This window comes from Trichogramma pretiosum, unplaced genomic scaffold, assembly GCF_000599845.2.
Source record: "Trichogramma pretiosum strain Unisexual culture from Peru unplaced genomic scaffold, Tpre_2.0 scaffold69, whole genome shotgun sequence".
Taxonomy (NCBI): domain Eukaryota; kingdom Metazoa; phylum Arthropoda; class Insecta; order Hymenoptera; family Trichogrammatidae; genus Trichogramma; species Trichogramma pretiosum.
In genome coordinates, this window is record NW_019641608.1 from 109,587 (window position 1) to 231,482 (window position 121,896).

General features: G+C 39.5%; 15 protein-coding genes across 19 annotated transcripts; 5 read left to right on the plus strand and 10 right to left on the minus strand.

The window, feature by feature from the left end:
- Positions 1 to 16,990: 16,990 nt before the first annotated feature.
- On the plus strand, positions 16,991 to 58,990 carry LOC106648610 (icarapin-like). The gene is made up of 4 exons (XM_014365630.2): positions 16,991 to 17,210; positions 48,381 to 48,605; positions 57,865 to 58,037; positions 58,104 to 58,990. The coding sequence occupies exons 1-4, from the start codon at positions 17,141 to 17,143 to the stop codon at positions 58,512 to 58,514; spliced, it is 879 nt and encodes a 292-aa protein (XP_014221116.1). The 5' UTR covers positions 16,991 to 17,140; the 3' UTR covers positions 58,515 to 58,990.
- A 525-nt stretch (positions 58,991 to 59,515) lies between these two features.
- LOC106648609 (syntaxin-5) lies at positions 59,516 to 62,400 on the plus strand. The gene is made up of 5 exons (XM_014365629.2): positions 59,516 to 60,746; positions 60,912 to 61,168; positions 61,240 to 61,434; positions 61,510 to 61,631; positions 61,708 to 62,400. The coding sequence occupies exons 1-5, from the start codon at positions 60,317 to 60,319 to the stop codon at positions 61,865 to 61,867; spliced, it is 1,164 nt and encodes a 387-aa protein (XP_014221115.1). The 5' UTR covers positions 59,516 to 60,316; the 3' UTR covers positions 61,868 to 62,400.
- A 101-nt stretch (positions 62,401 to 62,501) lies between these two features.
- LOC106648608 (transport and Golgi organization protein 1-like) lies at positions 62,502 to 69,889 on the minus strand. The gene is made up of 16 exons (XM_014365627.2): positions 69,112 to 69,889; positions 68,662 to 68,795; positions 67,012 to 68,548; positions 66,821 to 66,943; positions 66,705 to 66,754; positions 66,524 to 66,604; positions 66,336 to 66,452; positions 66,179 to 66,256; positions 65,861 to 66,088; positions 65,617 to 65,784; positions 65,328 to 65,550; positions 65,090 to 65,228; positions 64,813 to 64,999; positions 64,612 to 64,735; positions 63,713 to 64,204; positions 62,502 to 63,027 (listed from the first exon to the last, which is right to left on the minus strand). The coding sequence occupies exons 1-16, from the start codon at positions 69,311 to 69,313 to the stop codon at positions 62,972 to 62,974; spliced, it is 3,939 nt and encodes a 1,312-aa protein (XP_014221113.1). The 5' UTR covers positions 69,314 to 69,889; the 3' UTR covers positions 62,502 to 62,971.
- Positions 69,890 to 71,199: 1,310 nt separating this feature from the next.
- On the minus strand, positions 71,200 to 72,583 carry LOC106648514 (60S acidic ribosomal protein P1). The gene is made up of 5 exons (XM_014365445.2): positions 72,398 to 72,583; positions 72,153 to 72,306; positions 71,742 to 71,837; positions 71,481 to 71,546; positions 71,200 to 71,276 (listed from the first exon to the last, which is right to left on the minus strand). Exons 1-4 carry the CDS (start codon positions 72,467 to 72,469, stop codon positions 71,533 to 71,535), a joined length of 336 nt encoding a protein of 111 aa, XP_014220931.1. The 5' UTR covers positions 72,470 to 72,583; the 3' UTR covers positions 71,200 to 71,276; positions 71,481 to 71,532.
- A 650-nt stretch (positions 72,584 to 73,233) lies between these two features.
- On the plus strand, positions 73,234 to 76,449 carry LOC106648513 (ribosomal RNA processing protein 1 homolog). The gene is made up of 7 exons (XM_014365444.2): positions 73,234 to 73,635; positions 73,734 to 73,957; positions 74,049 to 74,219; positions 74,317 to 74,499; positions 74,576 to 74,847; positions 74,930 to 75,731; positions 75,811 to 76,449. The coding sequence occupies exons 1-7, from the start codon at positions 73,365 to 73,367 to the stop codon at positions 76,018 to 76,020; spliced, it is 2,133 nt and encodes a 710-aa protein (XP_014220930.1). The 5' UTR covers positions 73,234 to 73,364; the 3' UTR covers positions 76,021 to 76,449.
- Positions 76,450 to 80,179: 3,730 nt separating this feature from the next.
- Positions 80,180 to 81,923, minus strand: LOC106648499 (lysocardiolipin acyltransferase 1-like). The gene is made up of 5 exons (XM_023458465.1): positions 81,672 to 81,923; positions 81,378 to 81,585; positions 80,967 to 81,289; positions 80,656 to 80,899; positions 80,180 to 80,580 (listed from the first exon to the last, which is right to left on the minus strand). The coding sequence occupies exons 1-5, from the start codon at positions 81,870 to 81,872 to the stop codon at positions 80,399 to 80,401; spliced, it is 1,158 nt and encodes a 385-aa protein (XP_023314233.1). The 5' UTR covers positions 81,873 to 81,923; the 3' UTR covers positions 80,180 to 80,398.
- A 154-nt stretch (positions 81,924 to 82,077) lies between these two features.
- LOC106648500 (lysocardiolipin acyltransferase 1-like) lies at positions 82,078 to 83,823 on the minus strand. The gene is made up of 6 exons (XM_023458464.1): positions 83,467 to 83,823; positions 83,188 to 83,395; positions 82,809 to 83,131; positions 82,487 to 82,733; positions 82,223 to 82,424; positions 82,078 to 82,150 (listed from the first exon to the last, which is right to left on the minus strand). The coding sequence occupies exons 1-5, from the start codon at positions 83,701 to 83,703 to the stop codon at positions 82,246 to 82,248; spliced, it is 1,194 nt and encodes a 397-aa protein (XP_023314232.1). The 5' UTR covers positions 83,704 to 83,823; the 3' UTR covers positions 82,078 to 82,150; positions 82,223 to 82,245.
- A 165-nt stretch (positions 83,824 to 83,988) lies between these two features.
- Positions 83,989 to 88,771, minus strand: LOC106648538 (lysocardiolipin acyltransferase 1-like). The gene is made up of 4 exons (XM_014365484.2): positions 88,333 to 88,771; positions 86,489 to 87,228; positions 86,162 to 86,408; positions 83,989 to 86,064 (listed from the first exon to the last, which is right to left on the minus strand). The coding sequence occupies exons 2-4, from the start codon at positions 87,200 to 87,202 to the stop codon at positions 85,886 to 85,888; spliced, it is 1,140 nt and encodes a 379-aa protein (XP_014220970.1). The 5' UTR covers positions 87,203 to 87,228; positions 88,333 to 88,771; the 3' UTR covers positions 83,989 to 85,885.
- Positions 88,772 to 89,809: 1,038 nt separating this feature from the next.
- On the minus strand, positions 89,810 to 93,305 carry LOC106648646 (regulator of microtubule dynamics protein 1-like). 2 transcript variants are annotated; one of them, XM_014365699.2, is made up of 6 exons: positions 93,156 to 93,305; positions 91,971 to 92,162; positions 91,702 to 91,902; positions 91,265 to 91,482; positions 90,951 to 91,189; positions 89,810 to 90,887 (listed from the first exon to the last, which is right to left on the minus strand). In XM_014365699.2, exons 2-6 carry the CDS (start codon positions 92,156 to 92,158, stop codon positions 90,618 to 90,620), a joined length of 1,116 nt encoding a protein of 371 aa, XP_014221185.1. In that variant the 5' UTR covers positions 92,159 to 92,162; positions 93,156 to 93,305; the 3' UTR covers positions 89,810 to 90,617. The 2 variants fall into 2 exon arrangements, with proteins under 2 accessions (XP_014221185.1, XP_014221186.1); XM_014365700.2 differs by lacking the exon at positions 93,156 to 93,305 and adding an exon at positions 92,282 to 93,022.
- Positions 93,306 to 93,654: 349 nt separating this feature from the next.
- LOC106648648 (UPF0184 protein C9orf16 homolog) lies at positions 93,655 to 94,307 on the plus strand. The gene is made up of 2 exons (XM_023458462.1): positions 93,655 to 93,877; positions 93,972 to 94,307. The coding sequence occupies exons 1-2, from the start codon at positions 93,754 to 93,756 to the stop codon at positions 94,139 to 94,141; spliced, it is 294 nt and encodes a 97-aa protein (XP_023314230.1). The 5' UTR covers positions 93,655 to 93,753; the 3' UTR covers positions 94,142 to 94,307.
- LOC106648647 (pyrimidine-specific ribonucleoside hydrolase RihA-like) lies at positions 94,195 to 96,256 on the minus strand. Of its 2 annotated transcripts, none has more exons than XM_014365701.2 (6): positions 95,843 to 96,256; positions 95,460 to 95,709; positions 95,212 to 95,392; positions 95,021 to 95,137; positions 94,809 to 94,945; positions 94,195 to 94,725 (listed from the first exon to the last, which is right to left on the minus strand). In XM_014365701.2, exons 2-6 carry the CDS (start codon positions 95,682 to 95,684, stop codon positions 94,366 to 94,368), a joined length of 1,020 nt encoding a protein of 339 aa, XP_014221187.1. In that variant the 5' UTR covers positions 95,685 to 95,709; positions 95,843 to 96,256; the 3' UTR covers positions 94,195 to 94,365. The 2 variants fall into 2 exon arrangements, with proteins under 2 accessions (XP_014221187.1, XP_014221188.1); XM_014365702.2 differs by having other exon boundaries at positions 95,460 to 95,762.
- On the plus strand, positions 95,263 to 100,833 carry LOC106648649 (kinesin-associated protein 3). Of its 2 annotated transcripts, none has more exons than XM_023458461.1 (15): positions 95,263 to 95,388; positions 97,182 to 97,299; positions 97,360 to 97,522; positions 97,583 to 97,789; positions 97,866 to 98,002; positions 98,086 to 98,416; positions 98,490 to 98,668; positions 98,727 to 98,993; positions 99,059 to 99,277; positions 99,405 to 99,696; positions 99,772 to 99,876; positions 99,949 to 100,034; positions 100,114 to 100,312; positions 100,378 to 100,480; positions 100,546 to 100,833. In XM_023458461.1, the coding sequence occupies exons 2-15, from the start codon at positions 97,282 to 97,284 to the stop codon at positions 100,559 to 100,561; spliced, it is 2,322 nt and encodes a 773-aa protein (XP_023314229.1). In that variant the 5' UTR covers positions 95,263 to 95,388; positions 97,182 to 97,281; the 3' UTR covers positions 100,562 to 100,833. The 2 variants fall into 2 exon arrangements, with proteins under 2 accessions (XP_023314229.1, XP_014221190.1); XM_014365704.2 differs by lacking the exon at positions 95,263 to 95,388 and adding an exon at positions 96,641 to 96,894.
- A 175-nt stretch (positions 100,834 to 101,008) lies between these two features.
- On the minus strand, positions 101,009 to 102,908 carry LOC106648556 (RNA-binding protein NOB1). The gene is made up of 5 exons (XM_014365512.2): positions 102,718 to 102,908; positions 102,455 to 102,587; positions 101,895 to 102,374; positions 101,473 to 101,807; positions 101,009 to 101,390 (listed from the first exon to the last, which is right to left on the minus strand). Exons 1-5 carry the CDS (start codon positions 102,787 to 102,789, stop codon positions 101,127 to 101,129), a joined length of 1,284 nt encoding a protein of 427 aa, XP_014220998.1. The 5' UTR covers positions 102,790 to 102,908; the 3' UTR covers positions 101,009 to 101,126.
- Positions 102,909 to 105,453: 2,545 nt separating this feature from the next.
- LOC106648657 (vitellogenin receptor-like) lies at positions 105,454 to 115,521 on the minus strand. 2 transcript variants are annotated; one of them, XM_014365721.2, is made up of 16 exons: positions 115,144 to 115,521; positions 114,160 to 114,337; positions 112,987 to 113,120; positions 112,784 to 112,918; positions 112,320 to 112,722; positions 111,492 to 111,617; positions 110,508 to 110,895; positions 110,238 to 110,439; positions 109,979 to 110,170; positions 109,793 to 109,913; positions 109,521 to 109,661; positions 108,837 to 109,442; positions 108,647 to 108,774; positions 105,980 to 108,576; positions 105,767 to 105,899; positions 105,454 to 105,696 (listed from the first exon to the last, which is right to left on the minus strand). In XM_014365721.2, the coding sequence occupies exons 2-16, from the start codon at positions 114,257 to 114,259 to the stop codon at positions 105,583 to 105,585; spliced, it is 5,520 nt and encodes a 1,839-aa protein (XP_014221207.1). In that variant the 5' UTR covers positions 114,260 to 114,337; positions 115,144 to 115,521; the 3' UTR covers positions 105,454 to 105,582. The 2 variants fall into 2 exon arrangements, with proteins under 2 accessions (XP_014221207.1, XP_014221208.1); XM_014365722.2 differs by lacking the exons at positions 111,492 to 111,617; positions 112,320 to 112,722; positions 112,784 to 112,918; ... (1 more) ...; positions 114,160 to 114,337; positions 115,144 to 115,521 and adding an exon at positions 111,676 to 112,032.
- Positions 115,522 to 116,424: 903 nt separating this feature from the next.
- LOC106648501 (PR domain zinc finger protein 16-like) lies at positions 116,425 to 118,024 on the minus strand. The gene is made up of 3 exons (XM_014365428.2): positions 117,796 to 118,024; positions 116,847 to 117,540; positions 116,425 to 116,785 (listed from the first exon to the last, which is right to left on the minus strand). Exons 1-3 carry the CDS (start codon positions 117,848 to 117,850, stop codon positions 116,632 to 116,634), a joined length of 903 nt encoding a protein of 300 aa, XP_014220914.1. The 5' UTR covers positions 117,851 to 118,024; the 3' UTR covers positions 116,425 to 116,631.
- Positions 118,025 to 121,896: the final 3,872 nt, after the last annotated feature.

The window sequence follows — 121,896 nt, forward strand, 5'->3', positions numbered from 1 at the left end:
ATCTGAAGGTCTTCTGCATGGCGCCGGTATCGCTTATTAATCGTAAGTATCAAATTTTTAACTATTCAAAAAAAAACTTTGAACGCGTTTTTTCGAAATGATGTTTTTCGATATGGTCCCAGTGATTTCTCAAAAACTACTCGATCGATTCGTCTGAAATTTTAACCACTTATTTGTTACATATATGAGCAATTCCAGAATTTAGTTTTAAATTTTTTGACTAAAAACGGAAAAATTTTTTTTCGTTGGACGCATACTTTGAACATTGGGTATTGTTCTTGAAGGTCTTTGGAAGCTAAAAACATGCGTGAACATGAAATTTAAAGATAGGTAATTTTTTTCTGGCCACTTTTGTGTTTTCGGGTTCGAAAAGTCATGTTTTCGCGTAAATAAGACAATTCACTCAATTTCTGAGTGGCTGAAAAAGTATCAAAACTCATTCCAGAAAAGTGTCTGACTATTCCGTTCGATAGGAAATTTTCTCAGCTTTCCGATGGTGATATCAGATTTTTCGATACATTGCAAATTCACTAAGAAATTCACCACCGAACATGCCGAGCTAAATATCTCGAAAAAATCAGTACGGAAAAAGTTCTTTTTATGGCTTATTTTTGATTTTTCCTTGTGAAAATGAAATTTATCAGAAAATCTAACTGCACCATGAGAAAGCTGAGGAAATTTCCTATCGAAAACATATCTTTATTTATTTTTTCCGTCGAATTATGAGCGAATTTTGATTGTAGCGAGCCGCACAACGCTGAAAACTTTGCGACAGCGATTAAACAGCTCGGGAACAGAAAACAGCAAACACAGTTACAGAAATTCGCTTGTATATCATTGTAATTCGACGGAAAAAATAAATAAAGATAGGCTTTCGATCGGAAACTTCCTCAGCTTTACGATGGTAGTATCAGATTTTCCGAAATATTTAATTTTCATAAGAAAAAATCAAAAAGCAATCATAAAAAGCTATTTTTCCGTACTGATTTTTTCAAGATATTTAGCTCGGCATGTTTGGTGATGATTTTCTCAGTGAATATGCAATGTATCGGAAAATCTGATATCGCCATCGGAAAGCTGAGAAAATTTCCTATCGAATGCAATAGTCAGTCACTTTTTTGGAATGAGTTTTGATACTTTTTCAGCCACTCAGAAATTGAGTGAATTGTCTTATTTACGCGAAAACATGACTTTTCGAACCCGAAAACACAAAAGTGGCCAGAAAAAAATTACCTATCTTTAAATTTCATGTTCACGCATGTTTTTAGCTTCCAAAGACCTTCAAGAACAATACCCAATGTTCAAAGTATGCGTCCAACGAAAAAAAATTTTTCCGTTTTTAGTCAAAAAATTTAAAACTAAATTCTGGAATTGCTCATATACGTATGGTTGGAACCAAAATTTTGTCAAAATTCAAATTTTTTCTATTTTTTTATGAGGAAAACCCGAGAAAAAAAAGGTTTTTTTTTATTCCATTTGCTCAAACGGCCGCCATTTTGTTATTTTTGACCCGAAAATGAAAATTTTGGTCCCAACTGTAGCCAACCATGCACTGAATAATAGTTATTTATGTAACAAGTGCCTAAAAGGCCTTTTTGGGCACGAATGTGCGGAAAAAGACACGAGTGACGGCTATGCCGGCACGAGTGGGTGTTTTTTCCGCACACTGTGCGCAAAAAGCTGGGCACGTGTTGCATACAAATTCTTTGCTATAGTAGGCAAAAAATACGTTCATTTAAATGAGGCGTTTTACCGCACACCTGTGTCCAAAATGAGGCATTTTACCGCACACAAATGTCCAAAAACGCTTTTTGCGCACTAAAAAATGTGCGAAAAAAGACATTTTTCGTCATACTATTGCATAAAAAGCTTTTTCCGTTTTGTGTTTCAGATGTTTCATTATTGCTGAATCGCTAGGACAGTGCGCACCTGTTTTTTTTTTCGTGCCTGTACACATGACTGCATTATACACATATATGTGTGGCGCCTGGAAATTCATCCCCTGTCACACCGACGGTCGCGCCGTCAGCTGGGCCTCCCGCCGAACAAGCGAGACAGCTGACCGCGTGATTTCACGCCTGCCCTCACCCGTGATGTGAGGTAGAGAAGGGAGCGCCGCAACGGTTCGGTCGGCTACGGCCCTTTAACCCATTAGCTCCCAGCCGGACACTTTTTTAACTGAACTGTAGGCAAAAATCTTTACTATTCAGAATTTTGCTAAAAATTAACGTGTTCATGTATCTAACGGGAAATTTAATGCCCTTTTCGAATATGGCTTCAAAATTAATCTTAAAATTATTGTTCAAAAGTTATAAACAATTGAACAAAAAAAAACACGAATTGAAAAAAAAAAATTGTCTTCAACTCGAATTTTAAAACAGAAACAGGCTTGATACTTAGGTCCCGAGCACATTAAAGGTGTCCATGGGATGTAAACTGAAAATCCCAATATCCATAATATCGGAATTGGACATTTTTCAAAAAAATGGCGCTTCGTAGAAAAAAAACCGTATATGAGCTAAACCAATTTTTTTACGTGACAAGGATGCATTTAGGAAAAAAAGTTATATAGAAAAAGTTCTTAGAATTGTTTAAAGAACAACCCTAAATTTTTTCAGAATTTTTGGTGAAAATTTTTGAATTTTCGGAAAATGATGGAATCCAAAAAATCCAAAATTATTCGAAAAATTCAAAAATTTTCACCAAAAATTCTGAAAAAATTTAGGGTTGTTCTTTAAACAATTCTAAGAACTTTTTCTATATAACTTTTTTTCCTAAATGCATCCTTGTCACGTAAAAAAATTGGTTTAGCTCATATACGGTTTTTTTTCTACGAAGCGCCATTTTTTTATGAAAAATGTCCAATTCCGATATTATGGATATTGGGATTTTCAGTTTACATCCCATGGATACCTTTAATGTGCTCGGGACCTAAGTATCAAGCCTGTTTCTGTTTTAAAATTCGAGTTGAAGACAATTTTTTTTTTCAATTCGTGTTTTTTTTTATTCAATTGTTTATAACTTTTGAACAATAATTTTAAGATTAATTTTGAAGCCATATTCGAAAAGGGCATTAAATTTCCTGTTAGATACATGAACACGTTAATTTTTAGCAAAATTCTGAATAGTAAAGATTTTTGCCTACAGTTCAGTTGAAAAAAGTGTCCGGCTGGGCGCTAATGGGTTAAGAACCCCGGAAAAGTGCGGAGCTCTCTCTCTCTCTCGCTACTCAGCTCTCCTCGAGTCCACACGTGTGGCTACGAGGACGCCACAAAATTGTCTTTGTCGCTCATACGAGCTCGTTGTAATATTACGATAAGTTTAAATAAAAGTAAGTTAATTTAGTTCAAGTCTGAGGTACGTCTAATTGAATCGCCCTACCTCAACGACCCACAAGACTGAAAATATGTATAGTAAAACTAATAAAAAAAATTTTTTTATATACTTTTATACTACCTTTATCAACCCCAAAAATATTTAGAACGATATCTGTCATAGGTTGCTTAAAAAAAATTCGCAAAAAATACCTTTTTTATGGCCGACAAAGAAGAATAGCCCCCAATATTAATCGCATTGGAGATGAGTGATGAAAGGTTTCTTATATTCCCAAGTCAAGATAGAGGCCGTAAAATAGAGAGAAGAAGGAAGAAAAGCTAGATGAAGAGCTGTCTGGTTTGGCTGTAATGGAGCCAAATGATAATTGGGCGGCTGAAGTGGAAGAGGTGGCCGGTGGCATCATCGAACGGACCTGTCGATGTCACAGTCGTCGGAATCGGAGTCGAAGTATTTGTGCATCGACTTAGTTGATCATTTTGTCTACATAATCAGTAGTTTTCCGCTGTGGTGCAGCTTTTTGAAAAATTATAGATGTTTCAAATCAAAAAATCGCTCATAGTTAATATCAACAACGCGTGGAGTTTTCAAGTTTGGAGCTTCCTGCCCGCATCGAGGATTTTTTAACTTATCGTATGGGTATTTTGAATGAAAAAAAATATAAATTCAAAGAACATGATCAAATTTGAAGAACATAATTCCACGTATGACAATGATGTTTATTCTTACGAAAATTAGGGTAATGATATTCGCTGAAAAATAATTGGCTGAAAAAATAAATTATAATAATATAAAAAATGTTTCTTATAATTATTTCTGTAATTGAATTCGAATTTTTTACTGCAGTCTCCAACTTGCAGCAATTTGGCCGCAATGGTCATCATCAATATACATCTTCCATTATAAGTCATATATTGCAGTGTGTCATTCACGAGTTGCACATTAGGTTCTGACAATTTTTTAAAAATTATTAAAAAATGTCGGACTAATTTCTAAATTTTAGTGAATCTACATAAAGTAAAAATAAAGTATACATTCGAGTGGCTTATTTGTACAAACGCCAGCAGTAATTGCATTAAAATAATAAACTCAATCTTTAATTTCCTGCACTGTAAAGTTTTGCCGGACTAAATAAATGAAAATATATTGTGTGAAATACAGATATTTTCTAAAAGTTCCACCATTTTAGATATGAAGGATGCGACTTTCAGAAAACTATTTAAAAATCAAGATAATTGTGAATATCTGTGCTCACTCTTAATGAATACAAATTCACTGAAAGATTTCTCATTTGAATCAACTGTGATAACAAATAAAGCTGGAAAAGAATTTTACCCAGATATCTTATGTTCTGATGAGAACAACATGTTTTGGATAGAATTTTCTAATTACAAAGTTCCTGTATATGACTATTGTAGTATTAGATTATCTTTTTTAAAAAATAAATATCTATACGCTGATGAAAAATTCGCAAAAAAAAAAATTATGATTTTACTTGATAATCATCATAACAGTATATCTTGCGATAATTTGATCAATGGACAGTTTGAATTTATTAGTAAAGTTAGTGAAAAATTGCTGTATTGATTAAAAGTAGTGAACTTAATTTTGTTTTTCCTTCGCAAGATTTAATCGCAGATAAGATATTAAAATTTTTAAGTCAGACAGATTTATACAAAATAAGGCCACGTTCTTGATCACTTATCACACGTTCACCAAACTTTCCATAGTTTGCATTTCTTCAGTGAATTTTGTGCAAGAACTAAAAATTTTCATACAGTTAAAAAACATGTGAGCTAAATTCCCCGCACTTCCTCATTCGCCACAAAAGGAATTTGGAATTCTCAGTTCACAAGTTTTACTAAATGTTGCCAAACTCAAAGATAAGCCAAGTGTGGCCCACACTTAATTTTTTTACACGGGATGCTCTCAAACTACAACCAGAAATCTTAGTAACATTAACATACCTAATAATTGTGTTTCGAATTCATTTAACTGATTCTATATAATCAATTCAGAGTATTTCTTGCTCTAATTTCATTTGAATGATTTTTAAAATCAATTATTAATTGAAATCTTCTTTAAATAAAACTTGAAAATGATCTATTATATAGTTTTCATAAATGGACCGTTCATTATTTGATAGATAATTCCATATTAAATTTAAATTCCAGGTTGTAAAATTCACGAAAGGATTTTTGGCCAATACATTGGTGAAAAAGCTCATACGATTGAGTGGGGATAAATGTGAGAATGCGAATCTGATTTTTTAACACTGCGTGCGCGAAACACGGATTTTCTAACCTTAAAGCGTCAGAAAACCCTACTTCTCGCAAGCAGAGTTAAAAAATATCGTTTGCAACTAGTCCGCGAGGAAGTTGACTCACCCAGGAGTCTTTGCACCCTCACTACGCTCGGGTGAAAACAACTCCTGGATGAGTCAACTGCTTCGCGCACTTGTTACAAAATATACTACTTCGCAAGGGCAGATACAAGAATCATACATAGAGTCGATTTTAAGGTGCGATGAAATTGACAAATTTTTAAGAACAGTGAGTGTCGTTTTAAGTGACTGCGTGTCAAGAACCGACACTTCAACGGTAAGGTAAATAAGAAAATTTTTTTGTAAATGAAAGTTGTATCGTTTAAAAGTTTTTGAAGCGAATTTTATGCAAGATTTATTAGGTATTTTAGAGTTCGAATTAAACTATCATTTTTGTAAGAGATCTGAAATTAAATTTTCTTATGACATTACGTTACATTTTAGTGATTCATATCAACTTATTTACTATATATTGCAGGGGAGGCGGACAACTCATCTTCGGACAAATCATCTTTTGACAACTCAACTCCGTCAATTCAACTCGGACAATTCATCCCGGCGACTATTCATGCTCATCATATTTTTCGTTTTTTCAGCTCGCCCAAGTGTCATATTATTGTTGCGTGTTTAAATATACATGTATGGGTGTTTTCAGCTCGCCCCACTCTTTAATTTTATTGTTAATCGGCTCAGTGTATACGTATTGTTGACTCACTATCGTACGCGATCAGTTTCGTATCGTGTGTCGATCTGTGTGTACAGTTTTGTGTATCGTCAATATGGTGTTGAAATTTGTGACAAGTCAGCGAAATAAGCAGCTACTGCTGCACAATAATTATCTATATAATATGCAATGTTGCCCGAACGCTAAAGTTATATGGCGTTGTATTGCATACACCCGTTCCGTCAAGTGCATGTGCAGAGTAAAATGGCCGATAAAAATGATGTAATTTTGTGGGAGAGTGATATTGCGTCTTAATAAATCGTTCTTTTCTTTACCTTTAATTGCGTCTTTTCTTTTTTTTACGGCCATTATAAAAATTTTTTTTTCAGGTTGAACTGAGTTGTCCAAAAGATTTGAAGTCGGTAACCCATATTGTCGAATACACTCATCCGCAGTATCATACGATCAGAATAATGCGAAAATTACTTATGATTCAAAGGTCGAAATTATATACAATTTAAACAACCAAAAAATTATAAAGTATATGAATTGAATGAAAAATAATACGCAAATAAATGAAAAATATTTCGTGATTAAAAATTTTTTTTACAAACCTTCCAGTTCCAAACAGTAATTTTAATTGGAAAGGGCATTGCATCGTAACTAAGTCTTCATCGCTTATGCAAAGCTTGTCATTATTAAGATTTTAAATACTTGCTGTTTTAATCCAGAGAGAATAACATAACATTTTTTTATTTCATTTCATACAAATGCAAAAATGAAGTGAAGAAAAATATTTATTTTTCATTTATGAAATATTCATTTTAGCCGGTTACTTCAGCGGCGTGATAATGCGGCAAATATGAAAGAGTCGCTTTACCATCACCAGGACAAGACAGCTAATTGATGAGCATAAGTACCGCTGCAGTTTGTAAGTGAGCATGCGAGATATGTGGAAAAAATTCTAGCGAAAACGCGACCACAGGGTACTCCTACTTGTATCTTGAAAAGTTGACTTCCACTTGCGGGAGCGACTTCTTTGAAACACGCCATCTAGCGGCCAGTTGTAAAATTGATTCAGCTGCTCATAAGGACAAGAAAATAATAAGTCCGGGTTTTTAAATGATATTTATTGACTCTTGATTCAACCGTTGAATTTTCTATTGCAAAGTCGCTCCTGTAAAGGAATGGATTCCGGCAGGCTGTTTCTTTATATTGATATTAAAAAATTGTAAAATGTATGAGTATGATTAAACGCCTTGATTCACAAAATTATGCACCGAGCGCTACATAAAGTCCGCGAAAAGCAATGCACAAATCTGAGGCTGAGCTTTGTGTTGCGCATGCGGTGCATCCGATAAAAGTCAATCGTGCGTACAGCGGCCGCAATGATGGCTAATACACAGTTAAGCCATACGCTCGCGCACATCCGAGGCAATCTGCGCAATGGAGTACGGACTAACATGCTCGAGATTTCGAGCCCTGATTCCGTAAACTTAAACACAATGCACTTCTACTTGACAAAGTTTGCTGCTATCTGAATGGGTCTTGTTCTAAATTCTAAATTCTAAAAAGACCAGTGCCAATAATTATCACGGCTTTTAAAGTTAGCATATCCTCGCGCTGAGCTCGCTCGCATTTAGAAAAGATCCTGGAAATACGAGATCGGTCGATTGCCATGTACCCGAGGCATTTCGTGTGCGCATGACGTGACAGTCATCGCAAAAAAGATGTATTCATTTCAAATAGCCTAGAGCCAGGTACAGGTGTAATATACTTTGATACTCATCGAGCGTCTTCTCTCAACAGAAGTTGCGTGCCGTGAATGATACGCCAAGGAAAATGAAGCGGAGCTGCTGCGCGCGTACATATGAGTGAGCGAAGCACAGAAAAGACGTTGAAGAATGTAGGAAACGAGTTTTGCGCAGTAGCCGCATATCCACCCCCAAGTGTCCCACTCACGTTGACGTGCACATATATACCTACGAGCGGAGAGAAGAATAAATGAAAGCGATATTTATCAGTGCGCGGGTATATAACTGCTACTGCTGCTGCGGGTCATACAGACAAGTGCCGCTGCAGTGCGGGGACATTGGCATGGGAGCTGGCGACGTTGCCGCGATATCCAACCGCAGATCGTGCATGCGCTACCTATATATACGCGTCGCTCGATAATAAACAGACACTCGTTTGCCGCGTGTCTCATCGTTGTCACATTCCATAAAGGACATGCTCTTGCGCGTCGATATAATTTGCCGATCACTCGAGCTCGCGCCAGTCGAGAGTTTATATAATAGCGCGTGTGTTAGGCAGTAAGCTGCAGTCATTAGAGCCGTCGGAACTCGTTCGACGCAGGATATACGTATGTAGCTATGTAGCACAGACACACGCAGACACACACACGCGCATCGAGCTGCATGACTCGTGCGAGCGTCGAGCGGATCGACGAGAAAAAACAATTAGGTGTCGATATCCGATAACGACAGCGAGCTGCAAAGAGTAAGAGACGCGTACGCGGAATGGAGCAAAAAAAAGTACAATGAACGGCCAGACGAGCTTGCGAGCTTACACGAGCGCGCGCTCGGCTTTACGCACATATATGTACGCTGAACTATTTTATATTTGCTTCCACCCTCTCTCTCTCTCTCTCTCTTTCTCCCTCTCGGGTACAGGAAAACCTGCGAAAATCTAGAGTGACGAGAATTTACACCGACTCGAGCGCTCCCTTTTACACACGCGCGCATACCGACTACCGTACTGACTGACACGTGCATACCGCTCGAGTCCACCCACCCCCACCCACGCACGTATTTATAGATCGATCTCGTGGAAATATAATAGGCTGCTGCTTTTAAGATTCATTTATTCATGTGCTCGCTCAACGGTAGACGTGGCAGCGCGCGGCCTGTTCGCCGAGTTTACAATCGAAATAATTGCTATATACGCAAGCTCGCAACTTTGTGCAGCTCGTACGTGCATGGGCTCTTTTGTTGCGCCGACAATCGCAGAATTATTTATTAATTTTACGTGCCTCTCGCTCGCTACACGAGGAATTTCGAGAGGCGATCGATCGATCTCGTAGTCGCGCGCCCGACAAAAGCTCGTACACGCGCGGGCGGCTCTCAACTGGATGTATGCGAAACAAGTTAGACCCAGAGCGAGCGCGCGAGCTTACACCGAGGATATATGTATTTATCCTTATTGAAAAATCCTATGCATACGAGAGTGACTGCGCGCGCTCATACACACACACTTCGATAATATATAACGCCGTCACGATCCAACTCCGACTACGACCTACTATAACTACCTGTCGCTCGTATACTCTTTTTTCGCGCGATATCTCTATTCTACTTTATATCCTTACGTGTAGCACGGCTTATATTCTTGTATATGAGTACGCGAAAATATTGATTTTTTTTATCGATGTGCAGTTGCCTCGTTGTATAGTTTCGACATTTTAATTTCACTTCTTTATTCGACACCATATCGGTTTCGGGCCTCTTAAAAAAGCGCTGCAATATCTTCTACTGCAAATGTTTTACATTTTTCTGTTTCACTACTAAAATTTAATAAGCACTTTAATAAAAACATAAAAACTGCACATTTTGCTCTTAAAATGTTAATGATTGATCCAATAAGTCGCATGAGTGTTGGTATACAATTTATGTCCAAAAGATATTTTACAAATAAAGATATATGCATCATCTTTTTCTTATCGCTCGAATGATAATTCATCAAATGTATTTCATTCTGACAAGTTTATGTGTGTATATTCTATATTCTCTTTGTTTTCAACTTCGTATGTTCTAGGTTCTTTTTTTTTTACTGATTTGTTACAATATCTTTTTCGTTAACTCCATATAGTGTTGTTTATTTGATATCATCATACGTAAAGGGCAAAGCCGTCGCTAAGGTACATCGCAGAATTGCAGTGGGATGCGGGTCTATGCATTACTATCGTGGTTGATTTTGCCAGAAGATTCTCCGACTTGTATCCTAAGAAGTGTTTTCCCACATTTGGGAGCGTTTTTTCCGTAGTGCACCACCTACCTGTAGGTCACGAAGCTAAATTAGGAAGATAAAGCAGCGAGGCTTTTACTTTTATGCAGAAAGTAAACGTCAAAGTCCATTTCTCTTTAGTAAAATCGCAATTAATGACTGAGGAAAAAACGTATCGAAATTCTGTTCACATTTTTTTTGTCGAATTACAATATTATTCGTACGGTTACAATTATAATGTACAACTCATGGATGAACGCTGAATTTAATCTTCTATATTTTCATAATCATCTAGTTTTCATCTGTAATACATTTTGAAAACTATAATTAAATACATAAAACAATCTCATTTTTTAGTTGAACGATAAAAAAAACACAAAAAATTGACGTGTTTCGAGATATTTGTTGTGTGTTTACGAGTTGAAAGTTGAGTAATTTGGACAAATTTAGACAAATAAAAACCGATCGCTGGGACACTTCAAGAAAATGAATGAACGATGAAATGGATGAAAGATGATAAATTTCGTATCGGAATCGAACAAAACACAAATGCCAGAATTGTCGTGCATTATAAATTAGTTTACAAACACTCGTGGCCTGCATGCATACTTTATTATAATCATCCGCTGCCGGTAAAGTTGGAAAATTACGAGAATCACCCGAAAAATTCACTCAAGCCTTAAAAGTACCCTCAAAGCTAGTTTAATCTTGAGCCCCGTACAGCCTCTCTCGGCTGCTGCTGCTGCTGCTACTCGGTGGAAAAGGAAAGATAGAACGCACGGAGAATGAGAGGCAAAGCAAAAGGCGCAGCAGAGCGTCGTCTAATTATGAAACTATAAACAGGCATAAGGAGCAAAGCAAGATAAAGTTAGAAAGATAGAAGGAGAGAGAGAGAGAGTCATGTTCACGCATCGTTAGGCAGAAAACCGAAACTTTTACCCTTTGCATTCTATACGCTGTGCGCACACGCTGGCGCAGTACTTACTCTATATACCTTATATTATACGTATGAGAAATCCTGCCACCGTCTAGCTGCTGCTGCTGCTGCTGATCTACTTGCCCCTCTCTCTGACTCTGCACCCGCTTTTCTCTCGCATCGTTCGTTCGTACCCGCGGCTTATTTAAATTCCATGGCAACGTTCAGAGATTCTGCCAATGTTCCAATGATAATGCTCCGTGTGCATCCCTTGCAGCAGCAGCAGCTATCTCCTGCTCTCCCAGCTCTCTCTCTCTCTCTCTCTAGTATAAACGTAAAATGCTGTAGTATATCTTGCTAATAAATACGAGCAAGATGCCAGCTTGCGCGCAGCTTTTTCTTCCTCGTCGCGATGGTGGTGACTCGTGTTTTTTTTCACGAGCAGCATTTTTTGGAGCAGCAGCTTATCACGACAATGAAACGAAGAAAAGATTTTTTTTCGAAATTTATTCATAACTCGTTTGCATTCGTGAGCATGTACGATTAAGCTCGTGGAGCTTTTGTGGAAAAATACAATTTCAATTACATACAAACGAAATTAATGTAAGAAATATTTTCTTTAAAAACGATATCAAGTCGATTTTATTCATATCGCGATTGGTTGACGCTGCGAACAACTTTATTAATCGCTGCATTAAACTAATCTAACATATAAAATACTGCATTAGGAAGTATAATATTTACTTTCCAATATAGCGGGATACGTCTTCATTATGACTTTATATACTTTGGTGAGCTTGCACAACCCCCTCTAAGTTAAAGTATATGTTTGACGATACGGATTCTACCGAGCGCTATAGATGTTTGAGACAAGAGCGTACGTGCTCGAGCCCGATCATAAATTGCTTCTTGTATCTCTCGCATTTTTATCGATAAAGAAATCGAGTCGGTGGCTTCAAAAATCTACGCGCGCAAACGCCTTATTCTATTATTTCAAACAAGCGTTTGTTGCCGCGTTACATGTAGTTGCTTCGGGTTATTGTAAACCTCGATTCCACGCTACTTTTACTGCCTCGCGGATCCCGTACTATGCGTGCACTCGAGCCTTGTCTGCGTGGGCTTGTCTGTTTCTATACATATATATATTTATGCATACGCATACATGGAGCGAGAAAGAGAGAAGGAAATCGGAAACTCTCAAGAGGAGCTGAAGTCAAACATAAGTTAATTTTCCGAAACAGAGTTAAACTTGAAGTTTCGTATGTCACGAGCGAGAGATACACTAGCTACTCTCTACCGCGCTGTGATTCTCTTTGGCTCACTTTTGCTCTATAGTGCAGGATGCGCAACTTGAGTTCTTTATTATATGAAAATAAATCCTAACTAGATAAGTAAAGATGTTATTGTTATGCGATTTTTGTTGTTGTTAAATACTCAACTTTCCGAAAGATCCTCTATGCGCATTATGATCGCTCGAGCCAGTTGAAGCGTAAAATAAAAATAAAATATTTTATCTCTGTTATATACTGTACATACGAAAGTCGATTCGTCATCGTTCTCTTCTTCTTTTTCTTATTCTGTTATTTTTCAGCGGTAATTGTAGCGGAAGTCGTTAAATGCACAACCTTTAAAAAGCAGTTTTTGTGCAATCGAACGAAATCTAGATTGATTATTACTTCTTTTTTCAGTCTCTGATTTGCGACGTCGTGCGCATTCGCGCGAACTTCATTCGATATACTTCGCAAACCTTGGGGGATTAAATATCAATAGGAATGCTTCCGTTTTATGCGACACGCGGTAACCGCAAGTTACAGTATGGCTAAAAATGAAGCCCTACGGTGCAAAACGCCAGACAGTCATGAAGCTAAAGGGTTACAGAATGTAAACCAACAAGCTCTAATCGGTTTAATTGGCTAATTCATGTTTTTTCTTTACTATATAAATAAGACAAAACTATTTTTATCTTTTGTTTAAAAATGTAAGTTGCGCTTGCATTATTGACTCGAAAGCTCGAAAAGGTAACATTGGTTTATTTAAATACACATAAATTAAAGTTGAAAAACATTTGTCTCTGCTCCGAAATAGCATCGAACGTCCCAAAAATCTCGAATCTTTGCAAGCTCTGATTTTTAGCTGATTTCTTTTTCACCCTCCCCAAAAGTTCGTGCGGAGGGGCCAAGTAATGATTGAATTCACGCGCGAAACGTGTGTATAAATTCAAATTAAATGACTGTAATGCAATGCCATTGCAAATTTTACCTCTGACGCTTCTCCTATCTAACTTTGGCGTCATGCTTCGCATACGTATGTGTGTGAGTGTCGCTGTATTCACGGTGCGTGCAGTACACGCTGCTTCTCTCTCGGTGCTGCTGCTGCTATGTATAAGCTCGTCGGGCGCGCAGTTGGTGTATTACGTCACTCAACAATCTCGAAAGTGACGTGCGCGTTACCCTATTTGTATATATGTACAGTAGGAGAGCTGCTAGCGCGACACATGCTGCTGCCGCTGCATAATACGAAAGAGATGTTGGTCGAGCTTTTTTTTGTAATGCGCTTTATTGTAAATGATCGAGCAAACAGGTTTTTTTTCTCTTCAGATTCTCGGTATAGGATATACACATGCCTGGCAAGATCGTAATTTTCGCTCGAGTTCGAAAAGTTCGCGTAAATCGATACGAAGCGATTCTACTGTTTGCCGAAAGCAAATTTGGTTTGTTCGCACTACGGGACGACGACGTCGACGACGATGAAGAGAGGTAAAAAGGCTCGAGCGCACAGTCGAAAGAAAGAGAGAAAAAAAAGACGCAGCTCGTGTTTTGGCCAGATCGTTAGGAGAATGTGCGCGTCGAGTGTGCAGCAGCAGTATACAGAAGCCGAGGCGTAGCCTACATTCGTGTGTGTGGGTCCAAAAAGTACGTGTGGGTGTGCAGTAGCTGCTACAATGTAGCGTATATAAGCCGGCGAACTGCTAGTATAGAGAAGCGAGTTGTGCAGCAGCAGACTTTGGCAAGCAGGCAGGCACCGTGTGAAGTGGGGAAAGATCAATACAGCGCAGCGGGCAGAATGGGAAGATGTGCATGTGATCGAAGATTCGACGGACTCGCAGCAGTAGAGTGTGCACGGAGAGAGAGAAGAGCTATATAGCAGCAATGGCCAGTGAATATGAGCGCAGTACAGCTGGGATATAACTGTACGCTGGGAGAGAGAGAGAGAACTAGAGACTAGCTACTATAGCTAGCCGCACTGTTAGAATTGATGCATACACTTGTTTCGAATCCGCAAGCTTTCTCTTTCTCTCTCTCTTGGCAATTTTGCCTTCGCCTCCTATTCTCTCTCTGTTGCTGGTCTGCTCGTTCTAAGAAGTCGCTGCTGTATACCGTAGGCGTAAGATAAAGCGAGCACGTCATAGCGATGCCTCTCTATACATTTTGTATCTATATGTAATACCGCAGCTCTAGGTAGTATTTGCACTAGGATAGAGCTTAAGGAGCTTTTTCATATACATATATACGTGGATGCAACAAAAGTCGAACGCATGTAGAGCCCAAGTTACTGCGTTATCTCGCAGGTCGTTCGATCATTTTTCGCCCTCCCCCTCTCGCTGATCCATGTGTCCAATGTAATAATAATGCCGTAATAAAAAACGATGCCATCTCGAGCGCGGCTTTGTTGTCTACGCAGCGGCTTCGAATGTGAAATATAAATAATCGGAGCTTTGCGGCGACTCATCGTAAAACAAACGCGCGTTACGTTATGGAATACGGAGAATCGACGTTAAACTCGATACGCGTGTGCACCTATGCCGTTGCTGCCGAACTGATAAGCCGCGCGATGCTCCGGCTGGCAATCTTACTTCTTTCTTTCTTGCTTGCTTGACTCACTATTTTGCGATGTTATTAAACACAAACGATCGAAAATATATTCCGAGCCAGCTGTTGATGCATAGCCGCGGGTAATAAAGCTCGCTATGCTCTTAAAATACATCATCAATTCCGTCAGCAGAAACGCGCTCGATGTACTACCTATACGTACTCTCGTATCGTTTTAGTGAGACTATCAAGCTTAATCATAGATCGTCCCCCTCGGTGGGAGACTCGATCGCAAAGTCAACTACTGCGCAAAAACTACACACACACACGCACAAGAATAGACTTGACCGCGAGCAATGTGTAGCGTTGATACGAAAATTTCAAATCGTCATCGCTCCCAAGTTCGACTTTGTTTATCGATCGAGAGGACCTTGTAGCTTTTTACGCGCGATTGCACATTCGGTATATTCCAATAATATGAACTACGTGCAACTTTGTCGGTGTAACTCTGCTCGTAAAAATGGACATAATAATGATTGTGCGACTCGAGTCCACGCTGCTCGCACGAAACTCGATGATCGGCAAAGTGGCTCGAAGGCACAAATCGAGTCTGCACCGCCAGCAGATAGATGGATAGATGACTCTTTGGGATCGGCCAATGGCACGTAGTAGGCCGCGTCGCGCACTACTGGCAGCAACGAGGACGCTTAAGTAAAGCCTACATCGAGTCGTCGTTCTCTCGAATAAGTGGACATGCACTAGAGAGAGAGAGTCACGTTAAATAGGCCCCAGAGAGACTCGAGTGCTTAGATCCTACACGCGTTATAGCTCGGGTACATGGCACGGCCAGAGTTGACCATTGCATCTTTTAAATTGAAATGGTATAGGACTTTTTCTGTTCCAGCTAAAGATATATATATATATTTGCTCATTTTTTTAATCAAACGATATTCGAGGCGTCGATGAATGTCGAAACTCGGACGCGTCGAGTTAACATGATCATTCGTACACGACGAGCCAATGAATCCTATGATTAATTCAGTCGAGTCTATTTTCTCAGCTTCGCGAAAGCTGCTCGCTTTGATCGATGCATATTAACGTACACGAATCGAGCGATGAGTTTATGATCAGTACATGCTGTACCATGTAAATTATTCTATACACGAGCTTTGTATACTTTTGCGATATGTACAACGACGTGTGTTCCAGGAATTTCGACGCATATTCATCGATCGGGTTAGTGTATCAATTTACTTGTTCGCTACTCATTGTGTTGGAGCTATTATTGTAAATGCATCAACTATCGAACGTGTTTATTATGTAGATATATCGCGAAATCTTCTAGAAAAAACTCGTATATACCGATATCTAGTTTCGTCTAGTTTTCGTGGGTTTTTCTTTCTCTCTACTAATCACCGGTGAATTTGAACGAAATCTGAGAATATAGCCGGGGAAATGGTCCAAGGGAATTTTTTTTGCTAGCTTAAATTTTAACGTACAGCAAAGAAAAAAAAATTAGTTTGACACAGTACGTTGACTCGAACGCGTGTTATGTGCACGGAAAGCCCCGCGATGTCTAATCGACATGCTGTAGGAATATCCAAAGAAAGAGAGAGAGAAAAAGGAAGAAACAAGTGGAGGCAAACGATTATCGTTGGATTATCAGCGACTCTCGAGTCGTCCGCACCTTCCGCAAAGTATATTTTGTGTCGTTCCTCCTCCTCCTCCTCCTCTTCTCTCGGTCTCTCCACGGCTATGTTTAGTAGTGTATGTGCACGTCGACGCATGAACGAACTACACGCATAACACAGAGAGACAATTGACACACTCGTACGTATGTGTGGGTATGTTGTGCGGCTCGTCCGTGTTTTTCCCAGTGTGGCCTTCCGCTGTGTACAGACGGAGTAGGTATAGCGGCTCGAGCATATAATATAGCGGCTCGGCGGGACTCGTCAGTATACATCGAGATTGAGACTCGGCGCGCACACGCTACATTGTATACGCTCGATTGTTGATCCACAGCTCCAAGTTTCGTGTATCGTTATTTTATTTACATTTGGTTGTAGAATTTTTTAATCAACGAAATCGTAACCATGAAGGCTGGACTAGCTCTGGTTTTTCTCGCGGCGGTGGCTCTGCTGGCCCACGTCGACGCATTCCCAGGTGAGCATTAGTTTAATAACGATACACTACACGTCCGTCCACGTCCATCCTGACGATCCGCGTGCGCATTTTTAATTCTTCATCTACGAATCGGATCGATTATAGTGGCGGTATAATGAAAAAAAAAACTCGTTACGTGATACGTGCCAATTTACATCGTTGTCTATAATTCGCGATCGAATTAAAAATATTTGTCGGCTGGACGAACGAACGAACAAACTCGGCAACAAGTGTCTCTATTGTGTATACACACATAGCAGCCTCGCGGATATATACATAATACAAATTGTGTGACGCGCGTGTATCGGTGCGCGGCGGCTCACGACCTAGGTTCAGCTTTTTTTCCCCGCAATTCCAGAAATTACGATTCCTTCCTATTTTGTTTGTTGCTGCTTTTTTGTATATATATTTCTCTGCCAAAGGTTTCGTGCGCATTACGCGTCGAAAAAAATTGAGAGCCAGCAAAATCCAGTTTCTATCTCGCGAATATATACACGTATATACAGTGCGAGACGAGCGAGCCAAGTCTGTCTGCTGTGCGCGCGCTCAATTATGAATAGAAATGCATCAAACGCGAATGTTCTCGAACGAATTTCTTGAAAGAAGAATAATATAATGCGCGGGATGAAACTTGCTCGAATTGCTTCGTATGAATCATTAGCCGGTGTATTGCATGTTACGTACTTTTTTTTCTTCTTCTTTTGAAATAATAAATTGGACACAATGCGCGCGAGAGAGCATATAATAATAAAAAAACTCAAAGAGGAGAAAAAGAAAATACCAACAAAAAAAATACAAAACATGAATTTTCTCTCTCGGAGGGCCCGCAAGCACAAAACTTGGCTATTTTATTTGCTCGCTCGGGCGATGGCACTATATAGGTGTGATTGTAAACACACTCTAGTACTAATTCCCTTGGTACATACTATAAATACTTTTACCTTAGTCGCGGGCATATATTTACATGTATGCCGCGTACCTATATATATATTCTCTCGCAAGTAAATATTTTCCCAGTGCCTCGGGTATACAAGCCTAGAAACAAGTATAAAAGACCTCCTCTCTGCTACTCTACTCTCTATATATATTTGGGCCCTCTCGACCGTTCCCAATTAATCCCGTAGTGTAACTTTTCATTAAGCACAGCCTTAATGCTACATTCGTTCGTACCTTGCCCTCCTCCTCCTCCTCCCCCGTGTTTCAAACTACGTCGGGCCGGTGTGTAAGTAATTGTTCCTAATCCGGTTCGATTTTAAATCAATTTACCGGCGAGGAAAAGGAATTAAGTTTAAAAAAAAGATTTACAAAAAAAAACATACAAACAACTAAAGATTACGTGTAATTGCGCGATGCACGGCAAGTTGGATAACGCGCTGATACATACATTTGACTCAGCTGAAAAAAAAAAAAAAAAGAAGCGTCTCTGCCAGTCTAGAGATCGGACTTTAATTACATTAATGCGACACGGAATGACTCACGCCGTTGACTGCCAATCTAGCGGCGAATTTTTTTGTCCCCTGAAAAGACCTTCGCGACACATACTGTGCAACAATCGACCTTCCCACGGGGAATTTGGATTTTCATAATAATATCTGGCTGATTTCGTACGATACACCTGCTTGACTTCCGGCGTTATTGTGTGCAGGTACCCGTTTGAAATTTTCGCCTAACGCATATTGCGACGTGCCTCGGCGATTGTTTTGTCGCTTCTATTATTTTTACCGTGCATTAAAATTAATTTACATAAAGCGACGGTTTCGAGGGAAAATAGCTGAACTGACGGACGGATCGACGCGCCGCTGCATTTTAATATTCAGAGCTGTTCTTGCTCTCTCTCTCTCTCTCTCTCTGCGGCCGCAATAAAGACACATATTTGTTTAGCGACGACGACGGCAAAAACGTTCGAAGGAAAAAAGCAAAGGCAATTATTAAAAGCGCGATCCGCGGTACGCGCTGCAGCGTAGATAGTAACTGATTAATTTCGCGCTATGCGCCGGGCCATTCTCGCGGATCGCTATGATGCGCGGCGTATAATTTCGGTAGGACATAAATATGCATGCGAGAATATGAATAATATAATAATCCGCGCGGCTAGTTTTCATCCGCGGCTCAACGCAATAGCAGTCTCCGATGCTTCACATAATAATGCGTGTGCATCGTCGGTATACTCGCTGCGCGCCACGTATATCATACGTAATACTCGGCAAAATATTTATGTTGCTCGCGTAGAGGCATTCAATACAGCCCGCAGGCAAATATATCGTTTTTTGCGCGCGCGTCGCATTAAAGAGACTGAACTCCATAAGCAGATTTTCGATACATAATAGCCTGCTTATATTCGTAATTCTCCGTCTTTTCGTGCACGTCGTACGAGTGAAAAAGGGGAAAAAACGAAGTGAAGTTCGCGCTTGCGAACGCGTAACTGGCTGCTGCTGATGCTGCTTGAGGCTCTTATGTTATTAGCACGCAACCGATGTAATTATCCTCGCGCACACACGAAACGAGACCGATTCGACCGCGAGTTGAACGTTTATCCTTTTAGCGCGCGATTTAACGAAATAATTGGCGAAAATTCATTAGCGAAGATTAACTCGAGTCGTCGAAATTTCGAGAAAACCTCTCGAAGCTTTGTTTTGACGGCCTATCTCGTGATTATCGACAACTTATAGCTGGGTGTATACAACGTAATATTTTTCTCGTCCGAAGCTGCTGCTGCGGCAGGATGTGCTCGAGGTACATTACAACCTTATAACGGTACACTACATATACTTGTCGAGAGGTGCGAAAAACTCGTTCGATATTACGTTTCCAAGCTGCACAGGCGCAGCGCACGATGATGTACACGCATACAAGTATATAAAATCAGCGCTAAATTCGCTCGCGTTTTCGTATCGTAAAATACGCGCGAGGAGTCGATCATTCAATGTTACAATATTATCGCGGCGGAGGTTCGAGAACTGACCATCGTGTTCTTGGAAAAAATAATTATATACGATATTGCCGCTCGGCTAACGGTATTAATGTGCCAAGCTTCAAATGCGCAGACGACTCGCGAGTCGCATGATTTTATTATTTTTGCAAAAAGTTAACAACAGCGTCGCAACGTTCTGATGAAACCGTCGTCTTCGCGTGTGTGTATATCTCGGAGAATTCCCGTTATTATAGCGAGGCGCGCGTGCAACGCAATCTATATTTATTCCAAAACTTTGCGACGATAACTATATACACGAGCCTATCGCTCTTTTTTTCCTGATAAATATGCTGCCATCGTGTGTGTTGTACATCCGTTTGAATTAATTGTCGGCCGCGGCCAGAGAAATGAATCATAATTAGCAGCACCGAGGAGAGATGCGCGCGAAACTATCTGTATATAATAACAATTACACAATTCAGAAAGCTCGTGACACGAATCAGAAATCAAAAAGTATTATTGTTACATCGCGCGCGATCTACGAGAAGCTCATCTATTTTTTTTTTTTTTTTTTTTTTTAATTTTTGGCAGATTTTTCATTGTATTTATACGCGAAATCCCGTCAGTCAGTGCCGCGCCGAGCTGCGCTGCGCCATTCGCTCGGAATATCATCTCACATTTCATTTTGACACTCTTGTGTTCCTCTCTTTTTCGTTTATATGATGAAGCTCGTGTCAAGATGTCATGATCTCGCGAACGCGACGGCATGACATTCGCGTTGCTGTGCGCGCTACATACGAGTACCTACATAATATTATATCTATATATTTGCGCACGGAATATGCAAGTACATATATACATACGCATACACACGTATATATGCGATGTACTCGCGAGCATATGTGCGTACATATTCATTTTATACTGCGCGGGGGAGGCGACTCGTCGGCGGCTGGCAGGAAGGATCATTCGTGTGTGTGGCATACGCGGCGGTGTCAAAAAGCTCGAAACAAACTCGTTACTAAGATAGGCATCGAGTATATATAGTAATTCATGGGCGTTATGTACGATAAATCATTTTTGCGATGTATGTAGAGCAGTACGTGAATTTCACTCGTCCACGCAGCGAGTCGCCGCGAGCGAGCTCGTTTGATTTTATTAGCTTGAATTGGCCAAGTCGTCGAGTGCACGATAATGCCTCATTATCGAATGTACGGTGCAAAAAAAAGCTCGAGTTCGATGCAGATTTAATGTAAAATTATCAACGTATGACTGATAACTATATTTTACATAAAACGTAAAATGCAATATTATGAATAATATTTCATGTAAAAATGAACTAAAAATTCAATTCTTTACCCAAATTTAAATATTTTGACTTAAACAGCTGGAAAAATGTATAAGAATCCTATTGAAATTAAAGCCAACCTGCGCCACGAGATGGCGAGTACCTTTTTATCTATAAACCTGCAAGTGGCAAAATTAAAATAGTTGTATATAAAGGAGAAAATTAAATAGTAATTTTTCAGTCTTGAGTAGTTAGACATTACATAATTAAATTCAAATGAATAAATTAAGTCGAATTGACGTTTTTACATTTAAATGAAAGAATAACCATGTGAAAATTATTGTAAAAACCGAGTAAGGTTTTTAAAATCTTTAAATTTAATGCAAACGGCATTAATCTTATTGTAAAAATAAGATAATTATTGTAAAAATTTTAAACAGTAGGATAAATTTTTATATCGTCCCTTTTAAAAAGTCTCAAGACACCTAGGTGGTGCCAGGGTATACGCGCTAGGAGAGGGACAAAGAGAGTACTCATTAGGTGTACGGTAATGACAAACGAAAGGAACAGCAACTAACAACGGAAATAAAACAAGTGCGCGCGATAACGAATCAGCTCGGAGCTTTAATTAAAATACGCCCGCGCGCCTCGTTTTTTTGGTTATCAAGGCGCGCGTACACGAACATTTTTTTTTTACAAAAAAAAAAAGCAAAAACACAAATAGACAGTGCGTTGTTGTGCACGCGCGCAATAATTAATACAGTCGCGCGCGATAATCATGAAAATTTAACTCGCGTAATGCGACACACACGCTGCTCATAACATCGAGGTGCGCGCGCGCGTGTGATATTATTCCTCATGAAATAAATCGCGCACTAATATTATCGCGCTGATAAACTTCATTATTGATACCTTATTGGGAGGGGTGAGAGAGTACGAGAGGTGCAGGAATTCGCTGCTCACTCGTGCTAGCTCGCGTCGACGATTACAACACACACGAACACATTTAGAGAGACTTCATATAATACGTGTATTATAGGTGTGTATTACAGAGCGCAGCCTAGGCAGTGTAACTATGTACAGGGGGAGTGCATTATCACGCTCTCTCGTATACACACAAGTGTACGTATATAATCATCGAATTTTCATTCTCGCACTCAATAAACCAAAGGGTGTGTATGTGCGAGGGGGTGAATGTGTAGAGAGCGAGGCAGTTATAACGACACCGTGCGAGCTTGCGATCTGCAGCAGCACTCATGCCGCAGCTATGTATATGTGTGCATGCAAAACTTGACCATTATAACGAGATAGACTTCGATACATGCTTAAAGCTCTCTCTCTCTCTCACTCCCGCTGAGTGTTATGTACGTATATGTATATAATACAATATAAGCTAGCGCATGTGTGTGTGTGTATGCACATTTAAGTGAACCAATTATTCATAATTACTCAATGAACGCCAACGCAACGCAGCTCTCTTTTGCTTCGTTGCTACTAGCTCTTCGTGTGTGTGTGTGTGTGTAGTGCGCTAATGCTAATAATAGGCCGCATAATCGCGTTAAAACTCGGCGCGCATATATATAATACAGCCGTGTTAAGGCCCATTCGTTTAAAAGAATTATTACAGCAGCAGCGGCTGGCGAGCGAGCTTTTGCTAATTACACCGGTCGTTACCTGCGCCAGAGCTAGCCTAGCTTTGGAGAAAAAAACATTTTTTTTCTTTCCACCCGCAGCAGCAGCAGCAGCCGAGTCGCGTTCATCCCGCCGACTCGTGCGGCTACGCCGAACTCGACAGAGAGATAAGAATCGATAGTTGCTAGCCCCGCGGGATTGTCTCTCGTTCCTCACTCCATCTCTGTCTGTCTGTGTATCTCTTGAGAGCTAGCTCCTAGCTCTGCTGTACGAAGGAGAAATGGCTTAGCTAAGGGAGAGCTTCGGCAGCGAGCGAGCGAGACGCCACCTGCGGAAAGTTGCACCACCGACTACGACGACGACGACGACTCAGAACCTCGAGCCGCGCATTTGCATATGTGTACATTCGCCGATCCCAGCTACAGCATATAACCACTGGATCCTGGATTCTCTGGACCCAACGTGTGCAAGCTGCGCGCAAGTGAGAGAGAGAGACGAAGAATCACCGGCTGCGAGAGGAGCTTGAATTTTCAATGATATTGAATTCAGCCGCGCTTCTCTCTGCTGACTGCGAAATTTTCCATCTCTCTCTCGAATCATTTTAAGCCGCGCGGCAGCCAACAGCAGCACCGATGCACTTATGCAATATACGCAATTTTCACGGCGGCTGTTCTTCTTATATGTATATAACACACATACACACACAATGGGAGAGGATGATATTCCGAATTTGCAAGTCCTCTCTGCACGCGAGCGGAGCGAAGCAGAGCCCCGCAGCTCCGGATTTTATATTGAAATATTCAACTTTTCCGCAGAATTCCCCGTGACAAACATTTACCTTTATGACTTGCAAAAACATTTCAATTCGATTCCTTTTGATTGAGAGGGACGAGAGAACACAAGGAATTAAAATATTAAATACCCATGAAGCGAATGAAGAAAAATAACTTTATACTTTGATTTTTTATTTTCCAATTTTTACGCCGTAAAAGTTACATTCAATTACACGAATGTCGAAAAAAAGGTAAACCAAAAATATCAAAAAAAAAAGGGGGGTTCAACATTAACGACTTATACTCGATAGTGTAGCTGCAGATACAGCGAGTCGATCAAAAAAACTCGGCTACTGCTGCTGCTGCAGCTGCACGCGGATTAATTTTCAAACGGCGGTGAGCTAGCTATATAAAGTGGACGACAGGTCGTACTACTGCTACTGCTACAAGCGAGTGAGAGAGAGCAGAGAGCCAAAAGGAAGCCTCGACTGATTCGTTTCCATGGCCCCGCCACCGACGCCATTGTGTCAAACGCGCGACGTCTACAGCCAGAGAGCTCGCTCCAACTACTCGACAAAAAGGCTTTGACGCGCTTCGTTCTCTGTCTCTCTCTCTTTCGACGACGAGCTGATAAATAGTAGTGCAATACCGCCGCAACACACAGTTCAAAGTGTCACTGCACTCGAATGCCGATGAATTGGTTATATACATTTCTCTTCGTGCGCGCGTATGTCTAATGCGTTTTACAGCGTTGGCAAAGCTTACGGTGTATAGAATGAGGAGAAATAACCAATGGGGGTAAAAATAAAAAAATTCATTATTTTAACCAATATTAAAAAGTCGTCATCGTCAAAGTCAGGTGAATCAAATTTGTACGTCATAAAACTTAATTAAATTGTGGACGAAATTGCGCAAAAATATATATATAATTGAAGTATAAAAATGTTGTCGGGCATGATTTTAATCGCGATAGTGAGGGGGGGTAAATAAATATATAAAAAAGCAATTAGCTTTTACGTCAAATAAAAGTCGCGCAAGTGCATAATAAGCCGTAAGCAAGGCGCGGAAATTCCTCCGGAGTTCCTTGCTGTTTCTCTCTGGGCACCATCCTCGAATCTTGTTTCTCCCTCACTCTCAGATAAGAATGTGCAGTAGCAGTAATACAACGAGCAGCTCGTTCGGCGCAAGAAATAGAAAATCTAAATTCCCTGATTAAAGCCTGAAAAGTTTGCATTCGCACTCGTGTGCAACAGCTTTTCCAACGGTATAGTACGGCGAGTACATCCTATTTTCGAGCTCGCAATATTCTCCCTCTCGTCCTACGGATATATCTGTAGCTTCTCGTTCGTCTAGTCCGATAACGATGTTTACCAAGCCTCTCCTGCTTTTCTCAACAGAGCAGCAGTAGCAGCAGCAGCAGCAGCAGCTCGTACCGAAAAATCAAGAAAAGCCTCGTTTCGTCTCTCTACCTTCCACTCCCTCTTCCTCTTTTTCTTTCTCTCTCTCTCTCTCTTTCTCTTTTTTTCCTTTCGTCCAAAGTCGTTCGTATATATGTGTGTATGCTATAGGTGTGTACGTGTTACAAAAGAGATAAGAGAAAATAGGGGGGATCAAATGCCGAACAAATACAATGAGGCCTTCGTTTGCGCTAAAAGATAAGATTGCTCACAGAAAAAGCGCCAGCTGCTGCACACTTCGGAGCTGAGCACATTTTATAGATATACACGTATGCTAGCTGCAACGGAGTGCTAGGATCCGAATATTATCTGGACTCTAGAGGTGGAAATCCGCGAAAGAACACCATCGCCATTTTCTCCCCGGTGCGCACACACATTTTCCTTCGCATCAGACTTTACCTTGGCGAACAGCTGGAATTAATTTTACTCGTATAATGTAGTTTTTGCACCCCCAGAAGTGCGCTTCTCCGCATTATTATTCCGATAGAGTATAAAAATCGCATTGACAAGGCATTAAAAAAAAATTGTTCAAATATTCAACGAATAGCTGCTGACCCATGCGCAGCACGTGTTATGTAAAATTCGTAAACTTTACGCGCAACGCTACTCTCCCGGACTAATGAAATCATGATTAGACGACGAGCGCCGCAGACCAGCGAAAATACAAAAAGAAAAAGAAGAAATTCGGCAAAAAGTCGCAGATAGCGCGGCGGCAGTCAGCTTTTTGCGACGTTTACACGTGTACGCGAGCGAATCTTTATTTGCATACGAGAACAATGCCGCGCGCCGCGTGGCAAGAGTTAGGAAAATGTATATATCCCTGTGCAAACGACGAGAGGAGCTTGCGAGCTTTTTGTCCTTTGGCTCCTTCGAGCGCGCTAACTCGAAGTTGAAACTTTTTGCATCGATGCTTCCCCTCGTATAATTATTATTTGTTGCCTACTATGTGCCGCTTTTACACGTATCGGAGCCAAGGATGAATTTGGCCTCGGGGACGGTACACGCGGGCTGAACTGATTTACACGCTTTCACACGCATAGGTACAGATCGCAGGTCGTTAAATTCGGGACATCGAAAAGGGGGTGCGCGCGCGTGCGGATTTCCGACTTTTCGAGGCGCCGTTTTCGATGATTTTTCGAGGCTGCAATTGCAAAAACATCGACTCGTGTAGTACGTAAAAACCTTGCGCGCGATTTCCGCAGTTCGGATGTGCAGCTGCGCGCAGGATTTTTCGTACTCCGCCGCTCTGCGAACGGGGCAAATTTCGAACTGCACGCGATTCGGGATTAATTGAAACGCGCAGATAACGAGACTCGCTGTAACGGCTTAACCTACATCGGTAAGGGCTGCTGCTGAAAATAAGGCCAGCACCGGTTAAAATGCCTCGAATGGTCAGGTGTTTTGATACATTCTGCTATATTTAAAAATTTTTTTTGCGAACACCATTACCGTAATGACTTGGTACGATATTTTTCAGCCAACAATGAACTACTGTAAATCTACACCACGTGTGCTGAAATTCATGAGTTCATTTTCTCGTTTATTAAAATGTGTCTCGAAGCACTGTAGAGCCATCCAGAAAGTGCGTTGGCTAGAAGTTTTTAGGAGGGGTAACAAGTTTGGAAGTTTGCATTTTTATCCAAGCTGCAGTTTCCTCTTAATTTTGCTCGAGTTATTTCTAAACGAGAAATAATTGTATGGTGTTTTCAAACTCCATATACTGATGTTGATATAAAAAAAGGCGGTGTGCACATTGGCATACTGTTTATACAACGCCAATAGGCAGCAGATTAAATCGCGCGAGATTGTGCTTTACGATGGGGCGCAAGTACTAATTTATTCTAAATCAAAGCGGCAAACAAGAACTGCAGCCGAGTCTAAAAGTATCAAAAGGCAAAAAAACAATCATCCACCGCGCGTCGAATTATGAGAAAATTTCTATTCGCAAATGGTAAAAAGGCGAATGTACATGGAGGCGTTCAGCCACAATCAAAAGTACATTAAGGTCATGTCAACCGCGTCACTTTAAGCAATTGCGACAAAAACTTCTTTTTTCGCTACTGCATATATATAAAATAATCGCATCGCAGTATTTTGCCACGGTATTTGTTCATCGTCTTATCCTCGATCAGTATGTTAAAAAGAGATTATGCGTGTTATTCAAAATGTAGATAAAATTAAAGAAGTCTATTAGTGCGTTAAAAACAATAAATCAAGTTATTGGTCACATGGTCATCGGTCGTTCGTCACAGTCTATGACTTTGAAGGTTCCCCCTTTTTTTGTTACAAAAAAATCCTTTGCCAACTCAATCGATGCGTGAAAATTATAGCTCGTTCCCGAAACCCGTGACAATTATTTAATCAATTTATAAGTATATTAACGTGGACATGGTATTAGCGGTATATCCGTTGGCATGCGTCAGCAGCGATGTACAGAGAAATATATACGTAGAAACGAGGCAGTGTACCTCGTGCCATCGAGTCAGTCTCTCTCTGTCTGTTACGCGTTATAATTAACGCCCGCAACTTGCAAATGCAAATCACTCGTGTTTGCTCGGATATATGTATGTATGTACTCGCGCGCACACATAAATTCGGTCAAAATGTATATACGAGATTCAATTTTAAATACCGGCCGAGGAGCTAATTATTTCCCAAAGCTGCACTGGAAGCTGCTGCTGCTGCTACCGACGCGGATCGATGCTACTAATTGAAATGTGACGCACAATTTATAAATAGTAGCTGTGCGCGGCGCGCGTGTGGGTTATTCTTCTTCTTTCTTTCTTTGTTTTTTTTTTTTTTTTTTTTTCTGGCTCGTATCGCGCGAAACGCGAATTGTTTCCAGCCGCCACTGCTAGCCCCTGGTACACACTGCGTACTGCTCTATATTAAATCATTAGTTTTCGAGCTAACGACGTTTTCTTCTTGTTTTTTCTTTTTTCTTTTTTTTCGTCGAAAGGGAGAAGCGAGAGCAGAGCCCTGTTGGATTGTTTGTGCATTTTACCCGGGGATTTTTCAATGTGGCTCACACACGGACGGACAGAGTTGAAACCGGCACGTTTTAAAGGGCTTTGAAGCTTGAATGGATTCTCATCTCGTTTCTTTCTCTCGTGGCACTGCGCACACACCCCGACGCGCGAAATGTGTACTGCTTCTCGCTGTGTGTGTACTAGCGCGACGCCGAAGGAAACACTAGGCTCGCGTATAACCCGTGATTCATTTATAGTTGCTGCTGCTGCTCCGCCGTAGGTGGTGCAGTGTATACGTGCATGTGTTATACGCCACTCGCGCTTATAGTCGAGAGGATGTTCTCTCTGTCGCGTGTCTGTGACAAAACTGCGCGAGGAAAAGATTTTTTTTTCCCCATATCGCCCAAGGCAATTAAACCTTTTGTCCTCTCATCATTTCCATTCACGTTCCTTCCGCGTGTGTGTCTTTGTGTGTGAAATTCCAAAAACTTATTCGTCATATTTTTCACGGGGAGGTTCATCGGGCGCGTTGCACAGCAGCTGCTTTCTTCTTCTAAAAAAAATCAAAAAAAATGAGAAAAAAATATGTTCAAGTCTGTTGATTGATCAGCTCTGCCCCTTACTAGACTCGGTCGATTAATGGGTAATCGACCATTAGTGTACATTTAGTTGAGGAATATTTTCACGTCGATTAATGCGAACAAAAGACATAACAACACCGGGATCAAGAGAGAAAGAGAGAGAGAAAATATAAAAGGGAGCAAAAATAGAAAGAAAATTACAATGAATATAAGTGGAGGATGTTCGTTGGGCTACAAAAAAGAGAGAAAGAGAGATGGGAGGGAGAAAAGTACTCGTACGCGAAAGCTCTCTCGCGATCGAGCTCATCTTTTTTCACAGTCGTCATTTTTCGCTCGTTTCTTGCTTGCCTGCTTTTCTCCAAGCTTAATTACTTTTTTTTCAACTTTCATATATACAAGAGCTTTCTGTACCCCCTTCCTCTCTCTCTCTCTCTCTCTCTCTCTCTTTCTCTCTTTCTGCTTTATGCATCCTGCGCGCGAGCACGAAATTGCGCGCACGAGGGAGAGAAAAAGTTTTCTTTTTCTTCCTCCTCCTGCCGCGCGCTGGACTGATTAAAAAGTGATGATGAGCTGATGCTACCTAATACTTAACAGCTTGGCAAAGTCTTGGGAGGGAAAATTTATTTTAATAATGCGTTTATAATATTGTAGATAACGTCAAACATCGGGCATAAAAAGAGTATACAGTATTTTGTTGTAAAAAACTTTGAGAGCGCCTGCGAGAGGGAAAAGAAAAATCCGACGTTTGTTCGTGCAAAAATTTATTTCAAGATGAAAGAAAACTTTGCGTGAGCTTCAAAATATATAATAATAATAATAATAGTAATGAAATTTTAACAGCTTTCGGACCTTGTGCTACTGCGTAAGTTTCTCAAAAAAATTACGTCTTGATAATCGTATTTTCTGATCTACTTTATCTCAAGTCTGCTGCTGCTCCGCCTTGATCGTTTCGTTTTTTCATTTATATTCAAGTTTAAAAAAAAATAGAAGAAGAAAACTTCGGCGCAAGGCGATAATAATTTCCTCTCGCTTTTCTTCACTCTCAAATTCATAATAGAATTTTCGGAGATAATTTGAAATTTAAAATTCCTCGTGACACAGACGTAACCGGCTGCAATTGATATGATTGTAGCTCTCTCTCTTTCAAGTAGCGGGGCGAAAAAACGATTTTATTAAAGCATTGTGATAATTTATACAATGCAATCACGTTTCAACGATGATGTACTTACTCCTCGTCGCAGCAGCAGCAGCAGCAGCGCACGTATATCGAAGAGAGAGACTCAATCAAATGATTATGTATACGCTTGCAGCACAGGGATATACTCCGAGCTCGTGCCGAATAGAAATATCGCTCGATAAAATCCATCGAAGAGAATGAATATTAACTCGATGAACGTTTTATCGAGTAATCAGATAGTTAAAAAAATTAGGTGATTTTTGTACGACTATTTACTTTGTATCATTAACTTTATGAAATTTCTGAAGCGAGTACGAGGCGCCACTCGGGCGTTTAGCAAAACTCGTAATCATCGCAAACTCGCTAGAAGCTAATCGCGCGATTGTAAAATATGCAAAAGTACGTCATCGTCTTCCATATAGCCCCCTCGCACTTTCTCGCATACGTGCCAATTAACGAGTTCAGCTCGAGATCAACTTACCTGCGCGCGATGTGTATATAAGGCTCGCTTATATGTACGCGCGCGAGCTAGAATGATGAACGAGCCGAGGAAATTTGCCTCAACCAATACTGCGAACTAGTTTATAGTTAACTTATTGTTTTTAGAAATCATAATAATTTCAACTTGCTTTCCAAGTTATATCTCTTTAAGAAATAAAACGATAATGGAGATTAACCATACGTATACGCCTTACTGTTATGTTTATACCGTGGTCGATCGATCGATTGGAATTTTCCAAGATATTCCCGATCACGAACCATGAAATTTTGCCGAAAACAACGAATAAAAAAAAATGATGTCGACGCGAAGTGAATATATATGAGCGCGAATCGAGGAATTCAAACAAAAACCGGCAGCGCTGGCTGCGATTTGAGACATGTTATTTTTGCTGCGTTAGGACAATAGTATCACACAGGCAGATGCTGATGTACGTAGCGCTGCTTCTGCAATATGTACACAAAGGTGCACGTATATACATACGAATAGATCGTTATTTTCCGAGTTTGTGCCGCGCCGCAGTCGTTGTTTGTCGCACGGATGTGTAGGCTTTGTTTTACACGTATGCACACACGCGCAAAAAAGTAGCGCACGCGAGCTTGATCGGTGCTCGGCCCGGGCCCCGCGATTAATAACTGCACTCGCCCGAAAAGTTTATTCCTCCCCTCCCCAACTGATTGTACATTATGTAGTTGGGTGGGCCGAGGGGAGGGCGAAAATAATAAGGGCAAATTGATTTGGTCTGTAAACACGTGCGCGATGTAAAATTAATCGAAGGAAAGCAGGAGCGGAAATTCGCAATAATAATGTTACATTTCACGAGTGGCAACAAATTAAAGCGTATACACACTTGGAATCCAAGCGTGTGGCGCGGTGCAATGCGGAACAATTCAATTTAAATAAATTCGAGCTTGCTTGCGCGCGTCAGCTAGGCAATAAATTTTACTCGCAAGTAGCAGTCGATCCTAAAATCAGCATCAAAGTCGCGGAGGGAAGGGAAATAGGGGCGAAATATTTCTGCTCCCAAGATTGTCTAGCAATAAAAAGCCCGGCCGTGTCGTAGTACACCTCGTGTATATATATACGTAGAGAGCTTGCGGAAGCTCCATCAAGACAGGGACTTTGGGTTGACGACCGACTCTGAGAGCCAACCGAGAGCCAAGAGAGAGAAGCTATTACAATTCCGTGCACGAGTGAATACGCGTAGCGAGAGAGATGAGAGCGAGCCACTAGCTGGACGGCGGCTCGAGTCGTCTAGGAGCTGCGTTAAACGCTCCAAGTTTATGGGGCCGCAGCAGCACTACTGCACCGAAGCAGCCTAGACTAGCTAGCAGCAGCAGTAATTGGATTGTGTGTGAGTCTGCCTCTCTCTCCCTCTTTCCAATACGTATACTGCAGTATATAGTCTAGCTCTAGCTCTACGCAACTCGAGCTGCTGCTGCAATGCCCACTGGACGATGTAATAATTCCCGAGACAGATCGTGCGCGCAGTTGGTTCTTGCGATTAAGAGCGCAAAACAGCTATTATGACCGCGTGCACATACATATATGTAAGAGCTTTCATAAGCTACGAACTACTGCTGTTGCAATTGCCAATCCTACGGGCACGATCGTCGTGTGCGACCGAGCGAGACGTCCACGAAACGACTCGAATTTTCGCATACAACTGCGTGCATTAATTATAGGCCATCGAGCCCGAAAGAGAGTGTATGAAAATTTTCGGGCGATGAATAATCCGAAAATATAACACTAGGTGTATTTTCTGCGCGCCTTGTGTCTACGCGCACGTATAATGCAGCAGCAAGCTGTGCATACGAGCTGTACAACTAGGTGACTTGCGCGCGACGTGCAGCAGCAGCTCGCGTGACGAACTCGCATAAGTACGTGTATATATGCACGCGCGCGCCGATTCCGGACAACATTTCCTCTTCTCTTCGTACACTCGCTCACGTACACATAAAATTAGGTTTTAACACACATTTTCTTTTTTCTACTCTTCATTTATTTTTATCGCGTGTTTTGTTCGACCCTTTGCTCGACTTGTACCTATACACCGCCATCACTTTCTCTTTTCAGCTACTTAATACGTATACGTGCTCGTATTTATATACGATAAGTTTCGCTTCGTTTCCAATTCGATCCGAACGAGCGAGATACCTCGATGGGTGGATCTTCATTGCGAAAAATAATGAAAAATACAAAAAGAAGAGGACGACTTTCGCTTTACGTTTTACGTCGAGATAACGAGCGCGCGTATACCTGTGCGCGTATATAACGAGATCACCCCCCCTATCGAGCGTCGAAATGGCAAACTACTATACAGATTATTGGGATTTTTCATCTCGATAACAAAATATCCTCACAGTTGAGATGTATAAATCATTTTAATTAACGTGCTGTACCTTGTTCGCGATCGCTAAAGCACGAAATAATGAGCTCAACTCGTACCACAGATATTCGGTTACAGGCCGAGAAACATTTTTTTTCCGCGGCGCGTAAATTTGACTGGGAGGGGAAAAATGGAAAATATTTCATACACAAAATGACGTATTCGAAAATATAAATGAAGCGAAAAAATTGTGTAATTCAATGGTAATTGTAACTCATGATGTTTTAACTCATCCAAGTTAAAAGTATCTAGCTCGAAATCGTTACGGTGCTTTATGCCCGCGGATAAAAGCTCTTAATCCGCATTGTAAAAATAATCTTGTCAAAAATGTTACGGAGGCAGCTCTCTTCTTTAAAGCTCGCCACGCTATACAGCAGCACACTGAAAGAGTCAAAAAGCTATCTCTCTCTCTTTTATAAGTGATAAAGTGGTAAGAGATCCATTACGCGAAATTGAAAATGAAAAATAAAAATGATCGTACAAAAGCTTTCTCTTAATAAAGTTTAATTGGGAAATATACCGAATGATGGTTTTGAATTGGATTGCGCGAAAAAAAATATTCCCTTTTTACATCGTAATGTGATCGATGACAATCGCGTAGTAGTAGTAGTGATCAAGTTATCAATTCAACACGGCCGCGAATAAGCCAACTGCACAGCTGTCGAAATCACATTACTCCGCGCAGCGATGTTATTTCGGGACCGCGCGCTTTGGAGATTAATAAATAATTATATTCAGCCGAGCACATGATAATCCAATCGCGCATTCATGAAATTCATAAATCGAAGAAAACGTATACGATAATGGTTTTTTCATGATCCATCAAAAGTGTAATTCCAGTGGGGTAACGGAGTAACGATCATTACCGGCACGACGACGAGTGCGCGCGGGGATATTTGCGGCGCGTGTCAAAGCAGCGGTCAAAGCTCGCGCAAATCATTAGTGTGCAGACGCGCGCGCGGCTCATGATACACACTGCAAGCTCGCAGAGCAGCCTCGACCGATGCGCGTATATATAGGATACGGCATACTCGAGCGCTCGATGTGTGCTCGAAATCTCGATTGATATTATTATATATAGATAACAAAGCCTCTCGCGCAATCTCTCCGTACTATGCCGCATGTGTACGTGTATAATAATGCACGCGTGCCTCCATGTATAATGGCGATTTGGTTAGTTATGTGTATAATTGCGAATCGACTACTACTCCAGGCATCGACGTGCTCTCGTGCGCTGTACGTACGTATCGTGTATACTATATACTATATATATGCGTAGGGTGGGTTGGGTGGAATTAATAAAGTGACACGCCGAGGCAATAGTGGCCAGCCGCGAGTGATCCGAGAGTCGAGAGTCGTCGTCCTCTAGCAAGATCGATTGTTATTTCGAAATCAGCATTAACAACCCCGAGAGCTGCAGTGCTGCTGCTGCTGCTGCTGCTGGCCATCATGCTTCACTCGATACTGCCGATGACGGCGGCAGCCGAGGATTATGTGTCACACGCACTGCGTATCCATAGATTCGATTTAGCAAAGCCCCTCGCCCTCCCGTCGACCCGAGTATGTGCGTGTTGGAATCGTGCGATTTTTGATATCACTGCGCACGCGAGAGCGGCCTAAGAACGATGCCACCATACTGCTCTTGGCCGCGCAGCCACTGGATAGAGGCACTGCGACGATTGGACCAAATTCAATAAAAAAAAATCTTGCGAGCTTTCGATCGGATATTCGATTTATGTCTTCCAAGCTGCACTTTTAATTTTCGTGTCATTTGGTTTCAAGGTCGATCGTCGTTCGAAGATCGCATTACGTACGGCGTGCAGCACATGTCGCACACAAGTGCATCGAGTGCACACACATTATTTATCCAACAAAAGATGCAAAAGAAGAGAAAGAGCGAGAGAAAAAGATGAGAGAGCCCGAGCGAAGCGAGATTAAAGGTGCAGAGCTCGTGCAGTATCAGCCGCACAAGCGATTAGGACTGCTTTGCTCGCACACACATACGGCCTTTCTCTGTCGGCAAAAGCGACCCTCTCGAGTGGATAAAGGTCGCGTGTGCAGCTTCTCTCTCTCGGACGATATAATCCTTTGACGCTGCCGAGAGCATAGAGTGGAGTGCTTTTTTTTGCACTTTCTCGCGAGCACACACACACACACACATGACATGCGCTGCTCGGCCCCCTTTATATTTACTCGCGCGCGACTGCAGCAGCTCAGCAGCACAGGCAAATCACTTTACTACGACCGACCGACAGACGACCTTCTCCTTCGCAATCTCGACTACGATCTTCATTCGATGAAACATTTTTACACGTATTCGTTCAAATTATGATTCGATATTGACCAGTGTTGTTTAGCTCGATTTTTATTTTTGAAACGAAAGGTATATACTACTCTCCATAATTGCATTGTTTAATAAATAACTTATTTACAATTATTTCGTGACGAGCTAATGATCAATAAGTTGATCGAAAAATTCATACAATACGAGGTATAAGTTCACGAGTAACATATTCACATCGTAAATTGGTCAGGGTTAATGAATTACGCACAAAAGCTCGCGCTACGCACGCTCACGCTTCACTGATATTCCAACGTTTTATCTTCTTTCATTTTCGTTCTGACATTGTGGCAGGCAAAATGTATCCTGCTCGGGCATACACAGAGACGATTCGTTAAGTTTTTTGCCAAACGCAGCCTTGCCACACACACACATGCGATGTTACACACTTCATTGTTGCTGCATGTAAAAATTAATCGTCGACACCCAACACGTTTTCAACGAAGGCCGCCTTTTATATTTTGATACCCGCTGCACGTGAGCTCCGGTGTGTGTATGTGCTGCTGCGAAAACTTTCGATTCGTAGTATGTACTACGATCGCTGCGATTCAAGCCGAGAGTTTTTGCACGCGCCATAAATTAATAGTAATGCACGAGGCGCACTCGCGCGAATGCAGGTGTCAAGGCCTCTCGCTTTGCGCTTTATAATTTATATACACCGCCCGTCGCCCGTCCGACTTTTCAATGGCTCGTTTCCGACCGTAAAATGGTCTACTGGAAAATCTCGGCTTTTCTCTCGATAATATTTCGAACGAGTTCGATTTCTCCTTCATTTTTCATCGAAATTGGTTGTTACAATTATAATGGAGGTGCACGCGCGCACACGTTGCTTTCTTTGAGCTTCGTGCTTGCTGTGTGAGCTTTCAGACTCATTCCTAGATGGTGTAGCAAGAACTCGCGAGTGACAAAAAATCTGGGAGATGCTATAAAAGGTGTGACACGCGCACAGTTATATAATTTGACCGACTTCAAAACGTTGAATTAGCGTTCGATCCGATAGCGCAGCTTTTTACGAATTTAACGTCGAAAATGCTTTACAACCCCCGTTCGATTTAAAGCATCTTACAGAATTGCGCTTTTACGTTTACAGCTGTGAAATTAAACTCCATTACTTTTACAGCGCGGGGGGCAATTTTCGACTCGAATCGGGCGACGACGCGGGGGTGGAGGAGGAGTTGTTTTATCGATCGCAGCTGCACGATTTTGCATGCACGCATCAAAAGCTTACGCCACGATTTACAGTACACAGTTGCTGTTTCTCTTTTATACAAAGTTGCAGTAGCGCGCGGACACGCGGGAAAGGTTGCAAAGTCGCTGCATACTGCTGCGCGTTGACTCGATGCCAAGTAGTAAGCCGCGCGTAGTTCGTTTGAAAAATAATATCGATCGATGCGCGGCGGCGGCAATTTGCTGGGCCAAATTATTCGCTCTCTCTCTATCGGTCGTCGGCGCGTTTTAGAGTCGGCGCTGGGAAATTATACATTGGCAGACATTGCTCTCTCTCTCTCTCTCTCTCTGCAGCAGCAGCACAAGCAGTTTGGCATGGGCGCGCGAGAGCGTGTAAGCTTTTGTGTAATATAATTCGTCGCGCGCGCGCCCGTCGAGATCGATTGATTTGATTTCGAGTGAGAGAGAGGCAAAAGCTCGAGAGCCGCCAACGCCGACGTTATAATACTCTTTCTCTCTCTCTCTCTCGGTTGCAGGAAATAATCGTAAAATCACGATCACGAGCAGCAGCCCCCGATCGAGACGAGATAATAATAATTTGCAAAATAATACGTCATAAAAGTAACGCGATTGTATAATCGTGTTGCAGGCAATTCTCATGAGCATATAACACACACACATCCTGCGCAGCAGCTCGCAGTATGCGCGATCAAAGCAGATTTCAGCAAAAATCACATAGTCTCTCTCTTGCTCGCTCGCAGTGCAGCAGCAGTAGTAGTAGTAGTGGTGGTATAGCAGTCGGAGCGCGTGTCTGCATGTATGAATATATAACAACGCCGAGCGCGAGGCTGTTTTGCCTGATTGCCTATTACTGATATTATTCGAACGCTGAAATTGTAATAACTGCTCTCTCGCTGCTTTGAAAATATTGATGAGCTGTGTTGTTGCCTAGATACAACTAGCCTTGTGTGTGCGCTTTAATTAATTAGGATAAATAATCATCGACCCGTTATCTTGTTTGTTCTATGCAAAAGAAAAGTACAATTTTCGCGATATATTAACGTGACATTGAAGATTCACTTTCATTTTTTTACGTTTTGGATGCCATTCGTTTGATATATTAATTATTAAGAACAATTAAAAAACTTCAATTAAGTTAACGAAAAAAAAAATTGATTAAAAACAAAAAGTTACAAAATTGCATCGGATTTGACTACGACGGTCATATTGTATGGTTTCAAATGTTGTTTTTGTGTGTTTCTGTGATACGTATGAAAATTTGGTGAAAAATCAAGAATTAATGCAGCTTCTCACGATATCGATTGCTCGACTGTTACGGCGCGAAAAGCACATCGCGATATCGACGATAAGAAGCCATGCACGCCCAAACATCGCGTACAATTGATGTCTGTACATAATGTAAACGAATGCGAAGATACATTGAATACGAAGTAAAATTTGTACGACAGTTGATTTTCGGACTGTGAAAGTGTAGTTAAAAAAACTTTAACATAAAATTAGACATAAATATTGAAATGAACGATACCGAATTTTATTCAACGAATTTTTACTTGAAAGTTGTGTTGATAATTATTTTTTTTTTTTTTGCTAAAAAAAAATCATGATTACTCAATCGTAATTAAATCTGGCATCCACCGCTAGATGGCGAGTGCTTTTTTTCTGCAAATCTGCAAGCTGTGAGTCACCAGATTCTGCCGGTGAGCACGAAAATGGACGGAGTGCCTCTAATTTCTGAAATCTAATTTTTACGCTACAAACAAACAAACAAACAAATTTATTGCTACAAATGCTTTAAATTTGGATATACAACTGAGACATGTAGAGGCAAGGAAATCTGTTTCAATTGTGGAGATATGAGACACGAGGGGAAATGCCCAAATGCAACTCCTACCTGTGCTAATTGCAAAGCTGACAGTAACATAAAAGATGAAGATTGTTATCATGTAAGCATTAGTGCTAATTGTCCCAAATTTCAAGAACAAAAGAAAATTAACGTCTTAATGGTGTATGACAATCTGACATTCTCAGAAGCTAAGTCACTAGTAAATAAGAAAAACAATAATAATTATCTCAACAGTACCATAAACAAAACTTATGAGGGATTTCCAACCCTGGAAAGATCTAAGTACATACCTACCAAGAAAAATTCAGCACAATTCAGCACAAAGAGTGGAAAAAACAAAACACCCGACTTAAAATCTACACCAGTAGATAAGAAAATATTTCTAGATTTTTTCTGTTCATTTGCCACTCGCTCGAAAATGAACTTTGCGGAATTTGCGAAAAAGAACAATCGAAAAAGTGTATTTTTTTGAATAAAATTGTGCTCCTAGGTCAAAACTGACTACGGCATTCGATTTTGCAGACAAAAACACATAAGACAATGTATTGTCAAGATTATTTTTACACTCCAAACATAGTTTGAAATAATTCGAATGATAGCCCGATTTTTCTTCTTTTTTGGAGCACGTTTTTAAACTTCAAAAATCCATCGAAACCATCTTAAATCATTTTTTTGAGTTCTAGTTTACAGGAAAATTCATTTTAAACCTCAAACTTTCTGATTCCGATGGATCCCCCGAGATACAAAAATTTTTTGAAAAAGTGGACCACCCTAGTGTTCATACGGTAATTATATGCAGGACAATTTAGATCCAGCAATTTTCACGCTCTTAAATAATGGCTTACCGACGCATGTAACTATTACAGGCAATGAATATTCTACTTCTCACATCGACCTCACATTCGTTTCATCTAGTCTTAATTTAGACATCTCAAATTGGCAAGTGCTAGACGACACATGGGACAGCGACCACTTCCCAATAGTTACTAGTCTCTTAACTCAAGCTAAAAAATTTGAAAAATTAGACTACAGATATAATTTGAAAAAAATTGATTGGGACTCATTTTTTATTGAGTTGGAGCAAAGTAAGACCACATTTAGCAGAATAACGTGTATAAACGCTAATGTAATCGACAAGTATAATACTTGTATCGATACAATCAATGATTGTATAGTTAAATCTATGCCAAAAATTAGAAATAATTCAAAAAATGTGAATTTTACTAAAAATAATCAAAAGCCACCTTGTTGTTGGTGGAATGATAACTGTGAAAGAGCAATAAGGACTAGAAAAGCTAAGTTTACATCTTTGGAATATCATTGTAATTTGGAAAAATTTATAGAATTTAAAAAAATTAGAGCAATAACGAGGCGTACTCTTAAAAATGAAAAAAAAATTCATTTGTTAATTATTGTCAAGGTTTAAATAGAATGACGAAACTGTCGGCTATTTGGTCAAAGGTTAAACAATTTAAAAACGGTTACAATCGACCGGCAGCGCGACCTAACAATAGGCACACAGAAGAAAGTGCTCGTAAAACGTTAGATTCCTTATGTGTCCCAAAAAGAATTGACCCTAGTTTAAATTTAAATGACTTAATCTCGTCGTTAGTGATAGATCCCACAGAAGATGATCATTTTATGTCTCAACAGTTTTCTTATTAAGAGTTGGTGGAAGCCTTACAAAAATCAAATCTTAAATCGAGTCCGGGTTTAGACAAAATTAATTATGAGATTTTGACTTATCTTCCGGAATATTACTTACGAGTATTACTAGATATTTTCAATGAGATTTATAGCACCGGGCAATTTCCAAGTGCTTGGTCATCCTACCTAGTATCATTTATTCCCAAAAGCAATGGTATCAAAGTAAGGCCGATCTCTATGTCCTCATGTTTATTGAAAATCGCAGAACGTATTATCAATGGTCGATTGCATCACTGGGCTGAAACTAATAATATCCTTCCTCCCACGCAATACGGTTTTCATAAAGGCAGGGCATGCACGGATAATGTAAATATTTTAACAAATGATATCCACCAAGCTTTTTACAAAAAAGAAAAAGTCGCAGCCTTTTTTCTCGATATCAAGGGGGCGTTTGATGATGTAATTCCTGATATTCTTCTTAAAGATCTTAAAGATCTGCAATTACCAAATAGGCTGATTAAATTTATTTATACTATTATTTATGAAAGATCGGTTATCCCCTTAGACGCGCGTCTAGGTCCGGCACGAATAGTTAATAAAGGACTTCCACAAGGAAGCGTGCTAAGCCTCATTTTATATGTTTACACTAGGCATAATGACAAATATATGAATAATAATGTTAAAATTTTACAATTTGCTGACGACATAGTCATTTATAAGACGGGTAGTGGACTTGACAGCGAGCTATTGTCTCTTGAGCAGAAAGGTGAGAAATTAAGCGATCATCTAGCAATGAGAGGACTAGAGGTAGCTCCGGAAAAATGTAAACTGGTCATCTTTGAGAAAAACAACAGTAGATTGCAATTTCATTCCTTAAACTTAAACGGTCAAACAATCTTTCCCTCCAACACAGCTAAATTTCTAGGTATAACTTTCGACAAAGGCTTGAAATGGAAAGCACAACGAGATAATTTTAAAATGTAGATCAGCCGTTGGTCTACTTGGCTGTCTGAGTACAACTTGGTGGGGAGCGGACCCTTGCATTTTGCTCTTGTTATACAAATCTCTTGTGAGATCGAGAATGGAATACAGTGGATACACCATATTTCCGTGTGCCCAATCAAATTTTATAAAACTGAAAAAGCTCCAAAACATTTGTTTGAGAATCGCTATGGGATATAGACTGAGCACCCCGTTAAATATTATAGCGGTCGAGACAAAAATACCATCCCTTCGTTGCAGATTAAAAATTATTTGCTCTAAATTCTTATTAAAACATTTTTCCTATTACAACAGCACTATAATCGATCAACTTGAATTGCTTAAAGATCTAACCGACGATTTCAGATATAATTTCAACTTTAATCAATCTCTTTTATCAGAGTATTATAATGAGTTATGGTTTTACAAATTTTTGGAAAAAGACATTGCCGAAAAAATTAAAGATTTTCAATCTAAAGGAAAAAAATATTTTCAAACTTACTTTAAGCAAGAGTCATATCCATGGTTTAAAAAATTTAAAGAACTAAGTAGACGAGCAATAGTCTCAATAAATAGAATAAGAAGCGAGCATACATCTTTAAAAGCTAGTTTAGCAAAAATTAAGATAGTTGACAATAATCTATGTGATTGCGAGTTACAAGCGGAGGAGACTCCTAGCCATGTCTTTTGGCATTGTCCAAAATTCATAGAGCAAAGGAAAATACTTAAAAATCGACTCAATGTGTTCAATTATAAACCACCTTATTGTTTAGAAAAGTTGATAGTTGAGAATAAGAAAGAAGTGATAAGAATAATCGCTGAATTTATATCCAATATCAACATAAGTATTTAAGTAAAAGGCCTTTGATTAATAATTTTAAATTTTAAGTTATAATTAAGACAAAGTTAATGTATATTTAGTTAAGATATGTTTACTCTTAGTTAATAAGCTTGTTCAAATATATATATTTATATTTCAAACTAATTTGTAATTCGCGCCAACATGACAGCAGCGTTATGGCAATGTATACCAATTATGATGCCAATAAAAACTTACTAAACTAAAAAACTCTGCAAACTGTAACGTAAAAATAATTGTATAAGTAACGTGCGGTTTTGAAAGAAATTTGTCGTGAAAATGGATTGGTCAAGGCATTTTATCGTAATTATTTCGAACAACGCAGAGTAAAGTTATACGGTAAATATTGATGAGGATTTGGTCATTTACAAGGCCCGAGTTCCGAGAGCAATTTCGAGGACAACGAGAGCCAACGGAGCGAACGAAAGAGAGCGAGAGATAGAGAGGGAAGAGCAAAGGCGCCGCGCTCTAAACGATGCAGATCCCAGCGATCGAGTGGCATAAACGATGAGCAGCAGCAGCGGAGCAGTCCGCAATGAATCCCAAATAAATTTACTCCTTCGTTGCGTTCCAGCTGCATTTGCATGTGTGTGCGGCAGGATCTCGCAAGCACACGCGTGATATAGATGTGTGTATATATATATATGTAGAGGCCAGACGCGCTACTATCAGGATCCCTTGTCCTTTCTTGTTCGAGCATACGAGGAGAGGAGGAGGAGGAGGAAGGCGGTAAATAATTGGCTCTGCATATTTCGCAAGCGCGCATCGATTAAGCGCCTCGCGGGAAAAAAGGAACCGGCCTCTGCCATTGCTATAGAGCTGGGATTCGTTGTCGTTGCAGCTAAGGCTCAAGCTCTTCAACAAAAGTCCTCTCTATGTGTGTGTATGTTTGTGTGCGCGGGTGTGTGGCACACGACGAGCAGAAAAGCCGCACCGCCAGTATCCGCCACGTATCCGAGCTTGCAAGCTCGACAATGCACTACGGCGCGGCGGTGGCGGCGGCTGGCGAGGAGCGAAGATAATTATACAGCCAAGCTGCGGCGCGCGATAAATCCTCCTGCAGCAGATAAGTTCACGCTGCGTTGCACAATGGACGTGTCGCACGGCTTTCGCACGTACGTGTGCAGCTAAGAGCGTGTATGTGTGTGTATGTGTGTGTATTCGTACAGAAGACACGCAGCTAGCTCCGCACAGTTACTCGTCCAACACTTACGGAACTCGATTGCTTTCGAGTCGTCTCAATTCTCGACTTGTCGCGCAAGCTCGCCCCAGCTCCCCTTGCACGAGGCAAAACAAGCGACGGCACGCAGCTGAAATTCTAAGCTGCGAGTCGCAAAGCGAGAGTTGAAAAAAAAAATCAAGTGCGATGCTGCTATTGCGTATAGTAGTAGCGAAAGCTCGAGCGCATCTAGATGCGCTATACGCTCGGCTCTTATTATTATAATAAACGAGCAAAGTCATTCTCTCCCTCTCTTCGTACGTGCACACATTATATATATAATATAGCCAGCTACAATATCTGCATATAATGTATAATGCATATTTCATTCTAATCCAGAGCTGACCTTCGAAATATGAGCTCCCATCGGTGTGCTTAGGTCGGGTCAACGCGTATTATTATACATATAGCGCGTATACGTAGTAATAGCGTCGTCGTCGATTTACAGCAATGTTCATGCTGAGTGCTCGACCTCTCGCCTGTATAGCTCATAGGTATATGCACATTTATTCGGCAATAGTATTCCGTACGTACGATTCGGATGCAGCGCGGGATGTGCATTTGCCTGCAGCAGCCGCGCTTAAAAATGCTTAAAAAGAGACGCGCGCAGGATTATTGTCCCGGCCTAGCTTTGTCAGCCGCATGTCTGTGCACGGATAGCTTTTTCGTATAAAAATATAAAATCTTCGATGTACACGCGTGAGCATTATCGACGTCGAACGTATGAAAGTCGGCTGTCCGCAAGCTCGTGCATAAAAAATCTCGACAAAGGGTACATACTGCTGAGAAATGCTGCTGCTATCGATCATCATCGGGGTACTGACCGTGACAGCCGTTGACCGAACCCGTGTTATTACATACATCTTGGATTTATCGAAGAAAAGTATTATCGCACGAATAAGAAGGAAAAGGAGCTGGAGCTTGCGACGCTGTACATATGCAAACAGGTGTGCATTGTACAAACTCGATAGCGCGTATATACTAATTCGTCGAAAATCAAGATGTACGCGCGCGCCAAATAAATATAAGAGAAAAGTAAGAGAGTTGGTCGTGCAAGATTTCCTCGGATTCTAGTCGCGCGCGCGGCATTGTCTTATTTTCCTGCTTGTTTCGATACATATATACTTATACGTAACCGACACACGTACGGGGCTGAGACATAGCTCGTATACGTACGCGTCTAAAGGCTATATACGCTATATATGTATTCGGTATTAGAGCTGTACAGCTTGGATAAACGTTCGCGTCTCTCTGCATTATATACGTAGTAGCTAGTAGAGGTAGTAGGTAGGTAGGTAGGTACGCTTCGCTACTAATGGAACGCGCCGCCCGGACTGACAATGCAAGAGAGAGAGAGACACGAGGAGGAGTATAGGAGTACTGCGCCTTGGCTCGCGTCGCGTTGCAATTGTGCAGTTCGCACACGCACGCCTGTATACCTGCGCCTGCAGCTGCGTACCAAGATGCGTGTGTACGTATATATAATACGAATGTGTGCAGAGCTGTGCCTGTTTGAACGGGCGGCCGGGGTAGGGGATAACAATTGCCACGACTCCGCGAGCATGAAAAGCGTTTAGTTCCTTCCTTCTCTCGTCGTGTCTTCTTTCGATCGAGCAACAACGAGCTCACGGATGAAGAGAGAGAGAGAGAGAAAATCTTTTTTCCGAGCTTTGCCTCGTCTCTTCTGATATGTGTGAGTCTCGCGTATGTCGGGCCGAGACAATCCCCGTGGCCGTGTCACAATGCAGGCTGAATAACGCCATTCGAAACGCCGAAACGTACGCGACGATTATATTTTACAAATAATTCAGCTGCGCGCCCGTCGCACAATTGTCACACGCGTGTTACGCGCAAAGCTCCCTGTATATGTACTCGACGCGGCTGTAATTATCGTCACGAGTCAACACTGCGTACCGTAATTTATGCGTATACGACTTACTCTGGCCCTGTATAAAGCTGTGTCAGGTGCGTGTCATCCATCTCTCGTGCCTTTTTTTTTAATTATAAAAATGATAGCTGTACTCATTCAATTAAAATATTACAGTTTCAAATCCGTGATTCAACTTATATAATTGTATTTTTACTTTACCACTTGCGGATTTGTTGATAAAGGTATACTCGCCCTCTAGTGGTGAATGATTGAAACATAAAAACATACGGCTTTTATCGCGAGTATGAAAAATCTGGTATTTCGTTATACGAATGCCGTAAACTGTCGAATCGAATGCACTGTGCAGCACTTGGGTCAAAATTGTTTTCCTTATATACTTGACACTATCATCAAAAGCATACTATAATAATCTAAATAAGATCTAAGTTGGTGTGTATGTGTGCATAAAAATTGTTGCAAATAATGTGGCACTACTCTGCGCCTCTCTCCATCTTTCTTTGAGCAAATATGCCAAATACCATACGTGAAAAGTGCAAAGTGCGGCTCACCCCGCGAGGTATACATAATGTTGCGCTGGAACATTACAAACGCTACGTTAATGCGATGTTCAGAGATACAAACGATAAAGAGAGAGAGAGAGAGAGAGAGAGAGAGCTGTGTCGTCAGTGAGCCTTGGAGAGCTAGAAAGAGCAGCGGGCACACTCGACCCCCTTTGAAATGTTGCGGCCACGAGCGCGTCCCTCCCCAAAAGCTCCGAGTCGACAACGAACTTGCGACGAAAAAAAATTCCCCCACGAAGTCCAAGTAGCACATAGCTGAGAATCGCTCGGACACATTATTTTGCGCTGATCTATCTCCAGCACCGACGTGGCTCGCAAGAAGCTCGCGCGCGCGAGCTTTCGCGTCAAATTACTTCCTCGCGCTGTAAATCGACCGCAAGCTCGAGCGAAATGAGCAAAAAAGCCCTCGCGAAGAAGAAAGAAATGACACACTTGCGAACCTAAGAGAGAGAGAGAGAGAGAGAGAGAGTGAGAAGCTAAAAAGAAAGCTGGGAGATGGACAGAGAGCTGGATATATTCAAGGCTAGAATTGATGCTCAGGCGCTCAAAGTTTACATAAGGTTCGGAGATATACGTCTTGTGTGGGTGTGTGTACACGAGCTTGGCTGCGCTGCATGTGCAGAGAGAGGCCAGATAACTGGACCCTCATGGGTTACTTATATGTATGCCAGGCAGGGACTACTATATAAGCAGCTCTCGAGTCAACGTATGACGACAGAGAGGCACGTGTGCTATATACAAAACATGCACCTATATAGTATAGTAGCTACTGCTTACTAGTATATACGTATATGCAGTCTCGCGAGCCGAGAAAGAGAGAGAACCCAAAGGAGGTTAACGCTAACGCTCGGCCCCAAAAACAGCAGAGAGCCGCACACGTCGCGCGTGCCAATTTCGGCCGCCGCCACCGCCGCCAGTTTCGGGAACAGCCGCAGCAGCCACCACCGCGTTTTATTTATATAATGTACACATATACGGGGGGGATATAGGTAAGCGCCCCACGGCACCTGCCGTTATACTTACTATGTACAAATACGCGAAACTCGCACCTCTCTCGCGATGCATATACATACGAATGTTAAACGTACACATAAGCAGTTCATAAACAGAAATAGTCCCAGGCGGCCGTTAGACGTCGACGACGGGGAAGATCCTTATCTCGCGCGCCTTTTACGTGATGCTGCATACATTATTGCGCTGCTGCTTTTAGCCGCGGTTTCCAACTTAAGAGAAAACGTAAATTATGTACATTCGTATTAAGTGACGAAAATGGACGATCGACCGACTTGAATTATTTATTCGGAAAATCGACGCGAGTTTCTGCGCTCGAATCGCGATATCGATTGTAACGTCGAAGCTCGAGGAACTCGTCACCGATGTATACGCGTGCGAGGGGATCTTTACCTGTATAACATTATAACTGAACTAATCTAATGTTCGAGAAATCGTCAACTAATTAATGGCTTAATCGCGGCTGATTCGAAAATTATAACGAATTCCGATCGTCTTTGCCCGACCTTCAAAATAGCGAAATAGTTTCGCAAGCTCGAGGCTCGGTTCCTTCGGACAATTTTTTGAAATTATATCGATAAAAATCGGTCCGAGTCGAGTGAAATGTTCTCTACACACGTAGCTCGATCGGATCGCTATTCGATCACAATTCGTACACGTGAATAGAAGAGTACATATAGCTCGCTCGACGGCGACGTCTCGCTCGTTTTATAACGTGTGACAAATTACCGCCTAGCCCGGGCTCCCGCGCGCGCGACGTTGCGGATACACGTCAAAACGGCAGCTAGCTCAAGAGGCAGCGGCAGCTATGCGGAGCGAACGGGAGAGGGAGGATAACTGCTGCTTCTGCTGCAAGTTGACAGCGTAATCAGTGTAAATTGGATAATCGCTTGCTTGAGAAGGCTATATTGGACAATGGCTCGGAGCTTCGTCGAGCTGTACGCTCGAACCGTCGTATATATAGATACGGAAATGCAATTATTTCACTCGTGTGACTGCATTGTGTGTTACATATTTCATCGCTCGAATATAGCTTCGCGAGAGCGTATCCTTCGTTCTGCAGCTAGAGCTCTTCGTTTATCATTTCATCGGAGCTTCGAGACTCGAATGTACTAACTGTCTCTGTAGTGCAGAGAAATGCAGATGCAGCGCCTGATCGTCGTGTGTACTTTTCTCCAATGGATATCTCTCCTAATATCTGCTTTTATTTTCAATTTCGCGCGTAAATACAAGAATACAACAATTACGTATCCCCTGGTCGTGTACCTTAATAATATACACAATGTATACAAATGCGCGACAAGATAATCGCGCCGCGTATACGACTAGCAGTTCGGAGCTCTGTCTATGTGAATACATACGCACGACGGAGGCATCCATCATCGTGCGTTAGCTGCTGCTGCTCTCCTCCTACTATACTCTCTCTCTCTCTTTCTCTCGGGTCGATCGATAAACTACATATATAATCTAGTGCATTTTACCCGTTCTGCACACACGTACTTTTTCTTTGACCCTTTTTTTATCTGCGTACTGTATATTCCGTCGATAATTTCGCTTTATGCGCGCACACGACGACGACGACGACGAGCAGCGGCCAGCTGACGAAATTGTGTCATTGCTACGCTATTAAACGAGCTGCCGAGAGTACTGCGCTCGTCAAACCCCCCCGATAAATGAGCAAAAACCTGGGGCCAAGGCAAAAAGTATATACGAATAATCTTTTCTTTCTTTTTTTTCTTTTTACTTGCACTCGCCGACGCTCGAAAGTTAAATAATCGTCAGCAGCAGCAGCTTGGTCCTCTGCTCGCGAACAACCGAGCAAAGATGAGCTGCTGCCTTTTTTTTTGTTCTATATCGCTTTTCTATATGCGGAAAAGAAGTTGACTTTAGCCAAGTTAGCGATTTTATGTACACGCAAAGTTATATTTAATGAAATTTGATATGCGCTTCGCAGGAGCTCGACGCGGCTCGGCCGAGTCGTCCGAGACCGACGAGAGGAACGACGGCCTGTTCTTGGTACTGCCGCGCCGAAATATCATGGATGACACGAGTCTCTTCGGCAGCAGCGCCGGCAGCAGCAGCAGTGACGAGGATGACGACGAAATTCCCAGCATCTGGCACCCCTTCAGATTCCAATTCAACAGCAGTCCGTTCGAGAATTTCCTATCGAGGATGCAAGGTACGTTATACATCCCCGGGCCTTTTCTCATTTATAATACGGCGTTCTACGCTGTAAATACTATATAAAGGAGCGTAAATTTCGAGTACGAGAGATACTGTGCATTTTTCAAAGAAACGGGTTTATCGCCTTAAAGATTATTCGAAAATTACAGTAGCTACTCTTAAGTCAATGAAATAGTATACTAATATTAAAATCAAACGAATTACGAATATTGCAGATTCATTCTATCAATATGTGAATTTATCATCAGAAAAAACATGAATACTAGTGTTATTTAGTGACATTTAATTACAATATTAGCATTAAAAGTAACGTTATATGCTTGAAAAATTCAAAACTTTAATGTATTGAGAGTTGAGGTAAGAGTGTTGAAAATTCTACGATATGTTTGCTCTTTTCTCAGGCACGTCTGAGTTCACGGGTTTCCGCTAGATGGCGTATGGCCGAATTTTCGAAAACCAAACGAGAAAAAGCAAAGTTTTAGCATTAAGTACAGAAGCAATCAACAAGTATCCTAAGATAATTGGTTATTCAGAAATATATCCCCTACCTGCTAAAGAAAATAAGATTGCAAGTAAATTTCGATTTTTTGTATTGCCATATTTTCCTGCCTGAGATACGCGTACGAAATTTTTCGCGCAGTCTCCCCTCCGCCAACAGCATAGAAGCAGGGAGCGGTGTAGTTCTCGGTCGTGAGCTGAGAAAATGCCACTGTTGCTGCGCTACTTTCAGCCGATGTAACACGAAAAAGCACTTTTGATCGAAAAACCCCTCCCGCTTCAAAAATCCGACACGAAAAGCATCGAACGAGCGAATTTTTCGGGATTCGCCGCCGCTCGAACGAAGTCTCGTCTGACTTTGTGCAGTTACACTCGGGTGTATACACGCGCGCGCGGACGTGCAATTGAAAAGAACGACGCGGACTGTCATAAAAATTACGCAAGTATCAATTATCTCTCTCCAGTCAAGACAAAATGATCCTCGAGCTGACTCACCGTAGAGTTTATAACGAAAAAAAAAAGGAGAAAAAAAAACCCGAACAAAGGACTAACTAGGACTAGGACAGCAGAAAAAAAACAGTGAGAGAAAAAAAATCGCGGCTCGCGCGCATACTCATAGACAAATGTAGCGTAGCGAAATGTAAAAATGAGCCTCTAGTAGAGCATCCTTCGACGACCCGGAAAATGCTCGTGTATAAAAACGCGGATTGTTCCGTTTTCGATCTGACACACAATATTCTAATGCTGTGTGCGCCTCCTATGCGCGCATCACGCTCGACTGCATATATTAGACAAATGCACGATAATAAGCGAAGCCGAAGGATAAAAATCCGCATCTGCATCTTCTGTAAAACAACGACAACTGCTACTCCATTGATAGGAATTGCTGCACGTCGTCGTAGTCGTCGTAGTCTTCGTTATCGAGTCCAATTTTAATGAGATTAGTTTTCTCATTTAATCAATGTGCTATTATTACCCTATACACTGTGGCCACTACTACTACTACTACTACTACTACTACTACTACTACTACTACTACTACGTCCACGATATATGTATACGACCAGGCGTATAGCAGTAGTTGTACATCATGCCAGCGACGCACAAACGCGATTGATATAATTAATTGAGTTAATTGCCGAGTGAATATAAGGCAGCAGCCCGGATATATTATATGCATCGCGTCGAGCGCGAAAACTATATTTATTGGCAATTGTGCTCGTTGATTCCAAGATTTCTGCTTACTCAATTAGTTCTTTTTTTTCTTATGCGTAATTGAGCTTACTGAATTATGAGGATTCGTGTTAACTAGCAAAAGTATTTGCAAACGAAACATTTCAATTGGAAACTACATGTAGCTTAAAAAAAGTTATCCACACTATGTACGATTAAAAACAGATTTATGAAAAACGAGTTCGTAGCAGTGAATAATAGACTGCCTCTTTAATAGGCAGTTTGAAAATTCCGAGAAGAAAACGAAGATTACACGGCTCGAGTAAATAATAAGTAATGCATTACATCGTAAACTCGAGAAGACACAACAAAGCCCGGCACTCGATGAAATATAGTATAGCAATAGTAAAAAAAGTAATAATAAATGTACAGTCATAGAAGGTTGCGTATGCATACTCGCGTACGATTTGCGAGTTTGAGCTGACCAATGAAATACACAAAGCCAATTGTCTAATCAATATTTAATGCCTTTCGTGGCTGCATTATATGCAGCAACAACAACTGTACATATAATAATATCTCGCGCTGCTCTCCTCGGCTAGACTCGGGGCATATATATTATAGCAATGAATCAAAGTTTTATTCTGGCTTTTTGAATTTAGACGAGCGAGCACGTTGGCGCACGTATATATAGGCGCACAAAAACTGACTAATGAGCCGATCAAACTTTTCTCGCGCCCGACGAGCATCTATGTATTATATACGATGACGCTTCAAGCGATTCGCTCTCTCTATATGCACGCACACTTTTTCATCCGATACTACTCGCGTAAGGAACGCGCGTCAATGAGTTGAATTTCAGCTTGATTAAAATTGAAAACTTCAATGGGATTCAACTCGTACAAACGCGCAAAAACGAAGAGAGAGATAGCAAAAACGAGATTCGAAAAGTCATTCGGGCCATTCGCCTGACTATAATCGAACACGAACTACTTGTATTCGAATTGTCGTTTGCGCGCCGATTTTTCGCGCGCATTCATCGATATGAAACTATAAGAAAGCAACGAGTGCCTACGACGATAAAAAGCCGTCACGTTCTATCGAGCGGAGATTTTTCTATTTTTGTTAATCATCGCGATTCTCGACATTCGCTTCGATAAAATTCATACACAGCCGCGAGGATAATTTAAGGTAGTCATAAGGAAGTACATAATAAAAGTCGACAAGCGCGGAGCGCGACTGATATCCGACGTTATAAATTTTTATTACGAAAAATGGACGCTCGACGGATCGGTTCGAGAGTTACGTTGTTGCACAATAGTTCAATCGATATACACGTATAACACGCGTGTGTATACATTTCCCTAATGCCAATCAATCATCATCGATATTTGTCCAACGCAATATATACAGTTGGAATCGTCCGCGGCGGACTGCACATCGCTGCGAATTTCGAACGCGCGGATATATATACTATACATATATATGAAATATTATATAATATAGGCGCGCGGGCTCAGCCAACTGCGAATGAATGGCGCGCGTCGACGAGCCATCAGTCGAGTCTCTCTCATTCACTATTATATTTATATATTAATTCATTTTTGTTTGTTGTTGGAGCTCTCTGGGCTCCTTTTTTCTCTTTTAGTTTTGTTTTTGTTTTAATCGGATGTGTGTAGAAAACACGGGCGCAAAAAATGAATGTAAATTCATCGGGCGCAAAGCAGGGTGGGTAGCAGCAGCAGCGAAAAAGAACGAAAAGAAAGAAAGAGAGGAGATGGGAGAGAGATCAGACTCGTGAGAATTTCAATTGAAGCTCGGACAATGGACTCGGTCGGCGAGCTAAATAACTCGATTCTCGTACATATATATGTATAGTAGCGAGTCAGGCTACTGCAGCAGCAGCAACGGCGGCGGCGTCGCTCTGTCGTTCGCATTCGAGTTCTCTCGCAGCAGCAACAGCAGCAGCAGTTCTCGCACTCTGTCGCAGAGCTAGCTTCCAATAATTGAAGTCAATGCTATATGTATATACGTGCGCGAAGCACCGGCTGTGTGTGTGCATGCCCAACTCGACTCTACATACAGCACGTTATACATTGGCAAGAAAGGAGAGTAGTCGCGTCGATTGTCGGGAAATATACCGTGTATATGTACGCGCGACGACATTCGAGAGATGCACCGCGCCTATATACTACCGTGTTTCTTTCTCTTTTGTTCACCGGTATAAATGTATGAATGTCCGCGCGCCAACACACATCATGGTAATTTGATTTTGCGCACAGAGCTTTATTTTTTTTTTTTTTTTTTGACCAGGCTACCGTGCACCAATGGGCTTTTTTTGCGCGCGCTCAAAAGCTCGACGCAGGGAAATGACAAAGTCGCGTGCGTGCCAAACATCTTTTTTTTCGTGCGCACAAATTGCTTTCGCGTCGAGCTTTTGCGCGATGTACTCGCCGGTTGCAACTTGCGCACTGCTTTGAGAGCCGTGACGAAATCAAATTAAGAAAATTCATGCACTAAACTATTTACGAGGCATGTATGTAAGTAATGGACCTGGACCGCGGTTGCGCCGCCCAATTATAAAGAAAAAGTGTCGCCGCGGAGCTTTTTTTCGGTAAACGCAAAAGCTAAAAATGCGTATCATTTTTTTTTTCTCTAGAAATATGGTCGAATAGCCGCGTACAAGTACATCGTGTTCTGGGTTAACGAGAGGTGTAGGGATATTTTACCCGAGTCTCGAGTCTGCTGCTGCTGTTTTAAAAACCCAGGGCAAAAACGAGGCATTTTGAAATGTTAAAATTTGCACCACGCTACGAATAACGAGATATTTTTTGTAAACTTTGATCGCGAATAAGTGGCACACTTTGTGTGTACCGAACGAATGAAGCCTCGTCTCAAAAATTATATTCATAACTACTCGAAAAACATCCGCATAAAATTTTCGTTCCATATATATGCGATGGGCACACGGCGAAATTCGGAGAAATATCTAAAGTTGGATACGATTCTCTCGAGCGCGGGGGAAACGTATATAAGTATTGAGCCAACGAGAGAGAGTTAACGCGTTAAATCTTTCGCGATCTCTGCGCCTCTCGATTCGCCCATACGCGCGCGAGTCGTATAAGCCAAGTTTCGGCTGCATATATAATATCCCTCTTTTGTGATCTCGTGCGCTATAGCTCTCGATCTCTCTCTCTCTTCCCTGCCGTTTCGAAAACTTATCCCTCTTTCGAGTTCGCGCTCGCGCATTATTTCCTTGTCATTAAACGCTGTCACGCTGAAAATATCAGCCCTATCGGAGTAGTCATAAAGATCCGCGGGATTTAGAACACTTGCCAGACCGGGGCTTGCGTATAGGAGAATGAGCTATGCAATGCTGTGCACGCCAGCACCGGCAGCAGTGCCCAATTCAAGCAGCGCACACATACACACACGAGCTTGCAGGCTAAAAATGACTCCTTTTTTTCGCTCTCTCTCTCTCTCCCTCCTTTCGCACGAATAAATGCGCACGAGGGGAGGACTGAGAGATGAGGTTTTTTTTCGACCATCTTTTTGATATTGTGCGTGCACGTACAAAAGAGAGGAAAAAGAGGTAAAAATGAGCTCCGACGATGACAATGCGCTGCTGCTGCTGCTGCTGCTGCTGCAGAGAGCTCTAATACGAGCTTTAATGAGACGTGTAAAAATGACGAGCTTGCATGTTTGCAATTAATCGCCATTTGACATGCGTACATTTATCGGCATCCCCAAACCTTCTGACTAGAAAAACCCTTCGCATTGAATTTATAGAGCTATGTATGCAGAAGAAGAGGAAGAGGAAAAAAAAAAGAATAATCATAACCATAGGCGAGAGAGGGATAATGATATAAGTTAAAGGCGCGCGCATAGCCATTTATACGAATGAGAAATGAGAATAGTGAAATAAAGGCCATTGTCTAAGTTTGCAAACTACTAAATTTAATAGAATTGCAGTTGAGTCTCCCTCTCTCTCTCTTTTGCGTGTGCTCCATAGCCGCTTGCGTATAAGCAGAGTACGTATAGTAGCTAAGGTATAAGAGCGAATATAGGTGTATGAGCTTGCAAAAGCTCCTGGCGTGACTGACGCGGGGAAATGGCGGGTCGTTATTCAGGGAAAATTTTTTATTTTTTGTCGCGCGCACAAAGATCCATCTCTTTAAAAAAAGCTGCTGCGCGCGTAAAAGCTCCGAGCGCAAGTTTTTGCGAATTTAAAAATATTTTACAGTTTATGTATGGTATATTTATTACAGTCGCAAGCTCGTGGGCAGATTTTAAATAAAAGTTCGAGCACGATGGGAATCAATCCAATTACAACATGTTATGTACACGGTCGAGCCGTTCAAGTATGTACACGCACACGCGTACTCGGTTTCGGAATATATTTCGGAATATATATACGAAATAGAGAGAGGGAGAGCACGAAGCCGTGCGCGCGTGCACTTGATACGCGACGAGGAAAAAAATTTTGGGGTCTTTTCGAAAGCAAGGCAGAAATTAAAAAAAAAAAACGAGAAAAAAAGAACAACAGCGATGGGTCGCGCGCGAGAGCCGCGACGAGCTATATACTAGTCGTACAGCTAAGGGATAACATTTTGAAAAAGCTCGACTCCAGCCCCGTATATAATGTAGAGCGATCTCGGTACGCGTATACACACACATAAGGCCAATATACATAGGTGTAGCTAGCTAGCTGGGCGGCCGTTACGTATACAGTATCTCGTTTTGAATTCGTATAGCCGTTTGTGTGTGTATATATACGCGCGTTTATCGGGCTAAACTGTCATGTCGAGCTGCCGGAAACTAAATTCCCGTTGCAGCGTTGGGCGCAGAGAGAGAGAGAGAGAGAGGCAAGGGCCGCCTTTGCCGTCACTGCGTTATTTGTACTATATACCTAGCTAGCTAGCTAGCTAGTAGACGGAGCGCCTCTATTTCAGCCGTCAGGACGTGTACGGGAGGGAGCCCCGGCTCTACGTATAAAGCGCGAAAGCTAGTAGTAGCTGATACGTATATAGTCTAGGCCCTTATCGGCCGCAGAGCTTTTTCTCGCGCTAATCTGCGATAGTCGTCGAAAACGTCACGGTATGTGCACGAGTATACACATGGTAGCAGACTCAAAAATCGATATATTTCAGCGGGGATCGAGTGACACGTACGCGTCGCTATACAAGTGCACATGTAAATATTGCATCTCCGTAATATCATTCGTCTGTTCATATACGCATCGGCTGCTCGTGATTTAATAATTAAAGGGCAAAACTGCGCATCTTGGGACGACAATCTCGTGCTGTGCGTCGTACACATATAGTTATACATGCAGTTACGCGGGGGGGACTCGATAATAATCGAGTGCTCGGACGCACCCTTCATCGTCAGCGACGTGTATCTGCACTGGACCAACTACCATCGCTAATCCGCATATAGCTGGGATGCTGCGACGAGCCCGCGGCTGCCAAATACAGCTACGCGCGGATCTGCGACGACGCGTGCCATTACCTCCCTATAGCATGTCATATGTGAGTGATTCTGACTAACTTTTAAAATAACGCCTAAAAAAATTTTTGATGAAAAATTTAGCGGCACAGTATCCGGAATGAATTTTTCTTGAATATTATCAACAAAGAATCCCAAAAATAACTTTGGGCTTTATTTTCCTCCATAGTCCATTTGGGAAACCCGATTTAAATGTGGGTCAAAATAAAACTTCTTCAAATTTTCGAATGACACCGATCTAGATGCGCTTTTGATATGTTATAGTACATGGTAAAAAAATCCTAAAGCCAAAATTTTACTCCCCATCCCCCCCTCCTACCCCCTCCACCCCTATAAACGTCCATTCTTTATTTATATTCATTCTGAAGCCCTGAAGTAATTAAAAAATCTGAAAAAATTCATAATAGTACATATCAACAAAACTAAGCACCTTGAATTTCTTCAGATTTTTCGAGGGCTTCAGGCCTTCAGATAAAATAATTAAAAATTTGGAAAATTTATATACGGCGATACGAGCCAATATCAAACTCGAAAATTTTTTTCTCTGTTTTATGCATTGAAAAACATGACCTTAAATTTCTTTGGATTTTTTCAAGTTTCCTTATGCACTTTTTGAAGCGAAAAAACCCCTTTTTCTTTCATGTGTTTTCATGTGACATTACTTATATCATCCCGCACATAATTATCTACGTAGGCGAATTGCGTAGTCATTATAAATGAATTAAATGTAAAATTTTTTTTTTACGGCCTTGCCCTTGATGATATAGCAAAATTTTTTAAATAAAAAAAGAAAGTGTGTGAAAAAAAATTATTTGTTGAATAATTTATTTATTCATGATAAGAAAAAAATTTTTCATGAAAAAAAATATATTTATAAAAATTTTTCATGAAAAAAAAAATTTTTTATAAAAATTGTTTATAAATTTCCCATGAAAAAAATTTTTTTTATAAATTAATTAATTTATTCATAGTAGAAAAAAATTTCATGAAAAAAAAATTTTTTTCAAAAATTTTTAAGTGATTAACGCAGGATTATCGAATGTTCAATCCAGCGTACAATTCTTATTAAATAAGGGACAGAGTTCTGGTTGGGCTCATTTTGTTCGTCTTTTCCAGCCCTTTTTAAACATGTATACAGATATAAAAAAAAACAATAGTCCATTGTAAAAAATGAAAATGTATAAAAAAAGCTAAAAGTTCAAATAATCCAGTACGCGCGGAAAACATTCTGGGAAATTTCCAATTTAGGAGGATCAAGTTCAGGTCACAAATTTTTCTAAAGTATGTGAATAAAGGAAGGTAACATGATAATTTCAGATCATTTGGTTAATAGTCCATTTTTTAAGAAGCTATCGAAAATTTATTTTATTCGCAGTACGTTTTTTGACTCAAGAGTAAAATCGATTTTCAAACGTGCGATACAAAAAGGACGGGCCACCAAAACGCTCAAAAATAAAAGTGTAGATCTCTCAAGTCTTCTTAAAGACCCTGATAAAATTTCAGAACTGTGCATGGTAAATTACCTGACTTACACATCAGTACGTGCAATTTTAAAAGTTAGTCAGAAACACTCATGTATATTTAAAGGGCATCGTGTGAATGGGAGAGGGGAACCCCCCGCGGTGTGCGTGTCCACGTCCTGAGCAGTTACGTATAGAGCTCGTTACGCCATGCCAGCTGCAGCATACGCTCGATTGCACGCCGATACACCCCTTTCCGTCTAGAGGCTGCATCGGCTAAAAGTAGTATAGAGTCTCACGAGCCAAATCGTGTAATTGTAAACTTGGCTAGCGCTTGGCTGCGCGGCCACGCGTGAAACTGTTGTTTTTTTTTTAATTACGCCGAATGCGTCGTCGAGAGCAGAGACGCCGACGCGCACATCTCGTGTTGTCTCCAACCCCTCCGTACTTTTTCTTTTCTCGCGCTTGCGAGAGACACGTCGTAATATGCAAAGTGCCCATTGTCTCTTTACGCCGTGTATCTCTCGCTACATTCGAATATTTCAACGCTCATATATAAATCTAATCAGTATTTAATTGGATGAAATCGATAACGGACGAATGATATGATTGCAGCGACCATGAACAAGATACGAGCCGAGATGGCCGCGACATTGGCTGCCCAGCTGGAGTCGAGTCACCTGCCTCAACTGCCTCACGAGTCGTCGTCGGGAGTGGGATCGTCGCTCGGTCCTCTTCCCGGATGGGGCCGTCTACCGGAGGGCGCCAACACCACCTCCACGACCAAGGTACGTAATCTCAATTTTTCTTCACTCGCACTATAGAGCGAAACTTGATGGATTTTAATTGAGCAGATAGTCGGCAATCACACGGTGACCATCAACGAGACGACCTACACCGACGGCGACGAGAACTCCGGCATGGTGTATCGCATTCGCGTCGTAGACGTCAAGCCCTTGGAGTCCGCAGCAGTACCTGCAGCACCAGCCGATAGCGACGAGGCAGAAGAGCAGCGGCCGGTCGTCGCCCCGTCGAGCTTCGACGAGGACAATAACGAGAAGGAGAAAAACGAGGATAGCGAGGACGATCTCGACGAGCAGCAGCAGCAGAGCAAGAAGGACAGAGAGTCGACAACGGCGGCCACGCAGCAATTCGACGTCAGAGACCGCGAGGAATTGACCACTCAGTCGCACAGGAGCGCCGAGGCCATCGACGAGTTCGACAACGAGATACCCAAGAATCAATTTGAAACTGTGGCTTTGTAAACGAAAGATTGAAAGAAAGCAAAAAAAAAACGACTCCCGTCATCTCTTCTCCTCCTCCCCTCCAATACGATTGTTTTTATTCGTACTCGACGATGTTTTTTGAAACTTTTAAAAATTATCATAACTGTATGCGCGTATATGCAAAGCACGTGCTGTCATAATTTTACGATTGTTAAGCTGTAATCGTTGTTACGTTATACTTTACCCGATTATTGTAATAAGCTTGGATTTGTCATTTGTGATAAGTAGCCGACAACGCCATGCGAGTTTTTAGTTTTATACCTACCTTTTTTTTTCGTCTCTTCCATTACCCTATATAATTTATACTCTACGCGACACGCTTGAAAGTTGCAAAACAAGTCTTATGCAAAATTGCGACTAATTTTTCGGATGAGAGTCTAAATTGATCGAAACCAGCTGCGAATGTGATCGCTATTTTATTTTTGAATTAAATAAAATATTTTTAAGAAAAATAATTATCGAGTTTTTAATTTACATGGCATTTGCGGAATATGACGCTAAAGCGCTTTTGGATCTGTGTACCCTGCAAAATTTACTCCCAAAGTTATTCGACTCTCGATCTCCGTCAACTTGAAATACGAGCATCTAGGCGACATCTACCAATGCGTACGCGAGTAAGCGTGACTCGATGTGCGATGATAAAAAAAAGTCTCCTATGACTTATCGTGTTCGTATATATGATTTAAAAAAGTCCGGAATAGCTTTTACTGATGATTAATATTTTTCGAAACTAAACGTATTCGGGAAAACGTTTCAACCAAAACTTATGTCAACACAATTTCACAAAATTAAAGCATCACAATATAGAACTGCAAGTAAAGGGACTGCAGAAAAAAATGCAACCAAATCTAGCAAAATTTATAAGCACCCGATTGTTACGACATTTTAATAAATAAAAACCTTTGCATTCGATCGAGTAAAAAATTGTTGATTCGTTATCGATTGGAGACGTTTGGGGCTTTTAACTTACAAGAAACTACATGAATAAACGAATTGAAGCTAACACCCCTGTTCAATGCGGTATGATCGACATTTTTTCAATATGCGGGTTCTAGCGACGAAGCGTAAATGAAAAGGCGTAAAAAGCAAGTGTAAATTAGTCATTGGCACGCTATTGCAATGCACAAACATCAATGATTTTCACGACTTTGCGTGCATAAATTAGTTAAACGTCGTACCAATTGCAACTGTTGGAATATTCAAACGTTGAAAAATGCATTACAACGTGCTGTACTCCACTCTAAATTTTTAACCCGCAGAGTTGCAACAGTTGCCAGCTGCTCTCTACTCGTAAACACGCTGCACATGCTAAGTGCTAATGGATTCGCGAGCCTAAAAACGTCATATACTCTGTTATGACTTTTACAAGTGCATATAACATAAGCGAAGAGAGGTTAGAAAGTATTTACGACGATTGATATGCGTTGACTATGCAAGAGCCACCTCATAGCCCCTATAGAATGTCGCTTTGCCATTGTGCAGGCGGGAAATTCTGCACTGACTCACGACAACGGTATATAGAAGTCGCGCATTATAGGCAGCAGTCTATATGTTGAGAGCGTCTGTTTCTCTTTGCCTCCCACTCCGCGGACAGCAGCTGCCAGTTTTGTACTATCGAGTCGCGATTGCTTACTGCTCGCAGGCTGGCGTGTCTGTCATGTGGAGACGTGTCCCAAAATCGCCAAAGAATTTCGAGTGTCACCACCTGCGACATCAACAATCACGACTCGGACTGAGACAGGCAGACCAGCTGGAACGAGGATGTTGCCGAGCCAACAGCAATGTCAGCAAGACGTCGCCGCATAGGCAGTCACGAATACTCCAACAGCAGCTCCAACCAACAATTCAATAACAGCAACAGCAGCAACAATCTGCAACAGACTGGATACTTCCTCGGTGCCCACGACAATGCCCCAGTCCCACTGACAGCCAGCCGCTCGAATCCTGGACTAGCGAACGGCGCCGGTGCCCAGGACGAAGCTCTCCAGCCCACGAGGATGACGTCGCGCGATCGCACCCACGAGTTCGGCCATGCGGTGCGCAGCCTGCAGAGCAGCACGGCCCAGGCCGTGGCTGCCTCCATCAGGCAGTCCAGCGCGGTGCCCAGGCAGGCCAAGTATCTGCAGGATTACAATAATTTTATGCAGTTCGCCAAGGGCATTGGCAAAAATGTCGTCAGTACTTGTGCCAAACTTGAAAAACTCACGCTTTGTAAGTTTACCAACATTTGCCACATACATGCGCTATGCTTTATTTGCCAATTTCTCTGTCAGTACAAGAAATAACATTATCGATGGCACTGACATTCTTAAACATGCAACAAACACTTTGAACTTTTTGTTTACCTCGCATAACAGGATCTGCTTTGAATTTTAGTGGCCAAGAAGAAATCAATTTTTGATGATAGACAAATGGAGATAGAGGAATTGACTACAATCATCAAGACAGATCTTAGTAGTTTGAATCAACAAATTGCTAAATTGCAGGACTTCAATAGGAAGCAAAGAGAAAACTTTGAATCTGCAAAAGGTCATCATATAGCATCACATTCTTCATCAGTGGTTGTGGTTTTACAGTCTAAACTTGCCAATATGTCAAACAATTTCAAAAATCTCTTAGAGATCCGTTCCGAAGTAATTTTCATAATATAAGATACTGGAATACTTATTTTTTACCAAGATACTCATTGCTTAATAATTTTTAGAAAATGCGAGAAGAGCAAAGTAGAAGAGAACAATTTTCACATGGACATATATCAACTATGATGCCTCCTAGTGCAGTAGCAGGGCAACAAGGTTCTTTACTACTACAGGAACAAGATTCTGGTGCTTCCGTTAGTATAGACCTTGAACCTGCAATGGGTCAATTAAGTTTACAAAGAGCAGTTTATGATGACACTGTTAGTATGAAATATATTTCTTGTTATTGAATTAATGAAATGATTTCAATGTATATTACAATAAAATGTCTCTAGGACTCTTACATTCAAGCTCGTGCTGAAACAATGCAAAACATAGAATCTACTATTGTGGAGCTAGGTGGAATTTTCCAGCAATTGGCACATATGATAAAAGAACAAGAGGAAATGGTCGAGAGGTTAGAGTTTTTTTAGTTAAAATATCAGATCTTTGATACAATTGAACCATTCAACAAATTTTACTCTTTTTTACAGAATTGACTCTAATGTTGAAGTTACAGAATTGAATGTGGCAGCCGGACACACAGAAATTTTGAAATATTTTCGATCTGTTAGTAGAAATCGAGGGCTAATGATAAAAATATTTGCATTTCTAATATTTTTTTTGGTCTTTTTTGTCGTTTTCTTAGCGTAAAAATAAGAAAACGTTTGGGTGTGTGCAAACTAAATGGTAAATGCTTTTTTGCCTACATAAAGTTTTTATAAGCATACAGAATTACATCGAAACATAAATAAATTTTTGCACATTATCATCTTCGGGGCAATCGAGCTAGTTTTAATTATAAAATATTATGTAACTATGAAAATATTATAAAGAATGTTTCAAATCGTGCGTAAAATGTCAACCATCTCGAATTCGAAGGTAACAAACTTGTAAACTTCGAAGTGTTTTTTTTAACTTTACGAGATGTAAATACGATTTTTCGTGATTTCTCGAACATTGAAGGACAATATATTTACTTTAAAAACGCAAATCTTTAAGCTGGAGTAACACGAAAAATAAAGTTATGCTAATGGCATTCCTTAGACTTTTTAATAAGAAATACTTATTTGTATAATATAAATATTGTAAAAAAAACAAAAATATATTAAACGTGTAATTTCCAGTATGTTGTTATGCGAGAAAAAGAAAAAACATGTTAATAATAAATTACAATTTTATTTAAATCTTTTAGGTTTTTAGATTTATACTTTACAATTGCATTTCCTCCAAAAAATTTTTTAATATAAATACAATTATGACTGATACACATGTATATTCACAAAGACAATATCATCACTATATATACATTCACACATACTGAAATACATTCATTTTTTTTCATATAATGTTCAACTCAACACCAACGCGAATCTGAAAGCTTATTCTTTTAAGTATTTATACAAGCGGTTTTACGCTCGTGACTCAACATTTGATTATCATCACAAATACACTATGCAAGTAATTAAAAATAAAATAAAAAACCATAACAACGGTACTGAACGATATATAAATATTATATCACCAGTTATTATTTCATTCATATCAAATACGTAATTAATTTTGCAGTATTATCGGTTGTCAATCAGACACGGTACTAATCAAAGTACCAAATTCCTCGTAAAGAGCAATGACTAGCATTGCACTAAAAAAGGTTCGTTAATATATTCAAAAATATCTTCTTAGTGTAAAAAATCAGTAATTTAATTGCAGGAAAATGTTTCCCAAAAGGGAAAAAATTCATTTTCTATTGTTTTTCTACACCTTTCCTTGATGAGATTTGTCGAGCGATTCTCCTGATGAATGCAAGGAACCTACGGATGAAAAAATTTCTCATTAAATCAAAGTTGCAGCGAATAAATTCAATAAAATAATGCTACCCGATGTATAAGCTATTCAAGAGATAAAAATTGATTTAAATAAAACGAAAATCATAAACAACTGATAATACATCGGTGTCACTAAGTGTCAAAGAAATTTTTCAAAATGAGACTACAAAAAGTATCAAAAACCAAAACGTTGTCAACCTGACAATAATAAGATCACTTATTTGCATTTCCTTCCATGGTGCTCCAAAATTGTCTGACTTTAGAAAAACGTCTGCGTCCTTTTGAGAAATAAATTTTTAGAAAAGAAAATCATAAAAAAGAAAATGGAGCTTTGACTCATGAAATGATCGGTGAAAAATTGTCTGAGTCTAACAATACTGTTATTTCAATTGTTTCAAAAAAATTGGTCATAGTTGCGTAGTTTTGGTGGCTATATTAAAACTTTTACAAATTACAAAAGAGTAAATTGAATAGTTGTAGTTTCTATAGTAAAAAAGCATCAGACTACGTATTTCGAAATCACTATTAAAAGCTCACTAAAAAAGCTCGATCTAGGCTTCAAAGCTAACAAAAAAAAAGGCATAGTCAAGAGAAATCTCAGAAAATCCGTAGTAAATATACATATATTCGCACCGTGACTTTGGACACCCCTAAAAGTATAGTTACGAACCTTTGTAATTGCGCGTCCTCTGAAAGCCACTGGCACCGGCACCACCACCTGATCTTCTATCATCTTCCCAGGAATGATGAGCCGGAGGAGGATAATGACCTAGCGTTGGAGGTGGAGGAGGAGGAACGTCGAACATCATCGGAGGTGGATGAAAACGTGAAGTCATAGGTGGCATGTGATGAGGATGATGGGGTGGAGGTGGAAGTCCATGATAAATAGGTGGTGGAGACATCGGTGGCGGTGGTGATCTCGCATTCGCCCCGCTGCTGTTGTGAGGTGGTGGCGACGACAGGCGTCCGCCACCCAGAGGCGGCGGTCTCGAATTGGGAGCAGCCATGTCCGGTGGCGGCATAAAAGGTGGCGGAGGTGCGAATCCAGGTGGTCCAAACGGAGGCAGTGGTGGCGGTGGCATCCCAACGCCTCCGGCGAACATCAGTGGCGATACCGGATCTACTAAATTCCCACTGCTGTTCTCGCCGTTTTGTTGAAGACCTTTAGGTCGAGAATCAAGCATAACACAAGCAAGGGGCATTAGCTTTTACAATGGCAACATTTATCTACTCTGGAGTTTTGAATTTTACATTTCAATGCAACGATAAATAGAGAAGGAACTTTAAATGTAAATTAGGAATATTTGAGATCACCAGTAAAATAATTATCTGGTAATTTACGCGTAAACTTAGATATTCGTTATTTAACTACTACAGTTATTCAGTATTTCTACTTATACTTTGAATAATTTTGACTAAATCAATAGCTTACGAGTTCAACAATAAGATACGAAAGTTCGTGTAAAGTTTTTTGGCGTTACTTGTTTTTTATCTGTGTTTATATGTATTCAAAAAGAAATGTTCATGATTAAATTTGATGAGATCGATGCTTAAGACAACAGTACTTACGATGTAGCTTCATATCAGCATCGCTATCGTTCATATTCTTTTCAACGTGTGTGAGACGATTTCGTAATTGACTCGATTCCGCCTTGCTGTCCTCTAAACGGCGCTCGTATTGTCTAGCCAGGAGCTAAAAAAAAGTGGGAATTTTAGTGTGAATTTTGTTTCCGTGTACGCAGTTTAATTAACATTTAAAATAGATCATACCCAATTTTCGTGAGCTTTCTGCTCAGCGACTGATATTTGAGACTTGTATTCTCTTTCTTGATCAAGTATTTCTACCTTCAACATTTCTATTTGCTTTCTATAAGTGTGCAAATCTTTTTCCATTGAGTGTATTCTTTCCACAGTAGATTTATGCTCTCCTTGTTTTTCCATCCACAAAGCCTCTTCCCTTAAAATTATTGATTTTAAAAGTATTAATTTTAAAACTACCAGTATAGACTCAAAAATCGAGTTTCTATTTTATGAAATGTAATATTACTTTTGCCTTTGATTTTCCTTGTCTTCGAAAAATTTCGTCAGCACTTCTAGGCGAGTTTCTGCATCAGACTTTTCTTTTTCTGCTATTTTATATTGGTCTTTCAAAGATATAACTTCTTCTGATATAACTTTCATGTGTTCTATGGATAATTAAAAAAATTTTGAAATGCATACTTCTGTACCCTAAATGAGCGAGCCTTAACATTTATCACATAAAAAAAATATTTAAAAAAACCAACCTTCTAATAATTGACGAGCACCCTCTTCTTCAATCAATTTAGCCTTTAGTTCATCTCTCTCTTCATGCAAATGACTAAGTTCTACTTTGACTTGTGACACGTCGTAAATCTTTTCTAAATCTATATTACTTGAATTAAGTTGTTCAACTACCTTCAACAACTCTGCAACTTCTAATTCTTTAGCCCTCAATTGCTTTCTTATGATTGATTTTTCATCACTCAACTGCAATAATTTTACATCAATTATTCAATAAATTTTTAGGTTTATATAAATTATTTTACCACTTACAGTATTAACTTGAATTTCTAGATTTTGAATTTTAGATGAGAGCGTTTGCTTCATATCTTCGTTTGTACTTCTTTGAATTTTAAGTTCCTCAGCCACTGAAGTTAATTCAGTCTGTAATTCTTCAACTTTTTTCAAATTTTCAGTGAGATCTGCAGTTAAACTCTCATTCTAAACAAAAATACAATTCAAATTCGTAAAAATTTTATAGATTGTGAAATTAAAAAAATGATTCTTGTGATGCTACCTCTTGAGTTTTGGTTGCTAAAGCATTAGTTAAATATTCATTGGCAGACTGTTGTTCATTTAATTTAACTTGTAAATCTTCTATCTTCTTGGCTAATGGATTATTTTCATCTTTTTGTGAAGATAGCATTTCACGCAACATACGCTCTAATTCTAATCCAGTATCAGTTGCAGTTTCTAATTCTCTCTCTAGACTCGCAATTTGTTCTTCCAATTCACCTCGAACATTCTATAAAAATTGATATATTATTAAATTTCACTTATCAAAATGTAATCTTTTTTTAACACTTGTATAAGCCACATGGATTATTTATTATACCTCAGAAGTAGCCAAATCTGCTTTTAATGATAACACCATCTCATTTGAACCAAATGACTCATTCTCAATGGAGTCCAACTAAAACAAATGATAAAAGTTTATGATATAATTTACATATTACTAAAATAAAAATAACTGAGATGTAATTATATTTTACCTTTGTTTTTGTGGACTTGAAATTTTCATCAAGAATGATGCATTCTTTTTTTGTTACCATCAAATCCTTTTCGAGTTTATTAATTTTTGATATAAGATGTGCATCTCGTCGTTTGTTCTGCAAATATTAAAATTAAAATGAGCAATCATTTGAGCATTTATTCTTTGATAGATTTTAGTAATGCTTACTTCAATTAAATAGTAACCAAGAGAAAACAATAAGGTTGTAACAGCTGTTATACAAATATAAAAGAATTGATGTGAAGATTCCTGAAATAAATAATACATTTTTATTTTTGAACAGATATTATTAATGTTAGTATTAAATACAATAAAAATATAATATATTTTATTATTTATAAAAACCAACCTCAAGCACAAATTTAGAATCAATCTGATCGCAGGTTTCAGGAGTCATAGCTGAAAAATAAAAACTAGTAATGATTGTGTTTTTTAAAAACCCAAGTATGATTACTGACATTATACCTGTTTCTTTTATTCCACTAAATATAGAATGAACTTTTTCATCTTCTTCAGTAATTAAAACTGAAGCAGGTGGAGTTTGAAGACTATTAGACGCGACGTTGTCGATTACTAATTCTTCTGACCCTGAAATTAAATTAAAATTGTGAAAAATTCTTATTAAATCAATAAAACTGTAGTATTTTAAAACTTACCAATACTCTCAGCATTCAACAGATTTCTATTGCCATGAAGGACATTAAACTTTTGGGGAATATTATTCTCAATATTAGATTCTATAGGCTGATAGTTAACCTCTGAACTATCTATTAAAGAATCGTTTTCATTTAAGATATTTAATGAACTTGTATCATTATTAACATTTGATTCCAGTGTTAGTACATTTGAAACAGTTAAATTTTCAACAGTCTCAACATTGTTTTCAGTGGGAAAGTTTTCATATTCAGGAAGACTTTCATGATTGTTACTTAATGATAAAAAATCTTGATTAGACTGTATAACTGCTTCATCTTTAATTTCCTTCTCTAAAGGCACTTGTAAAATAACGGAATCATCAGTACTAAAAGATTCAGGTAAAGTATCAACAAGAATTACTGGTTTTTGCTGTAATGTGTTTACTTTTTGTTCATCTGTTACTGTTATTTCTGCTAAATCTTCAACTTTTTCAGAATTTATGCTAGCATTTATTGATTCATCAGACTTGATATCATTACTTTGAGGCTCAGATATTATATTATTACTATTATTTGAAACACTTAAATCAGAACTTTTTTCATCGTACAAAGGTAAAACTTCAATGTTTTCAGAATTAACAACTGGAACTTCTGGAATTTCTTCAACATGGTCATTATGATCTACGCTTAAATTAATATTAGATTTTGGAAGAAATTCATGTTCACTGCTTTCAACTTTTATACTATCAATAGAAAAATTTAAATTCTTGTCTTCTTCAATAATTTCTGAACTATTAAACTCATCATTTGCATCATCAACGTTTTTCTGTTCAGATACTTCTTCAGAAATATATGTTGGGTTCTCTTCAGCACTTTCCTTTGGTTTAATAAGTTCTGCAACTTTTTCAAAAGTGTTTTTTAAATCAGCCTCTTCAATAGTTTCAATTGGTGTTTCAGATGTTAAGCTATCTGGAGACACTGGTTCATCAAAATTTTTATCTAATACATTCTCTGATTCAGTAGTAGTATCAACACTAAGATCAGGATTATTGTTCAATGTGATTTGATCAGGCTCTTTACTTTGTGTATCATTTTCTACTTTGAATTCTTCTTTTGTTTCATCTTCTTCTGATTCATCATCATCACCATTCAATATTCCAGATAATCCAGAAAAAGCAGAAAATGTAGATTTGATGATATCAGGATATATTTCCATTTTCACATTCTCATCACTAGTTGATTCCTTGACCTCTTGAGAATCATGAGCTTGATTATTTTTTTCTTCAATGAGTTGTTCATCACTAGAAATGTCATTTTCCTGACTGATTTGAATATTTTCATTTAATTCATCCTTTGGTATTTCTGCTTCGTTGAGACTCTCTTGAAGAGTATTAAAAATGTTATTATTATCCTCAATCTGTTCCTCAGCTTGTTTCGTGTTATCCTTGGACTGTACATTATAACTTTCTTCAATTGGCACTAATTTATCCAAATTGGGATGTACGATTTTGGTTTCGCGGATAAACTTTGATGGAGCATAGCCTCTCTTACCATTTATCTAATAAAAATAAATAAATATTTAAAATAGAGAATAAAAGAAGCATTTGTTTATCAGCGTCACTGGACAGTGTAAGTGCTCTTGAAATATTCTTAGATTTCATAATCACTCACCTCAACACCCCAAAGATCAAGTCTAGAGCCTGCTTCTTTACTGAAAACTTTGACCTCCACATTGGCAGGAAAACTCAATACATCAGGGTCTTTTGAGGGATAAGGAATAGTTGTTTTACCATATGAAACAGCGACTGTGGAGTGAAAAAACCATGACTTTAGCAATGAAAAAGATAATCCAATGACAATATAAAAATATTTGCAGATTAAGATATGCATGCGTAAGAAAGAAAAATATTAGTAATAGAATAGCGTAGCATAGGTAAGCAACAGCAGCGTGTCCCTGGTGCATTAAACAAAGTAATCGGACACCAAGTAAGCACATGAATGGCTTCGGAGCATCGCAAGTAAGGCTGCAGCAAGCTCAGCCTACGCTACACTTGGTCGTGTGTAGACCGCACGGAAAAGCGATTATATAGGTGTATGTGCGAGGGGTGCAAAAGGCCATACCGGAGCAGTCTGGGTCGTAGCATCGTCGCTGATCGGACACCTTGGCCTCGCTGGTCTGGAAGCAGCAGTCGACAAACAACAGCAGGCCAACGGCGAAGAGTGCCAAGGTCCCGGGCGACTTTGTCCTCTGGGCAGCTCGCATGCTGCTGCTGGTTGCGCGAAGCCGTCGACCAGGACTATCCGCGTCACTGGCTAATTTCATCGTGCTGCTGCCAATTTCTTCGGGAGACGCTGCACGCAGATGGTGATTTGGCCTGGGAGCTCGCTGTCATCGGGTCAAGCGTTATGGATATTGACAGCCGTTTGTGTCGTGTCGTGCGCTCTTTTCCACAGATGATGTGTACTTTTGCACGGACTGCGAAAACCAAACGTTTATATTACAAGGCAGCACTGTAGCACTTTAAACGAAATACGCGAAGCAAGCTGCAAGTCGCACACGCACAATTCGCACTACTGTGAAAGGCCCCGCGAATCACGACTCCGAATTTTTAGCCGAGTCGACGTCTCGATTGGTGCGTAGGCGCCGAGCGCGAGATTTCGCAACCGAGGCGCAAAACACTATATAAACAGAAAGCACGACGACGTGTCAAGTCTGAAGTCGGCGGCGCAAATAATAAAAAATACGTCGTCGTCGTCGCGTACGCCAGCAGCGATCGACATCTCCGCAACCAGTGTATGTAGCAGTCTTATCAGACAAGACTCGCGGGATGTCTCTGCGGCTCAATCAGTGTGCCCGATAGACAACGGCTTGTATATGCACTGCGAACGCGTCGCTGCCTTCTTTTCTAATGATTTACAGCATCGACCGATCGCCAGCCAGGGTTTATACTTTATACTTGGCTACGAAAAAATGGAAGGGGGAGAGGAAAAAAGGGCTCGTTAGCGATCGCTGCCTGGCTGCCTGCATATAGCTTTATCTATCCATCGCTAGCTGTCATCAAAGTTAATTAATTTTTAACTCTTGATGATGTGTAGGCGATATCAATAATCTATATACGAACGTGGCAATTTCGATAAAAATCCTTGTTTTTTTTGTCATTTAAATTATAGGATAGGATAGGTAGCGAATACAAATGTGACCAGCTCTCGTATCTGTATCGATCGGTTCGATACAGATAATTATAATTCAATTAGAGGCCAACTCTTTTTCGATATCTTATTCAATTAAATATTCAAATTTCTTTTCGACTTGAAAATGAATATCAAATAACCGAATTTAAAATTACGAAAAAATTTGTAAGATAAACCCTCTAAAACCTATTTGAAAAGTTGAGTATGAAACGATCGTTGCAATCATGACACATGCTCCAAAAATCATCTGTATTGTAAATCAGTATCATGAATAATTAATTAAAAGTACGAGACAAAACATTTAAATTGATTCATGACGTGTAAGTAAGGGGTGTTCGAGACTCGGAAAAATCGAGCTATCCGCGATATTTCGAAGTGGCCTGCCGTGCTTGAATCGGCTAAGACTTTTCAAACTTGACGGTTTGATAGCATTATTATTTGTATCAAGTACTATTATTATTTTATTTTTCCAATTAAATATCTTAATCAAAAGTTATGAATCGTTTCGTGAATCAGATTTGTATTTTATTTTGTCGGACCGCTTTGATTTTTTGACCGTTGACCTGAGTTTCGCGCAAGCTCAAGACCAAAGAACCAGTTAATCCGCTCGATTTTATGGCTCGAGCATACCTTTGTAACAAATACACTTTAAAATCATCACTGAAAATTATTTGATCCTCGGTAAAATCGTAGTCAAATCATTGAAACAATTCCAAAAGATAATTCACTCAATAATTAGGCTCATAATTTGAAAGAAATTGAATAGATTTTTTCTATAAAAAAGTATCTATTGGACAGATATAATGAAATTGCTTCAAAATAAATCTGATAAGTTGATAAAAACTTTAAAATATTTCGCTACTCGAGAAACTGTTTTGACAAAAGAAAATAATCAACTGAAATCGACTAATGGTTTATGTATTATTGTGAAATTCGAACTTGAATCAAATTTTGTCAAATTAAATATTTTAGTTTTTTAATAAGGGTATCAGGGTAATTGTAAACAAATAAGACGTATATTTTTTAAGAAATTATTTATTTCCTATTTTGTGTTTTTCCAGTATTCCCATGATGCATGGTTCAGTCAAATAGACCTGTAACACAAATAAAAATGATCATTTAGTACAGTTTTACTCATTGAGATTGAATGAAATTTAATTTATAAGGAGCAACTCATTTAAAAATTTGTCTACACAAAAACATTTTTCGGTAGCTAATACATGCATAAATAATCATTGTATGCTCATTAAAATTAATAATAATAAACCAAATAAATGCATTGGTTTTAAATATCTTACCAAAGCCTGTATCATCAGATACTGTGCAAACAGTATTTCCGTGATCCATGGTTTAGTCAAACAGACCTGAAACACAAATACAAATGATTATTTAGTATGCAATCCTATTAAGTTTGAAAAAAATTACATTCATACGCAGAAAGTCATTTAAGAAATTTGGCTACACGACATATTCAGTAGTCTAACACGCTTGAATAATCATTTTATGCTTATTAAAATTGATAATAAACCAAATAAATGTAATAGTTTTGAAAATCTTACCGAATCCCATGTCGTCATCGGATTCTTCTTCAGGTTCTTCCTTCTTCTTCTCCTCTTTGGCTGCTGGAGCATCAGCGGCGGCAGCGGCTGCTGGGGCTATAAATGAAGGATTTTTTTATTGTAAGAGGTGAATTTCAATATATTATAAGAGTATCATTTTGAAAACTTTAGCAAATTATCTATTTTTGGATAACTTATTGACATTTTTACAATTTTTATCAAGATTCAAATATTTTAACCAAAAAGTTAAAACAATGTAGAATAAAAGGCCTCGAATGAACCTAGTGCATTCTTGCAGGCATTTCAATCGTTAATTTTTCCTCAAAAGCTGACCGTTCTAGCAAGGTGAAATCTAGGTCGGTGGATGAACAGAGGAACAAAGTCAAAGTAAGAATATGAACAGAAACTTACCAGCACCACCAGCTGGGGCAGCTCCAACTCCTGATCCAATGTTGGTGATCAGGTCCTTGACATTAAGACCTTCTACAGCCTTGGCGAAAAGACCGGGCCAGTAGGGCTCAATGTCTACGCCGGCAGCCTTGAGGATGGTTTGGATCTTCTCACCCTGGAAATTAAATTATGGGTGAAATTTGCAGTTCGCGCAATGGCCGAATAAAAATTAATTTTTGCAAAATAAAATATGTTTCGGTACTTACAGTGACGGCGACATCGTCGTCGGTGAGGATGAGGGAAGCGTAAACGCAAGCGAGTTCGGCTTTGGTCGACATTTTTTAATAATTAAACGTGCAGTCGCCTGAGGTTAGGCCTTAGCTTCAGAAGAGAACTCGCACGTGGATACTCACTGAGTACCGGACGGCAGGAAACAGAACAAGCAGAGAGCTGTGCCGCTGCATGCTGGTGCGTAAAATTTTGGAATTACACAGATCGCGCCACCACAGCGGCATCGCGCATCACTTCCGTTCAGGCACCAGATATGAATTGAGTAGTTATGCAACGTATCAAAATTCTAAATTAATTCTCTCAACTATTAAGTTATTGACATTCTTATGACCTTCAAATATGACTTCAAGCTTACTTAAACAGAAATGCCCTTACAGCACAACTAAAGTAGTCAATATTTATGTATAAAAGCATACCTAATACAACGCATCAACATTATCTACATAAAGTTATATAAAAATTATTTATTTTAAATTCTTGCAGTGCAGCGATCTTTGAAAAATCATGTTATTTTTTTCCTGTTTATTCGTGATAATTAAAAAAGTGAGACATAACATGGAAAATATAAATATCAAAATTGACATGATTTTTCATCCATGGCCGCACTGTAAAAATTACAGATACAAAATGATCACATAAAAATGTTAAGATAAGGATTTTGAATATTTAAGAAAGCTACAATAATTTCTAAATAAAATATATCTTTCTAAAAATTGATCAGTTTCAAGAATTATGAGGTGAAAAATATCATTTTAAACTTGCCGCCAATATTCAAGATGGCAGCAGCAGTTGATGACCACTGCGACTTACTGTACGCGCGGGCCAGTAGAGCCACGTGCAGCGCGCTGACGAGAATTTCAGAGCACATGCACCACAGGGGCGTCTAAAGAAAAGAAAAAGAGATTTTTTCTGGCTACGAGAAATACAGAAACTTCTCTCATCATGTCTGTTGTGCAAATAAAATCAACGAAGCTGAAAAAGCGTCCTTTCAAAGGGAAAAAAGTGAAAAAAACCAGGGCCTTGAGCAATGGCACGCATATCAAGGAAAATAAAAACCCAGCTCCCAAAGTGTCCCAAGCACCTAAAAACGAAAATTTATTTATGGTCGAAGCAAAGTTTGTCCGTTCACTAGCGAACAGTGATAAGAAAGTGAGGGACAAAGTGATAAAAAATCTCAAGAAATGGCTCACTCTACGCTCTCAAAGCTCTTGTGGTATGTTACTTAAATCTTTCATATTAAATGTGAAATTATTGATTGGGGAGCCCTAACAATTTGAAGAACTCACTGTAAAATGAATTTTTTTGTTATAGTATTTTCAGAAGAAGACTTTCTAAGATTATGGAAAGGCTTGTTTTACTGCATGTGGATGTCGGATAAAATGTTAATACAAGAAGAACTTGCTGAAACGATCAGCAAACTTGTATTCTGTTTTGAGTCTTTCGACACCGCGCTGCTTTATACAAGATGCGCTTTCAAAACTCTTGCTAAAGAGTGGTTTGGAATAGATAACTACAGGATCGACAAGTTTCAAATGGTATGTCCAATCTATCTATTCTACCCAATAACATTTATCAACCATATTATTAATTTAATAGTGAATTTTTATAACTTTTATTTCTTTTTAGCTTGTCAGAAGAATAGTAAGGCAAACTTTTGTATTGTGTAAAAAGTATTCTTGGGATAAACCCTGTGTTGTTGCGATTGCCAAAATTTTCCAAGAATTATTGATGGATCCAAAAACCAGTTTAGGATTAAATTTGCACATAACTGATATCTTTATGGAGGAATTAGCCAAAGTAAGTCTACACCTACTTCATTTTACAACAGTCACATTTCTTTTTCAATTTTTAAATTTCTCATGTTTTATTTTACTTTGAACTTTTTTTATTTTAGATTGGAGAGGAAAAAATCCCGAAAAATATTGTAAAAGAATTTATTAGACCCTATACAATTCATTTAGCTTGTTCAAAGGATCGCAGAATAGTAAATAATATTGTAAAAAATATTTTCCGTTATTTGATTTTCCAATCTGATGTTGGCATGGACTACACCGAAAAATTTGAAGCTTGGAGGAATGTAAGTAAAATGACTTATTTTGATCATTTGATATTTTCAATGATTAAGTATATTGACTAAAATATATTCTCTATAGGCTGGTTTTCCTTGCAAAAATATTAATGATATGCAAAAAATTGAAGTTTCTGATGATGAAAATCAAGATGATGAAAATCAAATTGATGAAACAAACGAAGATTGTTCAACTAATGTTGAAAAACCCTTAGATCCTAGAGCTGGACGAGTAAATGTGGAAATTCCACAAATCTTATTTAATCCTGCTGGAATCGTCAAAATTTTAGAAAAGTATAAATTTCACAAGGATTCTACCACGCAGACAAGAAAAGTAGTTACTAAATTGATAGCTGAGTGAGTTTATAATTCTCATTTTTTTTTTCAAATCAAATATTAAACTTTACATATATTTATTTATATCTGAAATCATTTATAGCTTCTCCAAGCTGACCAAAGGAGATATGCCAATTGGTATCAAAGAAGTACCTGCCCTTGAAACAACCAGATATGATACTCAAAAGGCAGCTGAAGATCTTGTAGAATTCAAAAATAAACTTGAGTCAGACACAAGTAAAGCGTATAAAAAACAGCTTTCTTTAAAAAGGAAAGCAGAAAGGGAGCTTGAGTTAGAATCAAGTCAACCTAAAAAACAACCAAAACAACAGCAACAAGAACAAGTTGAAGAGCTAGACATAAGTCAAACATCAAAAAAAATGCTGAAGAAGCAAGCCAAATTGTTGAAAAAACAAGCCAAAAATGGTCTTGAGTCAGGTTCAGGTAAATCATCAAAAAAACAGGTTCTTCTGGCAAGAGAAGCTAAAAATGAACCTAAGACAGACTCAACTAAGGTATCCAAAAAGCAAGTTCTCTTGGAAAACCAAGCAGAAAATGAGCTTGAGTCAGACTCACCTAAATCATCAAAAAAAAAAGTTCCTCTGAAAAAAGAAGCAAAAAATGTAGATGAGTTAAATTCAAGTGTAAAATCCAAAAAACCAGCTCTTTTGAAAAAACAAGAAAAAAATATAGAAGATTCAACTTCTCTTTCAACATCAGCTGAATTGAGTACCTCTGAAACAACACCTGCAGTTTCTGTAATCAAAAAGCTTAAAGGAAAAAACAAAAATAAAAATATGGATTCAGTTACTACAACACCAATTGCTGTGAAAAAGTCACTATCGTCCAAATTGAATACACCCGTTACTACACCAGTGGTTACTCCAAATACAAAGGTCTTCGATGTGAGTAAAATTCTAACTACAACAAATTTACAGTTTCAATAATTTACAGTTTTAATGATTAATTTTACAACTTTTTTAGACGTCATCAGCCAAGAAACGAGTAAGAATAATGCTGGAGCACAATAAAGAGCAACATACTTCCGAATACTTTCGGCAACTTAGGCTAAGTCCTGCTATTCCATTTGATGGAAATAAAAAACCAAAAGCAGGCGTACTAAAACCGAGTCCACTACCAAGCCCAATTTATCCGTTTACGAAAGAAATGTACAAAAGAAAAATATTTTTATAAAGAGGAATCTCATCTTCTAGGACAAAGACTCTTTTTATCAATTTTTTTCATTGTATAAATATCATCTCTTAGGTAGCTTGAATAAATTCTTCTTAGTTTAAATATAACACTTCAGTAGAAGCGAGTAAGCAATTTTAAACATGAGAAATGCTAAAATTTGTATATATTTACTCGCGAACAATGAGATATATAATAGTATATATAATATACCATGTAAAAATACAAGAATAAACTATTCATTGAATAGTATTATTGTAGTTAACGTACTATAATATGATGATTTTTTTCATGAAATGTGTAATGTAATATTTTTAAAAAATGATTTTTTGTAAGCATATACTTGTATGATTTTTAAAATTTTGATGAATTGTAACTCATCTCATGTGGATCTTTACAAATAAAATTTTTCAATAAAAAAATTTAAAATCACTTTCTTTTCGCATTCAAAAAGTTATACGAATTATGAACTACGAATTCCTCTGAAAAACCATTCAAGTAACTGGACTTTCAAGACATTGACGGGTAACATTTCAACTTTTATTTTGTTTCTGAATTAAAACACATCTTGTTTTTTACTCACATGAATTTAGGTGACATATTGCTTTGAGGTACAGGTGTTTTTAAATAGTTTGTTACATTGATGTAATACCCTTTTTGCAACAATTTTATGTTGTGGTTCATTAATTATTACACAATTAATCATTACATATTGTCACCTCAAGTCATATTTTTTATCACATAGTTTGTTACATACATAAATCTCATTGTAATACACTTTTTTCATGAACTTTATTATGTGATTCGTTAGTGAATTAACTAGGATTATTCTCAGTTATTATACGTTTCTGCACTTTGAAAACTATATTCTTTATGCAAACTTAGTTTCATTTTCAGCTTGAACGCCAATTACGTTCTATTTTTACATCAACAAACTCAGACTGTCAAGATAATATTAAATTATCACTTTTTTTGACCGATTAAAAAAAATCTTGTATTACAAATCTCATATATCATACATTACTGTCCTAGGTGGCAAAAAATAGAAAAATCCCAGAGTACATGTAATTAGCAGCCTGGGCGAAGCTAAGACAATATAAGACGATCTCTGGGGTTTTCTTTTTTTGAGAAATAGGCCTGTATCATACATGCATTTTTTTTCTTCTTTGGAGCTGTCTTATTGTGTCTGTTGGTTTGCCAATTATCGAAATTTATCAAAAGTTAAGTAGTTTGCCCATTCGATACAACAATTCTTTTGAGGTAATGAATATAAATTTTGAGTACAAATTTTTCATTAAATATTTCGAAAAATTTGAAAAATGATAGATCCATGAGGGCCAAGAGGGGTAATATTTTCAGGATTTTCATTTGTCAATGTACTCTTTAAGAATATAACAAAGTTTTAACTACATTTATATCATGTTTGTCATGACTTTGCTCATTTAGATATTAATATATTATACGGCCGATTTTCAGTAAAATTGAAGCCAAAAAAAAATTAAATTCAAGGAAAAAGTGCTAGAGACCTGTTTCGATGGAAATTATGCAAATTTCTAGAAAAATAATAAGATTAAAAACGTATGTATTAATTTAAACAATTTCAAGAAAAATAAATAAATTATTATTTAATACAAAAAAAAATTTCGTGAACTTTCTAAAATTTCTCGTATAAACACCATATTCAATCAATAAAACACCAAATAAAAAACTGAAAAACCGAACGTTCTTTCGTACAAAGAATGTTTCATTTCCGATATATTTCACGCATTTTAAATTCATGTACATCCTAATTATATTGTGAAAAAATTTTTATATCAACATCTAATCAATAATAGGTTCACGCAAAACAATTGAAATGACTCGCGAAATCTTGTTTTTCATTTTTATATTTAATGTAAAAAAACACATCGATATTTACACGATGATAAAATATCTACATAAATACAGTTACTTATTTCTACTCTAACTCTTAATGCGCAACCTTGCCGATAATTTTAGGCTGTATTAAGAAAAAGTAGTATTTACAACTAATCCTTATCTTGTTTTTCAACCAAACTCTTTGTAGTAATGATTACTAATGATTCTAATGATACTAAGTAATCGCCTTTGGCTCATGTTATAATCCCTTGTTTTGTTATAAAAATTCATAACAAAAGATGTACTAAAAATATTTCTCATTTGTGGCCTCTTTCAACATATAATCGTCGTTTTTTTCGCTTAGGCGACGACGGTATTAGCTTCTCTTCACTCGTTTGCTCGCATAAACGAAACAGATCTTCGTCACTCATTTTTTCAGCAACTTTGCAGCAGACAGTGTACGGCAGATTTAATTTACAGTAATCGGTCATGAACAGATCGGAGGCAAACAATTCCAACTGTGGTCTTATGAAAATTTTTTCTTTGGATCCTTTTACAAGAATTGTATCGTTTGCTCTAACTCTTATCCAACATTTGATCATTCTGAATCTAGTATAGAAATCTATTTGGAAGCCGGCCGACTGCAATAATTCTATCACCTTTGCAATGTTCAAAGTTAAAGGATGGTTTTTCATTTCAATGTTTGGAAAATGCATGCCAAACATTCGCCGCGCGTTCAAACTTCTCAAGCTCGCACCAAGTTTCAAGAGAGATCGTGTAAACTCCACGTCAAAACGGGCCACTGATAATGGCAAAGGCGTATCTCCCCACTGATTACATCCTTCGATTTTTGCTCGTTTTTTAATAAGCATGTCAACGATCTTATTGGCTGGTTTTTTAAAATCACAAAAGTGGAATAAACGTGGGCACTCGCATGGATACCGCGACCTCGCAAGAGCATGCAAAGGTGTCGAATGGTCGAGGTTCTTCTGGTTTGGGTTCGGCCCATGCTCTAGTAAAATTTGTACAGGCTCAACGTGTCTGTAATAGGCAGCGACAAACAACGGCGAGCACATGCATGTGCTGAGATTGACGTCTACGCCTTGGCTCAAGATACAGGCAAACCCCGTTATTCGCGGGGGTTCGGTTCCAAAAAAGTACCGCGAATACCGAATCCGCGAATAACGGGGTTTTCCTGTAGTACATTACTGCCCTAGGCCGGGAAAAATAGAAAAGTCCCAGGGCACGTGAAATAAGCGACCGAGGCGAAGCCGAGGTCGATTAGCACGTGCACTGACGCTTTCTTTTTTTCCCGGTATAGGCCAGTATACGATTTTACATACCCCGGGCCCGAAAATAACAATATCCCATTTAGCGCAGCAGCCGAGAAATGCTACTTTCGGGCCGCTGGTATGTAAATAGATTTACTGCAGCCACGTCATGCAAGCCGCGTGAAAGTAGGTGTAACCGTGATCTTCCATGTGAATTTCCAGTGAATCTTCCAAAAAATAGTCCACAACTTCCTTGGTCATCTTTCCACTGACATCGTATTCCATGCTATGTTTGTCTTCTTCATATATGTAATGAAGGGCGGATCTACCATCTTCAAATCTGAACTCGTGGATTTTCATCTTGTTAATCTCCTGAAGTAATTTCACTATTTCTAATTGTCTTCGATGCAATGCCAATGCAAAAAAAACGTCCCCACTCGGAAAAAGAATTTTATCTTTCATCAAAAGTTTAACAGTTTTGCGAAAGAGGAAAATGTCGGTGAAGAATCTATCGCTTCGTGGATCAAATAATGATATGTAACCCGTATAAAATTGTTGGCATCTATAATGTCTATATCTTCAATACTTGTGAAAGTATTTATCAAATCCTCCATTTCCCTTTTCTCGTGCTTATTTAAAACGAAAAATTCGTTCCGTTTTGGTAAAATTTTAGAATATGCTCAAATCAAGTTTGAGGATGATATATTTTGAACACTTAAAACTTGGACGGATCAATTACTAATTTCAATTTTATAAGTACTAGATTTTATAGTGGTTGTTGCTGCGTCCAGACTGTCTGTGGGCTTTTGATTGCTTGCTCGCCGATTTGGGGATCGATAGATTCCGCGGTGTGCTGCTGCTTATCTGACTCTGCTACTAGACTTATAATGCCGATCATAACACTACGAACTGACTTCTCTCGGCTCAAAGAACAACTTCGTTGTCAACACCTCCTCTGTACTTATAATAGTAGTGTAAACTCGGCTGTTCTTCTTGCGGGCACGAGTTTTTCGTGGCGCTGTGCCACCTTGCGGCCGAGTCAAAAGCTCCAAAGTAGAAAAGTAGGGAAAGGTGATGAAATGATAATACGATTATTTGTAATTTGACCAAGTTCCCTATTGAGTATAGTTGCCCTAGGTCAAAACTCTCGAGAGCAGAACGCGTAGTAAAAAAATCCTGTTTTCACATAAAACTATAAATAGACTTTCATCCCAGCAATGGTAACCTTGTGGACAATAATTGCAAAATTAAGTTCATGCAGCTCGTTTGTTCTTATTCGACTGTAATTTCGACAAAATTGATTTCCGTCTCCAATACCAGTTCACTTCGAGTCTATCCAAACCGACAGTAAAAGACACGATCTCCACGGTGACGAAGAGGAAAACAGCGTAGATTTGAAAAAGCAGCGACTTTATCAGTAACATCAATACGACAACTGAAAAATAGAAATAAAATCGTCAAGAATTTCCGGACGCGAGAAGATGAAGTGTATATTGACGAAAATACCGACAGCACGAGAATGACCAAAGGATAAAACACAGTGTCAGAGGCGTCCCGTCGTCATCGCTCCTGCATGGACAGTCGAAGCGTTTGTCCTCGTGGAATCGCGTCAGCGACTCCTCCTTGATCTTCCACCTCTGCTGGAGCCAATGCTTCAAACCGATCTCGTCGCGCGGCAGATCCTCCTTGTCGAATCTCCGCACGTACACGTGTATCTCGTAGGGCAGATGGCCGCAGAGAAATCTCTTGAATGGCTGCGCGTAAATAGCGGATCGCGATCAAAGTGAAAAAATAAACGCAACTCGATTCGCGGACACTCACGTTCGGCTCGAGATCGGGATAAGCGAAGGTCAGGTCATAGATGGCGTCGAGGCAATCGATCTGCTGCCAGTAGAGCGCGACGTTGGCGAATCCGGTGGTCCTCGGATGGATCACGTGCCGATAGAGCGGCAGTCCGCGCTCCGAGGCGTACCTGTCCGAGTTGCGCCTGCTCTTCTCCGTGAAGTCCGTGCCCTCGGGAAAGAACAGTATCTGCACCTTCTTGCCGATCTCCCGATGATAGTCCAGGTACTCGACGAACGTGTCCTTATCGAGTTGCCAGTTGCGCTTGAGATAAATCGCCCCCCTCATTTGTCCGAGCGCACCTTCAGGCAACGAAATCGTCGTGAGACGAGACATTCTTGAAATACATATCATGTAAAATGGCAAAAGCCGAGCTGTGTGCGTTTATACCCAAGACAGGCAAGCGTCTCACTTGATCTTTCGCGACGATCCTGAGGTTGTTGGCGTAGGACAGAGGCATGAAGAGCTGATGGGTCGCCGCCGAGCAGAGATCCCAATCGACCAAAGTCCTGTGATTGGAAATCAGGAGGGCCGAATCGGTGCGTTTGATCGGGTCGCCGTACACGACGAACCTCGTGCCGAACAGCTCCAAGAGTTTCTGCCTCAATTTATCGCCAATTTTCAGAGACGTTGGTCAATTTTTTTTTTTTTTTTCTTTTTTTTTGATAAATATAATCGATATACCGTGTTGTGCTTCTCCAAAAACGACGCGATCTCATCGCGATACTTTTGACATAACGCCGGCGACAGGAGTATAGCTCCGATCGTAGGAAACAGGAAGATCAGGATGACCGAGACGCAGCTGATCGACCAGGCGACGATGTACAGCTGAACTCGCACGAATCGAAGCAGCGGCTCGACGGCCTTTTTTACCGAAAAAACCATTTTTCCTTTTCTTTCTTCTTTTTTCAAGACATGCGAAACATGGCAAAATATCAAGAAACTACCCAACTACGAGCGATGACAAGAGCCGCCTCGCAGCTGGTCAATTAGCGACTTGTTATCATCGGTTATATCCGAGGCCGGCCGCATGGAGCCGATACCGTTGCTGCTTCTATTTCAACTATTTTGAGCGTTCGCCTTGATGCGCGGATAATTTAAGGTCTTTCGTTGCCGAAGAGCTGATAAGCGAGTCGCACTCGAATTTTTATTTCAATTTTGAACTGCGAGAGGTTTCACGAATGCATTTATAATTGAATTTATTGCCACTGTATTTCATTTAAAAAAATCGTTACATTTAACAAAGGCAAAAAATTGATCATTCACAGCGGTGGCGTCTTTTGTTTCTCGTTACGAAAGACGTCCACGCAGAGTCCCACTGTATTTGCAAACGATCCAAGCCGCTCGTCCAGTAAGAGGCGGAAAAGCACATGATCGACCAGCCGAGCAGCCACAGGCGAAAGTAAAAAGATGTCGCGAGCAGTGTCAAGAGTAAAGCTGTATCGACAAAAAAAACGTGTGAAGTAACGTGTGAATACATGTTCTTCCAAGCGACTCACTCGAGCAGAAGGTCCAAAAGATCAAGGCCGCCACGAGGGGAGCCCGCTCCTTCGCTTCCGGCCAAATCTCCGAATCGAACTTTTTATACTTGTCGAACTTGTCCAATTGCCGCTCCTTGAGTCGCCATCTCTCCTCGAGCCAAGTCTTCAAATCCTCTTCGTTGGTCGGCAATTGATCCTTGCCTATTCTCACGACGTTGAAATGAATGACTTTTGGCACCTTTCCGTTGAGAAACTCCACGCCGAGCTTCGCGAATCAATTTATTTGTCGCTCGTTATTATTATTATTATTATTCGTCGTCGTTGTTCGCGGGACACGAACCTCCGGCACGAGATCGGGATACGCGACGGTGATGTCGTAGACCGCGTCGAGATTCGCGCGCTCCGAGCGATGCCGAGCCACGAAGCCGAATCCCGTCGTGCGAGGATGCAGAACGCGACGATAGATCGGCAGGCCCATCTTGGCCGCGTAGGCGTCCGACGATCGCTTGGTGCTCGAGTGGTACGAGGTGCCCTCCGGGAAGAGCAACAGCTGACAGGCGGGACTGCGCACGGACAAGTGGCCGAGCGAGCGCGCCAAGCTCCTCCTGTCCTCCTGCCAGTTACGCTTGACGAACACGAAATTGCCCATTTGCATCAACCAGCCTGTAAGAATTGCGCCTGGCAATCGTATTCGCAATTGGTAAGTGAGCGATACCAACCTGGTCCTGGTATGTGTTTCAATGGGTCTTTGAGGATGAATTTTAGCCTGTGAACGGCGACTCTTGGCAAGCAGGCCTGATACATGCCGCACCACCAAAACATCCAGTCGACCTCGGTGCGATGGTTCATGATCAGAATCGCCGGCTCCGTCGCTACTATGCGATCGCCCGAAACCAAGACTTTCGGCCCGAAGATGCCCATTAGCGCCTGATTTGCACATATACAGAGAACGATTTAGACGCGACTATTTTTACGAATTTTTGCTTTTTCTCACTGACAACGGGATACAATTCCCAGTAAGAGACGATCCACTCGATGATTCGATGATACAGAGGCGGATAAACGAGAAGCGTCCAAAAAAGGGGACAAGCGAAGAAGGCGAACGCCGAGAACGTGCTGAGGTACATCAACGAGGTGTGGAGCGCGGTTTTCATCCTTTGCCGCGATCGCGGCCAATTTTTTTCAGCCGCCACAGTGTCGTCGTCGCGCTCCGTTTCAGCCTCCGCTGCAGACATTTTTCCTCGATGATCAATGCGCTATTTCATTTTGCCAAAGACACATTTGATTTTCCAACGAAAATGATACGCGTATTCAATTTGCCATGCGACACACTGAGTATAAAGTCAACGCGACGCGTTCGCTCGACTCTTCTCTAACGTTTGGCTGATAAGCACATTTTTTTTTTTTTTTGACATTCAAATTAGTCGATAAGTTGACAGTGATGCTTACCAACGAGCCGTCTGCGGTCGATCGTGCGACCTATGAATTTTTTCAGGAATAAAAATCAACATAGACAAATCAACACTGAATTTTCCACTTTTATTGGTCTTTACTCAAGTACTCGACTTGCGTCTATTCGAATTACAATAAATTCCTTCGTTTTAATTATTCACATATTTTGTCTTAGACAGTATAATTTAGTCATTTATATATATTTTTTTATCGTGAATTTTTGGCTCGCTCGCGAAAAAAATGAAATTTTTTCTTTGAGCGTTACTTCCTAGCTCGACTTATTAACTCTTATTATTTGGTAGATTGTTTATACAGGTAACTTTTTCAAAATGTCCTTCGTCTCTTTGTTGAATTTATTTTCGATCATTATTTTTAATATCCGTCTATGTTTGCATTCCAATTTGACTAATTCCAAGAATAATACATTTACTCGCAGGTTCATAACCCGCCATTAGAATATCATTCGAGATGCAACGTAGCAAATAATGAAATAACGAGTTTTTATAATGAATTCAATTGCTCGACGCCGTAGATCATATACCTAAGCGTATTGCATACCTATTTCTTTTTCCTTTTGACATCTGCAACTACATTAATTGTCATGTATTTTATGTACAATAAATACCTTAGGATCGAATATCGATAACCAGCTAAGGTCTCTCATTTCTTTGGCACACGAATTCACCTTCTCGTTATACAAGGTGTGGCAAAACTATTGGAACATTACAGTTTGTACACGAGTCAACATTTTGTTTTTATTAAAAAAATACTCGTGCTTTTTCTTTTTTCACGGCGGAAACTTGAATAATTTAAAAAATAGTTTTGTATTCATACTCTGAACATGTTTATCGCTTACGGACTCCTTTTTTTTGCTGAAAACTTTAATTATATAAGTAATTAAAAATCAACGTAAATGTATATTCGGAAAAATCAATTTACAAGAATAGCCTCATTCGTTTACGTACAATAGCAATACTGATTCAAAGGATGACTCGTTTATGAATACATTCTGATTCATAACACATGTGTCTTACTTTGAAAATTTTCTACTTATAGTCTAGATTTTATTACATCGCTAATTTTGCATTAAGTAATCTTTAGTCGATAGTCAGAAAAGTGTTTGTACTGATTTTCGAACGTAGAAGTATATAGGAAACATTTGAACGAACCATCGAAGGTTCAATTTAACTTTAATCGTGGCAGACATTTTTAATTTTAGAATATGTAGTAGGTAGGTTTTACACGAGTAACGAGTTTACAAGTTTTTCATCGTATATTATTATTAATTTCAATTTTGAAACGTAGCAGCTTAGAAAATGCAATTTGTTTCAAATAATTGAAATGGAATAAAAATATTTTATTACACGGAGAAAAATATATACTAGCGTGTTTCTTGACCCTGTTGTATAAAGTACCCATTTGTTTCGAATAGCTCAAAAGTGTGGCAATGATAGTTACAGCAAGTTCGCCTTTTATCGATTAGTAGTCGCTTGTGTATTCATAATTTTTTTCCTCGGTGTAAAATTTAAATTACATTCTCAGGTACGAACGAAAGCCCAAAAAAATCTCTTTTGAAAAATATCAAAAATATCTTGGTAATGGTAAAAAAATAGATCTCGTATCTAACGTTTAGGTGTTTCCTCTTTAAATACTCTCTTCAACAACGTCAATCGAATCGTTTTATAGAAAATCCGACCAAAAGCAAAAGCTTTCAATTCACAATTAATGCTCTACGATAACATTTGTTTTATTTTCGTTGGAAATTAGTAGCGATGCGAGTACACGATTCGGCCATATACATACTCACTCGGTAATAAGCGTAGTAGAGCATCGTTGATTTTTCATCACAATGACGCAAACATGATTTCATTATCACAGTACCGTGTACGAGAATAGCCAGGCTCATTCATTGATTTATTTTTTGTAACGCGCGCTTGTTACTTATCAACGCAGTAATTGCGAAATTTACTCGCGTTTCGACGAGCCCGTGCACTTGCTTAAAAAACACTTCCACTTCCAGTACCAGCTTATTTCGAGCTGATTGAAACCCTCGGTGTAGGCAGAAATGAGCACGAACAGAACGAAATTGGCGATCGTCCAGAGCTGAAACAGGGGCGAGGTAACGAGCAAGATCATCATGAGAGCTGGAAAAAGCAAAAGAAAGAATCGTTGATCATCGATGTCAAGTGGCGAAAGATAAAAAGGAAAAGATTATATATAGATTCGTGCTGTTGCACTCACTCGACAAGGAGGTCCAAAAGAGGAAGGTAAGGATCAAGGGCAGTCGGGGCGACTTTGGCCAGACGTAGCTGCCGACGAAGCTCTTGTTCTTGTGAAAGAGCTCGAGCTGGCGCTCCTTGATCCGCCATCGGTCCTCGAGCCACCTCCTGAGACTCTCCTCGTCCTTGGGCACGTCCTGCTTGGCTATTCGGCGCACGTGAAAGTGCACCTCGTCGGGCATTTTGCCTCGCAGCAGATCCAGCTCGCACTGCAACGCACGAAGAGCACGTAATCGAACGATAATCGAGCAAGCGAGCGAAAGAAAAAAGACGCGTCCGTCGGCGTTACCTGAGGAACGTGATCGGGATAGGCGATGGTGAGATCGTAGACGGCGTCGAGGCGTCCGGCCTGCTGCTGATGCATCACCACGTAGGTGAAGCCCGTCGTCTTGGGGTGCAGCAGCTGTCGGTACTCGGGCAGGCCGTGCTGGGCGGCGTACAGGTCCGAGCGCCGGCTGCTGCTCGGGGTGAAGTCGGTGCCCTCGGGGAAGATGAGCAGCTGCACGGCCAGTTTTTGGGCGAGGAGATAGTCGAGCGAGCGGGCCAGTCGCTGCTGGTCCTCGTCCCAGCGTCGCTTGATGTAGAGAAAGTTGTTGATCTGCATCATCCAGCCGGGGCCGGGCACGTGCTTCACCGGATCCTTGAGGACGAACTTGAGCTTGTGCGCGGCGATGCGGGGCTGGCAGGCCTGGTACATGGCGCCCCAGAGAAAGTTCCAGTCGACCCGGGTGCGATGGTTCATCACGAGGACGGCCGAGTCGCGCGGATCGATGTGCTCGCCCGTCATCAGGATCTTGGGGCCCAGCAGCTCCATCAGGCAGCTCGGGTACATCTCCCAGCAGGAGAAGAGGAGCTCGGCGCAGCGCCGGAACAGGGGCGGCGACACGAGCAGCACCCAGAGGAAGGGGCAGGCGAGAAACAGGAAGCCCGCGATGATGCTGGCGTACCACATGCTCGCGTACGCGATGCCGCGCGAGCAGCGGACCAGCGTCGATCCGGTCATCGTCTCCTCGTCGTCGTCGTCTCGTGCTGCATGTGTATACATGTAATAACGAATCAGTCGGATCGGACGATTGAAATTGCGCATATATATATGTGGCATGTTGCGTGGCTCGTTAGGCCTCTCTCTCTCTCTCTCTCTCGATACCGATATCCGTACGTAACAATAGCCGATTTATTCGAATCGGTAAGTACAGCGTACGAAACCGTATACGTAATCCGCGCGTTACTGTATTGTCATATGTATATAAGGATTTGTAGGCCGCATACCAGTGCATCTCGCTTACATTATATATTTCGTGGACGCGGTAGACAATATTATTATTGACTCTTTGCACGCGTTTACACGATCGTGCTTAATCCTCGTTACTTTCGCGGCGATCGCGGCTATTCTTACTTCTCATCGTGTACCGATCGCCTTTTTTCACGGACACTTGGTAATTCGCCCCTTTTTTTTTCCACGATCTTTCTTCCCTTTATTAAAAGTCGAATTTACACTCCGATAAAATTTCGAATATAAAAATATACATCCAAGTTTTATTAATTGACAAAATAACGAGACGAGTCGTTCGTCTATCTAGAAAAGAAATCTACACTGTGCGGCCTCGAACGCGCGCGCCTTTTTTCGTCGCGACGAACGCTGACTGCTGTTTGTCGCAAGGGCAGATTACACCCCTATCCATCCCTACCCTATATACCTATATATGTGGTAATATCCACGAGGCCTGAGTAGCCTCGAATTTCTCTCTCTATCTCTCTCGACATTGGGCCGTGCAAAACGATGACGCCAATGCGTCGCGAGACTGTGACAAATTCCGCTTGTGATTCTCGAAAAAAAAAAAAAAAAATAAATAAAATAAAATAAAATAAAATAGAAGAGCAGCTGCTCGTACCAAATCGCTGCGGGACGTATGTAAGCACCCCCGCGCTATAGTCGAAGCACATATTATACGCGTACAGCAGCTCTCCTATTTTCGTTTGTATACATTCTATATCTATATATAGAGCATATATATCGGTGCGTTTCGTTAACTAAACAGAACGACCTGAACTCCGCAGCGCGAGATTTAATAACAAACGTATATCAAATATCAAAGTTCAATGATAACGAAAAAAAATTAATCATCAACCTACCGCTTCTGGATTATTATTTACGTTGAATTGGACGCGTCGACGAGCTGCTTTGACGACGACGATGCAGCAGGGGTTGTTGTCGTTGCACCGTCAATCCATCGAGTTGATCGCCCATCGCCGCTTTGAGCTTATATTTACGTAGGACCACGGCAACTCCGGTGCAGTGAATTTGTACAGAGATGACGACTCGCGGCCTTAGGAAAAAAATCACGCGCACAACAACACTGCTGCACAAGCTACTTTGCAATAATTACACGAAGCAGCGAGACTCGAGCGAGACGTAAGCACGAGCAGCAGCGGAATCGCGAGTTTTAGGTTCTCCACGCACCACCACCTGGCTTCCCTCTGACATTATGCCAGGGGCTTCTCTCTTCTCTCTCTTTCTCTTTCTCTCTATTGTATCTCGGGGCTCGATGTACTACTGCACAACTGCTGCTGCTGCTGGTTGGGCTCGCGCATTCGGAGCTCGCGACTACGATGCTCTAGCCCACGAGTCGTGTACGTGTGTATCTCTACATGCAGTGCTATACACATATACTTATAACGGACATAGGCGCGCACGACCACTGGTTCTCCTATATACATTATACATACACGCGCGCATGCTTCCGCCCTCGCGTAGCGCACACATTATATACAGGGGTAGATATATATAGTAAAGTATATAAAAGGCGGGGTGTGGAGGCGCAGCTATATATATATACAGCGTTGTAAGACGCTGGTGGTGGTGGTGGTGGTGGTGGTGGTAGTGGCATAGCACGTGCAGCGCACCATTGGATGCTGCGCGCAACTATATAGCGTAACGATAAATATAGGCGAGATACGCGCGCGGGGGCTGCTTCCCTCCCTTTTCTATATACAACGGGCCAGTCGACTTTGGCAGCTGCAGCTTGTAAGAGACTCGACGTCTCTCTCGACTATAATATCGTCATCCCTATGCATCTGCGCCGGCTATTGGACCATAATATTGATCCGGTTCGCGCGCCTGTTGTGTATGCGATATCAGCGCGTCTGTTACACGTAATATGCCAATTTCGATCGGCTTATATGCACGCGGCTCGATCCGATCGACGCTGCAGCAGCGCGTCCAACGCGTTTCCTCGCGATCCGCTAATGTTACGATCGATCTCGAATAAAACGTCCCCAGCCGATCTAATGCAATCGGTTCGTTTTAAATTTACGATCTCGCGACTTTCGAATACATCCGTGTATCTGATTGATGCTTCAGCATTATTCGAGCCCTACTTTTACCGCCCCTATCCGTTCTATTTTATCACTTGAAACACAATTACGGTGCCTTTCATTCGATATATTACTTGTTGATGGTTAATTTTCACTTCGTTCTTCTGCTTGAAATAAAATTATCAAAAAAATAGCGTTGATTGGCGAGGAAACAAAAATTAATAATAATTTATGCGTTACGTTAAAACAAATTTTTATCAAACTTTTTTATTTTATCAATGATATTTAGTCGAAATATAAAAAATTACGACCCTAGAAGGTATCATTCAATAACAATAAATTTATGTAACTACACGTCTTGACAAAACTTCACGAGGCTTGACAAGCCAAACAATTAGCCATTGAAAGATAAACAAGTTACATGAGATTTTGTACAGATTTTTTTTAGTACTTTTCTACCTAAGAAAACGCATCCCTAAAAAGTATATTTTCAAAGCTTCGATCTATCAATGTCAACAAAAAATCTGTTTTTCCAACACCATTTAAATTTAATCGATCTTACTTAAACAATCATGCAACCGAAAGTATTGTACAAAATTCACTAATATTTTCTTGAATATAGGAAAGAAGTCATGTAACATAAAATAGGTTTACAACATGTAAAGTAATTAAAGCATTTCGCATTTTTTTAAAAAGTACTCATACCACATGAATTTATATACTTAAATCAAATCATATAAAACTCTCAATTTCATTGAGCTAGAAGTAATTCATAAAATTCCTGCCTAAGAACCAATGAAATTTGTATCTTTACATCCAATTTAAGAATTTTTGAAAAAATTGACGACAAATTTTTATCAATGAACAATTTGTTGATGCAATACATTAATACTCTTTGATGACACTTCTTTTATACTAAACAATGAGAAATTTTGAAAAAGTTTTCATGATCAATGTATGTACACAATTCAGACACTACACAAGTTTATCATTTACTATCACCACGTACTGTTTCATATATACTCTTATATTACATTCACGTTTAACTACTGTTACAAATGAATAACACTTATTCACACATGGAATGATAAAATGCACCCTGTCTATGTACAATAATCGGAATATTTCTCCAAAAGTTTATTTGCTTCAATTTGATATTTAGTTTCTTCGTCTGTATTGCTGTCAGGACACTTACTTATTTTTTTTAACCATGGTATAGCTTCAGAATATTTTCCCATGGCAATATAACATTTACTAAGTAACAATGAATTTTCAAAGTGATGCTTTTCCCCTAATTTATCTGCAGTTTCAAAGTGTGGAATTGCATCTTCAAAAGTAGCGCTTGGAACCTCAGAAAATAAAGTGGCTGCTACCTGTTAAATTCAGAAATGATGTAAAATAATTTGAAACATACATTTATTACAAATTCAACTTACTTTTCTCTCAATCCAACTTAAGCCTGATAATTCATATTTAAATCTGCCTAATAAATGGTGTAAATAACAATCATTGGGATCTAATTCAAGAGCTTTTAGCACATAGTCTTGATACTGATATCCAGCTTCGATTTTTTCTCTCGTTGGCAAAAATGTACATTTCAAACCAACCATAATGGCATACCATTTGTATAATTTAGCGTGACAAATGTGTATAACTTTTTCACATGCTTCGCAGCCTAAAAATTGAAGGAAAGATATTATTTTCTTTAAGTAAAGATTCAAGAACTCCATTGAATTAAACAAAAGCCTACCTTCAAATAAGTAGGCTTTAGCCTTTTCTGGATTATCTTTTTGTGCATTATACATATTATAACAAGCCCTTGCGAATCTCCAAACAATTTCCACATCATTTGAATTTTCAGTTAATAAATTTTTTAGTTTAATATATAAAACTTCATGCGAATTTGGGTCCTCGTTTTCTTTGTCAAGTTCTAGCAATTCTGGGTCTTCGCTTGTTCCATTGGTAGTCCTACGGCACTAAACATATAATATCTGCCTTTTTACACTAGAAATTGTTTGCATGGTTCTCTGATATCATTGAATTGCTACAAAATCTTACAATATAACGAGCAAAGACATTAAACGTTACAGCTAGCAAATGATTAAAAATTAAAAATAATTGTATCTAAAAAGCAATTCAAATTCAACAGAGGTACAAACAACATTCTCAGTAACACTAAATATATACCCATTATCAGCTTCCAAAGGATCAATTTCATCATCCGAACAATCGAAAAATTCATCATCTCCAAAATCTGTACCAGTTGTATAAGAAAATGTATCTATGTCAACATTATCAGTTTCTGACAGTGTATTTTCTTCAGTATAAATTTGTCTTTTGGCTATTCTTTTTTTTCTATTTTTCTGTTGCAAAAGAATTTGTTGTGCTCTGAAAAAAATAGAATGAATTTATGATTCCGAAAAGTGTTTTGTAATTGATATTTTTAAAATTGTTACCTTAGTTCTTCTAATTCAGACTGCAATTCTGCAACCTTACGATTGACTTTATCAATATTTCTATTCATGCTCGAGTGCTGTTGACGTTCTAATATTTTATTATAAACCATAGCTGCAGCTACAGTTATCACTCCAATTGTTGCACCAACTGCTGCGGCTATCAAACTTGATTGTGGTAAGGAACTCATGGTACTGTAAATGAACAATTATAGTTTAATTTGAAACCAATCTTTACAAGAAAAGCAGAATTAATGGAGTATTTAGAGAAAAATAAGTACTCTTAAAATTATGGAATTTTCATGATCATTTACCTTGAATTTTGGAATATTCAAAACGATGACTAAAATTAAGGTTTTCAGAAATAAGTGAACCAAACTTAATTAAAACAGTCTTTCGTTGAATAAAATCACAGATTTTAAAAGAAGGAACTTTTGGAAACAATATTTGGCATCAATGTTATAAGCATTTCGTTAATGTATACTGAATTTGAAAGGTCAATTTATCTTTGAATTACGACCTAATCACAATCAAGACATGTAATCAAATGATGTTCCGAAAATAACAATCGTGTACAAGTATCTTATCAGTTTCAGTGTTACACAGCGCCGGTTTGAGCACATTGAAATCTCAAAAAGCAAAAGAAAAACAGATCGCACTCGATCTAGCCAATGTGGCCGTAGGCGTACACATTTAGAAACTAAAAAGTGCAACTTTCGTGTCTGGCTGGCACATCTTGAAGAGAAACTTTCGCCTGTACGGCATTATTTCCAATGTGAGAATTGCTAAGCGGTGATTTGTACGGGCGAATAATAATCATGACCCCGTTTTTTCACGAAGCAAAACTAAGACATGCGAGCATGGCGCATTGCTGATTGGAATAGCCACACAAGCGCATTTCAGTCCGCTTAATACGGGATGAAAACTGAAGAGTCATCGGACGGCCGAAAAATAATTTGCATTTGCTAATGTATTATACGTTTTTTTATAAAACGATAATCTTGAGTCAGTTATTGCATAATTACGGCTTTAATGCAAGCTTAACGTACATAATAACAGAAAATACAACCTAACCTCGCATGGAAATAAATTCGTTGGAAAAGCATATCCATTTAAAACGATGTTTATTTTTTTTAATATATTAAAAATTAAGTTGAATTTTTTTCATTCTAAAAGTTTATTACTCACCTTTCGTGAACTTTGGTGCATCACATGAAATTTTGAAAACACTAAAACCTATTATCGATCACCAACGTAATTGATCAAAGTACTGAAGGTACGGATATGAATACGATTAGAGATAACACATTTCGTTCATTCAATTCATGTGTTAATTTCCCGAACGAAGACAATTTGATCCAGTTTATCTCGAATGGTAAATAATAAACACAAAAATAAGTACGATTGGTACATTTTTCAAGCCGTGGTAATTGATTAGCAAACTTATGTTATTGTTAACTTCACACCTTGTCGTTCGCAACTAAAAAATAAAGAACAAACGTTCGATCAAGTTCTTCGTTCGCGCTGTTGAAAAATTCCAAGAAATTAATCGATCACTGAAAATTTAAAAAGTACCGCTCTAAGTTTAAGCCTCGTTCTCATTTGTCGCCGAAACACGCGCTATGTTTTCTGATAATTTTCCTTGCTGTCTTAGATATAGATATAGTTTCGTGTCTAATGGATGTCACGTGCAAAAAACTTGCTGTCAGCTGATCAGGCTCGTTATGCTCACTACAGTTTGACGCGAAACATTGATCAAGACACATAAACAAATCAACGCAAAAACATGGTTGTGCAGCCAAACGAGAACGTTGAGCAAAACCCAACAAATAACGACGTGAATAATATTCCCGACGATCCAGAGGCAATGGAGGAGGAGGCGGTGGATGACGTTGATGTAGAAGAACCCGGTAAATACAATATATAATTTATAACGTTGATTTTTTTTCGATGACGTTTGTTTAAACAACTGGATAAAATTAAACACTTCATTATTTGTTTTAGAATTTGAAGTACTTAATGCACAGTTAGATCAACTCGCTGCAGCCCTAGATTCCATAGAATCCAAAAATGACAATCTCTACGTTGAACTAAAAGAGCTGCTCGAAACAAGTAGGCAAGCCAGGTGTCAATTTCAGGCAGCACAGGAATCACAAACAAAAGAGACATCATAATTACTTTCTTCCTCCAGTGTGGTATAAAATAATGTAATTAAAAGATCTTTACGTATGATAATGTTAATATATTTTATTGATGTTACTTATTTGATTATACTAGTTAACAACTGCTGTAAAAAAATTGTGTTAAAAAGTATTATTTTACATTCCTAAATAACTTTGATTGTTAAAAATTTAGGAAAAATAAAAATTGCCAGTTTGTTTTTTTTATAATAAATAAATTACCAATTTAAAAGTTCTCTACTTTTTTCTGTATTAGGATCAGCAGTGAAAATCATTAAATCTTTAAAAAGTTCATAATTGATCTCTTCAATGATATAAGCATTTGGTTCATTCATCATTAAATGATCAATTACTACTTGTCCCCTGGTTCTTTTACCATTGAGCTCAATGTCAATATGATACATTTTTATACTTTTGGCAATGTCTGGTCTAAGGAAAAATGCACTCACAAAAGCATCACAAGGCCTATAGAAAGGTACTTTAATTTTCTTGTCTTGATCATAAATTGCATCATCAATTGTACTCAAAAAATTATTAACAGGATTGTTGATTTTTCCTACAACAGTTTTTCTCCATTCCTAAGATTTAATATGCAATGTTAGAAGTGAATATATTGTTATAGTAATATAGTAAATTATCAATTTGTCACAAACAAACTTACATGAGTAATTGTTGATCTCATACATGTTTCCCACGGTAAAAGATATAAATTTTTTTTTACATTGCTCAGTACAATATGAACACTTTCTGGATCAGCATAAAAATTAAATTCTGCTTGAGAAGTGGTATTTCCAACAGCTAAAAAATAAGTAGATATTGCAGTTATTAAAAGAATTTTATGTTTCTAATAATTGATATTTTAAATCCAATTACCTGTATTATTTCCACCCATAACTAAAAATTTGTCTACAGAATTAACAAATTGTGGGTACATTTTCATTGTGAGAGCTATATTTGTTAAAGGTCCCAAGCAAATAACCGTGACTTGTCCTAATTTTCAAATTTACCAGTGAATATAAAAATACAATAAAATTTAAAATACTGTAAACAGACGTGATATTTACCATGATATTCATTTGATATTCTGTGTAATGCACATACAGCATGTTCTTCCTTGAGGGCCCTGATATCAACAGGCTTATTCACAAAAACATCACCTAATCCATCCAATCCATGGAAAGCAATGTTTTTATATTCATCATTCACGTTCAAAAGTGCTGAATTGGCTCCTTTAAAGACAGGTATCTATGCTTGATAAAGATCAATCTTTGTACGCACATTTTTTTTAAATAGTTATAAAATAGAAACTTACGTTCGAAGCATCGCAAACGTGCAACGTTCTGAAAACATTTTTCACCACGTTATCCACGCTGGTGTTGCCATCGACGCAAGTTATCGCGAGCAATTCGATATTTTCCAATTTATGGGCAGCTATCAGCATCGCCAGAGCGAAGACATCGTCCGATCCTGCATCGCAATCAACCACTACTTTTGGACGCTCCTTATTTTTTATCTGGGAACTCTGTTTTTCCGCCATAATTCGTATAACAATGTTTCACAACCTAGTTAGAGATGCGAGTGTAGTTTCAATAAAAATTCCAATGATCCGCAGTTGCTTCGCGAAATTTTATATGAAGTGTTATGATTATTTTCGTCGCGGTGTCAATTAGATATACTTATAAAAATATTATTTACCAATTTAAACTGATATACTCCTCACACGGAGCAAACGATAAAATAATTGATAAAATTGAGATAGATGATGGTAGATTATTGATGAGCGATGCGATTGTCGTTGTTATTGTTGTTGTTGTCATGCCAGTCTTTTGTATTACTTTCGGCAGATCGTCACGCGTCAATCGGTCCAGCCACTATTATGCGTTCCGAACTACACTACTGTACCGGCTTTGACCATGTAGGCCCGATGATGGTGATGGCTGGGAGCAACGCTCTTATGCCGACTGCTAAATACGACGCGACATAAATTATTTCAATTTAAATATCCAGTCAATTCGAATGTCAATTGATCCTATCGCGATCTACGGCGATCGCAAATTTATGTAAGAAAACTTTGCTGACAGCTGGCATAGCCACCATAAACAAACACTAGATCAACGCAGCAGACGATGCTACCTCGATGCTCGTATACTTTTAAATTATTTAGAAAATATCGTTATGACGAATTTCTTGCTTTGAAAAATAAATTTCGATCGCCTCTCTGTATCAAACTGTATCTGCGATAAATTTAAGGAAAATAATTTTTTGCTTTTAATACTAAAATGAGGATCGAATTCAAATGCTTGAATGTAAATATCGATTATGGAAAAACTATATAAAGATAGGGTATTGATCATAATCGATTGAAATAATAAAATAAACGGTCAGTGCATTGAGCACAAATAGAGCTTATCTAATAAAAATTGTTTGAGAATTAATTGTTAACATTTTATTACCCATTGCTCGACCAACTATACTGTTACATGAATGTGTAGCAACGAATTCGCGGAGTTACCAAATAGTCTTGATAAGGGTTGGTAGGGTGACGATCGCGGCTTCCATAATTTGTTACGTTATTACTTATTACCATTAGTTTTTCCATGAATGCTATGTATATTTTTATCGAACACAAAAAATACTTGATTGATATTTAACTTATTTACTTAAAAATGTCTTAAAATTATATTAAAAGCTCAATAAATTGGATATACTTTCCATGCAAATATGGATAAAGCAAGTTTTCTCAAGAAGTAAGTGATTTGACAGTTCTGTAAATCAAAGATCTTTCAATTCTTGATGCTTATTTTTTTTGCGCGCACTAAAATGTAATAGTGGTAAATTTTTTGGAGGTCAATCTCAGTGTACTAAAATTCAGTTATTAAATAAAAGGATTTTTTAAACGTGATATAACCTAAACAAATGTAGAACTATTATTACAGCTACTGCTTACTATCATTAATTTTTATTCATAGAACTATTTGTCAGAGGAATTTTTCATTTTCAACAATTATATTGGTATTTATTTTAATGATTTTAGAAAAATAAGACCTGGAAATCTTGACGTTCATCCAACAGAAAAAGCTTTAGTTGTTAATTATGATGTCGAAGCTCTTATATTGGGAGAACTTGGGGACCCTATGTTGGGAGATCGTAAGGTAAAAATTGTAGTCAGAATCATGTTTTTATATAAAAGGTAATTTTTATATTTTTTAAAGGAATGCCAAAAAATCATTAGACTCAATAGTCTCAACAAAGATACAAATGTTAGACTTTTAGCTATGGATGTAATTAAACAATGTTCTTTGATTCATTCGTCAAAATTACCAGAAGTAGAGCAACTTATTTATTACCTTCAAACCAGACGAATAAACAATGATGGTGACTAACAAAAGTTATTGATATATTTTAATAATATACTAAAAAAATAACAATTTTCAGACAATGAAGGTGGAAAGCGATTTCCTCGACCTATGTCTTCAAGTTCACTGAGTGGAGAGTGTGGAGAATCAGAGCGTGCAAATATCAGTAACATTGATGCTTATATGGAATTATTATATGAAGAAATACCAGATAAAATTAAAGGATCATCATTAATTTTACAACTAGCAAGAGTACCAGATAACTTGCTTGAATTGACCAAAAATGGTAAGAATATTTTTCAAACAGCTAAATAAGAGAACTTAGTATATTATAGAAAAAAAATAACTTGTCATCATTTTAGAATCTTTGTTGAGTGTATTAGCAAGGCTTTTACGGGAGGATTGGAGAAAAAGTATTGACCTTGCGATAAACATAGTCTACATTTTTTTCTGTTTTTCAACTTATAGTCAATTTCATAAAGTCATTGTTGAATGCAGGGTAATGAATAATTTATTTTTAAAGTTTGTCATCGCATTTAATTTATTTTTCATCCAATAAAGTCTTTATGATGTTTTTTGCAGATTGGCTCTTTATGCATGGAAATTGTTGATTATGAGTTGGGACGTTATGATCAGTGGAAAGAAGATTTTGAACAACGTAGAAAGCATTTTGAAAAAACTACTGGAATGTCAATGGTACTTGTTTCAAACATGGAAGGTTCAGATAAAAAATTAAAAAATGTTGAAGATGTATTAAATTCTGAAGGTCCCGTTGAATACATAGTAAAAGGTCATACAGATGAAAAAAATCAGAATGTTTCTGCAGCCGATCTCAATAGATTAAAAGAAGATTTAGAAAAAAACAGAAACAAATTTAGAGGATTAACAAAAAAACAAGAACAATTGCTCAAAGGTTTGCTTATAAGCTGAATAATATATAATATTTGAATACTGAATTATTTAAAGCTATAATATTATTATTACAGTTGCTTTTTATCTACTGTTAAATATTGCAGAAGATATAGAAGTTGAGAAAAAAATGAGAAAAAAAAATTTAGTTGGAATGCTGATGAAAATTTTTGAAAGATCAAATACTGATCTTTTGATACTTGTTGTAACTTTTCTTAAAAAACTATCTATTTTCATAGAAAATATTGATGAAATGGTAATTATTAAACTAGATTAAAAATGAATGAAATTTGATTGATAATTCAAATTTACAGGCTGATGGTAATATTGTGGAAAAACTAGTAAAACTCCTTCAAAATAATCATCCTGATTTAATTTCAAGCATTATGAAACTAATTTTTAATCTGTCATTCGATGTGAAACTAAGAAATAAAATGATTAAGATTGGTCTTTTACCTAAATTAATCAAACTTTTGATACAAGATGAAAGTCAAAGAGTTACTATTCTAGGAATATTATATCATTTCAGTATGGATGATAAAGTTAAAGCTATGTTTACACATACAGAATGTGTTCCATTTGTAAGGATCAACTTTTGCTCTAACATAAACTTTTAAAATAAGTAACTGAATTTATTGATTTTCAGATCACAGATTTAATTTTGGAAGTTGATGAAGATCAAATGCATTCAGAACTGGTAGCACTATGTATAAATCTTGCAATTAACGGTAAAAATGCTGAAATTATGGTTCAAAATAATCGATTGCAAGGTTTGGTAGAAAAATCGTTTAGAATTCAAAGTTCTTTACTCATGAAAATTGTTAGAAATATTTCTCAACACGATTTTTTGAAAGAAAATTTTGTTGTAAGTAATATTAATTTAGAATAAGAAAAAAAGTTTTTAAATATTCAATTAAGTTTTTGGTAAAACATCGAATTTAATAACATCCCCATTATGTAATTATTATACCTTAATTATATTTTAAATAAAGGAATTTATTGGAGATTTTGCTATGGCACTGACACAATCAGATTCTGAAGAGTTTGTTCTAGAAATAATGGGTGTGATGGGGAACTTAACATTGCCCGATTTAGATTATTCACAAATTTTAGAAAGATGTAATCTTATTCCGTGGATACGTAAAAATCTTACTCCTGGTCAAGCTGAAGATGATTTGGCACTAGAAGTTGTGATATTTATAGGTACTGCAGCAGCTGACGAAGATTGTGCAAAATTAATATGTAAAGAAAATCTGCTTCTCTCCTTAATTGAATTATTAAAAGGTGAATTTCGCAATTTTTACTTTTTTTTAGACATTACAAATTTACCATGAACTGAAATATTTTGTTTGTTTTCAGCAAAACAAGAAGATGATGAAATAGTATTACAAATAATTTATGTTTTTTATCAAGTATCCAAACATGATTCAACGCGAGAATTTTTAATAAGTAAAACAAATAACGGTATGAAAATTGAAAAAATAAAAAAAACTTTTGAAATAAATACGATGAATAAATATTGTTATTTTTTTACAGAAGCTCCTGGTTATTTGATTGATCTCATGCATGATAAAAATTCTGCCATTCGCAAAATATGTGATGCTTGCTTAGATGTTATTGCAGTAAGATATTGATTTCTTTCCATACAATTTTGTTCCCATAAACTCTGTGACATTCAAGTTTTTTTATATGAATTACTAGTTTTGTGATAAAGAGTGGTCAGCGAGAATAAAAGTTGAAAAATTTCGCTCTCATAATCAACAGTGGCTGGATATGGTTGAATCAATAAATGCAGATGCCATGACAGTTAGTTTGCCCCTTGCTGAAGAAGATGAAGATAACTATGTACCTTATTTATCTGGAGATCTTTTAAAGCACACCATGCTATTCCCATCAGCAAGTAAGTATTATTTTTTCGATACAGATTAAAAAAAAATTAGCTCTAAAATTAAACACTTATTTTAGATGTTGGCATGAAATTAAAATTTGATGATGGAGATCCATCTGGACTTTCCGATGCAATATCAAGAATTTCACCCCCTGAAGAAATGGGTCGAGCTGCTAGTTGGTAAGTTAGACAATGAATGCTTTTGAACATTGTTCTGTGAAAAAAATAATAGTTTTGATTTGTAGGAGCCTCATGAGTTAATGAAAGTTTCAAAATCTCGCATGTCTACAACTGTGAACAAAAAATTCTTATCATCATTAGCACCACCTGCCTACTACGTTATTGTTGTTTTTTAAATGTTAATTTACAAGGAGTAGATGTATTAGCTTTTGCAACGATCTACTAATGATATATCTAGTCATTAAATATATTCGTCACATACTTGGAAAAAATTTAGTTTTTAAGATCATCATTTGTATTGGAAATGTGAAAACACTGTAGTGATTTACAGAGTAAAATTTTTTATTGCATTCCAGCACATATATCTTAATTATATATAGATTCATACGAAAAATTTGTTTTTTGATGATCTGCTTGGAAATATTATTTATTTAATCATGTTAAGTGTAAGCAAAATCTTTTGTTATGCAATCTACAAATATTATAACTATGATAATAAAAGAGTTTACCAATTAACTGATTCAAAAATTTTAAATAAAACAATTTTATTTATACCAAAATACTTATTATAAGTATTTACATAACTAATGAACTATTTCTATGATTTAACAAATATTGATAAAGAAGTAAAATAATTCTTTTTCATCTATTTTTTTCTATTCTTCATAGGCTGGTTAGGATTTCTCCTTTGCCAATGTTTAAGACCAGTATTCCCTCTGATACCAAGCATTGCAGCTCTAGAATTTACATCATGCAGGACAAAAGGTGAGTACCCAGCTATATAATCTTCATTTAAGGGATCGTTTATTTTTCTTCCAAGCTTGGTAGGCCTTTGATCAGGCACAGGCTGATCTTCGCATAAAATTGGATTACATGCATGTTTACCCCCTTGCATTGTTGGAAGTGAAAACTGAAAACACGTTAGATTAATTATTAATTGACCATCAAACATTTTTAAAACTTTGAGATGTTCATTGAAAATATATTTTTACCCTTTTGCCTTTGGTACTCAATTTTTTTCTAAAATTAATGTGAATTTTTTGTTTGCCTTCATCATCGATTGAAACAGCTACTTTTTTCAAGGTCTTATTCCCACAATGAGGACAGAAAACTTTTGTGACATTAGGTGTTGTTTTGAAACAAGCGTGACATCTCATGATAAACGTTCTCATGTGCTTGATAACTTTTCCATCCAAAGAAGCAACGTTCAATCCTATTTGCATTAAAACATTTTGCATTGCAAAATCCATAGTTAAACAAGCAACAGTAGCAGCTTTCTCTTTGACAGCTGTGCAATTCATTTGTTTTGTTACTTCCTTTATGTTGGCTAAAAAAAAAAATGATTTTATAGTTAATATATTTTCTGAAAAGAGTGATAGTAACTATAAAAATTAAAATAAGTTTAATCAATTACATGGAGTAATCCAGCCACTGTCGTCATCTGTGTCCTCACTGTCGCTTGCCTCCTCATCATATTCTGATTCTGATCCTGAACTTTCATTAGAATCAGAATCATCACTTATTACTGTCTTAGGGGTTTCATCACTAGACTCATTTTTTTCTTCAAGTGTACTATTTGGTTCTTCAATGTTTTCAGAACCATTCTCAGAAGACTCAATTATGGCATTTGCAGGAGACTCATTATTTTCTTCAATTGCACTGTTTGATGTTTTGGTATCATCAGAATCACTTTTTGATGATGGAATTACATTTTTAGGAGCATTGTTATGATTGCGAATGCTACTGTCTATAATTTGTTTTTTCCTTTCTGGTTCTGTTTTGAGATGATCAACTCCAACACGTTCTCTCTCATAACGATACGTCAATGCCATAACTCTAATGTCAGTAGCAGACAAACTTGCATAGTCACCAGTTTTTTTGGAAAATTCAGTGACTGAAAATTTTAAAATAGAAAAATATGAATAAATACTTAAATTACTGCAAAAGATTAAAAAAGAATAGATTCAAAATTACCAAAGTGTACATCTTCTGGAAAAGGTTCGTTAACTTCTAGATCATAAGGAAGAACAACCAATCTCTTCAATTGTCTCTTACTTTTGATTTCATCAATCACACTCGGTTCCGTAATAATTGTTTCACCAATATCCTAAAAATTTATTAAAAATAATGAATATAATTATTTGTCATAACAGGCGCATGGGTATATTTTTAACCTATAGATCAGCTATTACTGATATCATAACAATTATAACGAATTTGTATGTAGTATAGTTTACCTGGAGTTGAGCATTTTTAATGAATGCACTCGTATCCACAATTAAAAATTTTACTTTATTATTATCGTCCATGTTTGCAAATATCTATTTAATTTTTAAAGCAAAACAAAATTTGAAACGTTATTTTCGTGCTCATATGATGAAAAACTGGAATAATCAGTAAGACTGTAAGCACGTGGACAGTAGCGGCAGCGGCACTTGCCAGTGGTGCACGGTTTTAACTTGTACATACAAGTTACAACTCGCAGGCTCGCGTAAATGCGAGCGGCAAATTTGAATCATTTTGTCAACTCTTAATTTTTGACGAATGATTGTTATGCAGCTCTCACGGTCTGGAAATTGTTTCATTACACTTGAAAGATAATTTTATTGTTTTTACTTGAAGACTAACGAGTCAATTTGAATTTGAAAGTTAAATTTTTATTGTTATTATTCAATTAAATATTTTTTTTTTTTACTTACACCATTTTCAAAAAAAGGCGAATTTGTCTTTATGTTAGACTTATGCAGTCAGTTAAAAAATTTAAAACATACATTTATACAACAGAAGTCAACATTGACAAAAATACTACATTCAATAATTGTTATTTACATTGAATTTAACTAACCTTACAAGTTATATTAATACGGGGTTTAAATGATCAAACAATTCATTTCATTAAAATATTTCATAAATGCATGAATCGAAACAAACAACAATCATCAGTCAGTAGGGCATAAAAATATTCGATTCATACGATAGTAATTTAATGATGTTACAGTGTAATTGACCTCGAGTCACGCGATAAGAATCTCGCTACTGATCAGGGAACTTGGTTTTGCACAAAACCTAAGCAAAAAATGAGTAGGAACATGCTTTTACACGTCCTGACATCAAATTGAATTGCCGCATAAGTTATAAATTGACAGCAGCAAGTTGGTCGATAAAGAAATTACACGGTGTCTCTGCGTGAAAGTCGACGCTACTATCGATGGCTATGTTACGGCGCGCTTTTCACAAGTCATAACGCTGGCAGCTTCTAACATTGAGTTTATCAAGTTTACATTAGGAAAAAGTTACGTTTGTAAGAGTTCTCATTCACGATCAAAGCAAGTTCGTTATACTTCTCGCTTTGGATAATTTTAAGCGTAACCAAAATGTTTAAAGTGAGGCGATTATTGAGTGTAGGTTTTCAAATGCCTCTGCGACAATTGCAAAAAAACGTGAAGAGTGTATACCAAATCGGACAAACCCATCGCTCTCCATCGAAAGAAGCATGTTTAGCACGTCACACAAGGCGTCATCGTGGGTCGATTTCAAGCCACCTGCGGAAGCAAGAACAATTCGGCAGTGTTATACCTACTCTTCGAGGCCATTGAACGATAAGAAGCCACCCATGGTACGCGACAAAACGGATGAAGAGACCAAATTAATATGCTTTATGTGTAATTCGTCTAAGCACCTAATCATCAAGACTTCCAAGATTAACACAATCTATTGTGTCTGCCGCAAGTGCAATTGTAAAATATTCCGTTCAGGACAATTGGAGATATGGACCTATGGCATAGAATTGTATAAAATTAGCTGGACCAGATGTATTATACTATTCACAGGCTTACATTACTTTTACTTATCGTTTCACTGATTCCTTTCATAATACCTATATTTGAAAGCTTGTACAGTTTTCCTCCATTTTTTCAACAAATAAAGAACTTATTGATAGATTTCTAATCGTAATAAAAATTTTTATTATAAACCCGTTTGTCTATATGAGTAAATCTAGTGAAATTTTAAAATTTGCAGCCATGTTCACATTTCCGAATTTTTCATGTTCCGTTTTCAATATTCCGATTTTCAAACATTCCGAATTTTACACACTTATCCTAATATTTTATCAATTCGAAATGTGAACATGGCTCGTCAAATTTAATGCCTTTTCTAAATTCGGGCTCAGATTTAAGGTCCAATACTAGTTCAAAAGTTATGTTCGTTTAAACATAAAAAAATGTATAAATTTTCCATGTTTTGCACAGATTTTTTCGTTTTTTTATGTTTAAACGATCATAACTTTCGAACTATGGATCTCAAATCTGAGCCCGGATTTGGAAAGGGCAGTAAATGCTAAATCAAATTAAAAAAGGTTATTCAAAAGATTAAATTAACATTTTATTAAATAAAAATATACAATTGCTTTGACGCAGAAACACTTGTGCGTTTATAATGACGAAAAATTATGATACGACTTTTCACTGGAGATTTTCTTACACCTAAGATTTAACATTCAATTCAATAAATGTAAAAGGATATACATTTATATAAGAATATTTCTCTTTCGACAATTCACTATTCATAAAAATAACGATTCGCAACAATTCGTTACGTAATAAAGCAAATAAACGTAATTCGATGCCTTCTCCGCGCATCCCATTAAAATTCATTACAATAATGGAGTAAAATTTAGTATACATATTTAAAATGCTATTCAAAATGCATAGGCCTTAAATAAAAACATTAAATAAAAGAACCTAACAACAGTTACATAAATAAGTGTGTTTTACAAACGTATAAAATAAAATATCTTAAACAATCATTAATAAAAAAGAACGTTCGGTACAATTAAAATTGTATCTTAAAAACATGGCAACTCGTGAGACACGTGACATTGAAAAAAAAATAAAAATAAAAACTGCATCGTCGATTTTTTTTTCAGGCCCGCGACACAAACAAATTTCTTCGCGCGTAGAGTATACGTTATATTGTATATATTACTTAAAAATGCGATGCAGGGTATAATTAAAAAAAAAAAAACAATTTTTTCACATCACCATCACACACAAAAGGGGAGGATCGATGTTATCATTTCCGCTTCGCTCGAGGCGCGCAGATCAACGAATCAGTCGAGAGTTGTAATTTGTGCTAAAGTTTTCATCCGTTTCCGCATCGGACGCCTCGCCCGCTACCTCCAATATACCTTTCGAGCCCAATGCCTGCTGATTGGTCTGTAAATTCAACCGAAAGAGCAACCGATAAGTCGTGTATAAAAAGTCATAAGTCTTCTCGTCGTCGTACCTTTGCATTGGTCATCTCCGTTATGGGATTGGAGTACTCGTGCTCGCCGGGCACGAGCAAGGAACCGCTGGTGCCCAGATGATGATGGCTGTTGTTGTTTCTGCGAGCGAAGGAAGGATTTTGGAAACGTATGCTGCAGGAGAAAAGAAAAAAAGACAATTAGTAAAGGACGAATAAGAACTGTCAAAGATCGCTCGCTAGTATATTTTATACCTGAGATCTCGGCCCTTGAAGAATCCGGGCTTCTGCTTCCTGAGATAGAAGAAAAGGGCCCCGAGCACGAGGAAGGCGACGAAGGTGACGCCGAGGCCGGCGTAAGTGGCGATGCTCCTGTTGTCGTTGTCGTTACTCTTGCTCGGAACGTGGTGGCTCAGAATGGGCTGCTCCTGGGCGGCCTCGATCTCGCTCTGGCGATCGCGCGCTCGGCTACGGGGCAGCTGGTGCACGATAGACTCGTCGTCGTTATTGCCAGTGGACGACGACGGGACCTCCACGGCGCATCCCGTGGCGTTGTCGAGCTCGGCCGGTCGGCCGTCGGAGCAGAGGCAGAGGGCCTCCCGGTCGCGGTGCACGCACAGATGCTGGCAGCCCCGATGCCGACACCTGTTCTCGCCGCTCGGCTGGCGCGAGATCTGCGCGATCACGAAGAGGCCGTTGATGTTGTTGCCCCCCACGGAGATGACGCTGTAGCTCTTGTCGCCGTAGAGCTCGCGCTTCCTCAGGGTCGGCGTGGACTCGCCCTTCCAGTAGAGGGCGTCCTCGAACAGCTGCAGGCCGATGGGCTTGATGAGGAGGGCCGGCAGCACGACTCGCCTGTCGCTGCCGTCCAGCTTGACCGAGTCGATGTTGGTCTGCGAGTTGTCGGCCCAGTAGAGGATCGAGCGATGATGGTCGAGGGCGAGGCCGCTGACCACCGCGACGTTGTCGTGCACGAGGACCAGCTCGTTGCCGCCCGCCAGGTCGCTCCGCCTGATCTGGCCACTGGGCGTCTCGTAGATCTTCCAGGAGACCTGGGCCCAGAACAGGTACTCCTTGAGCGGCTCGACCGCGAGGGCCGTCACCTTGTTGTTGGCGGCCTCGATCGCGGCGATGCGGGCGCACTTGTCCTCCTCGACGCTGCAGGCCTTGATCGCCGGCCTCTGGCCGTTGTCGAAGTAGTAGACGTTGTCGGTGATCCAGTCGACCGCCAACACCTGAGGCCGGCCCACCTGGCTCAGGGCGGTGCTGCGCTTCTTCGTGTCGACGCTCATCTTGTTGATCATGCCGGCCAGCTCGTTGCTCCAGTAGAGGCTGTTGTCGCGCGCGTTCCAGTCCAGGCCGGATATCTCGACGCCCGGCTCGTGATGGAGGATCGTGAGGGACTGGTGCTGCGAGGCCAGGGACATGAGCCTGATGTCGTCCTTGGTCGCGGTGATCATCTTGACGGGCGGCCCCGTGGCCTTGCACGAGACCCGATTGAGCCTCAGGGCGTAGCCCTCGAAGCAGGAGCAGGCGTACGAGCCGGGCCTGTTCTGGCACAACTGCGGACAGACGCCCTGGGCGCACTCGTCCACGTCGTGGCAGCTGTGGCCGTCGGGCCCGAGGCTGTAGCCCTCGCGGCACGAGCAGACCGGGCCCAGGGGCGTCTTGTGGCAGACGTTCTCGCAGCTCGACCTGTCCTGGCAGGCGGTGGCGCACTGGCCGCCCTCGTCGCTGCCGTCGAGGCAGTGGCGCTCGCCGTCGCACAGCTTGAACAGGGCCAGGCAGTGGCCCGTCGTCCGGCAGGCGTACTCGCCCTCGGAGCAGTTGCCCCGACTGGACGATGAGGTCGCAGTTACTCCGGCGACCGGCGTGAGCCAGGAGAAGCCCTTGGAGCGCTCGGCGCAGTGCTCCTCGTCCGAGTTGTCGCCGCAGTCGTCGCTCTTGTCGCAGAGCCAGTCGAGGGGCACGCACTTGCCGTTGGCGCAGCTGAACTGGCTGGCGGCGAGGCACCTGCCGCAGTCCTCCTCGTCGTCGCCCGCGGGGCAGTCCGACTGGCCGTCGCACTTCAGGCGCTCGCCGACGCAGAGCGAGCTGTTGCGACACCTGTACTCGCCCGAGCCGCAGATCAGAGCGTCGTACCTGTCCTGATTCGGGCAGTCGAGCTCGTCCGAGTTGTCGTCGCAGTCGTCGACGCCGTTGCAGCGCAGCAGCAGATCGATGCAGCGCCCGTTGCGGCAGCTGAACATGCTCGCGGCGCACTCGCTGGGCTTGCACGAGGCGTACTCGTCCGAGCCGTCCGAGCAGTCGACCTGGCCGTCGCACTCCCAGTTCTTGGGTATGCAGAGGCCGTTGCGGCAGCGAAAGAAGTGCTCCTTGCAGGCGTGATCCGCGTGGCAGTTCTCCTCGTCCGAGAAGTCGTCGCAGTCGTTCTCGCCGTTGCACAGCGAAGCTTTGGGGACGCACCAATGGCCGTTTCTGCAGCGAAACTCGTCGCTGGTGCAGTTGCTGCCGCTGCTGCTGCTGGGGCAGCTCTGCTCGTCCGAGTGGTCCGGACAGTCGAAGTAGCCGTTGCATCGCTGGGCCAGGTCGAGGCATCTGCTGCCGTCCGAGCAAGCGAACTGATCCTCGCTGACTCGACAATTAGGGCTGGACGAAGCGGTCGTGGCGGCGATCTTGCAGTCCCGCTCGTCCTCGCCGTCCGGGCAGTCGTTCTTGCCGTCGCAGCCGAGGCTCTTCTTGATGCACTTGTCGCTGGCCGAGCACCTGATCTCGTCGTCGCCGCAGCTCGCCTTCAGTCGGCAAGACTTTAGATCGGTATTGATGAGGTAGCCGCTTGGACAGGCGCAGATCTGCATAATGAAATATATCATAAATATATAACTAAAACGAACGAGAAGCAAGTCCGAGGAGATGTGTTACGTGTTTGGTGGCGTTGGTGACGAGGCAGATGTGCGTGCAGTCGCCGTTGTTGACGCGACACGGATGCTCGACTCCGGTACGCGGGCCGTCGATCGTCTGCAGCAGCAGCGGATGGGTGTGCGGCACCTCTGCGAGAACAAACGATCGAATAAACTCGAGTCGAACGCGACGGAAAATCATTTCAACTCACGCAAATTGAGGCCCTTGCTGCCCGAGACGATGTGCCTCTTGTCGGCCCAGTTGAGCCGACTCGATCTGTGCGACGTCCAGAATATCTCGGCGTCGAGGACGGCCAGCGAGACGGGCGCCTGGAGGCCCGTGCGAAACAGCAGCCTCTGCTGGCCCTGCAGGTCGCAGCTCTCGATGCGACCGGTGCCCTCGTCGGCCCAGTAGAGTCGCCTCGAGTCCGCGTCGTAGGCCAGCGCGACGGTCGGCCCGTACAAGCCGCTCTCGACCACGTGGGTGCGCGAGCCCAGGCCGTTCATCTGCAGCCGATCGATGTGGAACTCGTCGCTGGCCCGGAACACGACGAACATCGTGCCCTCCTCCGGGATCAGCAGCAGCGCGTACGGATTCTCCGTGTAGGAGAACTCGGTCTTCTCGCCGGTCGTCAGGCTGTAGACCTCGACCTTCTTGTGGACGGTGTTGCTCTTGTAGAGATTGTTGCCGAGGTGATCGAAGCCGATGCTCTCCACGACCTCGTTGACGATCGGTATTATGTGATTGACGAGGCCGGTGCGCGGATTGAAGCGAAAGATCGACTTGTAGCTCATCTCGTCGGCGGCGATTATCGTATCTTTTACGTTAATTACGATACATCGAGATTTGTTTACGAATTTTTCTACATATATATATATATATAAGTATAGTTTACCAGCGAGCGAGTCGTAGGTCAGCGCGGTGATATGATCCGACGTGATGCTGGAGCTCATTCTCGGCCTCCCGAGCAGCTCGTGATAATAGTCCATGATTGTGTTGCCGGCCGCGATCGCAATGTGTTTCCGCTTAACCGAGTCTGGTGTTGTTGTGCGTTGTTGCGCCGGATAAGATATTGCAATGCGTATGCAAAAGACAAACACAGACGTCATTTCTCGTTCTCTCTGTTTGGCTCAACAAAGTGCGTATGTCGTTATACAGCTACGTTACCTCTGCAAGTTCGGCGATCCTCGTTGAGCTCCTTGTCGAGGGTGCAGGCGCACGAGAAGCTCTTGTTGGCCGACAGCAGGCACAGCTGAGCGCACGGCTTGGTCACGCACGGATTCGCGTACTAAAATCCCATCGATCGAGGCTCATTGCAAATGCAGTCGTTTAATTTTTATACAATGTAATTACCTTGACTTTCAAGGTCGAGTGGTAGATGTGGATGCCGTAGACCGTCTCGTTCTTCTGGAACAGGGTCTTGTAGTCCTTGCCGCTGAACTTGTCGCACGAGTGGATGCTGTTGGTGTTCCAGTCGCTCCAGTACAGTCGGTTCTCGAAGATGGCGATCGAGTACGGATGCTTGGCCACGTCGTGCAGTACCGTCTTTACACATATTCATGCGATTAATAAATTAGTCAAAGTACAGTCGGACTTTGTAATTCGCAATTACCCTGCGGTCTTTGCCGTCCAGCTGTATGGACTCGATGACTTTGAGCTTGGCGTCGACCCAGTAGAGCCGCTTGTTCGGATAGTCGATGGTGAGGCCGTTGGGCCAGCCGATCTTGTCGCTTATGAAGGCCGTGCGATTGCTCCCGTCCATGTAGGCCAGCGATATGTGCGGCTTCTCGCCCCAGTCGCTCCAGAACACTTTGCTATTATACATGGACGAATTTCTTAATATTATCCCAGCTCCTATTCGAGATCATAATTGATTAATTACCCCTCGGAGGGCAGCAGAGCGATGCCGCGCGGCTTCTCCGTGTTCTCCTTGACGATGACCGTGCAGAAGGCGCCGCCCTTGCTGCAGACCCCGATGTGCTTGTACATGCTGTCGGTGAAGTAGATGTTGCCGGTGACCCAGTCGACGGCGATGTCCTCCGGGCAGCCGAGGCCCGCCGTGACGATCACCTCGCGCTTCGTGCCGTCCTCGAGGCTGCGAAAGATGGCCTCGTCCCCGAGCTGTATGTCCGACCAGTAGACGTAGTTCGAGTCCAGCGAAACCCCCACCACGTGCTGCAGATTGTTGGCTATTTGAAAGTACACCTTGGACTCGAGATAGTAGCCCCTTATCGACGTCTTCGAGGCGAAAATCATCAGCGCTTCGCCGGCTATCGTACATAATACAACACACACACACACACGCATGTGAGAATTTGCTCGGCATTTTTATCCTAGCAATTAGTAGCCGATTCTCCCCCTCAACGGCATCGATTGATTATCCTACATGCGGTATCGCGATAAATTCGGTCATGCGCTACGCGAATAGACTTTGAAGCAGCTCGCAGACTGCAGAGAGACCACGCGAAACAAATATACGAATTACTTACGTTGTATATGCTATGCATGGTATATATATACGGACGCGATAGAGATAATTGTGCATTTGCTGTGCATCGAGCGGCGCGTGCTTTTACATAAACATCATGTATATGCTGTACCGGGGCAGATGGAACATTGGCAGAAAGATAAATGCGCTTAAATTCACGTTGCGGGGTCTTATGCTGCGTTATGTATATATTGGGAAAATATTATCCGCGCCAGAGTGATAATGATTGTTGTACGTACGACGCGCGCGCGACGCAGTAGTCTCATATTTTCGACGAATATAATAATATATAAATGCCCTGTGCAAGTTGATTTTTTATATAAGCTCGAGACACGGAAAATTTCTGCGTCGATGTACGACGACGACGATGATATTTACACTCGGCCTTGCAGCTCCTGCGATCGTCTTGGAGAACGTAGCCGTACTCGCAGTCGCACTGATACGTGCCGTTGCCGTTGCGACATATCTGCTCGCACACGCCGTAAGTTTCGCACTCGTTGATATCTGCATGTAACGCATGGAAAAGCAAAGGAGAAAAATTATGAAAAAAATATCGACGTACCTTGATCGGGCCGAACGAGCTCGGACGAGGAGGAGGAGGAGGAAGAGGAGTCGGCAGCCTCTACGCCACCAACGACTCCTCCTCGTCGTAGCGGCAGCAACAAAGACGACGACGACGACGACCACCACAGCAGGCAGTGGAACAACAAAACGAGCGCGTAGATTTCGCGGGCCATAGTCCGGCTGGCTGCGTATTACACAACTAATGATTTATATCGTATAATGTATAAAGCGGCCCCGAGCCGATTGTCTTTTGTGTAGCACTTCCGAGGGTGCGCGCACTGACTCGAGACTCGAGAGAGAAAAGTATCACTCTATATGTGTGCGCGCAGAGAGAGAGAAAGAAAGAGATGTATTAGCTCGCGAGTCAAGTATCGGCCGACCGCAGCAGCATAAGCAACAGCAGCAGCAGCAGTAGCAGCGACGAAAGAAACAGCGTCATTCTTATCAAGAGCCGCGAGTGCAACTGCGCTATTCGTTGGCCAAACTCCGACTCGAGCTGCAGCAGCAGCGATATCTTTCGCGCGACGCTCGTTGTTATTCCTCCCTTCGCTGTCGTCGTCGTCGTCGTCGTCTTCTTCTTCGTTCGCCGCGATCGCAAAAATCGGTTCGCGCACATACCGATCTCATTCGATTTTCACTCACCCTGACATTTACCCGTCGCCGCGATGGGCTTGAAGCCGCTCGGGCAGACGCACCTCGCGACGCCCTGCGGCGTGGCCGAGCAATTGAACTGGCAGGGGGGCTGCATCTTGGCGCACTCGAGCCGGGCCTTGGCGCAGTTGTCGCGATGCTCGTCGCTGCCGTCGCCGCAGTCGTCCTGGCCGTTGCAGACGAGCTCGAGGTTGATGCAGCGCCCGTTGCTGCACAGGTGTCGCTGGGCCGAGCTCGTGCACGAGGCCGCCGTGATCGGTGCCCCGTAGCCGTCGCAGTTCTCCTCGTCCGAGGCGTCGGCGCAGTCGTTCAGGCCGTCGCACAGCCACTCCTTCATTATGCAGTGGCCCGCCACGTCCTTGCACTCGTGATCGTACGGGGCTTTGCATGTTTTCTGCGCCAAATTCGTAATTGTATCAACGAGGTGCCAGGGCTCGTACAATAGATCGACTTACGTTCGCGCGGCAGTTTTCGACCTCGTCGCTGCCGTCCAAGCAGTCTTTCTTGTTATCGCAGTAATTGTCTTTGGGTATGCAGTGGAAGCGATCGGCGCACTGGAACTCGTTCTCTTTGCAGGCGTCGGCAAAGATCTGTGCGTGTGCGCAAAATTTATTGTTTACGGACTATTTTTTTTTTGTTGGCTAGCAACGATACGTACCGGTAATGGCTTTCCGCAGTCGCGCTCGTCCGAATTGTCGCCGCAGTCGTCCTCGCTGTCGCACTTGAACGAGTGAGAGATGCATCTGCCGTTGGCGCAGAGAAAGTAAGCCGGTAGCGTGCAGTTGTTGCTCTCTGGAACACGATATATTCGACGATTGCGCGGGTGTGGACACAATTTTTTGCGATTGCCAAGAGAGAGCTCGATCGATGAACGACGGATGCGCTCGTGATAACGATTAAACTTATTATAGTATTTATTTGCTATATCGAATAATTCAATTTAAATGACAACGAGACGCGCACACGTCGGTGGATTTGAACGACGCAATAAACCATTAAGACGGATCGGGACGCGCGTTACTTATTCGCCGGGTAGTGTACACTGCTCGCGAATCGTAATTTTTCAACTATATGCATCGGTCCGACTTGGCCTCTTGATTAATCGAGCGTTTTGGTCAAATCGAGGCCCGATATCGTCATCGAGCTTTTTTCTGGAGGAGACTGTAAAGCTTTATCGTTCGGCGCGTGCGATGTAAAGAGAAAAAAATAGGCAAAATACCTCCAGCTTCTTCTCGAAACGGAGGTGCTCCTCGGAATTGTCGCCGCCCAATTCGATACGACAAAATCACCAACAAAATTACGGTATACTTTGACTTCCAAGTGACATGCGCACATTTGTTTACCTTTTCTTTTCTTTCTTTTTTTTCGTTACACAGACGTTTGTGCGCTATCGATGATATACGAGTACAGCAGGCAATAGTCGGTGCGATGCTCGAGCGATGCTGCTGCTGCACCGCCGAGCGAGGCTTATTACGGATGATTGCGCGGTAGCTATTACATTGCTATTAATGTGATTTATATACAGCAACACAGCTCGAACGATCTTCAATAGGGAATGTTAATGGCCAGATGAAAATAAACGACTGAGACACACCGGAGCTGAAAACTTCGAACCGAAGTACATACGAGTGCATTTCGCTCGTTCTCATCCAATATCCGATCTCAATTTTAACTTTTGTTTGTTTATTTTTTTTTGTCTCGCTATAGAAAACTGCACAGATAAAGATGACAATAGTAACACGGGTGGTAGCTCCGACTTTGATCGGTACGATCAACGAACGAAAGCGAAAGTAATGAATCGCGCGTAATAATTATTTCACGATCGGCTTACCTTCGACCGCGGCTGCTGCAGCGGAATCGCAGCTGACGACGACGACGAGGCCCACTACGAGAACGAGCAGCGAAAAGGACGAGCTGCGCAGCCTCTCCATCCTTCTGCGAGTGTATTATCTTTCGTCATGTAAATCGACAAGTGGGATCGCGATCTTCTCTCGCTGCTGATCTTCGGTCTTCGGCAGAACAAAAAAAAATACGACAGCGCATTAAAAGTGATTCTTCAACTTGGACGGCTCGTTAGTTAACATCGTCGTCGTTGTTGTTGTCGCACGCAGACGTACACGCAAAAAAAAGTCGAACAAAAAAACGACTAAGCGCGGCACAAGCTAGACACGACGGACACTATACTAGTCGTGACGCGCGGCACACGTTCACATCGACGCGGTATACGACACAAGGTGCGACGAAGACGACGAAAGCTTCATCGAGAGATTAAATTTGACCGTCGAGTAGTAGTAGTAGTAGTGTACAAGTGTAAGTATATATTATATTAGCCGAGAGACACTCGTATCTCTCTTTCTCTCGATGAGACACACACACACGAGTACAAGTGCGCGCACTATTGAGTTTCCGGCCGGTCGCATATATACAGGCATGCACTGCTACTTTTGCGCTGCGTACGATACGAACGAGAGAGAACGACTAATTCTCCACGAGAGACCATCGTGCCGTCGACGACGTCGTCGATGATGATGATGATGATGATGATGATGCTGATGGGACCCCGGGGCTCACACACACACACACTCCGGCCACATTTAAATAATATACTCGTTGCATATGTATCGGGTTAATGGACTCGCTTGTATGTACGTACGACAACATCCCGCTACGAGTGAGAGTACTCGGAGCTATATGTGATCGTACGTGTAGCACAGCTCCGTTCAAGTTTAACAAACGATTCGCAATCGCACACACGAGCGCGCACATTTTTACTCTCTATATTTATGATACAAAATAGAGTCCACATAGAGATTACCTGCGTGCGAAACAACAGCTGAGACTTTTTTCAAGACCGGTTTCCCCTGCGGCCGCTTCTTTAGCACTGTATTGGATACTAATTTGCAAGATTCCGCCGCGGCAAACCGATAAATTATCGTATCCTAATTCTCTCGCGTTATTCGGATTCGTTCGAGTTCCAGCCGCGAACGAATGTGTATATTATGGATTTCGAGAGCGCGAGAAAAATGTAATTATCGAAGGCGCTACGACGCGATCGGATGCTGCGAAGCCACTGCCTATTTCACGCGTATCGAATTTTCGAATGCTCCAAACTCGACTGAACTTTGTGCGCGCTTATTAACGAGTATGGCTGGGCCAAGAGACTCGACTCAAGAGTGTATATGATCTTTTCGAGCTATTATGTGTACGGCTAAACAGCTCGACACACACGGCTAGAGGCCAGCTAAGCCGTGATCCTGTGTGTACACATGCGATATACCTATATCGGCCTGTTCGTCATAACGATATTGAATCGAATTTTACGTGTTATCACCTCGCGCGAACTCGACATAGTTTCCACATGGTATGCTACGATTGTTGTTAAACTTTGAAAGCGCGAAACCATAGATGGACTCTAAATAATCGTATCCATGCAGTTTGTTCTTTCCTTGCTGAGATTAATTTTTTCGCAAAAAATACCAATTCACCGCGACGATTGATTTCGACGATTTTCCGATAACGAACGCGTGTCGAAGAATCGAATAAGCAAAAAAACTTGATTCGTAATGACAACGTCGCGACGTTTGGCTATCGTCGTTATAAGAAACGATCCGTGCTTATAAAGAAGCGCGGCTGAGCCACGCAGCGAGCACGACTCGGAGCTTGAATCAGTCAGTAATTGCGAAAGAGGAAGAAAGAATTGAATGCAACAAACATTCATTGGAGTGTAATTGTTTTTATTGTAAAATTTTGCTAAAATTTGTACTCTCAACGGTGCCATGACCTTAATTAAAAACAATTTTTATTGATATGGGGATCGAAGAAAAATCGTCAATGAAAGCTCGATAGAAATCAACGAAAATCAATTCTCACAACCATATCGAAGCAATAATAACACTCCAAATTAGATAATAGTATAATAAAAATATTAATACATTTCAATGTATCATTAAAAAATCATATGCTTAAGTACAATTAAGCTCAACAGTTGATTTAAAATAAGGACGATAATGCAATTTTTTTTTCATATCAATTAAATCAAATTCCAATTTGATACCAAATTTTTTAACAATTCATTTTTTGGAAGTATATAATAGATGTCCAACAACATGTCTCATTGAATCAAACATACAGAATTAAGCCTCTAGGTAACCTGTTAACCTTTTCAATTTCAATAAAATTCTGAATTTTTTCAATAATAATATAATATACACAATTTATAATTTAAACATGATAAAACTCTGAATTAACACATGATTCTAATATCTTTGGCTTTGCATTAGATATTTTCAATAATAAAGTAATTCTATTCTTTTCTTTGAGATAATCTATATTTGCGACAAGCTTCGGGACAATGCCGATCTAGATATCGACGTTGCGAAAACGCCTTGAAGCACAGCTCGCATCTCCACTGCCACTCGTGATGATTCCTTGTTCTTTGATGAGCTCGTAAGTTGGATCTAAACGAAAATTTTTAAATTTTCAATTACACGCAAAAGAATTATTCAAAATTTTTATTACCTATCCGCAAAGGACTTGTTACAAAAAGGACATCTGAATGGTCTTTCACCAGTGTGAAGTCTCAAGTGACCTTTCAATACCCATGGTCGATCAAAGGATTTATGACAGTATCGACAAAAGTGTAATGATTTACTTCTTCTATTGGACATCCTTTGACTGGTTGGAGATTCTCCTTTATTGACAATTAAGTTATTAGGGCTTTCATTTTCTTTAGACTCAAATTCAGTAATATTCGCTTCTGGTTTCTGATTGCACTGCAAAGTTTCTTTACTTTGCATTTGTTTACATATTGCTATTTCTGATTTTTGCATTTGGTTATAAAATGTCACTTTCTCCTGTATCACTTGCTCCTGTAAGACAATTTCAATGGGCTTTTGCTTTTTGTTATCTGCAGTAGCCACTTCAATTTCGACAACTTGAGAAGATTGAAGGCCTAATGCTGTCGCCATTTCTGTTCTACTCAACTGAGCGACTGACAAATGAACAATAGTACTGTTTTCTGTGGACTTTCTTGTATCAGCAGGAACATGTTCAAATGAGCTGTATTTTTCTTGCAAATGAAAACCAGTTACAAAAGATACTTCAGTGGATACACTGTCAAAATCAAATTTTCCATTCTTCATAAACGGATCAGCTCCTTTGGAATCAGTTTTTCTACTGTAAGTTGTACTCCACGTTAGTTTATGCTTCCGCTCTGCAGGCAAAAAATAGTTCATCAATATATTGAAATTACATTCGGCATCAAATGGTCGCGTTTTCGTATTATGATTTGTATTTGTAACGAACGGAAATATGACACTTTAGCAAGTAATCGTACAATGATTGTATTAACACACTAAACGAGACGAAAAGTTTGGAGCAAGCGATAGATTCCGTATGAAAAAACTTGTTTATAATCTTAATATCATAAACAATAAAAAAATTAAAATTAACCATCATTTCTACTTACCATCGTCGCGATCGGCGTGTCTCGATCTCACGTACTTCATTAAACACCTCGGCATTATTGCACTTAGTCAACTAGACCTGTCTGAACTGACGACACACGACGATACATGGCACTTAGTTTATCGAGACCACACATCGCTAGCATAAAAAGTCGATTTTCCTATGTTATTTCTGTTTTCGTTGCCACTATATAAATGTTTCGGCCGGGGCGAGCCGTTTTGTTGCGGACAGTGCTGACATCTCCGCGCGACGATCTTGTTAAATAGCCCGGCGATGCACAGGCAGTGTCTTTGCTACTGGTTAGGTGGTAGATACTGTTTATAGGTGTGGTATGTTTTGTGAAAAGAGAGTCGATGAAAAGTATATGGATACAATGCACTGTGGCTCAATTCCGCGTTTCTATGTTGTATCGATTTCATATTATGATCGATAATATTAACAGTAAGTAAAAAGTTGCTACGCTTCTATTGTGAATTCGGTTTTTTTTCACATTGAACTGCATGGTAAATTATTTTTAAAATTATTCTTGCGAGGGGATCGACCTTATTTGACCAATTCCAGTCACCGATACTCAACTTTTTAAGGTAATTTAATCACTTCTATTGCGCCGTTATTCATTTTCATATAACAGAGCTATCATGAATTTTCTCGAAAAGAAATCAAATTCCTTTTCCTTTTCCCAATATTAAAATTGTCACAGCATTTTGTCACGACACCAAATGCAAACGATTCTTCGCTGCGAATCCTTTTTCCTGTATTCATTGTCTGTTCGAGATGCATTAAACTTTGTCAAACGACTCTCGCTATCTCTGTTGCAAGCCGTTTTGACAATAATTGCGCGACGAATTGGCAGTCAGCTGCCGGTGTCATGCTTTTTCCTATTGCATTCGTGTCTTTTTTGCACACACTACGTGCACAAAAACGCTTTTTCGGTACTTATTATAAAAATAAAAATAAATCAATAAAAATGATGAAAATTTTTGGCACTTTAATGTTTTTATTATTTTTTAGAAACATACATTTTGGAAGAAAATGAAATTCTTTTTTCAATAATAATTCTCATATTTGCTCAGTGTCTAAAATGTAATTCCATCTACTGATGAAAAAAACTGAAATGAAATGGTAAAAGAAATTATCATAAAGAAATAAATAATATTTAATAAAAATTATTTTATTTTCCAATAAAAGCTAGTAGTGTATGTATAAAAGTACATTTTTACTGCGTTTTGCATGTGTAACTTAAATTATGTCACTTCTTAAAATATTAATTTTTATTACAAAAACAAACTGAATTACAAGCATAATTGCCTTCTGTATTATTTTGTGTGTACAAATGCTATCAATATTATTTCACCAGCAACAATAAGAAACATAGTTGCGAGTGTTGACCCACTAAATAAATTGGTTTACATTTTAAATTACATCGCAGTTAATTTCATTTAAAATAGTTCATCTTGGTTTGCAACCAATTTGACTTGTGTAAAATATTCTGATCCAAACTAATTTTCAAAAGTTTTAAAGTATTTCCAACATTAATAGAACTTAATATACTTTCCAACAATCTATTTTTGATGTTTTTGAATTTATAATACAATTTTACATAGTATTGTTACACATGATAATTGTCACATGCTTACTTGAACAAAAATTCCATGCAATACCATCATTAATTTATAAATCATTTATTAAAATAAATTTAAAAGTGCGGAAATAGCAAGAAAAATGTATTTACTAAAGATCATATTACATAATTATTATAAAAATATAAACACAGAACAGTCGCTTTTCAACAGGCTTATAGACTCCTTTACTCTTATCAACATTTTTTCAATCACAATTATCTTAAAATTATTAATGATAGGGTTCTAGGCACTCAAAGTGGTTTACTGTTTTGCATTTTACATTTTAGTTCATTTAGTTCATTTCATTTACCAAGGTGATTTAAATTATTGTTAAAACTAAATTAATTGCTTACCACAATGAATACTGCATCTGGTTAGCTTGTTTTCATGTGAACATTTTTTTACAAAGTTCATAAAATAAACAAATCTTTGAAGAATGAAGTTCTTTTATTTAATCGTTATTTCAATAATTTGATTGCAAGCTGAATAAATTATTTTAGGAAAACAAGTTTTTTATTATTTCTGATTTAAATTAATACTACAGTTAGAAATATTTTTTTAAATCTTGTATTATTATAAATGCAAATTTTTTATATGGCAAAAAATATATATATAGGTATATAAATATGTATATGAATATGTATATAAATATAACATTTATTTTCTCATAATTTATAAAGCTTTATAGAACCCAATTTTAGAATTTAATAAAAATTTTTATACTTTTACATACATCTAAACGCAAAGATCATAAGAAAATGACAGCCAGTTTTTCGAAATATTGCAAAATGTATCAGTGCTTAATGAATACACTAAATTTTAATGATAACTTTATGTGGGCAATCTTCTCCTCATTATTTTTTCAAAAAAATTTTATTGCTGAATTTTTGAAAATTCATCGAATGAATACTAAAAATTACAAAATTTAATAAATGGAAAAATGTTAGTCATAACATTGTATTTATGAATTGCAATTAAACTTTTTATGGACTAAGAGCACTAAGTTTTCTTCGTAATGTAGGACACATTCGCTAATATTTTTAAGTACAATTTTTTATTAAAAATTCAAAAAATTATCTTTTTCAATTTAAATTCAAACTGTAAACAAATAAAATACTGATAATAAAATTAGAGTTATTAACACGGCGTGCCCTTAAGCTCGGCAAATACAATATATTTTTTACACAATGGATCATCATGTATTTTAATTGACACTTTTTTTATGACGACTCAACTTCTACGAGATAATTACATTTTACTCAAAGGGTACAAAAATACACTTCTATGTAATTTATAATTAAATAGGTTTTAAGAATAATATAAGCTGATTATTATTTATAATAAAAGATATATGGTGTCCGCACGTTTTATGCATATCACTTTGTAAAAATAACATTTCAACCATGAAAATATGATAACATCAATCGAAATATAAATGCACAAAAATATAATTTTAACACGATTAAAAGCAAAGTAAATTTCAGTCTCGTTTTTACTTTCAACGCGTCTTGCTTGAGACAGCGAAAGATCTCTGTAAGGCGTAAATAAAAAATATTTTAATAATAATACATTAATTTATTATATAGATTTACCTTTTCCTAAATATATTTATAAATTGCATTTATGTTTACTAGTTAATCGAATTTTATTTTAAATGTACTTCAAGATTTTTTTGTTCTTTATTTTACATTTATAAAAAGTTTCCTATCAAAATCAGTCCCCTCACCTAAACTAACGCTATTGCGATGTCATCACGATTCTTCAATCACATTTTTCCAATTTGCAGTAAATCGTTTTGCTGTATTATTTTTTTATGTACACAGTTTCACATTTTGAAAAAGTAAAGATAACTGAATCTCGGAGAAGTAGAATTAATCTTTTAGTATATTAATATGACTTTAAAAACATGAAATTCACATCAAGTACTTGGGGCCTTTACATTCAAAAAATTTGTACCTCAAGGCCAAGTATTTGATGTGATTTGACCTTGGTTATTTATATAGTACACTGAGAAAAAAAATTCATTGATTCAATGAAACGTTTAATTGAATACAATCTATGAAATAATTTCATTGAAATAATCTTTTTTTATTTCATCCAACAAAATATTTAATTGTTTTTACCAAAGCTTCATGAAAACAATTAAATATTTTGTTGGATGAATGAATTATTTCATAGATTGTATTCAATTAAATGTTTCATTGAATCAATGAATTTTTTTTCTCAGTGTATTACTTAAGCATATACCATCATATGAAATCTATATTTTTCTGTAGAACCAAAAGAAAAATAAGATTTTTACAAAGATAAATTTATCGAAAGTCGATTTATTGTAGCAACAGTAAAACTTCAATTTAGTAGATTAATAATTGCAATTTGAAATTATTTAATACTTTTTTAAAATGTGTAAGTAATCTAAATAAGTTTTATCAGTAACTCTTTACTGATTACTTTACATTTAATAATTCAATTTCAAAAGT

Excerpts from the sequence above, each read along its gene's own strand:
- LOC106648610 (XM_014365630.2), top strand. The coding sequence starts at position 17,141 with ATGAAGGCTGGACTAGCTCTGGTTTTTCTCGCGGCGGTGGCTCTGCTG. Across the intron at positions 17,211-48,380 it reads CCACGTCGACGCATTCCCAG|GAGCTCGACGCGGCTCGGCC; the intron begins GTGAGCATTAGT and ends TGCGCTTCGCAG. Across the intron at positions 58,038-58,103 it reads ACACCACCTCCACGACCAAG|ATAGTCGGCAATCACACGGT; the intron begins GTACGTAATCTC and ends TTAATTGAGCAG.
- LOC106648609 (XM_014365629.2), top strand. The coding sequence starts at position 60,317 with ATGTCAGCAAGACGTCGCCGCATAGGCAGTCACGAATACTCCAACAGC. Across the intron at positions 61,169-61,239 it reads TCTTAGAGATCCGTTCCGAA|AAAATGCGAGAAGAGCAAAG; the intron begins GTAATTTTCATA and ends AATAATTTTTAG. Across the intron at positions 61,632-61,707 it reads CAAGAGGAAATGGTCGAGAG|AATTGACTCTAATGTTGAAG; the intron begins GTTAGAGTTTTT and ends TCTTTTTTACAG.
- LOC106648608 (XM_014365627.2), bottom strand. The coding sequence starts at position 69,313 with ATGAAATTAGCCAGTGACGCGGATAGTCCTGGTCGACGGCTTCGCGCA. Across the intron at positions 66,755-66,820 it reads TAGTGGAATAAAAGAAACAG|CTATGACTCCTGAAACCTGC; the intron begins GTATAATGTCAG and ends TTTATTTTTCAG. Across the intron at positions 64,736-64,812 it reads AGAAAGCTCACGAAAATTGG|CTCCTGGCTAGACAATACGA; the intron begins GTATGATCTATT and ends ACTTTTTTTTAG.
- LOC106648514 (XM_014365445.2), bottom strand. The coding sequence starts at position 72,469 with ATGTCGACCAAAGCCGAACTCGCTTGCGTTTACGCTTCCCTCATCCTC. Across the intron at positions 72,307-72,397 it reads ACGACGATGTCGCCGTCACT|GGTGAGAAGATCCAAACCAT; the intron begins GTAAGTACCGAA and ends TTTAATTTCCAG. Across the intron at positions 71,838-72,152 it reads TGCCCCAGCTGGTGGTGCTG|CCCCAGCAGCCGCTGCCGCC; the intron begins GTAAGTTTCTGT and ends CTTCATTTATAG.
- LOC106648513 (XM_014365444.2), top strand. The coding sequence starts at position 73,365 with ATGTCTGTTGTGCAAATAAAATCAACGAAGCTGAAAAAGCGTCCTTTC. Across the intron at positions 74,220-74,316 it reads TTATGGAGGAATTAGCCAAA|ATTGGAGAGGAAAAAATCCC; the intron begins GTAAGTCTACAC and ends TTTTTATTTTAG. Across the intron at positions 74,848-74,929 it reads GTTACTAAATTGATAGCTGA|CTTCTCCAAGCTGACCAAAG; the intron begins GTGAGTTTATAA and ends AATCATTTATAG.
- LOC106648499 (XM_023458465.1), bottom strand. The coding sequence starts at position 81,872 with ATGGTTTTTTCGGTAAAAAAGGCCGTCGAGCCGCTGCTTCGATTCGTG. Across the intron at positions 81,586-81,671 it reads TTTTGGAGAAGCACAACACG|AAACTCTTGGAGCTGTTCGG; the intron begins GTATATCGATTA and ends AAATTGAGGCAG. Across the intron at positions 80,581-80,655 it reads CCTTTGGTCATTCTCGTGCT|TTGTCGTATTGATGTTACTG; the intron begins GTCGGTATTTTC and ends TCTATTTTTCAG.
- LOC106648500 (XM_023458464.1), bottom strand. The coding sequence starts at position 83,703 with ATGTCTGCAGCGGAGGCTGAAACGGAGCGCGACGACGACACTGTGGCG. Across the intron at positions 83,396-83,466 it reads ACTGGGAATTGTATCCCGTT|GCGCTAATGGGCATCTTCGG; the intron begins GTCAGTGAGAAA and ends TGTGCAAATCAG. Across the intron at positions 83,132-83,187 it reads GAAACACATACCAGGACCAG|GCTGGTTGATGCAAATGGGC; the intron begins GTTGGTATCGCT and ends CAATTCTTACAG.
- LOC106648538 (XM_014365484.2), bottom strand. The coding sequence starts at position 87,202 with ATGACCGGATCGACGCTGGTCCGCTGCTCGCGCGGCATCGCGTACGCG. Across the intron at positions 86,409-86,488 it reads ATCCCGATCACGTTCCTCAG|TGCGAGCTGGATCTGCTGCG; the intron begins GTAACGCCGACG and ends CGTGCGTTGCAG. Across the intron at positions 86,065-86,161 it reads CTTTTGGACCTCCTTGTCGA|CTCTCATGATGATCTTGCTC; the intron begins GTGAGTGCAACA and ends TGCTTTTTCCAG.
- LOC106648646 (XM_014365699.2), bottom strand. The coding sequence starts at position 92,158 with ATGAGTTCCTTACCACAATCAAGTTTGATAGCCGCAGCAGTTGGTGCA. Across the intron at positions 91,903-91,970 it reads TCTGAATTAGAAGAACTAAG|AGCACAACAAATTCTTTTGC; the intron begins GTAACAATTTTA and ends TATTTTTTTCAG. Across the intron at positions 91,190-91,264 it reads TAAAGCCTACTTATTTGAAG|GCTGCGAAGCATGTGAAAAA; the intron begins GTAGGCTTTTGT and ends TTCAATTTTTAG.
- LOC106648648 (XM_023458462.1), top strand. The coding sequence starts at position 93,754 with ATGGTTGTGCAGCCAAACGAGAACGTTGAGCAAAACCCAACAAATAAC. Across the intron at positions 93,878-93,971 it reads CGTTGATGTAGAAGAACCCG|AATTTGAAGTACTTAATGCA; the intron begins GTAAATACAATA and ends TATTTGTTTTAG.
- LOC106648647 (XM_014365701.2), bottom strand. The coding sequence starts at position 95,684 with ATGGCGGAAAAACAGAGTTCCCAGATAAAAAATAAGGAGCGTCCAAAA. Across the intron at positions 95,393-95,459 it reads ACGTTTGCGATGCTTCGAAC|ATACCTGTCTTTAAAGGAGC; the intron begins GTAAGTTTCTAT and ends TATCAAGCATAG. Across the intron at positions 94,726-94,808 it reads TGAGATCAACAATTACTCAT|GAATGGAGAAAAACTGTTGT; the intron begins GTAAGTTTGTTT and ends ATTAAATCTTAG.
- LOC106648649 (XM_014365704.2), top strand. The coding sequence starts at position 96,869 with ATGGATAAAGCAAGTTTTCTCAAGAA. Across the intron at positions 98,994-99,058 it reads ATACAGAATGTGTTCCATTT|ATCACAGATTTAATTTTGGA; the intron begins GTAAGGATCAAC and ends ATTGATTTTCAG. Across the intron at positions 100,035-100,113 it reads CTTGCTTAGATGTTATTGCA|TTTTGTGATAAAGAGTGGTC; the intron begins GTAAGATATTGA and ends ATGAATTACTAG.
- LOC106648556 (XM_014365512.2), bottom strand. The coding sequence starts at position 102,789 with ATGGACGATAATAATAAAGTAAAATTTTTAATTGTGGATACGAGTGCA. Across the intron at positions 101,808-101,894 it reads CAGTGGCTGGATTACTCCAT|CCAACATAAAGGAAGTAACA; the intron begins GTAATTGATTAA and ends TTTTTTTTTTAG. Across the intron at positions 101,391-101,472 it reads TGAGTACCAAAGGCAAAAGG|TTTTCACTTCCAACAATGCA; the intron begins GTAAAAATATAT and ends ACGTGTTTTCAG.
- LOC106648657 (XM_014365721.2), bottom strand. The coding sequence starts at position 114,259 with ATGGAGAGGCTGCGCAGCTCGTCCTTTTCGCTGCTCGTTCTCGTAGTG. Across the intron at positions 110,171-110,237 it reads TGGACGGCAAAGACCGCAGG|ACGGTACTGCACGACGTGGC; the intron begins GTAATTGCGAAT and ends ATATGTGTAAAG. Across the intron at positions 105,900-105,979 it reads TTCAAGGGCCGAGATCTCAG|CATACGTTTCCAAAATCCTT; the intron begins GTATAAAATATA and ends TTTCTCCTGCAG.
- LOC106648501 (XM_014365428.2), bottom strand. The coding sequence starts at position 117,850 with ATGCCGAGGTGTTTAATGAAGTACGTGAGATCGAGACACGCCGATCGC. Across the intron at positions 117,541-117,795 it reads ACACGCCGATCGCGACGATG|AGCGGAAGCATAAACTAACG; the intron begins GTAAGTAGAAAT and ends TTTTGCCTGCAG. Across the intron at positions 116,786-116,846 it reads AACAAGTCCTTTGCGGATAG|ATCCAACTTACGAGCTCATC; the intron begins GTAATAAAAATT and ends ATTTTCGTTTAG.